General features: G+C 54.1%; 5 protein-coding genes across 8 annotated transcripts; 1 reads left to right on the top strand and 4 right to left on the bottom strand.

Annotated features, from left to right (window-relative positions):
• Positions 1-504: 504 nt before the first annotated feature.
• Positions 505-3,149, bottom strand: TMEM86B (transmembrane protein 86B). Its single transcript, XM_007998129.3, has 3 exons — positions 2,566-3,149; positions 2,066-2,312; positions 505-1,440 (listed from the first exon to the last, which is right to left on the bottom strand). Exons 1-3 carry the CDS (start codon positions 3,040-3,042, stop codon positions 1,058-1,060), a joined length of 1,107 nt encoding a protein of 368 aa, XP_007996320.3. The 5' UTR covers positions 3,043-3,149; the 3' UTR covers positions 505-1,057.
• A 506-nt stretch (positions 3,150-3,655) lies between these two features.
• PPP6R1 (protein phosphatase 6 regulatory subunit 1) lies at positions 3,656-33,409 on the bottom strand. The gene is made up of 24 exons (XM_073015923.1): positions 32,825-33,409; positions 22,134-22,366; positions 20,756-20,942; positions 20,529-20,666; positions 20,384-20,449; positions 17,201-17,313; positions 16,991-17,104; positions 16,288-16,450; positions 16,050-16,202; positions 15,553-15,687; positions 14,425-14,489; positions 14,024-14,139; positions 13,851-13,936; positions 13,638-13,727; positions 13,449-13,546; positions 10,668-10,725; positions 10,398-10,576; positions 5,951-6,087; positions 5,678-5,858; positions 5,476-5,546; positions 5,287-5,368; positions 4,643-4,753; positions 4,491-4,562; positions 3,656-4,409 (listed from the first exon to the last, which is right to left on the bottom strand). The coding sequence occupies exons 2-24, from the start codon at positions 22,358-22,360 to the stop codon at positions 4,406-4,408; spliced, it is 2,646 nt and encodes an 881-aa protein (XP_072872024.1). The 5' UTR covers positions 22,361-22,366; positions 32,825-33,409; the 3' UTR covers positions 3,656-4,405.
• Positions 33,410-38,563: 5,154 nt separating this feature from the next.
• HSPBP1 (HSPA (Hsp70) binding protein 1) lies at positions 38,564-62,544 on the bottom strand. Its single transcript, XM_038006358.2, is given in 8 exon segments — positions 38,564-38,894; positions 41,735-41,846; positions 42,336-42,432; positions 42,581-42,736; positions 54,543-54,767; positions 58,073-58,277; positions 62,171-62,412; positions 62,415-62,544. Coding segments are annotated over 8 exon segments (1,227 nt in total). The 5' UTR covers positions 62,530-62,544; the 3' UTR covers positions 38,564-38,819.
• Positions 62,545-66,834: 4,290 nt separating this feature from the next.
• On the top strand, positions 66,835-95,911 carry BRSK1 (BR serine/threonine kinase 1). Of its 2 annotated transcripts, XM_038006360.2 has the most exons (19): positions 66,835-67,419; positions 70,349-70,443; positions 70,550-70,635; positions 73,626-73,766; positions 78,051-78,167; positions 78,248-78,281; positions 78,363-78,431; positions 85,852-85,998; positions 86,468-86,499; positions 87,034-87,204; positions 87,646-87,743; positions 88,008-88,167; positions 88,395-88,455; positions 88,890-89,259; positions 89,662-89,710; positions 89,805-89,928; positions 90,598-90,796; positions 91,593-91,682; positions 95,333-95,911. In XM_038006360.2, exons 1-19 carry the CDS (start codon positions 67,284-67,286, stop codon positions 95,488-95,490), a joined length of 2,337 nt encoding a protein of 778 aa, XP_037862288.1. In that variant the 5' UTR covers positions 66,835-67,283; the 3' UTR covers positions 95,491-95,911. The 2 variants fall into 2 exon arrangements, with proteins under 2 accessions (XP_037862288.1, XP_007996326.1); XM_007998135.3 differs by lacking the exon at positions 66,835-67,419 and having other exon boundaries at positions 70,550-70,639.
• An 83-nt stretch (positions 95,912-95,994) lies between these two features.
• On the bottom strand, positions 95,995-105,562 carry TMEM150B (transmembrane protein 150B). Of its 3 annotated transcripts, none has more exons than XM_007998141.3 (7): positions 103,617-105,562; positions 102,809-102,933; positions 102,256-102,315; positions 102,090-102,157; positions 101,738-101,865; positions 98,009-98,189; positions 95,995-96,464 (listed from the first exon to the last, which is right to left on the bottom strand). In XM_007998141.3, exons 2-7 carry the CDS (start codon positions 102,874-102,876, stop codon positions 96,268-96,270), a joined length of 702 nt encoding a protein of 233 aa, XP_007996332.3. In that variant the 5' UTR covers positions 102,877-102,933; positions 103,617-105,562; the 3' UTR covers positions 95,995-96,267. The 3 variants fall into 3 exon arrangements, with proteins under 3 accessions (XP_007996332.3, XP_072872023.1, XP_007996337.3); XM_073015922.1 differs by having other exon boundaries at positions 102,809-102,884; XM_007998146.3 differs by lacking the exon at positions 103,617-105,562 and adding an exon at positions 103,190-103,607.
• Between the last annotated feature and the right edge of the window lie 16,334 nt (positions 105,563-121,896).

Here is a 121,896-nt window from a genome sequence, read left to right as displayed (position 1 = left end):
AGCCTCCTACCCTTCTCCCAATACTGCATGTGACTGCAGCTGGTTCTGTCCCCTAAAAAGATATGTCCAAGTCCTAACCCCAGGTACCTATGCAGGTGACACTACTTACAAACAGGGTCTTTGCACACATACTTTAGGATCTTGAGATGGAATCACCCTGGGTTTACGGTGGGCCCTAAATCCAATGGCCTGTGTCCCTAGAAGGATGCAGACACAGAGGGAGGCTGCCCGGTGAAGCCAGTCACGTGAAGATGGAGAGACACAGCCACAGGCCGAGGGAAGCCAGGGATTCCTGGGAGCCTCCAGAAGCCAAGAGGGCAAGGATGGATTCTTCCCGAGAGCCTTAAGAGGGAGCACGGGCAGGAAAACACCCTGATTTTGGACTTCGGGTCTCCAGAACTGCAGAGAGTCCATTCATCTTGTTTCAAAGCATCTGGTTCGGGGTAATTTGTGACGGCAGCCCCAGGAAACTAACACAGAAACTAACCAAACAGTTCTCTTGGCTCAGTTCTGCACAATCCTCACTTTATCTCCTCAAATCCACTCCCACCAGAGGGCCAGGGAGGGTCCCACTGGGCACCAGGCCTGGTCCATGGGGAGTGACCAAGAACCGTTTGCTGTCATTAACCGCGACGGTTGATCACAATGATCTTCCCCGAGGCCTCTCCCACGGTAACAGCAACATCGATGGTTCCACACCCACTTTACTAAGACAAGGAAAACGGATTCAGAGCAGGAGCTGGGGGCGGGCAGACTGTGGGGCCGACACAGAACACGGAGGCGGGCTGGTGGCTGGGAGGGCCACGTGTGGGCCTGGCTGAGGAGCCAGGGATCTGGAGTCAGAACCTGGAGAAGGCAGCTGGAACCCAGCAGTGGACTTGGAATTCCGCAAATGGTCCTCAAACGTCTTCAGCTGGAAGCGGCGGCGGCGGCGGCGCCTGCAGACAGGCGTGAGGAAGTTTTGCTGCTGAGGGTATTTCTCAGGCTGGGCTGATCTGGGAGGCCCAGATCTTTGCAAGAGGAGAGAGCCTGAATACTGGCCCTTCAAGCTCTCTAGTCAGTCGGTCTTCGCCATCTGGCTCCTGAGGGCCGACAGTGTGATGAGGAGCTGGGCAGCGTAGTAGGTGGTCATGACCACAAGGCGGGCACGGGGCAGGGGCTGGACAAAGGTGTCCCAGGCCAGCACGCCATCAGAGAGTGTGAAGAGCAGCGCGCCCCAGCTGGCACTCCCGCCCCGGGCCAGGCCGCGCCACAGCATGGCCATCAGGATCAGCCCATAGGCTGCCACAGGCAGGCCCATATCTGGCTCAAGGTGCTGGAGCACAAGGCTGAGGTAGGGGCCACAGGCCAGGATGATGAGCAGCAGCAGGCCAGGCTGCAGGGGAGAGAAGCCGAAGGCCCAGACGTAGAGAAGGTGGGTGGTGGCGAAGGCAGCCATGCCTGGTGGGAGAGGGGTGGGGTGCCAGTGAGGAAGGCCCATCCTGGGAATGGCCCCGAGGTCACCCCTCAGTGCCTAAAATAAGGGCCGTCCCAAAGCACCAGGCCCCACCCTGGCCAAGCCTCCTTGCAGGCCTCCCCACATGCAGCGTCCATCCTTGCTCTGCTCAGAACCGCAGGAGGCCCCATCTTCTTTTGGCCTCCAAAGCCCCATGCCCTCCGGCTCACCAGCCACTCTGCCCAGTCACCCTGGCCTGCCTGGCCACAAGCACCTGGCACACCCCTGTCCCGGAGCCTTTGCACTTGCCCTTCCCCCACACAGGCACACAGCACCTTCTGCTCTGCCCGAATGTGACTTTCTCAGCGACACCTTCCTCAGCAACCCTGCTTCAAACTGCAGCACCCCCAGCGGGTCCTCACTGCCCTTGCCACCCCCAGCTACTGCCCTAACACCACCAGCCCCCATCCCTCATTGCAGCGTGAGCTGCCTCGGTCATGGCTGTGCCCCCCACCGTGCCTCTGACCTCCGGAGCTCTCACAGGAGCCCTCTGCACCCCAGGCTCCCATCCAAGTGCTGGGACCTCCCTCACACAGGTATCCGGAAGGCGTCATGGCAGCTTCTGCTCACCAGGGAGGAAGGCTTCAGGCCAGATGAGGCAGGCGTCCCCCACTGCCGAGCACAAGAGGGCTCCCTGGAAGAGCCGGGTGTAGCCCCCGCCCGGGCACACGACCCACAGGAACCCAGCCAGGCAGAGGATGGGCAGGCACTTGACCAGGGCAGCGACCCAGGACGGCTGGTCCTCGGGAATCCAGAGGCAGAAGTACACGTAGCAGGAGAGGATGAAGGGGCTCAGCCACCTGCAGACATCTGGGCGCTTTGGGGAATGGGGAGCTGCTGAGCCGAAACCCAGCCTAGCCCCCGTTCTTGGGACTGAGATCTTGTGGCTCCTGTCCTACCCCTACCTGGGACCCCAGCTGTACAGGCTGTACCCATTCAGGGACCAGGCTGCCAGAACCCAGCTTCCCAGGGTCCCAACCAACGCAAGGACAGCAGCTCCCAGACCCACCAGCTGCTGGGGTTCCAGGGGCCTGTCCCCCAGCCCCAGGCACACCTCGGAAGGCTCTCACCTGGGCTGGGCAGTGAGTCTTCAGGGTCTGCCCCGCTTTGCCAGCGTCCATGCTGGCCTGATACCCCCAGAGTGACCTAATCTGGGAGCGAGTGGCTTCAGGGGGTGGAGGGGACGGCTCATGGTTACACGTTAACCCAAGGAGCGTCCTGTGGACTCTGTGACTGATAACAGGGCCCAGAGAGATGTTGTCCTCACCCTGGGGATGGCCTTGCCTGGCACCCGCTGATAAAGCACTGTTGGCATCGGGGGTCCCTCTGCCCTGCCTGCTGGGACATGGTTTCCTCCTCCTGTCTGCCTGTGGGGGTGGGGTGAGGCCCACAAATGCCCGTCCCCTTGTCCTGGGCCCAATCAGCAGAGATGGAGTGCAGAATTCCAACGGCCACCCCTTCATGAAAGCGGGGGAGGGGCTAGCTGGCAGGAGCACCCCTGGAGGGATGGGAAGGCGAGTCCATCCTTCACTTGCTGCCCTAGCCATCTCCCTCCCTGCTCCATGAAACCTTCCCTCATTCTGCTCAACCCCACCAAGCCCTCATGGGCTCCACCACAAACACTGCTTCAATGGGTGACGAGGAGGGACCACCATGAATGCGGGGAATAAGCACCCTCTCCTGTTAGCTGAGTGAGCCCCGGGTGACCTCCAAGCCAACTGCCATCCAAGTGAGGACACTGTCCTCATGGCCCGGTCCACACGCTCCGGTTTCCCAGCACCGCTCACCCGTGCCACTCGCTGCACACCCAGCCTACATTTCCACCTTCCACCTGAAAGACTCAGACCTACTGGGCGCCAGAGCCCAGCCTCAATGCTGGGCTTGGTTACTGGGGGTAAGTGCAGGCAGGAGCAGGGATGTGAGCCCCTGTCGGTGGCTTCTATTCTCTGCCCACAGGCCTGCCCGTAGGTGGGGTAGGCCTGGTAGGAGCCCTCAGAGCCAGCACCTGGCCCAACCTGGGACCTCTGCAGCCACAGGCCTCCCCCTGGCAGGACATAGTGTTGGGACAGACTGGGTCAGAAGCACCCCCAGCCTCTGAGGTGCAGGGATAACACAGGCTCCCCACCCCGCATCCCAGAACGTAAGGTCTGACCAGCAGAATCGTAAACTGTCTTCCTTTATTTATATTTGCAATATGAAATAGAAGCTCGGCACGAACGCACGCACACTCACACCAGCCTGGAGGAGGGAGCTGGGGACAAGGCCACTTGGCAACAGGGCTGGGACCCCAGACCCTCAAGGCCCCTAGGGGTGTTGCCGGGGAGGCCCCTGCTCCCCAGAGCCGGACTGGCCTGGTTGAAAGTGCAGGGTCTGGGCAAAGGCACGGCCCCCACTCGGGATCCTCTGGCACCCCCACCTGCGCTGGGCCGTCCCCCATGGTGGACCTGAGCTGAAAGGCCGGGTGTGGGCGTGGCCATCTGCGCTGGAGCATGGGACGGCTGGGCACATGGGCGGCAACCTTGGGACCCCTAACACCAGCCCCCACTGGGACGGAACGGGGAAGGCTGTGCTTTGGAGCCGCCAGCCCAGCTTGGTGTCCTCACTTTCTCTCGCTCTCCTCCCTCTCTCTATATATAATATATAATATACGTTTCTCTCTCTCCATTCTCTCTATTTGACTCTCTTTATCTTTATTCTAGGAGGCAATGCTCCAAAACTTCTCTTCTCAGTGCAAATGGGGGTCGGTTGGGCCTGTCTCCCTGGCACCCACCTCCTGGGGGTCCAGAGGAGAGAATGTGGGGGGTTCAGGGTGATGAGGGCACTGGGGGCCATCATGGGACCCGCCCTGCCCCCACCCTGGGAGATCCATGGGAGGATGGAAGATTTGGCTGCCGCTGCCGCACCAGGCAGCTATCTGGAAACAGAGGGAGACGTCGTGTGAGGGTCCAGCAGGCCCAGCCCCACCTACCCAGCCCCAGGCTGCAGCCACACTCACTGGGAGCCTGGGGATGCAGGCCCTTCCGGGGCAGAGCCATTGGGTATCGGAGGAGGCGTGAGGGCCTGGGCACTGTCACGGGAGAGAGGGGATGTGCAGAGGTCACTTCCTGCCCCACCAGCCCTGCCCCGCCCCACTGCCCTGGTGCTCACCTCTGGCTTTGGGGAAGCCCCAAGGGCTCTGGGCTCTTCTCCCCATCTGTGGTCTGGGGGCGCTGGTGGGCCCCGGAGGCTGGGACAGAGGTAGAGGGGTCTCTGGTTGCACTGTGGGTGAGGAAAGTGCGGCTGTCAGCGTGGCCCCCACTGTCACCTGCTGACACCCTCACACCCCAGACAACTGAAGTCGGCTCACTGGGTGTGTGTCTGCCGCTTGCCCCACCAGGAGGGGCCTCCCAAGGACACAGCTGGCTCAGCGTGGAGGGACGGCATGGCCCTGGGCAGGAAGACAAGCTACCCTCTTCCCGCCTCCTGTCCCTGTGGAAGAGGCACTCGAGGCCAGCTGAGACAGCCCCAAGGGGCCTTCTGCATGCTCTCCCCCTCCCAATCCTTCACACCCTCCGACGAGCCTTTCCCAACCCTGGGGCTCAAGGGCCCCCAGCATTCCAGGCTACTAAGAGAAGAACCAGCCTACAGAGTGCAGGGGGCCGGGGCACATGAGGCTAGGCCTGGGGGTCCTGCAAAGGAGACCTGGAGCAGCTCAGGGACAAGATGAACCCAGAGCCCGCCTCACCGCAGAGGAGAAAAGATTTCTCCTGACACCCGGCCCTCACCTTAGCAAGCCCCACCTCGCCGCTCACCTGTCCGAGGAGTTGGGGGCAGAACGGATCCCGTGGAAGGTGGCCTGAAGGTCCCCGATGCTAACCAAGGCCTGGCAGGGGGCTGTGGGGGATGAGAGATCTCAGCTGCAGCCTCCCAGCAAGCTCAGAGCTGGCCAGGCTGCTCTCTCTGCCCAGGGCCACAGGTGGGCAGGGCAAACTGGGGCTCACCTGAGGGCTCTATGACTTTGCTGCCTTCTGTGGCTTCCTGAGGTGCTGAGGGGGGTGTGGGGTCCTGAGACCTGGCAGATGAGAGGCAGCCCAAGGGGGCAGCTAGGGTTAGCACTCGAGCCTATGAGAGGACTGGGACCCCATGGCCACCTCCTGGTCTCGGGATACCAGCGCCATCCAGCCCGTCCCATCTGGTTCTCACCTGAGCTGCAGGGCATCACGGGCAGGAGGGCTGGCCAGGTTCTCGGTGGGGAGGTCCTGGGACACACTGAGGGGTCCCTGTGGGGCTGGAGGCCCAGTGTGCAGCTCTTCCTCCCTGGAGACTCGGGGGCTGGTCGGGGCATCTGGAGGCACTGGGTCAAAGGTGGCTGTCCAGCTGGGGCCTGGGATGGAGTTGGGGGAGCGGCATAAAGCGTGAACTCGGTAGCAGGCAGACAGCCCTGTGTACACCTGACCACACCGCCCATTCATTCACCTGGAGGCTGAGGGCCAGGGCTGGGGTAGGATATGGGGGTGGCCCCTCCACGGGCTGCACAGCCAATGCCCTCCTCGTCTTCCTCCTCCTCCTCGTCCTCCTCTTCTTCATCCTCACTGTCTGTGCTGCCTCCACTCCTGCCCCAGAAACCGCCTTGTCAGCTAGCTGTGTGGGACAGACCAGCCGACACCCATCCCGTTCCCTGCAGCCCAGGGTCAGTCCAAGGAGAGGGGGCTGGGATGACCGGCAGGTCACAGAAGGGTTCAGGGAGTTTGGGGTGTGATGACACCAGGAGAGGCTGGGAGAGGGAGTTCTGAGCCAAAGGTGAGAACACAAGCGGGCAGGGACAGAATGAAGCCGTAAGGAGACCATTCGTCCCCAATCATCCACGCAGAGTAGGCCCTAGGAAGTGGGCTGAGACTCAGCCATGGCAGCCAGAGCAGACAGACCCACTCACCAGCTCTCAAGTCACCTCCCAGCTGTCACCTCACACTGTCACCACAGTGACAGGCCTTCCCACCAGCAGACCCACCCTCTGGACGGAAGGCTTCACACTACTCTCTCCCTCCCTCCAACTAGAAACTCCAAGAAGGCAGAGATGGCTGACTTTTGCCACTGCTGTATCCTCAGCCCTGAGAAACCACCAGGCACCCAGAGCTGCTCCAAAAATACTGGCTGAATGTTGACTAACACACACCTGTGAACATGAAGAAAATCCAAGCAATCTATGCGCTGATCACCCAGGAAAGAGGTAAGCAAAGTCACATTAAAACTAAGCTTTAACAGGGAGAGTGCGTGCTGGAAAATGCAGCATTAGGAGATTTTACTACTGTGTGAACATTCTAGAGTGCACTTACACACACCTGGATGGGAGCGCTTACTACACACCTAGGCTCTATGGTATAGCCCTATTGCTCCTAGACTACAGACCCGTACAGCATGTTATGGTACTGAATACTATAGGCAATTATAACACAATGGTAAATGTTTGTGTATCTAAACATAGGAAAGAAAGAGTAAAAATAGAGTATTATAATCTTACAGGACCACTGTCATATATATGGTCCATTGTTGATCCAAAGATGCAGTATGGGACTATATACTATGTCTAAAATGCTGACTAAATATTTTTGTTTTAACAGAGTAACTGACTACTTTAACTGGAAAGTAATATATCTATATATAGTTAAAAGTAAACGAAAACACTCAATGACCAAGGACTATAAAGGAAGCCCCTCAACCTAATATAAGGCATCTATCCAACCCCACGACTAACAGCACACTTAAACGGTGAAAGGCTGCATGCTTCCCCTAAGATCAGGAACAAAACAAGGAGGCCTGTTCTTGCCACTTTTGTTCAACATTGTACTGGAGGCTAGCTAGGCAACCAGGCAAGAAAAGGAAATTAAAAGCATCCAGATTTGAAAGGAAGGAAAATGATCTCTATTCACATGACATGATTCTGTACCTAGAAAATCCTAAGGAATCCACTAAAACTATAAGAATTCATAAATTACTTCAGCAAGGTTGCAGGATAATAGATCAACACACAAAAACCTATTGTATTTTCATACACTTGTAACAATCTGAAAACAATTTCAAGAAAATTCCATTTACAATAGTATCAGAAAGAAGAAAACAGGAATAAACTTAAAAGAAATACAAACCTCATACTCTAAAACCCACGAAACACTGTTGAAAGAAATTTTAAGACCTATATAAACAGACACCCATGTTCATGCATTAGAAGAACCCTTTAAGAAACTTAGCTGGTTTCTTCTTTGAAATTAATAAGCTGATCCTAAAATTCATATGGAATCTCAAGAAATCCCAAATAGGTCAAAACAATCTTGAAAAAGAAGAACAAGGTTGGTAGACTAAAACCTTCCATTTTCTTTTTTTTGTGAGACGGGAGTTTCATTCTTGTCACCCAGGCTGGAGTGCAATGGTGCAGTCTCAGCTCACTGCAACCTCTGCCTCCCAGGTTCAAGCGATATTCCTGCCTCAGCATCCTGAGTAGCTGGGATTACATACAGGAACCCACCACCACACCCGGCTAATTTTTGTATTTTTAGTAGAGACAGGGTTTCGCCATGTTGGCCAGGCTGGTCTCAAACTCCTGACCTCAGGTGATCCACCTGATTGGCCTCCCAGAGTGCTGGGATTACAGGTGCAAGCCACCGTGCCCAACAAACCTCCCATTTTCAAAACTTACTATAAAGCAACAGCCACCAGGGCAGTGTGGTACTGGATAAAGACAGACTCATGGAACAGAACAGAGAGGGAAGAAACACTCTCTCACACATATGGTCAAATATTTCTTTTTTATACAGGTGCCAAGATGATTCAGTGGAGAAAGGACAGTGTCTTCAACAACTGGTGCAGGGAAAACTGGTTATCTACATGTAAAGAGACGAAGCTGGACTGAACCCCCACCTCACACCATATACAAAATTTAGCTCAAAATGAATCGAAAACCATAGAAATAATGCTATAAAACTCTTAGAAGAAAACAAAGGGCTAAGTCAAGATGCTGGATCCTCCCAAAGTGCTCCTCCCAAAGTGCTGGAATTACAAGCTTGAGCCACTGTGCCTGGTTAATTTGTTGATTTCTTAATGCATCATCTAACCTTTTTTTTGAGACAGGTCTGGCTCTGTTGCCCAGACTGGAGTGCAGTGGTATGATCTCGGCTCACTGTAACCTCTGCCTCCCTGGCTCAAGCAATGACACACTTGTGCACCAACAACACGTGCAGGAGTATTCATAGCAGCTGCACTCACAGCAGTGATCAACAGGAACCTGCCCAAAGGCCTATCAACTGCAGAACAAGCAACTCAAGCTCATCACGTACAGCATGGCCCCACTACACGAGAGCAAGGCACACCCAAACACACAATAGGGAAGGAGCTCACGAGTGGAGTGCTGAGCAAAGAGGTCAGACACAAAAGGAGATGCTGTATGCTGTATCAAGTGACAACAGAGACCAAACTCATCTGCAGGGTTAGAAGCCAGGACAACTTGACCCTCAGGAGGGAGGATACTGGCTAGCAGAGGGGATGTGGGTACTGGGAAGGTCCTGCTCCTGGGTCTAGGCACTGAGGAAGGATGTCCATTGGCCACACACTTAGGATCTGTACAGTCGTCTATACTCACGTTACATGTCAATAAAAAGTGAAAACAGCCTAATTCCCAAATCAAAAGTCATAAGGCAAAAACTCAGTTGCAGATGGTGACTTAGTGTTCATGCTGTCAAATCTACATGGCATGAACCCATTTCATCACAGCAATTCTGGGGCCGGCCAGTAATAAGAGAAAAAAAACAATGTAACATTTGCACTAAAAACTGATCACAGCCTCACTGGAGAAGGACATCATCAGCTCTCATTTTACTGGAATTAGAGGAAAGAGAAGCTGCCTGGGACCATCTTACCCCCCTTTCTAGGAAAACATGCATGAGAGCTAACAAGAGGAAGTGAAGTTAAGGGATGAAGGAAGGAGAGGGGGAGGCGGGGAGAGAGACGCACAGACCAAGCCATATCTCAAGGACCTGCCTATTTTTTCAGCCACAGAGATTATCCCTTTCTTTTTATAACTTAAACTCATTTGAATTAGATTTCTTTTAATTTGTTGATTCTTTTTTTTTCTTGTTTTGAGACCAGGTCTTGCTCTGTCACCCAGACTGGAGTGCAGTGGTGTGATCTCAACTCACTGCAACCTACGCCTCCCAGGCTTAAGGCGATCCTTCCACCTCAGCCTCTCAAGTAGCTGGGACTACAGGCGCATGTCACCAATCCAGGTGATTTTTGTATTTTTTTGTAGACACAGGGTTTTGCTATGTTGCACAGGCTAGGTCTCAAACTCCTGAGCTCAAGTGATCCATCCACCTTGGCCTCCTCCCAAAGTGCTGGGATTACAAGCTTGAGCCACTGTGCCTGGTTAATTTGTTGATTTCTTAATGCATCATCTAACCTTTTTTTTTGAGACAGGTCTGGCTCTGTTGCCCAGACTGGAGTGCAGTGGTATGATCTCGGCTCACTGCAACCTCTGCCTCCTTGGCTCAAGCCATCCTCCCACCTCAACCTCCCGAGTAGCCAGTACTACAGGTGCACACCACCATGCCCATCTAAACTTTCATTTTTGTAGAGACAGGATCTCCCTATGTTGCCCAAGGCTGGTCTCAAACTCCTGAGCTCAAGGAATCCATCTGCCCTGGCTTCCCAAAGTGCTGGGATTACAGGCACTCACGAATTACATGAGCCCACCATGCTTGGCCTTGAATTAGATTTATATCACCACAAAAGTGGAAGTGCCCCCAACTAATACACACACCAATGCAGCTTCCTTATTTTTTTCATTCACTTCAGCCTCAGTCCAAATGTGTTGGCAGACCCCTTGGCCCTGCTGTGTGGTGGAAGCTTGGAGAAGGGAAACTGGAGGGGGACTCACCGGACACCAGGGGGCTGGCTCAGATGGGCCCCCCTGGCCAACTGGCTGCCCTGCCAGGCGCCATCTTCTCCATCAGACTCCCCTGAGCCCTGGGCCTCTTCCTCGTCCTCCTCTTCCTCATCATCATCAAACTGCTGGATGCGGTCCTTGTAGCATATCTCAAGTAGGTTGGCGTTGGGCTGCAGGACACAGGGGTAGGAGGATGGGCCACACTGCACACAGCCCCACGCCCCTCCATTCGCCACAACCAGGGGACAGGGCAGTACTCACGTTGTCATCGTCGGCGTTGAGGGAGAAGGTGATGTTGGCTGTCTTGTCAAAAGGTGCGCTAGGAGAGAAGGTGAGGCATGGTGAGAGGGTACACCTGGGGGTGGGGGCAGCACAGGACAAGGCCACATTCCTTTCTTCACTCAACGTAGAGCTGACCCTCACTACTTGCAGAGTCAGTATCTGCAAATTCACGCACAACCCAAGCCACTGATCCTAAGGAGCAATGTATACATGAATATCAACATCTCACAGAGATGATCACTTTAAATCCTTAAAACCACTCATTGAGGTAAATTGTTTCCCTTGGCTCTAGAAGTGAGAAAATGGGGCTCAGAAATGTTAAGTGACTCTCCTCAGGCTTCTCCAAGGACAGGTGCCAGAGAGGGATTCAGACCCATGCCCCTGTCCCCATCCTTGGGGCACTGTAGGAGGCGAACACTCATACCAGCCAGGCACAAGCAGCGCGTGAGGCTACAGCCCAGTAAAGCACATCCCTAACCTCAAGATGTCTATGGTCTGTGGCTGAAATTCTAAGTTATGGGCAAAAGAATCACATCAGAACTTGAACTGAGCCTGCCAGGACCCCAGCTCCCTCAACATGAGGGTCCACATTCTGTCCCATGCGTTAGGGACACTTCAAGGGATCATTTGTCTCAAATTCATGAAAAATTGTGCCACAAAGATCAACGGATAAAGGGCGGTTAATTATTAATAAAGGACACTAGGCATGTGACAGACATCACTCACGCACTTCATTCTCCCAACCACCTTCCAAGGCAAGTGTCCTTAGTCCCTCCTAGACACTGAGAAGCAGCGGAGCAGAGATCACGCTGGGCACACAGGGGATCTAGGGCAGGGCAGCCCATGTCCCCGTGGCACTGGCAGCCTCAGCTGACCTGGCTTCTCCTGCCACAGGAGCTCTGCAGGGCAGCATCTTCAGCCCTGAGGTGATCAAACCAGTCATCCACTTTCCATTCCGGAACGCTTCCTAGCTTTGGTTTTGTTCGCTTAACTTTTTAACCTCTCTGGAATTTTGTTGGTAGAGGAAGTGCTAATAGTTTCATCCCAAAAGGGCAGCTGGTGATACTAATGCCATCTACCAGTCAGTCCCTTCATCCTCATGCCAGGATGGGTTTTTTTTTTTTAATTAAAAAAGCAGAGATGGTCTCACAACATTGCCCAGGCTGGGCTGAAATTCCTGAACTCAAGCGATCCTCCTGCTTTGGCCTCCCTAAGTGCTGGGATTAAGATGTGAGCCACTGTGCCCAGCCCAGTTTTCACTTGAGCATCTTCTCCAGAGGTCTCGGCACAGGCCACTGACCCACAAAGACCAACACTCTGCAAGTCTCCACGCTGGGCATGGAGGCAGCACACACGGGGTCTCATGTCTGCACCTGAGAGGACCTCTGTCCAGCTGTGGACTAAGCACAGCTGACTATCCCTCATCGTGGTGCCCCTCACGCTGTGCTGTACAGGAACCCTGGGGCAGCCATAGGCAGCCATCCAGCTCCCACATACTAACCGGTTATGTCCTGGGGACTCAGTCTCCCTGGCCGTAAATGAGCTCATTGTGGAGAGTGAGATAGAGTCTCGCTCTGTTGCCCAGGCTGGAGTGCAGTGGCGCAATCTCAGCTCACCTCAAACTCCACTTCCCGGGTTCAAGCGATTGTTCTAACTCAGCCTCCCAAGTAGCTGGGACTACAGGCACATGCCACCACGCCCGGCTAATTTTTGTATTTTTTGTAGAGACGGGGTTTCACCATGTTGGCCAGGCTGGTCTCGAACTCCTGACCTCAGGTGATCCACCTGCCTCAGCCTCCCAAAGTACTGAGATTACAGGCATAAGCCACTCCGTCCGGTCACTTTTTTCTTTTTTTTTTTTTTTTTTTGAGACGGAGTCTGGCTCTGTCACCCAGGCTGGAGTGCAGTGGCCGGATCTCTGCTCACCGCAAGCTCCTCCTCCCGGGTTTACGCCATTCTCCTGCCTCAGCCTCCGGAGTAGCTGGGACTACAGGCGCCCGCCACCTCGCCCGGCTAGTTTTTTGTACTTTTTAGTAGAGACGGGGTTTCACCGTGTTAGCCAGGATGGTCTCGATCTCCTGACCTCATGATCCGCCCGTCTCGGCCTCCCAAAGTGCTGGGATTACAGGCTTGAGCCACCGCGCCCGGCCACTTTTTTCTGACTCTAGAAGCAACACACGCTTGTGGCAAGAAACTCAGAAAAGTTTATGATCACAACACCCAGAGATGACTGATGTTCAGATGTTGTTGCCCCACAAATCAAAATAAGCAGAATTGGTAATTGGAAAAAAATGTTTAGTCACCCTGAGGCCTGTGGAGGGGAGAAGTGGACCCTCGTGTCTGGCGGACTCGTGACCCAGAGGGCATTCATGCAGGCGCAGTTTTGCCTCACAGTCCCTGCGCCAGGACCTGCTGGTCCCCACTACCCTGAGCCCCTCCCACCTGGGACCCCTAAGGCTAGCTCCAGGAGTGGAAGGGACCTGCTCTGTGTCCCCAGCACAGAAGATGTTTGTGCCCCACCCTCATGGCCTGCCCCTCGGAGAGAAGAGACTGCAGAGCTGGAACTCATGTAAGAGGAGGCAGACACACGAGGCTGCAGACACGCACACAAGGCCATGGCCAACGTGTGCCCAGCAGCAGCCATAGCTGCAGGCTGAGCCCCGCAGGGCACGCAGGTGGGTGTGGGGGACAGACACAAGTAGGCACGCCTGCTGCTGCAGAGGCAGGACAGGGCTCTGACCCTGCGCAAGAGACACTCACTTCACACTCTCCTCCTGCTCCCCAAACTCCTCATCATTGAAGCCAAAGTGGTCAATAAAGGCGGAGGTCATGCGCTGCATCTGGAAATCCATGAAGGCCTGTGGAGGTGCGGAGGTTGGGGCTGGAGGGAGCTGGACGGGACCCCACTCCAGCACAGCCCAGCACAGCCCCGCACAGCCCCAGGTCCACCTGCTGCAGCACGGCCTCCTCAGGGAAGTTGAACTCCTTGAGCCGGTCGTCCTCATCGTCACTGGAGGAGTGTAGGTGGTGGGTGTTCACCTGGGGAGAGGACGGGGCGTCAGGGCCTGCTGGAGCCCCCAGACGAGGGTGGGCAGGCAGCTACGAGGACGGGGAGGCTAAGACTGGCCCGAGAGGGAAGCGGTAGGAGAATCCGGGCCTCACCAGGTCCACCATGTTCTTCTTGTTGGTCTCCGCCAGGGGCCCCGATACAAAGGCTTCCCACTGCTCCTGCTGCTCGCTGGGCAGCTCTGCTTAGGTGAGAGGGGTAAAGACGTGAGGCATCCCCTGGCTTCAAGCCCCCCACATACCCCTCAGGCTGGCCTGGGGACCCTCACCCTTCAGCAGCTGTCCCAGTTGCTCTGCATTGGGCCCCTTCTCTGTGCTCTGCACCAGGGCGTTGGCCATTCTCGTCAGGTGGCCCATGTAGCCTTTCCGAGGGCCTCCCGCAGACCTGGCAAGAGTGAAGGCCATGGCTAGAAGCCAGGACTGGACCCAGCGATGCCCAGCCCCGACCCATCCCCCAACCCAGGCAGTCCCAGCCCGACCCAGCCCCCCACCCAGACAGTCCCAGTCCCGACCCAGTCCCGTACCCAGGCAGTCCCAGCCCGACCCAGCCCCCTACCCAGACAGTCCCAGTCCCGACCCAGTCTCCCACCCAGACAGTCCCAGTCCCAACCCAGTCCCCCACCCAGGCAGTCCCAGCCCCTGAAGATACAAAAGGGCAGCAGGTGCTCACTGTACACGGTCGTTCTCCTCCCAGGAAGCCAGGATCCGCTCCACCAGGCGGCACTGCTGCAGCAGCTGTGGGAGAGCAGGACAGGATGGCCTGGGGGGGTCTGCACACGTATGGGGAGCTCTGTGCTATACAGCAGGGGTCCCTTCCTCAGCAGACGCTTCACCAGGCCCCAGCTCATCCACATGGGAGTGGGAAGGAGGGGTAGAAGCTGGGGCTTGGGACCCTGGCATCCAGCCAAGTCTCTCTGGTCTTTCTACGGAGAATATGTGGTGCATGCACACACACTCACGCGTGCACACACATGCATACATGCTCACACACACTCACGCGTGCACACACATGCATACATGCTCACACACACACGTGCACACACATGCATACATGCTCACACTCACGCGTGCACACACATGCATACATGCTCACACACTCACGCGTGCACACACATGCATACATGCTCACACACTCACGCGTGCACACACATGCATACATGCTCACACACGCGTGCACACACATGCATACATGCTCACACGCGTGCACACATGCATACATGCTCACACACTCACGCGTGCACACACATGCATACATGCTCACACTCACGCGTGCACACACATGCATACATGCTCACACACGCGTGCACACACATGCATACATGCTCACACTCACACGTGCACACACATGCATACATGCTCACACACTCATGCATGCAGACTCACATGTTCACACTCATGCATGCACTAACAGACACACTCATGCTCACACCCTCATGTGTGCACACGCATACATGCTCACACATGCATGCACACACACATGCTCACACACACGCATGCACTAACAGACACATGCTCTCACACACACACACGTGTGCACACTCATGCACACAGCCGCTTGCAGGTCTGCTCCCGCCCACCCCTAGCTCTTCGGCTCAAGTCAGGAGCCCACTGCTCCCTGCACCTGCATGTTTCATCCCCGTTTCTTCCTGGCCATGCCTCCCACATCCCATCTGGGTGCTGGCACCTAACACTACCCAACAAACCCTTGTGGGAGGAAGAAGTGAGGGGTAGGCCTCTGGAGAGGCTGCGCCCACAGGGGATGGGCCCAGAAGGAGGGGATCAGGGAGTCCCAGCTCACATGTTTCACAACAGGGTTTTGGACGGGCGTCTCAGGGTTGCTGTCAGAAGGTGGCCCCAAGCTCAGCATGGTGCTCACGCATCCCTCCACTTGGGCATGCAGGAAGTTGTTGAAGACATAGTGGAAGAAGAGGTCCTATGGGAGGACACAGGGTTGGTACCAGAGAGGCCCTGCCCCAGCCCCTGAGTCCCCAGCACCCGAGCCCCCAGCCCAGTCCGGTCCCCACCCCAGCCCCTGAGCCCCCACCCAGACCGGTCTCCACCCCAGCCCCTGAGCCCCCAGCCCAGTCCGGTCCCCACCCCAGCCCCTGAGCCCCCACCCAGTCCGGTCTCCACCCCAGCCCCTGAGCCCCCAGCCCAGTCTGGTCCCCACCCCAGCCCCTGAGCCCCCACCCAGACCGGTCCCTACCCCAGCCCCCGAGCCCCCAGCCCCCGAGCCCCCAGCCCAGTCCAGTCCCCACCCCAGCCCCCCAGCCCCCGCCCAGTCCAGTCCCGCACCAGCATGGTGTTGGGCACGTCCAGTGCCAGGAGCTCCTGCGTCAGGGCTGCATCATTGGCGCTCAGGGCGCTGGCCAGGAGCTTGACCACGTGCAGCCGCGTGTTGCCCAGAGGCGGAGCCAGCATGCCCCACGTCATCTGTAGCGGCTCCAGCTGCAGACACAGGGAGCCCTGGTTCCCAAGGGCTGCGCTTCCTGCTTCCCCCGCCTCCCTGAGGACCACCACCCCCGTCCCTGACCTTGGGAGGTTCCAGCAGGAGCTGGTGGAAGCAGCTGAGTCGCGGGCGCAGGGCGTGCAAGGCGCCCACACTGGACACAGTGCTTTCCAGGGCTCCCTGGGCCAGGAGCTCCAGCTGCCCATCCACACTGCTGAAGAAGTTGTTCACAGTCATGGACTCGGACCTGCAGCAGGGCAGGGTCAAAGGCAGAGTGAGCCTAGATGGCCTGCGTGCCCACACGAGAGCAGGCGCAAGGACTGAGTCTGCAGGGTCTGGAGGAAGACGAGGAGCCACAGCCCCCAGCGCCGCTCTCTTCTGAGGCCCTTCAGATAATGCCTGGCTGGGGTGGGGTGGGGTGGGGAGCCCGCCAGGTGGCAGCATTGGCAGTCCACTGTGGGGGCACCGGTGAGGGATGAGGGTGGGAAGGCACACCCAACAAGCTAGAGGCCTATATGGTAAGGCAGGAGCATGGGGGCCTGAGGTCCCTCCCAACACAAGCTGCAGCAGTGGCCTCAGCCTCAGGGCCCTCATTTGTCAAACAAGACAGGAAGATTCCTCCCTTGGCCCCATACTGTCCACTGTACAGGGAGCACAAGCGGCCACCAGAGCCAGGCGCCACTTGGAGGCGGCAGTTTCACTTGGTGGACACCAAGACCCGCCTCTGAGGGGCCGGAGAGCCCCAGGGGATGGGCAGCATGCATGGTCTGTGGCCCATACCCCTCACCTCGGCCTCCTGGGCTCCAGCAGGGTCAGCAGCACCTGGATCCCACTGACGATGACAGACTGGCTCTGCTCCACCTCGAACATGTTGCTTAAGAGCTGCTCAATCGTCTCCTGCCTATGGGGGTGGGGGCAGGGGTCAGGGTGAGGGGACAGGGGCCCTGGGCATCCCCAAGTCAGCTCCCCCCAGCCTTAGCTTCGCCCGCACACCCACTTCTCCAGGGTGGCCAGCAGCTGGTCAGGCTCTGGGCTGTCCTGGACTTGGATCATCTGCTCCCGGCTCAGGCGGACGATGTCACAGAGGGACTGGGACGCGTTGGAATGTTGCTGGGATGGGGAGAGACAGGTGAGGATCCTGGTCGGGCCACCGGGCCCTCTGCAGCCTGGTGCTGGAAGCCCCTCCCCCGAGCCGACCATCCAGGGAAAAACGGTCACCCAGACACAGGGACACGTGTTATGAAGCAGGGGGCACAGAGGCACTAATTGCTGGAGGGAAGACGGTGGAGAGAACAGGAACCCAGGAAGGCTCCCCAGGACAGGAGGCATCCACAGAAGGCCCATGAGCTCGCACACAGGGCCAGCAGCACTGCCCACAACGACCCAGACAGCTTCGGCTAACGAGTGGGTATGCCCAACCTGGTCTGTCCGCACAGGGGAGGGCTAATCAGCCAGAAAAAGGAGTGAAACTGATCCACGCAACCACGTGAATGAGCCACAAAAACAGTGAAACTGATCCACGCAACCACGTGAATGAGCCACAAAACATCATGCTAGTGAAAGAAACCAGACACAGACCACATGGTGTATGATCCCATTTATATGAAATGTCCAAAGACAAATCCAGAGACAGAATAGTCTGGCGGTTGCCAGGGGCTGAGAAGAGAAAGGGAAAAATTGGGAGGGGCTGCTAATAAATACAGGGTATCTTTTTTTTCTTTTTTCTGGAGAAAAGGTCTCGGCTGGGTGTGATGGCACGTGTCTATAATCCCAGCACTTTGAAAGGCTGAGGTGCGAGCATCACTTGAGCCCAGGAGTTTGAGACCAGCCTGGGCAACATGGCAAAAACTCCATCTCTACAAGTACAAAACAATTAGCCAGGAATGCTGGTACGCGCCTGTAGTTCCAGCCACTCATGTGGCAGAGGCAGGAGGATCGCTTGAGCGGGGGGGTCAAGGCTGCAGTGAGGCAAGACCACACCACCGCACTCCAGCCTGGGACCACCACCGCACTCCAGCCTGGGACCACACCACCGCACTCCAGCCTGGGACCACCACCGCACTCCAGCCTGGGACCACACCACCGCACTCCAGCCTGGGACCACCACCGCACTCCAGCCTGGGACCACACCACCGCACTCCAGCCTGGGACCACCACCGCACTCCAGCCTGGGACCACACCACCGCACTCCAGCCTGGGACCACACCACCGCACTCCAGCCTGGGACCACACCACCGCACTCCAGCCTGGGACCACCACCGCACTCCAGCCTGGGACCACCACCGCACTCCAGCCTGGGACCACACCACCGCACACCAGCCTGGGACCACACCACCGCACTCCAGCCTGGGACCACCACCTCACTCCAGCCTGGGACCACACCACCGCACTCCAGCCTGGGACCACCACCTCACTCCAGCCTGGGACCACACCACCGCACTCCAGCCTGGGACCACCACCGCACTCCAGCCTGGGACCACACCACCGCACTCCAGCCTGGGACCACCACCGCACTCCAGCCTGGGACCACACCACCGCACACCAGCCTGGGACCACACCACCGCACTCCAGCCTGGGACCACCACCTCACTCCAGCCTGGGACCACACCACCGCACTCCAGCCTGGGACCACCACTGCACTCCAGCCTGGGACCACACCACCGCACTCCAGCCTGGGAACACACCACCGCACTCCAGCCTGGGCAATGGAGCAAGACCCTGTCTCAAAAAAAAAAAAAAAAAGATACGGCCTCTACATCACCCCAGGCTGGAGTGCAGTGGTATCATCGTAGCTCACTGCAGCCTTGAACTCCTGGGCCCAAGAGATCCTCCCGCCTCAGATTCTTGAGGAGCTAGGACTACAGGTGTGCACCACCAATGCCAGCTAAGTTTTAAACTTTTTGTAGAGACAAGGTCTTGCTATGTTGCCCAGGCTAGTCTCAAATTCCTGGGCTCAAGCGATCCTCCAGCCTCAGCTGCCAAAACGCTGGGATTACAGGCAGGACTTGTTTTTTGGAGCGATAAAAAATAATGTAAATTCAACAAGATCATAAACAACGCTGTGAATACACTAAAAGCACTGAACTGTAAGCTTCAGTGGGTGAGTCGTCTGCTGTGTAATTTCTATCTCAGTAAAGCTGCTACAAGAGAAAAGCATAAGCAGAGCTGAGTCTAACCCAATGGGCAGCCGCCAGGGCTTGGCTGTGTTGCTCCCGGGGCCTCGGACATACCTCAGGGCCCTCACAGGGACAGGCCCCAGCCTGGGTGAGCCCAGAGCCGTATCTCTGCTCTGTAAGCCTGGACGCCTCTCAGAGGCAGAAGCTGGCATGGGGGGGGACATGTTGCTCCCGGGGGCCTCGGACATCTGAGGCTCTTGACAAACACCTACTCTACACTAGACCCTGTGCTAGGCACCAGGACAGAGATGGAGACGTAAGCTGGAGAAACTCATGGATATGGGGCCCCCCCCAAAACTAAAGGGGAGGATGTGAGGGTCCTTGAAAGCAAGGCTGCTGGATGGACCCTTAGAAGGACATCGAGGGGTTCAATCTGGCAGGAGACAGGGAAATAGCTGCCAGGCCCAGCAACAGCACAGGTCAGGCTGGGCAGGGAAGGATGTGGGGCCAGGGCTAGGACAGGTGATGAGGAGGGCCCCTCCCTACAAGGCATTATGTGCCAAGTTCCTGGGTCATGAAAAAACCTTTCCAGCACTTTCGGAGGCCAAGGTGGGAAAACCATTTGAGTCAAGTTTCCTTCCTTTTCTCAAAGGGCACGGATATACCTGGTTCTCAAGGCTCTCTTTTCTCACCAACTTCTTTTTTTCCCTTTTCTGAGACAGGGTCTGTCACCCAGGCTGAAGTGCAGTGGTGTAATCATGACTCACTGTAGCCTTGACCTCCCAGCTCAAGCAGTCCTCCTACCTGAGCTTCCCAAGTAGCGGGGACTACAGGTGTGCAACACCACACTCGGCTACGTTTTTACGTAGAAATGGGTGTTACTATGTTGCCCAAGCTGCTCTCAAACTCATGGGCTCAAGAATCCTCCCACCTCGCCCTCCCAAAGTGCTGGAATTACAGGCTTGAGCCACCGCGTCCAGCCCCAATTCCTCTTTTAAAAGCGGGGAGCTGGGCTTGGGGAACAGACTCTAAGGGGAAGCTGCAGGGGCACTGGCAGCACTCACATTCTCATCCTTCGACGGGTGGATCTGCTCAATCAGCCGCTGGACGATCTTCTCCTCGTTGAGCCACTGAGGGTGAGAAGGCGGGGGCTGCATCACCGTCCACCGCGCCCAGCCCCCCACCCCCAGAGGAGCCGGCCCTGCTCACATTGACAACGTCCTGCCTCAGCTGGGGCCGCTCCACACAGGTAAGCAGGCGCAACAGCAGGTCCATGATGGCCGAGGTGCCGATGTGCTGCAGCAGCAGGTCCACGAAGTCATCCTTCTTCCGCAGAAAGGACACAAGCTGGGGGCACATGGGCTGCGTCACACACAGGGCCTGGCCCATGCGCCATCCCCAGCCCCACGGTGGCATCAGGGTGGGGGCCAGGGCACCTGGTCCGTCTTGCGGTTGATGAGGATGCCCATGACCTTGCTGAAGAAGCTGGCCAGCAGCGGGTTGAGGCTGCCGGTGCTCTGCAGGAAGCCGTAGAGCCGGTTCAGGAGGGACTCATCAGCACCCAGGGCGTCATTGATCTGCGGTACGTCTGAGGTCAGAATCTCGCAGGCCACACTGGGGTACCTGGGAGGCAAGCACAGGCGGGTGGGGGCTCAGGTGGGGGTAGGGGGCAAGGCTCTACCCTCTTCTCTGCACCGGGCACTGGGTTCCTGGGGCCGCAGAGACCCCGTCCAGGAAGCGGAAAGGGCGCGACAAGGCAGAGGACAAGGCTGACACAGAAACAAGGGCCCACACCAGGCCTCCCCTACCCTGCTAACACCCAGCCGTCCCATCCTAGGCTCCTCACCACCCCCAAGACAAGCCTGGTCCTGAAGCTCCTGTGCTTCCCAATCCCCCAACAGCTAACGCTCATCCCTTCTGACTCTCAGCAGCTTCACTTGCAGCCCCGTACACTGCCCCAGCTCTGCTGACTCCTGGAACCTTGCTCAACTTCCAAGCCCACCTCCTGCCTCCCTCCTCCAAACTCTCACATGGTGCCTGATAGCTCCAAGACAAGAGCCACCCCAGCAGCAAGCCACTCAAGGCCCTGAGGGGCCACAATCTGCTCTAGGACTGTAGGGAGGTGCCCCTTGGGAGGCCAAGGCGGGCATATCACTTGAGGTCAGGAGTTCGAGACCAGCCTGGGCAACACGGCGAAACCCCGTCTCTACTAAAAATACAAAAATTAGCCAGGTGTGGTGACTTATAGTCCCAGCTACTGAGGAGGGTGAGGCAGGAGAATCACTTGAATCCGGGAAGCAGACGTTGCAGTGAGCCAATCATGCCACTGCACTCCCACCTGGTGACAGAGTGAGTCTCCAAAAACAAACAAAAAAAAGTGTCTTTTGAGTGTCACTTGGATTAAAAAATAAGTAATCTTAAAAGTGTCTTCAATAGCAGACAAATGTTTCACAAACACACACACACAATTTTTTTTAAAAAAATAAATAAAATAAAAAGCGTTGAATAAAGAGAAAAACCAGCCGGGCATGTTGTCACACACTTGTGGTCCCAGCTACTCGGGAGACTGAGGCGGGAGGATCGCTTGGGCCCGTGACTTTGTGGCTCCTGTGACTGTGCCACTGCCTTCCTTGGTCTGCACCCGGTGAGCTGTGAGGCCTTGTGCAGGGGCCTGGCTGCTCCCTGCCTCGCTTTCCTGATCCCCAGACTGGAGTTTACGGATACTGACGCATTTCAGGGTAGCTGTGAGGCTTGCGTAGTGAAGGTACGTGTGATGCTGATGGGGACGGGCTGGCCAGGAGCTGGGGAACTCACTTGTAGCGAAGCCGCTCCTCACCGCTAGCGGGCGGCTCCTGGGTGACCCAGGCCACCATGGCCTGCAGGTGGGGTGGCTGCAGCAGGAAGTCCAGCAGCTTGCGGTTGACCACCTTGCACTCCTGCAGCACGTCTTCCTCGTCCAGCAGCTCAGGCAGGCTCAGGTCCTCCCGCTCCAGCAGCGTGTCCAGGTGTGAGCTTGTGTGCAGGTCAAACTTCCAAAACATGGCGCCCTACAGGCACGGACACAGCCAGCGCCGCGTCAGACGCCCCAGGGGAGTCCCTGCTGGACGAGGGGCTGACCACAGGCGCTGAGTGCCCACCTCGGGCACAGCCTCTCCCCAAGACCCAGCCCTCTCCCTCACACTGAGCCCAGCCCCACCCTGGGACTGCCCACAGGCTCAGTGCCTCCATCACTCACGCTTAATAAGGCTCCCACCGAGTACCAGGCTCCCACAGCTGCCCTCGAGCCCACCCCTCTTCCCCACCTCCAGCCTCCAGGCCGCCCTGCCTGAAGTCTGGGGGGTCACTTCACACCCGAGGCCTCAGGCCTGGTGAAGTCCCCAGTGTGGACTGTGTGCAGGGCTTGCGAGGAGAGGCTGGACACTGTGCACTGAGAGGCCTCGGGCCCTGCCTCCCCATGAGGGTCTGGGTCCACTATTCCTACTTTTGGGTGGGACACTGCAGGGGCGGGGCCTGAACCTCTGGCTTCAAATTTGCTTCAACCTGTATTTGTTCAACAAACTCAAACGCCCGATGACTCCCAGCACAGGGCTGCTGCTTGGCCCAGCAAATCACCCAAGGCTGCGTGGGAGGCACGGGGCGGTGGCAGGGGGAAGAGAGGAAGTCTGTGCGTCTCCAGGCTGTGGCCGTTGCCTGGACACCACTCACACACAAACACACCCCAACCATCCTCTCACCCAGCACCTGGGCTGGAACAAGGAAGAGGAAAAGTTGGAAGGGAGGGGCTCCCAGAATAGTCACTGACCAGGACCTGAAGGAACCCAGGGTGGGATAGACAGATTCTGCAGAGGAAGAACAAAGCAACACCCAGCCCTGACCCTGTCCCCATCTGGAGCTGGCTCCCGCCCTCTGGAGGACAGTGTCTGGTTCCTCGGCCTGGTTCCAGCTCCTAAACACTCCTGCACAGGAACTCACTGGCAATAAGGACACACACACAGGGCATTAACAAGATGCCAGGCAACCCCATTCTGAGCCCCTGCCCTGTACTGTGTCACTGCTCCGCAGAGCCCTACAAAGCCTCCACACAGACCGTCCACTGCAGAGCTCACCTGTGACACGCGCTCTCGGCACCTGGTGACGATGGTCGTGGCTCTGCATGTGTGCTGTACACACGATGTCCAAACCACCAGCAGCCCCCAAGCAAGCTGTCACCACCCCACCACAGAGGACAAGGGGCAACCAAAGCCCGGTAAGTCAGGCAGCATCCTGGCATCTCAAAGGCCATCTGGTCCCAGCAGACAGCCTTTGTGGAGTTCTCATCAGTTAAGACACCGACCAGAGCTCAGGCTGGTCACCGGCCTCCTGACAACCGTATCACCAGCTAAGGCCACTGCTGCCCCCAACTCACCACAAAGCATGCTGGGAACAGAGCAGAGCCGGCACGGGAGGCCGGGGTGCCTCTCCCATAGCCCTTCACCGCCGTCACTCCCAGGCACAGATGCTAGTCCCTTTCCTCCAACGCCTTTCTGCAGCTCCTTGCAGTTCTGTCATTCCCTTAGCACAGGCCTCCACCATGTCCTCGAGCCCCTCTGACCTGTCACCTCAGTGCCCATCAGTCGCCAGGCCTGACTCAGTCCCAGACCCCAGGGAAGAGACAGGGAGACATGGAGCACCAGGCCCAGGGAAGAGACTTCATCCAAACTTACGGGAGCAGTCCAGGCTGACAACGGGCAGGACAGAGTCCCACACATGGCCTCAGGCAGGTCAAATGCCGCCTGGGCCTCCTTTCCTCTCCTTCCTGCCTAACTTGAAGCCAGGCCAGCCTGGGGCCAGGATCTCCTCGCTCATCCACCCTGACCACCCTAAGGCTGGGCTCAGCTCCGGAGGCTGCAGTCCAGACCTCGCTCCCAGGCTGCCGGTCTGCCTCGGTAACTCCAGGCTGGCAACAACCTTGATATGACACTATGGGTCCCTAAACCTGGCCAATGACATTTGAGAGTGGAGCAGAGGGAAGAGCTCTGTGACCAATGACAGTCATGGCGGCAGCGGGAGGACTGGGGGAGACAGCAGCAGCCTCCAGGCATTTGAACCCCTTCTCTTCTAGGGGGTCTGCCAGGTCCCAATCCGCAGCACCCAGTGACTCACTTCTTACCCCTCACCAGTCCACTTTTCCCAATAATCCTTTTTCTTTGAGCCGTGCCCCACACCACCTCGCCGGTGCTCCTGGGGCTGCCACTTCAGGTGTCTCCTGCACAGCCCGCGGCTGCCTGAGGCACAGTGCTGGATGGATGTCCAGAAGGCCCTGTGGGTCTGGGTGGATGGGGGCATCCCAGGCACTCCAGGCAATGATGTCGATGGTATCCACCGGGGTGCTCCAGCACCTGCACTGTGCTGACTGCTCTAAACAGGACTTCACAGCCATTACCTCCATCAACTCTTACAACCACCCTCCAGGGAATGGCCTCATTTTACAGGAGAGGAAACTGAGGCACACCAAAGTAAACGCCCATGCCCCGATCTAGGGGTTGGTAGGCAGTGAAGCCGGCACTCTCAGCCTTTAGAAGTTGAATTCTCAGGGTGCAGAGTCCCAGCACAGGGCCTGTGTAGTGGACACTTATGGGATGAACGAGCGAGTTCCAGCTGGGCCGGCTCCAGCACTCGCTCTGCCTGAGGGACCAGCCCTGGCCACAGTGACCCCGACTCTCATCTCAGGGAGGAACCTGTCATTTCCAGGCCCACCCTGGAGGGACCTGTCTGGATGGTAAGCTCCCTGTCCGCCTTGTACCCAGCTCCTAGTGCTTACTCAACAGACACCCCTGGATTCAGGGTGGAGGGCTGTGGTCCTCAGGTTCCTCCCAGATCAGCTGTGACAGCACAGCTCGGCCAGAGACCTGAGTTCTCCTCCAACCAGGCACCACCAGGAATCTAGGGACTTCTCAGGCCTCCCACCCTGACCCAGGCACCACTGACCTCCCCAAACATAACCATTCCAGCCCTTCTGCCTGCATGACCACCACGTGACAGCAGGACCCCCACACTCGACCGCAGGTGCTCCCTGCTCGTCCCCCTCCCCACAGCCATGCAGAGCTTGCTGAAGGGAAAATCAGACTCGCCCTCTCGTCAGGTCAGCGCCTGGGACTCTCAATGGCCTCCCACTCCCTACTCGCCCTGGCCACGCTGGCCTTCTGTTTCCAGAACACACTAAGCTTGGGTCTACCTCAGCGACTTTGTCTTCCTTTTGTCTCACTTCTTCTCATCTTCGGATCTCTTATCAAGCATTCACCTCACAGAAGGGCCTTCCCTGGCCTGCCCGGCTCCAGCAGCTAGCCCCGCCTTTGTCACCACTGTCTCCCTGTCTCCCTGAGCTGTGCACTCTGACCTGCCGCCTGGAAGCATCTCTATGACACAGCAATGAAGCGCTGGAGGTGCACACTCGTGGCTCTACAAGGTTTCCTCTAGAACCTTCCTCCTAGGTTACCATGGGCACCTGAGGGCGGCACCTAGCACGGAACCTGGCCCTGGCAATAAATGCTCACAAATATCAGCTGAAAAGCAAACCTCATTTTCACAAGGCCCCAGCTCCTCCCAGGCAAGGAGGCTGTCGCACCTGTCAGGGTGTGGACAAAGTGAAATCACTCCCACCCTGGCCCTCCCAGCCACTCCTACAGGGTGCCTAAGTCAGGAGGTGGGGGAAAGTGCAAGACTGCCCTGGGCAGGCTGGGGAGGCTAGGGCTGGCCCTCAGGGCGGACCCAGGCAGGCAATGGGCGTGTATTTTCCCCGTGTCAAGAGTGACGAAGGCACCACCACCTCACAAGGAAATATAACTATGTCCTTTCCTTGCTCTGAGAACCTCTGTGTGCACAGTGGTAACTCCCCACCGCCACTTCTGCCCAGATGCTAGACCTCCTCGAGGGCCCATCCCCTACTTCCCATCCCACTTGACAAGGAATGCGACGGGCCGACCACCAAGCGTCCATGTCACAGATGAGAAAACTCAGGCTCAGCAAAGGTGACTCACCAGTGTGCTGACAGCAGCGGGGGGGAGGGGGGCATGGATTTCCTGATCTGGGTGTACCTGGGACCAGAATAATCTCAAGGGGCAACCGCCACATTCATCATGACTCTGCCAATTTCCGGCCTAAGGCTGTGGCAAGCGAAGCAACGAGACGTGGCAAGCACACACACAGAGGCTCTTTCTCCATGGGAGACCAGGCGGGCCGAAAGGCTGACCGCGCCACGCCAGCAAAGCCAGTCCCAAGGAACCACACGCCACAGACTTCCACCTATGTGAAGCGTCCAGAACAGGCAAATCCATAGAGACAGAAAGGAGATTATAGGCTTTCAGGAGCTGGAGCGGATTGGGGGAAGTTCCTGAAAGGAAAGGGTGATTTAAAAAAAGTTCCAAAATCAATTATGGTGATGTTTCCACAATGTTGTGAATATACTAAGAACCACTGAATTGTATACTTTATTTATTATTGTTTTTCTTGAGACAGAGTCTCGCTCTGTTGCCCAGGGTGGAGTGCAATGGCGCAATCTGGGCTCACTACAACCTCCAGTTCCCGGGTTCAAGCAATTCTCCTGCCTCAGCCTCCCGAGTAGTGGGGACTACAAGCGCGCAACACCGTGCTTGGCTAATTTTTTTTTGAGGCAGAGTCTCGCACTGTCACCGAGGCTGGAGTGTAGTGGCGCAATCTCGGCTCACCGTAACCTCCACCTCCCAGGTTCAAGCAATTCTCCTGCCTCAGCCTCCTGAGTACCTGGGATTACAGGTATGCGCCACCACGCACGGCTAATTTTTTTTTTAATAAAGACAAGGTTTCACCACATTGGCCAGGCTGGTCTTGAAGTCCTGACCTTGTGATCCGCCTGCCTCGGCCTCACAACGTGCTGGGATTACAGGCATGAGCCACCATGCCTGGCCTAATTTTTGTATTTTTTTAGTAGAGATGGGGTTTCACCATGTTGGCCAGGCTGGTCTTGAATGCCTGACCTCAAGTGATCCGCCTGCCTCGGCCTCCCAAAGTGCTAGGCTTATAGGCGTGAGCCACCACTCCTGGCTGTACACTCTAAATGGATGAACTGTATGGAATACCTCAATAAAAACTGTTGCCAAAAAAAAAAAAAACCTGCCTCAGGCCATCGGCCATGGCAGAGCCAGAGCCCGGGCCAGGCTCAGGCCTTGTACTATGCCCCAGCGTCCACAGAGCTGATGAGATGCCGGCCAGCCTGGCAGAGCTGAAGCTGCCAAGGCTCCGCCCTGGGGCACTCACCCAGGTTACCCCTTCCCCATCCCTCACCACCAACAGCCCTAAGCTAGGTGAGCCCCCTCCATCATGGGGGTAGGATAGGAGCAGCACCAAGCCCGCATCTGTAGAAAATCCATGGACCCGCACTTGCAGACACATGTCTCAGCTCCACAGCAAGACCAAGTGAAGAATTCTTATTATTCCGACAGTTTCATGTGGAAAAGGAGCCCAGGGTCGCGGAGCCACATGGCTAGCAAGAGGCTTCCAGTATGCCCTGGTCTCTAAATAAGAGGCAGTAATTTTCATACTGAGGCCCACCGTTCACTTCTAAGATACCTGATTAAAGGGCACAGGCCACAGCCCTCGGCCCCCAAACCCCCTACCCCTGCTACAGACTAACCCTCTGCTTCTGGGATGGTTAAGCATCAGGCTTCCCCTCAACCCAGCTCCCCAGAGAACTGCGGCAGGGGCTGCCAGAACGAGACAGGAGGGTGCTTGCTGGTGCGTGGCATCCAAGAACCTTGGCCCCGAGAACCCAGACAGTCCCTTGAACTCTCCCCCTCAAGTGGCTCCTCTGAAAACCAGAGTAGACTGAAAGGCTCCAACGCAATCGGATGGTCGACACTCTACAAACTTCAATTCTCAGGCTCTAAACAGAATGAAGATGCAAATACGGAAGAACAGAAAAAAAGAGAAAAAAAAACTTTCTTCCACCACAAACTCGGAATGCACTATAGCCTGAAGCCCTCTCAGTCCCCTCTCCCAACTTAATGAAGCCTGCTAGAACCCCTGGGAATGGGGCAGGAGAGGTGGGTTTCACACTCACTCTCTAACTAGGTGAACCTGGGCAGGCACTTGACTTCTCTGAGTCTCTTTTCCTCATCCGTGAAAACGAGACACAGCCCACCAGGGCGGGCTGCTGTGGAAAGGCACAGAGCTAAAGCAGGTGGCCCTGACACAGCAGGAGCTCGGCAGGTGCAAGTCCCTTCCGGTCCAACCCTGAGGCCACGTCCAGACGCTTCCTGGCAGGACAGGTAGGGACCGTCACTACCCCAAAGGTGATGGCGCTAAACACAGAGTAGCAGGCGAAAGACTCTACCCATTTGCCTAAGTGACTCAAGTACTTTTCCTCAGACCATTCGGACACTACTGCAGGCGCCATGCACCCCGCCACCCCCATTCTTTGCAACTTTTAGCAACTTCAAGAAAGCGGAAGTGACTACCACTAGTTTTTAGCTACCGTTTGAAAACCAAGAGTCTGGCTACAAACGGAAGAAGGGGAAATTGTAAATGAGAAAGGAAGCCATTAAAAACGAAAACTACCTCTGCCGTTCTCCCTCCACCAGCTCTGCACTATTGCCTCTGCTTTCTTATTTTGCTGTGGTGTTCTAGGGCCTTCAACACCAGCCACCCCTCAAGGGCCTATCAGCCCCTTCCTTCCCCTGCTTGGACGGGCACTAACTGCGGCTCCCACAAAGCCATCCCCACTGCTGCAGGCGTCCGTCCAAACACAGCTCTGCCGCCAGGGGACTGACGGGCCCACGCTTCATCTGTCACCCCTCCTCAACCCGCGCTGACCTGTGAGCACCCAGAAATGGAGGCCAGGGCACAAAGGCCCCGGGGGCCTACAGAGACAGCCGCCTGAGCTGCCCCCACGCTCAGCGGAAGCTCCAACGCCTGGCCCCCTGGCCAGTACCCTAGGAAGGGAAAGAGCCTGCTACCAGCAGCAGGTTGGCCAGCACCCAGCTCCTTAAAGGGCCCAGAGTCCCGAGGACAGCAAGACCATCTCCCTCTCATGTCCCCCAAGCCTCCGTCAGCTCTCAGCCAAATCTGAAAGGGGTTTGGGAACATCCAATTCCAGGGACGCAGTGACAGTAATGGCCACCCCACCACCTCTGAGCAGGACCTACGGGGTGTGCCGGCTGTAGAACCCAGCACCACCCACTCAGCAAGCAGGAATCAGGGATACCAATTTGGTAGAAGGGGACCTGTCCAAGACCCAACAAGATGATGAGCGAGGGCTTTCCTGTGGCTTGGGAAAGCCTTGGGGAGGGTCCGCACTTAAAGAGGACCCTCAGTGGCTCCCCCTCTGGCCCCAGAAGCACACCCTCCCAAGGGAGCTGGCAGCCCTGGTCCAACCCCAGGGGATGGAATAACTGGGAAACAGAAGAGTCTAGAAACACTGGCCAAGGACTGGGACGGGGACTTGAACGCCCACATTCAGATCGTCTCCTGAACTGGCCATAGGTTTAAAGGTAAAAAAGGAAAAGACCAACAAACAGCTTTTGAAATAGCTCTTTGGAAAAACAGAATGGGGCAGAGTTAGTGTTACAATGTGATCTGAAGTCAGAAAAGCTTGCATTCCCATTTTACCTCCCCAAACTGAAATCTCTGTGGCCCAGACCAAGGATCTCACCAAAGCTCCCAGGCCTCTCTCACCTCATCTCTCGCTATCTCCCGCGTGGGTGCCACACCTGACTGCCCTCGGCCCAGACTGGGCTGCTCCCTCCTCCTTCCCTGAGCTCTTCGAGCCTGACTAGCTCCTCCTGGGTCCTTCAGGCCCCCACACAGACACCACTTCCTCCAGGGAGCCTCCCCACTGCATCTGTGTCAGGGGCCTGCTCCACACTGCTTCTACAGCATCCCACAGTCACCCTAGGACAGCACGTGAGCCTCAGCTCTGTGACAGGATGTACCTGTTCAGTCATCTGCCTCCCCCTGAAACATGCTGACTTCCCAGGATCTAGCGTAAGGCCAGGCCCAACTAAAGCTACTTGTTGAATTAATGAAAACTGAAGCCAGAGAAAGGTGTTCTGTTAAGATCACTGGGCCACACATCCCAGAAAAAAAAAAAATGGGGAGGGGTACCAGACAAGCAGGTTCTCCTCGAATGGAAAGAAACAGTCGATGAACCAACAAAAGCTAACGGCCACAAAGATGGTGGCAACTCACAATACACAACTCACCAACACACAGCTCATGAGTCACAACAGAGCAAATGAGCCACAACGACACACAACACCCCAGCAGTGGAGCAAAGCTCTCCTCCTCTGCGCTGCCCACATTTGGGCTGGACAGTTCTTTTTGGTGCTGGGACTGCCCGTGCATTGGAGGACACTTAGCAACATCCCTGGCCTCCACCTCCACTCACCAGATACTGGCAGCACTCCCCCCAGCTGGAACAACCAAAAACATCTCCAGATATCGCCAACTGTCCCCAGCTGAGAACCACTGCAACAGACACTCCCAAATCAAATAACAATCGAAAGAACGGCCAGATATGGTGTCCCACACCAGTAATCCCAGCTCTCTGGGAGGCTAGGCAGGAGGACTGCCTGAGCTCACGAGTTCAAAATCAGCCTGGGCACCACGGCAGGGCACCATAGCAAGACCCAGTCTTTACAAAAAATACAAACATTAGCCGGGCGTGTACAAAAAAATACAAAAATTGAGCAAGCATTGCAGCACGTGCCTGTAGTCCCAGCTACTCAGGAGGCTGAGGTGGGAAGATCACTTGAGTCCAGGAGTTCAAGGCTGCAGTGAGCAATGATTAGACCACTGCACTCCAGGCTGGGCAAAGGAGCAAAACCCAGTCTCAAAATCATCACCATCATCCAAAGAGCTACTGATTGCAGAGCATAATGTACCTTGCATTCTACCACAGGCTTCTACAAAGCTTGCACTTCATCCCTAGAACTACCCTCTAAAGAGAGCAGTCTGCTATCCTCACTTACAGATGAAGAACAACTTGTCCAAGGTCTCACCACTTGGAAAAGCAGAAGCCAGACTCGGCCTAGGTCTGTCTGACGAAAGGTCCTCTAACAATTAGCTGGACTGCCTTCTCATGATCCCAATCCCAGAACTAGAGTTAGGTGGTCTCATGTAACTTATGCAAAATGATACATGTTGGGCAAAAGTTAAAAAAAGAAAAGAAAAAAAAAAAGCATAACATTTTAAACAGCACAAGCAGCTCCAACAGCCCTTCCACCACTAGTAAGCACACGTGGTCGGGTGCCGTGAGCATTTCCACATGTGTTGTGCATGGATGTAAACCAAGTCCTCATCACGGGTTATTCAGGCAATCTCCAGTCCTTGCTGCATTTGCAGGGCACGGTGATGGTGAGATCCTCGCCCTTGGGCTGGATGAAATCCCGCTGCAGTTTCTCTACAACTGTGAACCCAGTACCGCACCTGACAGTCTACGCAGCTTCCTTTACTGAAACATCTTGCTTTTCAGGCGGGTGTTTATGGTCATGTCTGTGTGTACAAAGAGCGTGCAAGACCCCAACCAGAGGTCCCATTCAAGGCCTGGACAATCACCCCGGGCCGAGCTACTCTGCCCCTCACCCTCCCAACACATCTTCACTCAGGACTCCGACCTTCCTTCCTTGACATATCTGCACGTGCTGCTCCTTCCCCCCCGGAAGGCCCTTCTTCCCACTCTCCATATGTCACCTCCTACTCATCCTTCCTAGACAGGAAAAGCCATCCAGCCAGCCAGTCTCACCAGTGCCTTGTACTCTGTGGCCCCCTGCAGCTCCCTAAGTTACCTCCATCACAACACACAGGAATTGTGACTGTCCGGTTCTGCCTTTGCCCCCCCCTCCAGGGACCGGCCCCACCTCCAGGGCAGGGCCTAGGACTGATGACCCCTCCTCGGAGCCCAGTGCTAGGCGCCCTGCCTGCCCTCAGCAGGATTCATCTCACTGAAGCAGGCCCGAGTGGTGGCTGCTCCAGAGAAGCCCCGCTCCCAGGACCCTCGCACAAGAAACCGGAGGCGGGAGAGGGTCGGTCAAGGTGAAGACAAGCCCCGCTCCCCTAGTCCTGAGCTCCGGGGTGACATGCAACGGATCTAAGGAGGCTGCGCCGCGGAAGAGGCGGCGGGGCAGAGATTGGGGCGAGATAGATGGGTGTAAGCGGGCAAAGTCCAGGGTACCCAGGGGGAAAGATTCCTGGGGAGCCGGGGGACCGGCCAGAGAGGCAAGAGAGCGGAGCTGAGGCTCAGGGACTGGGGAGCGCAGCTGCAAAGAGAGCGGGTGGGAAAAGCCCGAGCGCAAGAAACTGAGTCGTGGGTGGCGGGGGAGCTGAGGAGAGATTAAGAGACTGGAGAGGGTCGAGGGAGAAGAAACGGGAGCCCGTGGAGAGGGAACCCGAAGGAAGGAGGATCCCAAGCAGAAAAGACCGGCGGGGGTCCGGAGAGGGGAAGACGTGGGGGCCTGGTCCTGGAGAGGCAGGGTCGGGCGACACGGGCCGCTCACCTGCGAGGGGGGGCGGCGGCTCCTCGCACTCGGGGCTCATCGGGGCGCCCCCCCCGCCCCGCCGCCGGCGGCTCCGGCCCCTGCTGCGGGGCCCGGTAAGTAGGGGCGGGGGCGGCGCCGGGAACTTGCGCAGGCGCCGGGGCTCGCGGGGTCCGCGCAGGCGCCCGCGGGTCGTGGGGTCCTCGCGCGCCGGGTCCTGCAGAGTTGAGGGGGTCAGAGCCGGGCGGGGTTGCCGGCGGGCTGGGGGTGTCACGAGTCCGCGTAGGCGCCTCCGGGGTCCGCAGGCGAGGTGGGCGCGCCGACCAAGGCGGGTTGCGGGCGAGCCCGGTCGCGAGGCCCGCGCAGGCGCCTCAGCCGGGAAGACGGGGGAAGTTGCCTCGGTTTCCACAGTCCAACCCAGCGCCCCGCGGGAGGGGAAGACGTCCTCCTCCGCGGTCCAAACGGGCCGCAGAGCCGAACAGCGACCGACGGAAGCCGAGGCCTACTTCCTTAACCGCCCCTTCCCCAAAGCCGCTCAGTCTCCGGGCTCTGCGGCCCGCCTCAGGGCCTCCGACGCCCGGCTCCCTCCGCCACTATCCCACAATCCCCCTAGCGCAGGACGACGCAGGACGCCCCGCCCTCCCGCGGCGGTCTCGGTGCGCAGGTGCGGGAGGGGCCGCACGCCTGGGCGGTGCAGTGCGCGTGCGCCCGCGTGCTTCCGACCCCGCCCACTCCTGAACCCTGCCGCCGTAGACGCGCTTGCGCCCGTTGGTGCCAACGGTCTGGCCCGGAATAAACCCAGACAGCGCAATGAGCCAGAGCTGCGCACCGGCTCCGTTCCAAGGCCCCGTGAATATTCCGCTCCAGGGTTTCCCTTCCCACTCGCTCCGTTTGGGAATCCGTTCGCTCTTCTGTCTCTTCTAATCATAGTCCGGCTTTGGCTCCAGGGTCGGGCTCTTGTGAGATCCAGACCTGGTTTTCACTCCAGCCAAGGCCAGGCGCCTTAGTCCCGCCCGGCTCTCGTGCTAAGCGGCCTGCGAGCCTCAGGAACCCTCGGTCCTTTCCATTTGCTGGCGATAGTCCCGGCCGGGTCGCTAGTGTTGCCAGTTCCGCCCAAAGCCGCCTCTAATAGCATCAACTGAAAGAAACCTCCTAGACCTTGTGTCTAGATTGATGAAGGCCCCATCTGGCTTTGAGCCTCAGTTTCCCCAACTTTAATAGCCCCCTCTCCCTGCCCATGTTAGAGGCCCACTGTAAAAATCATGTGGGCGCGAGGAACTTTTTTTTGTTTTTTAAAGACTGCAAATTGGCCAGGCGCGGTGGCTCACGCCTGTAATCACAACACTTTGGAAGGCCCAAGGCAGAAGGATGGCATGAGCCCAGGAATTCGAGACCACCCTGGGCAGCCTAGGGAGGCCCCCGTCTCTACAAAAGAAAATTTACAAAATTAGTTGGGCATGGTGGCTCGCGCCTGTGGCCTCAGCTATTCGGGAGGCTAAGGCAGGGGAATCGCTCGAGCCCAGGCTGCAGTGAGCCGGATTGCACTAGTGCACTCCGGCCTAGGAGACAGAGCGAGAACCTGTCTCAAAAACAAAGGGTCTGGCGCGGTAGCTCAGGCGTGTACCTGAGCTCAGGAGTTCCAGACTCCACGCCTGTAATCCCAGCACTTTGGGAGGCCGAGGAGGGCGGATTGCGTGAGCTCAGGAGTTGGAGACCAGCCTGAGCAACACGGTGAAACCCTGTTTCTACTAAAATACGCAAAAAAAGCGCTTGTAATCCCAGCTACTCGGGAGGCTGAGGCAGGAGAATTGCTTGAATCCAGGAGGCAGATGTCGCAGTAAAAAAAAAAAAAAGGCCGGGCGCGGTGGCTCATGCCTGTAATCTCAGCACTTTGGGAGGCCGAGGCAGGCGGATCACAAGGTCAGGAGATCGAGACCATCCTAGCTAACACAGTGAAACCCCGTCTCCACTAAAAAATACAAGACAATTAGCCGGGCGTGGTGGCGGGCGCCTGTAGTCCCAGCTACTCGGGAGGCTGAGGCAGGAGAATGGCGTGAACCTGGGAGGCAGAGCTTGCAGTGAGTCGAGATCACGCCATCACGCCACAGCACTCCAGCCTGGGCAACAGAGCAAGAGTCTGCCTCAAAAAAAAAAAACAAAAAAACTAATCCATTTGTCCTTCACATCTGTTAGCTTTTTATTTTTATTTATTTATTTTTTGAGACGGAGGCTGGAGTGCAGTGGCATGATCTTGGCTCACTGCAACCTCTGCCTCTGGTGTTCAAGTAATTCTCATGCCTCAGCCTCCTGAGTAGCTGGGATTACAGGTGTGCACCACCACTCTTGGCTTTTTTTTTTTTTTTTTTTTGAGAGAGGGTCTCACTCTGTTACCCAGGCTGGAGTGCAATGGTGTGGTCTCAGCTCACTGCAACCTCTGTGTCCTGGGTCCAAGTGATTCTCCCACCTCAGTCTCCTGAGTAGCTGGGACTACAGGTGCTCGCCACCACACTCGGCTAATTTTTGTATTTTTAGTAGAGACGGGGTTTCACTATGTTGGCTGGGATGGTCTCGAACTCCTAACCTTGTGATCCGCCTGCCTCCGCCTTCCAAAGTGCTGGGATTACAGGTGTGAGCCACTGCGCCTGGCCTAATTATTGTATTTTCAGTAGAGATGGGGTTTATCCATGTTGGCCGGGATGGGCTCGAACTCCTGACCTCACGTGACCCGCCTGCCTCGGCCTCTCAAAGTGTTGGGATTACAGGTATGAACCGCCGTGCCCAGCCCTAATTGCTTCAACCTTTGTCACTTTCACCAGCATTCACTAATGAACACTTGTCAGCAGTTTGGTTTTTCAGCCATATCTCTTCCGGTCTCTGCTATTTCTAGAGTTTTTGTTGAACACAGTGTTGTTCGGTCCCTGTGTTACCTATTGTTGTATGACAGTCTCAGTAGCGTGTGTCATGTGCACAGTTTGGAGCTGCAGGTACGAAGGTTGGTAAGACTGGTTCTGCTCCCCATCTTTCATGCACCATCTCATAATAAAAGGCAGGTACACATCAATGAAGCCCAACTGTGTTAGCATATTTCAAGTCTCCAGTGGCCTCCCATCCACCACTGTCCGTTGATCAAACAAAGTCACATAATCCGGCCAGGCTCGGTGGCTCCCACACCTGCAATTGCAGCACTTTGGGAGGTCGAGGTGGGTGGATCATGAGGTCAGGAGTTTAAGACCAGCCTGGCCAACATGGTGAAACCCCGTCTCCACTAAAAATACAAAAATTAGCCTGGCGCGGAGGCAGGCGCCTGTTGTCCCAGCTACTCGGGAGGCTGAGGCAGGAGAACTGCTTGAACCTGGGAGGCAGAGGTTGCAGCAAGCCGAGATCGTGCCACTGCACTCCAGCCTGAGTGACAGAGCAAGACTCCGTCTCAAGAAGAAAATAAAAAAAAAAGAGAGAGCAAATTCACCCCTTCTTTGCGGCCTTTGTTCTATTGAGATCCTCAATGGATTGGATAATGCCAGCTCACATTGGTGAGGGAAGATCTTTATTCAGTCCGCTGATTCAAATGCTAGTCTCTTCCAGAAATACCCTCATAGACACCCCCATCATGTTTTACCAGCTATCTGGACATTCCTTAGCCCAGTCAACACCTGAAATGAACCATCACAGAGAGGCATTTCCTTTTCCTTTTTTTCTATAGGGATGTTTTGTCTTTTACTCAGCATTTGCCTTCCTTGTTTTTCTCCACAATGTGATGGCATCGTTGCCACACTGTTTTCACACAGAGGTCAGGAACTGAGGGATAGGGGTGTGGCTATTGTCCCTACCCTTCAAATGGAAGCTGGGAAGTTGTGGGGGCTTTAAGGACTGAGGTCTGGATTTCCACCCAGCAGAACTCACAGAAAAACAATTGTGTTTGCATTAGAATTGGAACTTTTTTTTCTTTTCTTTTTTTTTGAGACGGAGTCTTGCTCTGTCTCCCAGGCTAGAGTGCAGTGGCCGGATCTCAGCTCACTGCAAGCTCCGCCTCCCGGGTTCACACCATTCTCCTGCCTCAGCCTCCTGAGTAGCTGGGACTACAGGCGCCCGCCACCACCCCCGGCTAGTTTTTTTGTATTTTTTAGTAGAGACGGGGTTTCACCATGTTAGCCAGGATGGTCTCGATCTCCTGACCTCGTGACCCGCCCGTCTCGGCCTCCCAAAGTGCCGGGATTACAGGCTTGAGCCACCGCGCCCGGCCAGGAACTTTTTTTTTAAGAGACAGGGTCTGGCTCTGTCGCCCAGGCTGGAGTGCATGGCACGATCACAGATCACTGCAGCCTCGAACTCCTGGGCTCAAGCAATCCTCTCGCCTCAGCCTCCTGAGTAGCTGGGACTACAACTGAAACTTTTTTCTTGAGACAGGATCTCAGATCCTGCATTTACCTCTCAATTTATCCTGGATTTAGGAAGAGGGGTGATAAAAACCAATCCAAATAGACTCAAAAATCCCAGATGCACAAGAACAATCTACACAAAAGTAATGAGTCTGACATCAAATTGTCCTAGGAAACCAGTACACAAGAAACAGGAGGATTGGCCGGGCGCGGTGGCTCACGCCTATAATCCCAGCATTTCGGGAGGCCAAGGAGGGTGGATCACGCAGTCAAGAGTTCAAGACCAGCCTGGCTAAGATGGTGAAACCTGGTCTTTACTAAAAATACAAAAATTAGCCGGGCACAGTGGCAGGCACCTGTAATCCCAGCTACTCGGGAGGCTGAGGCAGGAGAATTGCTTGAACTCGGAGGGCAGAGATTGCAGTGAGCCAAGATCGAGCCACTGCACTCCAGCCTGGGTGACAGAGTGAGACTCCGTCTCAAAAAAAAAAAAGAAAAAAAAAGAAAAAAAGAAAGAAAATAAAAGAAAAAGAAAAAGGAGGATGGCTCTGGAATTGGCCCAGGTGTGAATCCTGGCTGTGAACTTGGTCAGGGCTCAGCCTCCTCTGAGCTCAGCCTCCTCTCTTGAAAAACGACAGCAGTCAAAGCTCTTGTCTGCAAATGACAAAATTTCTTGTAGCTAAACAGAAAAGCAATTTATTAAAGGAGTTGAGGCAGCCCTCGACACCCCCACCTCCCACCCCAATCCCACATCTGAGAAAGCTACAGAATCCGCTTGGCGCTTTGCACACCCAGCCACAGGCCTGTTCCTGAGACACAGTGTAGCCTCCATCACCCGCACCTGGCTCAGACACTCCCGCCAGAATCTGTGCCAGCCCCCTCCAGAAGCCAGGTGTGTCTGCTCCTGCCCTAGCCAGAACGGAACCTGGGCGTGGGCACCTCCGCCGCCAGCTCTAGGCCGGAAGACCGGTGGGCTCTGATTGGTAGAGGAGCTAGACCACCAGCGGATTCTGATTGGTGTACGAAACATATTCCCAGGGAGAGTTCTGATTTGTGGAGCTAATGTCACATGACTACCCTACAGCAAAGGATGCTGGGAGGGGAAATGGCGGCTACCCTAGGGAAGATTTAGATGTCTAACCTGGGAAATTCCTCAAACCTAGAATTCAGGTTTGCCAGGTGGCCGAAAAAGGACAGATGTCCCACACACTCTTGCTCAGGAAAGGCAGGGAAGATTAAATGACACAATGGCTCTGTAGATGATAAAGAGCAACACTTTTATTATTCCTCCAGTGGCTCCCCAAGTCCCTTAAACTCGTGCCCTCCTCCCGTCCCCCATGCACCCTCCAAAGGAGGTGACAAAGGCGGCAGTGAAGGAGGAGGAGAAGGAAGAGAAACACCTTTATTGGAAGAGCTGTGTGGACAAGAGAACGGGGATGAGAGTGAAAGCATGGGAGGTGGGATCCAAGGAGCTGGTGCCTTTCTCAGCGGCCCTTCCAGGGACTGCACAGAGACGGGCTGGCACGCCCTGGGTCCAGGCACCTAGGCCGTGCGATCCCTTGGGAGAGGGCCTTGTAGGTGGGGAGGGAGGCAAGAGGCCTGGGGTTCCCACGGAGAAAGGGGCAAGAAGCCACCCGGTTTCACCGATCCATGCTGTCATCCGTCGGGCTGGAGAAACAGGTCTGTAGCAGCTTTTCGCAGAACTCCAGCTCCTCCTGGATTGGGCAGGGGCAGGGAGCAAGGGGCCTGAGTGCAGAGGCCGGACCCTGCCTCCAACATTCTTGGCACCCAGAGGTGACTCCTCTTCTCTCCTGGCCACCACCCACCCCCCACCACCAGAGGTTAGGGTTCTCTAATCACTGCTCAGATCCATGATTCACTGTCTTCACACTGGTGTCTGAACTACTTGAACTAGAACCCGAGGTCCCCCAGACTCGTCTCACTCCATTGGTCTGCCTCATATCAGCACTCTTGGGCTCTTTCTGTCTCCCAGATATTGACCACTGTTCAAAACTTTCTACAGATACAAACCCCAGAAACCATGAAAGAAAGCACTGACAGGTTAAACTACGTAATATAAAAGATACTCCCAGGGCAAAAAAAAAAAAAGAAAAAGAAAAAGAAAATGAGGTTGGGGAAAAATATTTGTGATTCATAGCACAAATGGCTAATATACTTAACACTTAAAGAGCTTAAAAAAATCATTCGCAAAAACCATCACCCAATAAATAGATAAGTGGGCAAAGGATGAGAACAAACAGTTCACAAGAAAGAGAAAAGATGCCAAATTTCACTCATGGGAGACATGTAAACTGGACTGGAGTACTACTTTTCAACAATCGGCTTGAAAAAAGGTCAAATGGTTCATCGAGGCCACTTTGTCCTGACCAAGATTTGGGGAGTTGGGCACCCTTATGACTGGAGTGTCAATGGTTGAACTTCTGTGGAGAGGAGCTTGGTGATAGCTAATGAAATGGCCCTTAACCCTTTTACCTTCACCTTTAACATACCTGACCCCAGCCATTTCCCTTGTAGAAACTGTTCTACAGACATATGAAATAACATACACAAAAGGTTATTCTTTCAGCAGTGTTTGTCATAGTGAGAGTGTAGAAACCACCTGCATAACCATACTACAAAAAAGAGGCCATCCGCACTGTACAGCTGCAAAATAAAAGAGCCGCAAGCGAGACATGCAATGCCTGCAGAGCAAGGGGCAGAACAGCCATCACAGCATGGCAGGCTTATTTTGCATAACACAGAGAAAAAGGAGAATTCGTATGCACCTTTGTTCGTGTGCACCTAATATCTTAGGAAGGACACCTGAGCAACTGGGTAGCTAGAGGGAGGGGCAGGAAAGAGACTTTTCACTGTTTACCCTCCTGTGGGTCTTGTATTTTCAACCATGTGACTATGGAACCTATTCAGAAAGCATTAGTAAAATCTATTATAACTCTAATTTCAATGTTTCCACGGGTGTATACATAAGTCAAAACTTCTTATGTAGTGCACTATTTTTTTTTTTTTTGAGACGGAGTCTCGCTCTGTTGCCCAGGCTGGAGTGCAGTGGCACATCTTGGCTCACTGGAACCTCTGCCTCCCGGGTTCAAGCGATTCTCCTGCCTCAGCCTCCTGAGTAGCTGGGATTACAGGCGCCCGCCACTACGCCCAGCTAATTTTTTGTATTTTTAGTAGAGATGGGGTTTTACCATGTTGGCCAGGCTGGTCTCGAACTCCTGACCTCATGATTCGCCCGCCCCAGCCTCCCAAAGTGCTGAGATTACAGGCATGAGCCACCATGCCCGGCCATGTAGTACACTCTCAATATGTACAGACACTTCACAGTGTCTACACAGGAATGAACTCAATAGAATAGAATGTCCCAAGGAGGTGGGTGCATTTGCTAAGCTCGGCTTTGCTGAAGCACCAGCATTGATTCATTCCCTTCAACAAATTAATACATTACTTAATCAATTAAGTATCTGAATTTTAATTAGTTGTGATTTAGCATTTGTTACTTATCTAGTTATCAAATGAGTTATTTGCCCCTTATCTATTTAATTAAATATCTGATGACTTGTTATTTGTCACTTGTTATTTACCTAAAATAACTGTTTAGTATTTGCCATTATAATGGCAATTATATCTTATCATCCTAAGAGCAACCCTTAGGACCTCCCTCTAGAGGCCTCACTGACCCCACCCTATCACCCGCCCCGTCCCCTGGCTCACTCAGGAGCCCGGGCAAGTCACTGCCCCACAATGGGCCTCCGTTTCCCCTCTGCAGAACGGACCTCACACTGACCCTGGCCCAGGGCGGGTGCTGAGGGGCTCAGCACAGGGCCTGATATGTGTCAACTCTGGTGTGCTGTTCAGAGCTCCAGCATCATCTGATTAGAAATGGCAATTATATCTTGTCAATTTAATGAAATAGTTAATCATTAAGACATTTGAGTGATATTATATTCAATTTACATTTATTTAATGTAAACAACTGTATTACGTAATTTAGATAATAATTCAGTGACTTGGTCAACCCTTTAACAGTCTCAGAGCTCCTGTCTCCTTGCTGTCTCTCCTACTCTGACACAGCACGGGACGAATGCTAGGCATGAAATAAATGTCTGCTGAATGCAGGATGAGTGAAACGCACGAGAACACAAATGAAAGCCTGAACCAGCGGACCCAAGAGCCCCCAAGGGCAAGGACTGGCTGGCTCTGCCCCTACTAGGGTCCCCACTACCACACTTGGTCTAACCTGGGGAATTCCTCACCCCCAGGCCCCTCCCCCTCACACCTGATCCTCCTCACACCCTGTCCCTTCCCCAGCTCACCCGGCCCTTCTGGAGCTGCTGTCCCCTCCCCCGGCACATGATCCTCTTTGAACCCTATCCCCTCCCCACACACCTGGTCCTCCTGGAGCCCCTGTCCCCTGCCCCTCACACCTGGTCCTCCTTGCACCCCGTCCCCTCGCCATATACCTGGTCCTCCTGGAGCCCCTGTCCCCTGCCCCTCACACCTGGTCCTCCTTGCACCCCGTCCCTTCCCCATATACCTGGTACTCCTCATGCTGCTGCAGCAGCTGACAGCGGTGGCGGAGAAGCTCCTCCAGGCCCAGTTCTGGCTCCCGACACTCGCGCACGCCCTGCGGGAAGTCTGTCACCAGGCTGTGAGGGACATAAGAGCAACCCTTAGGACCTCCCTCTAGAGTCCTCACTGACTCCACCCTATCGCCCGCCCCATCCCCTGGCTCACTCAGGAGACCAGAGAAGTCGCTGCCCCACAATGGGCCTCCGTTTCCCCATCTGCAGAACGGATCTCACGCTGCCCCTGGCCCAGGGTGGTGCTGAGGGGCTCAGCACAGGACCTGATGTGTGTCAACTCTGGTGAGCTGTTCAGAGCTCCAGCATCATCTGATTAGACACTAATTCACTGGTGGGGGTGTGTACAAAAGCCTCTCGCCCTCCCCCAGGGCCTCTGTGCCAGCCATACTGGTGAGGAAACTGAGGCTCCCTGACTCCTCCTTCTTTCTGGCCCCACACCCTTCCTCTCCACAGGGAAAGCCCTGACTCCTGAGTCCCTACGGGCTGATTCCTGAGCCACCCCCACCGTGGGGCACCCACCCCAGGCCCCGGCCTCTCAAGGAGCCAAAGTACCTGCACAGGGCTCCAAGCACGTGCTCGTGGAAGGGGCTGTGCTCTGTCCGCACCAGGGCCACCAGCTGCTGGACCATCCCCATGGAGCACAGGGTCCCTGGCGGGAGGGCTGCAGGGGTCAGAGGGGCAGCCCCACCCATCTCCTATGCCCTCCCCAGGATGCCTGTTCTTCCCCTTCTCCCACACCTGCACCCACCCCAGGGCGTCTGCTCCCCACTCCTGCCCTCACTCAAGGGCTGCCACACCTTTGTGTTCCGGGTGGCCCACCAGCAGGTTCTGCAGCAGAAATGCCGATTTGACCTTGAGCTTCTGCACCTGCTGCTGCATGGCCCGCATCAACACAGAGAAGCCGTCCAGGCGGAGGAACTGCAGCAGCCCAGCCTCCTGCTCTCGGACCAGACCTAGGAGAGGGGGACAGAGTCCTGAACTATCATCACCACTATCATCACCACCATCACCACCATCCTCACCACCACCACCATCACCATCATCACCATCCTCACCACCATCACCACCATCCTCACCACCATCACCACCATCCTCACCACCACCACCATCACCATCATCACCATCCTCACCACCATCACCACCATCCTCACCACCATCACCACCATCCTCACCACCACCACCATCACCATCATCACCACCACCATCTCTATCATCATCCTCACCACCATCACCATCCTCACCACCACCATCTCTATCACCATCATCACCATCACCACCATCCTCACCACCACCACCATCACCATCATCACCATCCTCACCACCATCACCACCATCCTCACCACCACCATCATCATCACCATCACCACCACCATCATCATCACCACCATCACCATCATCATCATCACCATCATCACCATCCTCACCACCATCACCATCATCACCACCACCATCTCTATCACCATCCTCACCACCACCTCTATCACCATCCTCACCACCACCACCTCTATCATCATCCTCACCACCATCAACATCCTCACCACCACCATCTCTATCACCATCATCACCATCACCACCATCCTCACCACCACCACCATCACCATCATCACCATCCTCACCACCATCACCACCATCCTCACCACCACCATCATCACCATCACCATCATCACCACCACCATCTCTATCACCATCCTCACCACCACCACCATCACCATCATCACCACCATCCTCACCACCATCATCACCATCACCATCATCACCACCACCATCTCTATCACCATCCTCACCACCACCACCATCACCATCATCACCACCATCCTCACCACCATCATCACCATCACCATCATCACCACCACCATCATCATCACCATCATCACCACCATCCTCACCACCATCATCACCATCACCACCATCCTCACCACCACCACCATCACCATCATCACCACCACCATCTCTATCACCATCCTCACCATCACCACCACCACCATCATCACCACCATCCTCACCACCATCATCACCATCACCACCATCCTCACCACCATCATCACCATCACCACCATCCTCACCACCACCACCATCACCATCATCACCACCACCATCTCTATCACCATCCTCACCACCACCATCACCACCATCATCACCACCATCCTCACCACCATCATCACCATCATCACCATCACCACCATCCTCACCACCACCACCATCATTGCCACCACCATCTCTATCACCATCCTCACCACCATCGCCACCATCATCACCACCATCACCACCATCCTCACCACCATCACCACCATCATCACCACCACCATCACCATCGCCTCCATCATTACCACCATCACCACCACCACCATCACCATCACCACCATCACCTCCATCACTACCACCATCACCAACACCACCATTACCATCTCACCATCACCTCCATCACTACCACCATCACCAACACCACCATTACCATCTCACCATCACCTCCATCACTACCACCATCACCAACACCACCATTACCATCTCACCATCACCTCCATCACTACCACCATCACCACTACCATCATCACCACCATCACCATCACCACCATCACCATCACCACCACCACCATCACCACCATCATCACCATCACCTCCATCACTACCACCATCAACACCACCATTACCATCTCACCATCACCTCCATCACTACCACCATCACCACTACCATCAGCACCACCATCACCACTATCACCATCAGTACTACCATCACCACCACCATTAACAATATATTTATTGTCAGTCATCATCACCATCATCATCACCACAAACCACCACCATCATTACTTGCCAAGGGCCGGCATATGCAAGCATCATCTTTATTTGAAGTATGTCTTTGAGACATAATTCACAATCCACACAGTTCAGTCTTTTAAAGATATTCGCAGGGCTGTATAACCATCGCCATTAACTCTAGGAAAAGTTCATCACCCCCAGAGGAAATCCGGTACCTATGAGCAGTCATTCCCAATTTCCCCTCCCTCTGGGCCCTGCAACCACAGACATGCTTTCCGCCTCTGTGGATTTACCTGTCCCAGACATTTGATAGAAATGTGTTCATAAAATATGTGACCTTTTGTGTCTGACTGCTTTCACTCAGCATGGTGTTTTCCAGATCCATTCATGTTGTAAGTGGTATTGACACTTCATTCCTTTTCATGGCTGAATAATATTCCATTGTATGGATATACCACATTTTATCCATTCCTCCACTGATGGAAGCATCATCTCTTTTTATTTTTTAATTTTATTTACTTACTTATTTATTCATTTTGAGATGCAGTCTCGTTCTGTTGCCCAGGCTGGAGCGTGCAGTGGAGTGATCTGGCTCACTGCAACCTCTGCTCCCTGGTTCAAGCTATTCTTCAGCCTCAGCCTCCCAAGTAGCTGGGATTACAGTAACCTGCCACCACACCCAGCTAATTTTTTTTTTTTGAGACGGAGTCTGGCTCTGTCGCCCAGGCTGGAGTGCAGTGGCCGGATCTCAGCTCACTGCAAGCTCCGCCTCCCGGGTTTACGCCATTCTCCTGCCTCAGCCTCCCGAGTAGCTGGGACTACAGGCGCCGCCACCACGCCCGGCTAGTTTTTTGTATTTTTTTAGTAGAGACGGGGTTTCACCGTGTTAGCCAGGATGGTCTCGATCTCCTGACCTCGTGATCCGCCCGTCTCGGCCTCCCAAAGTGCTGGGATTACAGGCTTGAGCCACCGCGCCCGGCCCTAATTTTTGTATTTATAATAGATATAGGATTCCACCACATTGGCCAGGTTGGTCTCAAGCTTCTGGCCTAAAGTGATCCACCCGCCTGGGCCTCTCAAAGTGCTGGGATTACAGGCGTGAGCCACTGTGCCCAGCCGCATCATTTTTTTTTTTTTTTTTTTTTTTTTGAGACGGAGTCCCACTCTATTGCCCAGGCTAGAGTGCAACGGCAAGATCTCGGCTCACTGCAACCTCCGCCTCCTGGGTTCAAGCCATTCTCCTGGCTCAGACTCCCAGGGAGCTGCGATTATAGGCGTGCACCACTACATCCCGCTAATTTTTGTATTTTGAGTAAAGACAGAGTTTCACAATATTGGCTTGGCTGGTCTTGAACTCCAGACCTCATAATCCACCCACCTCAGCCTCCCAAAATGCTGGCATTACAGGTATGAGCCACTGTGTCCAGTCCACATCATCTTTTTTTTTTTTTTTTTTTTTTTTTTTGAGACGGAGTCTCACTCTTTGCCCAGGCTGGAGTGCTGTGGTGTGATCTCAGCTCACTGCAACCTTCGCCTCCCAGGTTCACGCCATTCTCCTGTCTCAGCCTCTGGAGTAGCTGGGACTACAGTGCCCGCCACCATGCCCAGCTAATTTTTTTTTTTTTTTTTTGTATTTTTAGTAGAGATAGGGTTTCACTGCATTAGGCAGGATGGTCTCCATCTCCTGACCTCGTGATGCGCCTGCCTCGGCCTCCCAAAGTGCTGGAATTACAGGCGTGAGCCACCGCGCCCGGCCATCTTTTTAATCCTCACAATTATCCTAGAGGGTAGGCTTTCAGAATTCTATTTTACAGATGAGGAAACTGAGGCCCAAAAGAGCCAGGCTACACAGCATGCATGACCTTTATCCAGAGGGCAATGAGAACTCTGGATGGCCTCCCAGCAGGATGAGAACTGACCTTTGGGGGGCACCTCCAGTAAGGTGCTCGCTCCTTGGTAAGCTCTAGGACTGGGCCGCCCAAGGACAGAAGCCACTAGTAGCTTGTGGCCACTAAACACCTGATATGTGGCCAGTGCAACTAAGGAAAATAGTTGTTCATTTCATTTAAGTTCAATTCATTTAAACTTAAAATGAAAAACTGAAACAGTGTAAAATATTCTCCAGTAAACACAACGTTGACCAGGCGCGGCGGCTCACGCCTGTAATCCCAGCACTTTGGGAGGCCAAGGTGGGCAGATCACTTGAGGTCAGGAGTTCAAGACCAGCCTAGCCAACATGGTGAAACCCCATCTCTACTAAAAATAAAAAATTAGCCAGGCATGGTGGCAGGTGCCTCTAATCCCAGCTACTAGGGAGGCTGAGGCAGGAGAATCATTTGAACCTGGGAGGTGGAGGTTACAGTGAGCTGAGATCATGCCATTACACTCCAGCCTGAGCAAAAAGAGTGAAACTCCATCTCAGACCCACAAAAAGAGAAAACCAAAAAGAAAAACATACACAACGTTGTTGCTCTGGTACACTCCACACCACCACTGAAAACTCACATCTGAGTTGTGATGTGCGTTATTTGTAAAATGCACACACTAGGTTTTGAAGACTTAGCATGGCAAAAAATATAAAGTGTCTCATTAACATTCCATGTTAATTACACATTGAAATTATAATAGTTTGGACAGATTGGGTTAAATATTTATTTTATTTTATTTATGTATTTTTTTGAGACAGACTCTCACTCCGTCACCCAGGCCGGAGTGCAGTGGCAGTTGGTTCACTGCGACATATGTCTCTTGGGTTCAAGCAATTTTTTTTTTTTTTTTTTGAGACGGACTCTCGCTGTGTCGCCCAGGCTGGAGTGAGTGGCGCGATCTCGGCTCACTGCAAGCTCCACCTCCCGGGTTCACGCCATTCTCCTGCCTCAGCCTCCGAGTAGCTGGGACTACAGGCGCCCGCCACCACGCCTGGCTAGTTTTTTGTATTTTTAGTAGAGACGGGGTTTCACCATGTTAGCCAGGATGGTCTCAATCTCCTGACCTCGTGATCCCCCGCCTCGGCCTCCCAAAGTGCTGGGATTACAGGCTTGTGCCACCGCGCCCGGCTGGTTCAAGCAATTTTTATGCCTCAACCTACCGAGTAGCTGGGATTACAGGCATGCCCCACCACGCCTGGCTAATTTTTTGGTATTTTTAGTAGAGACGGAGTGTCACCTTGTTGGCCAGGCTGGTCTTGAGCTCCTGGCCTCAAGGAATCCACCTGTCTCGGCCGCCCAAAATGCTGAGATGATAGGCGTGAGTCACCGCGCCTGGCCAAATGTTATTTAATGAAAGAAAGAAAAGAGAACAGGCATGCAGGGAGTGGAAAACACAAAGACTTCTCTCATTCAATCTGTAAGCAAGGCCTGTCAGCTCTGCCTTCAAAATGTACCCAGGAGAGACCGGTCCCCTTTACGCCAGGGCGCGGTTGGTATCTGGGGCCAATCTGGATTGGGAGGCCCGTCCTGTGCATTGCAGGATGTTGAGCAGCATCCCTCACCTCTACCCAGTAGATGCCAATAGTCCCTCTCTCCCAGCTGCGACAACTAAAAATGTCTCAGGACATTTGTCTAAATATCCTGTGGAGGACATGATTGCCCCCGTTTGAGAACCCCTGCTCCCTACCACAACCTTGATCTCCTGCCTAGGTTATCGCCATGACCCCCTGGCTCACCGCCCACCTTCCACCCCCCTCGCCGCATTCACCCTCTTCTCTGTGCGGCAGTTGGGGGCAGGGATCACAGTGTGGCTGCCGTCATTTTTGGAGAGAAAGCCAAAGTCATCACTGCAGCCCACACATCTCCCTTAAAAAAGTTACGCTTATTCAGCGCTAAAAAGAAATGAGCTATCAAGCCAAGAAAAGACATGGAGGAACCTGAAAAGCAGATTACTAAGCCAAAGAAGCCAGTCTGAAAAGGCTGCAGATTGCATGGTTCCAAGTATATGACATTCTGGAAAAGGCAAAACTATGGAGACAGTAAAAAGCTCAGGGGTGGGATGACTAGCTGGAGCTCAGAGGATCTGTAGGGCAGTGAAATTCCTCTGTATAATACTACGGGGGGGATCCATGTCATGATACAGTTGTCCAAACCCACAGTATGTACAACATCAAGAGTGAGCCCCGGTGTCAGCTGTGGACTCTGCGTGACAATGGTGTGTGCATGCAGGTTCATCGATTGTAATAAATGTGCCACTCTGGTAGACTGTAACAAGGGACCACTTTGGAGTGGCTCAACAGAGGGGGAGTGAGTCCATCCGCTCCTGTCCTGCTGGGAAGGGCAGTGGCACTGCCGCCTGGGGTAGCAGGAGCTGAGGGGATGTAGCCTGCAAGTGGCTCCCAGAACGGAACTCCGGTAATGGTACTGGACAGTCACACAATGGCATACCCTGCAGCCACCAAAAAAAAAAGGACAGATGCCACTGAATGGTATACTTTAACATTTTCATGTGAATTTTACCCCCAAGCAAAAAAAAAAAAAAAAAAAAAAAAAAAAAAAAAAAAAAAAAAGGGCATCCGAGCTCCCAGAGCTCTTGCCCTGCGTCATGGACAGCTTTCGCAGGGGAAGCTGACCACCATGTGCTGAGGTCGCTCAAGCAGCCCGAGCTTCTTGCCAACAGCCAGCAAAGCTCTAATAGCCCCAGGGCAAGCCACGGTGGAAGCCCATCTCTAGCACCCCTCCCTCGGAGGAGGATTGTGAGGGATTAACGAGGTGCGGCGCACAGGGCTGAGTGCAGTCAGACCTTCGGGTAACGCGGCCCGGCTCATGGCTGACCACAACCTCATGAAGACACAAAGCCAGAGGCAGCCCTCCTCGATGGGGGCCACTCCTGCATTCCTAACCCACAGGAAGGGGAAAGATAAACTACTGTGGCTTCAGAAAAAAGGACAGAGGCAGGTCAAGGTGCGCAACAGTCAGGATGGTCTGCGCCAGCCGTGCACATCCGAGGAAAAGAGATGAATCTGTGTGTCTATGTGTGCACATGCCACACACGGCACACTCCACATATGCACACACCACACACCCCGTATACACCCACCACATACACACATCCCACACACCCCACGCACATCCACGCACCACACATACGCACCACACATACGCACCCCAAATGCACCCCATGTACCCCACACACTGCACATGCACCACACATATACATAGACACCCCCAGCACACACATCCCACACACATACACATGCAACACACACAGCACACACACACACTCCCCATACCACACACACCTCCACATCTATACCACACAACCACACACCCCATGTACACGCTCCACACATACGACACACCATACACCCCACATACACACCACACACACCCTACACATGCACCACACACCCACTACACACACACACCACACACACCCTACACACCCTACACACACACACCACACACCCACTACACACACACACCACACACACCCTACACACACACACCACACACACCCTACACACCCTACACACACACACCACACACACCCTACACACCCTACACATACACACCACACACACCCACTACACACACACACCACACACACACACCACACACACCACACACACACCACACACACACACCACACACCCACTATACACACACACCACACACACCCACATTTGTCCTTACAGATTTGTCAAAATCTCTGGAAGCAGAAACTGGCATGACAGTGGTTTTCTCTGGAATGGGGACCAGGTTTGAGGACAGGGACCGTTTGCTATGCACTCTTTTGTACCTGGTGAACGATGTGACTGTCTCGCAGATTTTTAAAAATATGTAATGACTTTTTTTTTTTTTTTGAGACAAGGTCTCACTCTGTCACCCAGGCTGGAGTGCAGTGACACGATCTCAGCTGACTGCAGCCTCCGCCTCCCAGGCTCACATGATCCTCCCTCCTCAGCCTCCCAGGTAGCTGGGACCAGGTGTGAGCCACCAAGATAGCCTAAAGACTTCCTAGACATCCCCCCCACCTTTTTTTTTTTTTTTTGAGACGGAGTCTCGCTCTGTCGCCCAGGCCGGGTGCAGTGGCATGATCTCTACTCACTGCAAGCTCCGCCCCCTGGGTACACGTCACTCTCCTGCCTCAGCCTCCCGAGTAGCTGGGACTACAGGTGCCCATCACCACGTCCGGCTAATTTTTTGTATATTTAGTAGAGACGGGGTTTCACCGTGTTAGCCAGGGTGGCCTTAATCTCTTGATCTCGTGATCTGCCCGCCTCGGCCTCACAAAGTGCTGGGATTACAGGCATGAGCCACTGCGCCCGGCAAGACTTCTTTTTTAATGTAAGCTGTTAGAAGAAAACTCTGCCAGCCCCTCTCTACCCTGCTCTGGCCCTCAGGGACACCATGTCCTTCTCTCTGCCCTTTGTGGCCAAGCTGCTCCATGTCTGTCAGTCCCTCTGTCTCCCTGGTTTTGGCTGCGACTTTCCAAGTGCCACCTCCTCCAAAGCTCCTTTCCTCACCTCATCAGAATGCTTCCTTCTTCCGGAATCTCCTCCTACCCAAATCCTCCCTGTTCTCCTCCCAGCCTCTGCATGGCTGGGGCCACCATCTGCCAGGAACACAACCCTGATTCCGGGGCTCAGGATACATGGGGGTGAGGGAGAGAAAGGGGGTGTTGGACCCCCCTCACAACCCCCATTTCAGTGACCACATAGGCTGCTGGAGTTAAAAAAATAGCCAACCTCAGGCCAGGCACGGTGGCTCACACCTATAATCCCAGCACTTAGGGAGGCTGAGGCTGGTGGATCATCTGAGGTCAGGAGTTTGAGACCAGCCTGGCCAACATGGTGAAACCCCACCTCTACTAAAAATACAAAAAAAAAAAATTAGCCAGGCATGGTGGTGTGTGCCTGTAAACCCAGCTACTTGGGAGGCTGAGGCAGAGGAATCCCTTGAACCAGGGGAGGTGGAGGTTGCAGTGAGCCGAGGTTGCGCCACTGCACTCCAGCCTGGGCGACAGAGCGAGACTCCATCTCAAAAAACAAAAAAAGAAAGAAAAAAAGCCAACCTCGGACAGATTAAATGCAGAGTTACAATATGACCCAGGAGCTCCACTGCTAGGTATACACTCAAGAGAACGGAAAACAAATGTCAATGAAAAGACCTGTGCAGCCATGTCCACAGGAGCACGAGAGCCCAGAGAGAGATGGAAACCAGGGACTGTCAGCTGACAGGCGGAAGGAGAGGAAGGGCATGGTGGACCCACACAACAGGACACATTCAGCCGCAAGAAAGAGCACAGCACTGCCACCCGCCACCACTCGGGGACCTCGCGCTGTATGAAAGGAGCCAGTGGCACTGCCACCCGCCACCACTCGGGGACCTCGCGCTGTATGAAAGGAGCCAGCGGCACTGCCATCCCCGCCACCACTCGGGGACCTCGCGCTGTATGAAAGGAGCCAGTGGCATTGCCACCCGCCACCACTCGGGGACCTCGCGCTGTATGAAAGGAGCCAGCGGCACTGCCACCCGCCACCACTCGGGGACCTCGCACTGTATGAAAGGAGCCAGCGGCACTGCCATCCCCGCCACCACTCGGGGACCTTGCATGGTATGAAAGGAGCCAGCGGCACTGCCACCCACCACCACTCGGGGACCTCGCACTGTATGAAAGGAGCCAGTGGCACTGCCACCCCCCACCACTCGGGGACCTCGCGCTGTATGAAAGGAGCCAGTGGCACTGCCACCCGCCACCACTCGGGGACCTCGCGCTGTATGAAAGGAGCCAGTGGCACTGCCACCCGCCACCACTCGGGGACCTCGCGCTGTATGAAAGGAGCCAGTGGCACTGCCACCCGCCACCACTCGGGGACCTCGCGCTGTATGAAAGGAGCCAGTGGCACTGCCACCCGCCACCACTCGGGGACCTTGCATGGTATGAAAGGAGCCAGTGGCACTGCCACCCACCACCACTCGGGGACCTTGCATGGTATGAAAGGAGCCAGCGGCATTGCCACCCACCACCACTCGGGGACCTCGCACTGTATGAAAGGACCCGGGCACAAAAGGCCTCACAGTGTGGGATTCCATTTGTACAAATGTCCCGGAGAGGGATATCCTTAGAGGCAGTAAGTAGATTCATGTTGCAGGGGCTGGGGGAGAGGATGGATGCCGACTGATCGCTTAACGGGTACAGAATTTCTGCCTGGGGGAGAGGATGAAAATGTTCTGAAATTTTGGCCAGGCGCAGCGGCTCACACCTGTAATCCCAGCACTTTGGGAGGCTAAGGCAGGTGGATTGCCTGAGGTCAGGAGTTCGAGACCAGCCTGGCTAACATGGTGAAACCCAGTCTCTACTAAAAATACAAAAGTTAGCCAGGCGTGGTGGCAGGCGCCTGTAATCCCAGCTACTTGAGAGGCTGAGGCAGGAGAATTGCTTGAACCTGAGAGGAGGAGGTTGCAGTGAGCCAAGATCACGCCATTGCACTCCAGCCTGGGTGACAAGAGTGAGACTCTGTCTCAAGAAAAAAAAAAGGAAAGAAAGAAAAAAAGAAAATGTTCTGAATTTAGTGACTGCCGATAGCCATACCGCCTGAACGCACCTGATCTCATCTAAAATTAGGGAGTGATGATGGCTGCACAATGCTGTGAATATACTAAGTACTACGTTGTTTTTTGGTTTTATTGTTTGTTTTCAGACAGGTCTTGTTCTGTCACGCAGGCTGGAGGTGTAATCATGGCTCACTGCAGCCTCAACTCTCCAGGCTCAGGTGATCCTACAACTTCAGTCTCTTGGGTAGCTGGAGTTACAGTCACGCACCACCACATCCAGCTAATTTTTTAATTTTTGTAGAGACAGGGGTTTCCCTGTGTTGCCCAGGCTGGTCTCAAACCCCTGGGCTTGAGCAATTCTCCTGCCTGGGCCTCCCAAAGTGTGAGGATCCCAGATGTGAGCCATGCCTGGCCAAAAGTACTAAGTTACACACTTTAAAAGAATGAATTTTGTGGCCTGTGAATTACATCTCAATAAAGCTGTCAGGGAAAATAAAAGGAAGCAGTCCAGTGGGGGCACTAGTGCAGCACACGCAGGCAGGCATCCAGCACACACGAAGAGCTCCCCGGGCTGGGACCCTGGTTCTGTGTGTCCTCTCCAGACTCCCCGGCCTGATCCCTCCCGTGTGGAGGAGACACAGTGAGCCCAACTTCAGCAGGTGTGCATAAAGATTCAGCCAGGCAATACCTGGCATGGAGAAACTGCCCCACAGATGTTGGTTTCTGTCCCATCCCTGGCCCTGACCTGGCCCCTGTGTCCCAGGAGGCAGTGCATGGGGGAGTCCTGGCCAGCTCTGCCCTGTGGAGCTGCACAAACCTGGTCACGTCCCTCTGCCCACACCTCCGTTTCTTCCCCTGTCAAATGAGGATGCAAACGGTCCCACTTCACAGGCCATTAGGATAAAAAGAATTTGTGGCTGGACATGGTGGATCACACCGGTAATCTCAACACTTTCAGAGGCCAAGGCGGGAGGATCCCTTGAGGCTAGGAGTTCAAGACTAGCCTGGGTAACAAAGTCAGTCCTGTCTCTATATAGGTTAAATTAAAAAAAGAAGAAGAAGAAGAATTCATGTGCAGCAGGGGTTCTGACCATGGGGCTTTCTGTGACATCTGGGGGCATCTGCGCTGTGGTAGGTGGGGTGACAGTGTCTCTCCATGGCATGGAGGCCGCCCACGAGACACTGCTCAATGTCCTGTAGTACAGAGGATGGCCCCTGAGAGAGTGAACCAGCCCCAGTGTGAACAGTGCCCAGCTGAAAAACTGCTGCGCGCAAAGCGTTCACGCTGAGGGCCGGGTGGTCTCCTCCCAAAGTGGTCATGTCTGCTGCGAGGCTGGCAGGGGGTCTGGCCGAGTGCACCACTCGCTCTGCCTGCAGCACTCAGCTGCCAGAGGCCCAACGAGCATGGGAATAAACGAGTGAAGGCGCTACCTCTCCCTCTGCCCCAGCAGATCCCGAGGGCCCACCCGACACCCCCCAGCACCCCCGCCCCCAGCCCCACCCGGACACTCACAGGAGATGGCGAAGAGGGCCTTGACGCGCACTGTGTCGCAGGCGTCGCGGTCCAGCAGCCGCAGCAGCTTACGCAGGGCGCCCAGGCCCAGCACCTGCTCCTGGATGGCTGCCACGTTCTGGCTGCACGTGCCGATGAGCTGTGCCGCCCGCCACCGCAGCCCCGCAGCCCCCGCCTCCAGGTACCGGCCCACCAGCAGGTGCATGCCCGACAGCTGGCAGAAGTCTGTGCCACAGAGGGGAGCAGAGAGAGGCCAGATGTTAGGGACTGAACTGTGCCCCCCAAAATGCATGGGTTGATGCTCTGACCCCCAGGACTGTGGAATGTGACTGTTCTTGGAGATGGGATCTTCAAAGAGATAATTCAGGTAAAATGAAGCCCTCAGGGTGGGCCCTACTGCAATCTGACTGCTGTCCTGATAAGAGGAGATGAGAACACAGACACCCACAGTGGGACAACATGGAGGGAGGACACAAAAAATGCCTTCTGCAAGCCAAGGAACGAGGGGCTCAGGAGAAACCAGCCCTGCCCACACCCTGATCTCAGACTTCTAGCCTCCAAAGCTGTGAGAAAATACATTTCTGTTTTTAAAGCCAGTAGTCTGTGGTGCTTGGCTAAGGTGGCCCTAAGCCGACCACCACAGCTGCTGAGGCTGGAAGAGCCAGGCTGGCTCCCACAGGGACCTGGTTCTCTCCAAACACCCAACCAGAGGTCCCTCCAAGCCCAGTACAACTCGGTTCCATCGGCACTTGGGGCATTAGGGCTCCAGGCTCCAGACTACTAAATGCCAGGACTGATCCTGGTTTTTTTTTGTTTTTTTTTTTTTTTTTGAGACGGAGTCTCGCTCTATCTCCCAGGCTGGAGTGCAGTGGCCGGATCTCAGCTCACTGCAAGCTCCGCCTCCCGGGTTTACGCCATTCTCCTGCCTCAGCCTCCCGAGTAGCTGGGACTACAGGCACCCGCCACCTCGCCCGGCTAATTTTTTTGTATTTTTAGTAGAGATGGGGTTTCACCGTGTTCGCCAGGATGGTCTCGATCTCCTGACCTCGTGATCCGCCCGTCTCGGCCTCCCAAAGTGCTGGGATTACAGGCTTGAGCCACCGCGCCCGGCCCTGATCCTGGTTTTTGTGACAATCTGAATGTCCCCAGGGTCAGCAAACCACAACCCACCTCTGGTTTTTATAAATAAAGTGGTATTGGAGAGCGTGGCCGTTCCTCAAAAAGTGAAACACAGATTCCCCATGACCCAGCAATTCCACACCAAGGTACAGACTCAAAAGAACCGAAAGTAGGGACTCAGATACTTACACACTCAGGTTCATGGCAGCATCATTCACAAATGACCCAAATGTCCTTAAAGGATAAAGAGATAAATAAAAACTGCTCTAGCCATACAATGGAGTATTACTCAGCCATAAAAAGGAATGAAGCAGCCGGGCATGGTGGCTCAAGCCTATAATCCCAGCACTTTGGGAGGCCAAGGTGGGCAGATCACTTGAGGCCAGGAGTTCAAGACCAGCCTGGGTAACATAGCAAAACCCCGTTGCTACTAAAAATACAAAAATGCCAGGCCTGGCCAGGCACGGTGGCTCATGACTGTAATCCCAGCACTTTGGGAGGCCGAGGCGGGTGCATCACGAGGTCAGGAGTTCGAGACCATCCTACCAACATGGTGAAACTCCATCTCTACTAAAAATACAAAAATTAGCTGGGCATGGTGGCGGGCGACTATAATCCCAGCTACTCGGAAGGGCGAGGCAGGAGAATTGTTTGAACCCAGGAAGCAGAGGTTGCAGTGAGCTGAGATCGCGCCATTGCACTCCAGCCTGGGCGACAGGGTAAGACTCCGTCTCAGGAGAAAAAAAAAAAAAATTAGCCAGGCCTGATGGCACGTACCTGTAATCCCAGCTGTTTGGGAGGCTGAGGTATGAGAATCACTTAAACCCAGCAGGTGGAAGTTGCAGTGAGCTGAGATTGCACCACTGCACTCCAGCCTGGGAGACTGACTCAAAAAAAAAGGAATAAAGCTCTGACACGCACCACAACATGGGCACGCCTTTAGCACAATCAGCCAGACACAAAAGGTCACATGTTATAGGCGTCTATATGAAATGTCCAGAATGGGCAAATTCATAGACCCAAAACACCGATTAGTTGTTGCCAGGGGGCCGGGGGAGGGCCTGCCTAATGGGTGCTGGGTCTCCTTTGTGGGCAATGGAAAATTCCGGAAATAGAGGTGGTGTTGCACAACACTGTGAATTGACAGTAAGTGGTAGAAACGGCCATGTGGGAGGATGTTCCCCTCAGCCCACCTTCATCAGCCCTGCGCATCCTCATTAAAACAGAAAAGATACACATATATATTTATATTTATACACAGAGACAGCGCCTAGGCCAGGGAGGAAGTGGTATCTTTGGCTTTCGTTCTCATTTGATTACTAATAAGGTGTAAAATTGCTGCTGCTGTGATTGGACACTCAGCACAGTGCTTAGCACACAGCAACTGCTCAACAGATATCTCCTGAACAAGCAAAAAATGAATGAAAGAGAAAAGTCGTTAAAAGTCGTCCTGCGGACTGGAGCAGGAGTTCTCTGCTGGGTTAAGACTGGGAAACACTGGGGAGAGGTAAGCTGGGGGTGGCGACTGCACTGCGGGTCTTCTCAGGGCACTAAATGCACTCACAGAGGAGGGCTTCACAAACGCCGTCCAGCCCCTGTCCAAAATGAAGACACTTGACTCCCATGCCTGACATGTTACGTGTACTCTGTGCCTGGGGTTGTGCGGGCCTGGGGGTTTCTCTCAGCCCATCCTCACCAGCCTGTATACAAGAGGAAGTCACCAGAACCTGCCCAAACCAGACTGCCATGTAGCAGCACAGCCTGAACTATGAACCAAGGAAGTGACACCCCAAATCCACACCCTCAATGGCTACACCACACAACCCCTCCAAATGGAAGGGGGCTCTCCTCAAACCTTCTGTCAGCTCTGCTGCTTACAGTAAAACAGCGTTTACCTCGGTCTGCAAGGCCCTGCCCACCCCCACACTGTTTCCTATGCCTGGCCCCTCACTCACTCTGCTCTGCCTCAAGGGCCTGGTTGCTGTTTCTGAACACACCAGGCACGCTCTGGCCTCAGGGCCTTTGCACTGGCTGTTCCCGCGGTCTGGAATGCTTTTCCCAGAGATCATCCCACAACTCGCACCTCACTTCAGGTCTCTGATCAAACGTCGCCCCGGAGAGGCCTTCTCTGCCACCCCACCCATGCCACTTTCTCTCTTGTACTCTGGGGAGTGGCAGTGGACACCCAGAGGACTAGGAGAGAAACAGCCATCTCAGAACTGATCAGGGAAGTGGGGGATCCCACCTGCCATGAGGGTGAGGAAGAGCCTTGCTCCTTATGGCAATGGAAGCTGATGGTGAGAGGGCAGCAGGGAGGCTGATGGTGTGATCCCCAAGAGTACTGGCAAGAGCTGAGAGGCAGCAGGACGTGTACGGAGGGGCAGGACGTCCCGGCGGGGGAAGTGGGGTACCTGCGGCATTGTCCATGTTCTCACACAGGTCGGCCAGCAGCTCCAGGGCCCCCTCTCGCTCTTGCTGGTCGGCTGCCTGCTCAGCCTCCCCAGCAGTGGGGGGCATGGGCTGTGACAGCACTCGGAGGCAGCTCTTCATCTGCTCCACCTCCTCCCGCTGGCCTCGGAAGGCAGCCGACATGGCCTCCTGCAACCACTGACGCCTCTGGGGACCAAGGCGAGGAGGAAAGGAGATCTATCAGTCATTAATTAAAAAGGAACAGCCATTAATAAAGACAGCCAACTGAGGGCTGATGTTCCTTCAGTCAACAAATATTGACCGGACGCTGTGGCTCACGCCTGTAATCCCACCACTTTGGGAGGTCAAGGTGGGCAGACTGCCTGAGCTCAGGAGTTTGAGATCAGCCTGGGCAACAAACATGGTGAAACCCCATCTCTACTAAACTACAAAAACTTAGCCGGGCATGATGGTCCGAGCCTGTAGTCACAGCTACTCCGGAGGCTGAGGCACGAGAATCACTTGAACCTGGGAGGCAGAGGTTGAGGTGAACCGAGATCGCAACATTGTACTCTAGCCTGGGCGACAGAATCAACTGAACATCTATTTTATTCACAGACACTTTTCTAGGTACTAAAGGCAGCCCCAGGCCAGACAGAAACCCCCGCCCTGGGGGTGGGGCTCACATTCAGGTTGAAGAACAGTCAATAAAGAAAATAGCCGGGCGCGGTGGCTCAAGCCTGTAATCCCAGCACTTTGGGAGGCCGAGACGGGCGGATCACGAGGTCAGGAGATCGAGACCATCCTGGCTAATACAGTGAAACCTCTACTAAAAAATACAAAAAAAATAGCCGGGTGAGGTGGCGGGCACCTGTAGTCCCAGCTATAGGGAGGCTGAGGCAGGAGAATGGCACAAACCCAGGAGGCGGAGCTTGCAGTGAGCTGCGATCCAGCCACTGCACTCCAGCCTGGGCGACAGCGCGAAACTCCCTCTCAAAAAAAAAAAAAAAAAAAAAAAAAAAGGAAATAAGCAAAACTTGTAGCATTTGACATGGCGAGATTATAAGCGTCCTGGGGTAAGTAAGATTAAGCACAGTGGGGGATCTGGAGTGCCGAACCGTGGCTGCAGAATTAAACAGGTCGGGGCCGGGTGCGATGACTCACACCTGTAATCCCAGCACTTTGGGAGGCTGAGGCAGGAGGATCACTTAAGCCCAGGAATTTAAGAGCAGCCTGGGTAACATAGCGATACCCTATCTCCACAAAAAAAAGTTTTAAATTAGCTGGGCATGGTGGTGTATGCCTGTGGTCCCACTTACTCAGAAAGCTGAGTGGAGAGGATGGCTGGAGCCTAGGAATTTAAGGCTGCAGTGAGTGAGACCTTGTCTCTAAAAGAAAAAAAAAAAAAAAGAAAAGAAAAAGAAATGGGTTGGTCATTGAGGGTCCCAGGGAGGTGACTTGAGAGAAAAGCAGTAGGTGAGGGACTGAGCCAGGCCACATCTAGAAGTGGTTCCAGGCAGAGGGAACCACCAGGAGGCCAGTGTGGTGGAGGCAGAGTGAGCAAGGAGAAAAGGAGCGGGGAGGGGAGCAGGTGATATCAGGTCTTGCAAACTTGTAAAAACCTGGGATTTCCCTCTGAATAGGTGTGGGAGCTGCTGGAGGGCTCTAAGCAGAGGAGCAGGGACACCTGTATTGCTGTTGAGAACAGACGGAGGAGGGGCAAGGGCAGGTGCAGGAATATGAAACAGGAGGCTATCGCTGGGAGCAGGCAGGAGAGAAGGTGGTGTGGAGCAGGAAGGAGAGAGGAGTGGGGAGAAACGGTCAGACCCTGGACTTATTTTGAAAAGAGAGCCCGTTTGATTTAGTGAGATACGAGGTGTGACAGAAAGAGAGGTCAAGGATGACTCCGAGGTCTCTGTTCTGAGCAAACAGGAAAAGATGGGGAAAGGGTGTGAAAAGCAGGTTTGGGGTGGGAAGAGCAGGGATTTCAGGTCATTTTCTTTTTTCTTTTTTTTTTTTTTTTTGAGACGGAGTCTCGCTCTGTTGCCCAGGCTAGAGTGCAGTGGCCGGATCTCAGCTCACTGCAAGCTCCGCCTCCCGGGTTTATGCCATTCTCCTGCCTCAGCCTCCCGAGCAGCTGGGACTACAGGCGCCCGCCACCTCGCCCGGCTAGGTTTTTTTGGTATTTTTTAGTAGAGACGGGGTTTCACCATGTTAGCCAGGATGGTCTCGATCTCTTGACCTCGTGATCCGCCCGTCTCGGCCTCCCAAAGTGCTGGGATTACAGGCTTGAGCCACCGCGCCCGGCTCAGCTCATTTTCAAATGTGCAAATTTGAGGGATCTATTACACACCCAAGGTAAAAGACTGAGGAAGCTGCCTGAAGCCCAGGCAGAGCTGCAGCCTGGACCAGGATTTCCCAACTTCAGCTCTACTGACACTTTGAGCTGGATAGTTCTCTGTGGTGTGACCGTCCTGTGCACCACAGGATGCTGAGCAGCATCCCTGGCCTTCACATACTGGATGTCAGTATTCCCCTTCCTCCAGTTGTGGCAACCAAGAATGTTTCCACACCAATTGTCCCCTGGGGAATAAAAATCACCCCCAGTGAAGGATCACTGGCCTAGAGATATAAATTTGAGACTTGTCAGAATAAAGCCTTACAACAATATGAGGCCGGGCGCGGTGGCTCACGCCTGTAATCGAGCACTTTGGGAAGCTGAGGTGGGCCGATCACCTGAGGTCAGGAGTTCGAGACCAGACTGGCCAACATGGTGAAACCCCGTCTCTACTAAAAATACAAAAATTAGCCAGGCATGGTGGTGTGTGCCTGTAATCCCACCTACTCGGGAGGCTGAGGCAAAGGGAATTGCCTGAACCTGAGAGACAGAGGCTGCAGTGAGCCGAGATCATACCACTGCACTCTAGCCAGGGCAATAGAGTGGGACTCTATCTCAAAGAAAAAGGAGATGAGAGCTAATAAGTGACTGCTGGAATTTTGGGGGGTGAGGGAGGGGAGTGGAGGTCTCCTTAGTCACAGTTCTAAGTAAATTTGAGTGAGCTATTTAGTGTTTCTGTGCCTGTTTCATGCCTCACTGTCGTAAAGGTTCAATGACGTCATGTATGTAAGTGGGTTAGCATAATGCTCTGTATACAGTAATCGCCAATTAAACATTATATATAATAACTATTCCTATTAATCTGCAAAACAACTCTATGAGGTATGTATCATTGTTATCCCCACTTCGCAGACGAGAAAGTTGAGTCACAGAAAGGTTGAGACTTACCCAAGATCACGCAGTCAGCAACTGACAAAGCCCGAAATCAAACCCAAGCAGTCTAGGCTGGGCATGGCGGCTCACATCTGTAATCTCACCACTTTGGGAGGCTGAGGCAGATGGATCACTTGAGGCCAGGAGTTCGAGACCAGCCTGGCCAATATAGTGAAACCCCTTCTCTACTAAAAATACGAAAATTAGCCAGGCATGGTGGCCCATGCCTCTAATCCCAGCTACTAGGGAGGCTGGGGCACGACAGTTGTTTGAACCGGCAAGGCAGAGGTTGCAGTGAGCCAAGATTGCGCCTCTGCACTCCAACCGAGACTGTGTCCCCCACCCCTACCCCCCACCAAAAAAAAAACAAGCAGTCTGACAACAGAGCCTGTGCTCTTCATGAAAACATACTGCTGTCTTCAGAAGCACTGTCTGTATGCTGGACACTGCGTGCAGCCCTACTTAAAGTAGAACCTCAGAACTACCCTATACCGTAGTTATTATTATTATCAATCTGTAAACAAAGAACTTGAGACTCAGAAAGATGAAGTAATATATCCAAGGTCACACAGCTAGACAATGCTGAATCCAGGTCGGTCTGGCTCTGGAAAGGATATGTCCCCCCCGCCGACTCTCTTGAGATCTGACCTTCAGTCAACGACGACCCCATCTAGCACAAATTACAGCCTACAATGCCTCCACACCTGGACTCCTGCCACCCACCCAAGAAGACCCTAGTCTTCTTGTGGCTCCCCAAGTCACACTTCCCAAGGCACCTCTATCTGTCCCCAGGCCCCTTACCCCAGCTTCTTGGGTCCCCATCTTTTACCTCCTCACTCATGGGTTCTGGAGGAGGGTCTGGCTCTTCAGAGCCCGCGGTGATGGCCATCTGCAGCAAGCCTTGGAGGTTGCGTGGGGGCCGGGAATTGCCCGAGCCCCCAGCCGAGGAGCCGCCGCCGCCGCCGCCGCCGCCGCCCCCTGAAGAGCAACCCTGGGAGGCCGGGGGCAGCGCCAGGGGCAGGCGGCTGCCTCTTGAGCCTTCGTCTGACATGGGCCGTTTGTGAAGAAGGAAGAACGTGTTAGGGGGAGAAGGTGGTCACTGCTGAAGCAGCTCTGGCGTCCTGATGGGTCGATTCTTGAGGGTCTGCTGAGAAGGTGGCGTTTTAGGGGAGCTCGGCGCCCCCCCATGACCCCAAACGACTCTGCCCCCAGCCCACTCAACCACAGCCCCTTTTCCTTCCTTCATACCCACAGGACCCTTCCCCAAAGTCATAAGCCCCTCCTTTCTCCCTAGCAACACGCCCCACCCACTCTCCTAGGCAACAACCCCCCTTCCCCATCTCCAATGCGTGCGTCCCGTCTCTTAGCAACCTCACTGCCCCGCCTCCGTAGCAACAAGCCCGCCCTTTGGTCTCCTTAGCAACAAGTCTTCTCCCTCCTCTCCGAAGAGGGGCGCCGGAATAGGGCGGATCTCACCTCCCCGGGTCCTCAAGCCGCCGCTGCTCCTACGGACAAAGTCGTCCGCACCTGACTCTACTGGGCGCCGCCATCTTAACCGGAAATACGCACAGTTTCACCCGGAAGTACCCGGCGTACGCACCCAACTTCGTGCCGTGGATGCCGCTGAAGCTGCTTGCCTGACTATTATTCTCTTCTCACCTGGCCGGATACTGCCCTCGGCCCCGCCCCTCCCATCCAGGCCCCGCCTCCAAGCTAGGACGCACCTTCGTGCGGGCCCCGCCCCTTCACGTTCAAGTCGCTGGTCAAAGCCCCGCCCCTGGCCCAGTTTTCGCACCTCAGCGAGTGCCGCCCCCGATCCTTATTGCAAGCTCCACCCCTGTTCTAACGTGTGCCCCGCCCCCAGGTTTGACCCCGCCCATACTACTATTCCCGCTCCTACTACTATTCCCGCCCCCGCTCTAGGCGTTTCAGCCTCTCCCAGTTAGGCCCCGCCCCCTTTCCAGGCCCCTCCCACTCATTGCTGTCAGTCATCCTTAGAAGATTTGGGGCCTCGCCCCCCTAATCTGACTTTGGCCTCCACTGGGGCCACCACCCCATCTACTGGAGCCCTGGGGTCACAACTGTAATGGCTGGCCTGTGAGCCTTGGGCCCCTGGCAACCCCTCTCTCGGTCTCAGTTTCTCCATCTGTCAAATGGAGCTGCGGCATGGACCCGTCTCATCACCCAGCCTCTCGCTCATGGACTCTTCCCCATGCCCTGCCAGGTGGAGAGGAGAGGATTCTTGAGACCTGGAGCTGGAAAGCAAAGTGCCCCAGAGCCCAGCAAGATTCAGAGTGCCAGAGGAGCCAGCTTGGTGGGGAGGCCCGAGGCCTCCGTGCTCCAGAAGTGGAGTTTAGGCCTGGGCACGTGCTGATGTGGGCCCAGTCTGCAGAGGTGTTGGCCCTGTACTGGGCTTAAAGAAACTCTCATGTTGGTGCTGGATAGGAGGCGTTTTCTCCCAGGAAAAGGTTGTGCTCAACGCAAAACGGGCACACAGTCACAAACGTATCGAGCACCTGCTGGGCGTGGTTGTGCAGGGGGATATTTTGGGCAGAAACAGGAAGACCCAACAGATAGGCTGTGTGTGTGTGTGTGTGTGTGTGTGTGTGTGTGTGTGTGGTGTTTCCAGCGCTGTGTTGTGAGATGTGTCTGGGCCTGTGGATGTGCTATTATATTAGTTTCCTATTGCTGCTGTTAACAAATTACTAAAAATGTGGTGGCTTAAAACAGCACACATTTATTATCTTGCAGTTATGGAGGGCAGAAATCCAAAATGGGTTTCACAGAACTGAAATCAAACTGTCAGCAGGATTGCATCACTTCTGGAGGCTCTCGGGGAGAATGTTTTTCTTGCCTTTTCCAGCTTCTAGAGGCCACACTCGTTCTTTGACAGGTGGCCCCATCACCCCAAGCTCTGCTTCCATCTTCCCATCTCCATCACTGACTGCTCCTCCTGCCTCCTTCTCACAAATACTCTTGTGATTCCATCGAGCTCACCCAAATAACTGGGATAATCTCCCTATCTCAGTCACATGGGCAAAGTCCCTTTAGCCATGCAAGGTAACCTATGCACAGATCCTGGGAATTAGGATGCGGACATCTATGTACACATCTATCAGTTTATAATACATGGCCGAGGGCAGTGGCTCAGGTCTATAATCTCAATACTTTGGGAGGCCAAGGTGGGAGGATCACTTGAACCCAAGAGTTCGAGACCAGCCTGGGCAACATAGTGTGACCGCATCCCTACAAAAAAATACAAGAATTAGCCATGTGTGATGGCATCTGCCTATAGTCACAGCTATGCAGGAGGCTGAGGCAGGAGGATCACTTGAGCCCAGGAGGACGAGGCTGCAGGGACCTATGATTGCCCCACTGCACCCCAGCCTGGACAACAGGGGGAAGACCCTGTCTCAAAAAAACAAAACAAAACAAAATAAAAAGAGGGTGATCATATAATTTTTCATCTACAGCAAGACACTTGAGAGCAAAAAGGGACCCATTAATGCCTCCAGAACCACGAGGCAGATCCCTCCTGTTAATAGTTACAGAGCCAGGCCAGGTGTGGTAGCTCACACCTGTAATCCCAGCACTTTGGGAGGCTGAGGTGGGCAGATCACTAGGTCAGGAGTTCGAGACCAGCCTGACCAACATGATGAAATCCCATCTCTACTAAAAATACAAAAATTAGCCTGGCACGGTGGCAGGTGCCTGTAATCTCAGCTACTCGGGAGGCTGAGGCAGGAGAACTGCTTGAACCTGGGATGTGGAGGTCGTAGTGAGCTGAGATTATGCCATTGCACTCCAGCCTGGGTGACAGAGCGAGATTCCGTCTCAAAAAAAAAAAAAAAGAGTTACAGAACCAGCCTGGCCAACAGGATGAAACCCCATCTCTACTAAAAATACAAAAAAAAAAAAAAAAGCTGGGTGCCTAAAATTGCACCCTGCTCAACAGGCCCCTCTTAAACCCCTTCCCTGCTGTGGTCACCTCCTCAGCACGGACATGATTATCTAACACACCATACATTTTGCTTATTGACCTTGTTGATCATCTGTTTCATCCACCAGCATGGAAGCTCCACAGGACAGGCCTTTTTGCTGATTTAGGTCACTGCCATGTTCTTACCAACAGGAACAGTGCCTGGCTGAGATTTGGCACTCATTAAAGATTTGTGGACTTAAGGTGTTGAATAGGGGACTTGGAAATATCACAGGAGCCAAAAGGCTCCTGTGTGCACTTTATTTTATTTTATTTTTGTTAGAGACAGGGCTTCACTCTGTTGCTCAGGCGGGAGTGCAATGGTGCAAACATAGCTCACTGCAGCCTCGAACTCACTGGCTCAAGCCTCAGCCTCCCACGTAGCTGGGACTACAGGCACATGCCACCACACCCGGCTAATTAAAAAAAAAAAAATTGTAGGGATAGGGTCTCGCTGTGTTGCCCAGGCTGATCTTCCCACCTCAGTCTCCCGAAGTATTGAGATTACAGGCATGAGCCATCTTGCCCAGTCCTGGGTGTGCTTTATAGAGGATTTGAGAATTAAATAGGTGTCTAACACTTTCGGTTACATGACATAGAGGGATCTATGGTTTATGTGGAAAGCTAATGGGGGCAGGTGGGTCACTCAAGGTAGAGCACAGGCTTGTGGACATGCTACAGTGGGGATGTATGGGCTATACTGGGGCCCACATGAAGGTATAAAGGACCCTATCATGAGCACAGATAATATATGGGGGTCTAAAAACATACACAGGGACCTCAGGGGGTTCTGGAAGCTTCTCTGTAGAAGTAAAGAGAATCCTAAATCACTCCGGGCTGTGGGTAGATATGCAGCCTTGACACTGGTGGGGACACTGACTTACCCTCACCGTGGATGGGTGGGCTTAGGGGGCTGGGGAAACAGACATGAGTTTGGGGTCAGCAACTCCAAGAATTATTTCCCTTCTCTGCCTCTGTCTCTCTCGATATGTCCGCAGTTCTCCCCAGCATATGTCCCTCCACCTGTGTGTACCCCCTGGCCCCTCCCTGCAGGTCCACCTGCGCCCCCCTCTCCCCCACCTCTCTGGCTGGCCTTCCTCCCTCTGTCTCTCCGAATCTCTGAGTCTCTCCATCCCTCTGTCGGCTTCCAGCAGTTCTGTCTCCTTCTCCCTGTCTGTTTTCCCGGCTTGCCATACCTTCCTTCTCTTCTGTCCCTGCCCATCTCTGCCCTCCCTCCCTCTCTGCCTCAGCCAGTCTCTGGTGGTCTCCATCCCTCTTGCGTCTCTGCCTGTCTCTCGTCTCTGTGTCAGCCAGGATCTTTCTTTGTGTATCTCCATCTCTGCCCCATCTGTTGGGTCCTCTCTCTCTCTCTCCATCCTTCCCTCCATCCTCTCTCCTGCATCCTCCCACCTCCTCTCCATCCCTCCAGCTGAAGGCCCGCCCCCTGCCCCCCCCCCCCGCGCTCCCCCTCCCCCCTCCGAAAGGGTTAACTTTGGGGAAGGGCCCGGAGTCCCCGGATGGTGATGTCAGCGTGCCGGAGAGAAAGGACGAGGTGGCGGGGGGAGGCGGAGAGGAGGAGGAGGCGGAGGAGAGAGGGCGCGTGGGGGGGCGGGGGGGACCTCGGCCTGCAGCATCCGCCGGCCCGCACCTCAGACCCCCCCGGCGGGGGGAGGCGCAGGAAGCGGGGGGCCGGCCAGAAACGGGCTGGGGAGGGGGGGGCCCCGCAGCCCCCCCGGGCCATGCTGACTCCCGGGGCCTGACCCCCCCGGGCCAGCCCCCCCTCCCCCAGCTCCGCGGCCCGCCGAGTGGGGGGGGCCAGCCCAGCCCCCTGGGGACCCCCGGAGAGGTGGGGGGCAGCCGGGGGGGCCGGGACGGAGCGGTCGCCGGCCCCCACCGGAGAGACGGGGCGACCGGCCGCAGGGGGGGCGGCCGGGGGACCGGTCGGGCCGGGACCAAGGGCACCATGTCGTCCGGGGCCAAGGAGGGAGGCGGGGGCTCTCCCGCCTACCACCTCCCCCACCCCCACCCACACCCACCGCAGCACGCCCAATATGTGGGCCCCTATCGGCTGGAGAAGACGCTGGGCAAAGGACAGACAGGTGAGTCCAGCAGAAGGGGACACCTGGGGCAGGGGCAGGGTGGAGGTGGCGGCAGAGGCGGGACTCAGGGTATTCAAATACCCTGCAGGGGCTGGCTCCCCAGACCCCTGGGCCCCTCATAGAGAAGGGACTTGGGATTCAGACTCCTGGGTCCCAGGATGGAGGGGGTGGGGGGCGCAGACTCTGAGGTCCTGGAGGAGAGGGGCTGGGGGCCTGGACTCCTGGGTCTGAGGGAGGAGGGGCTGGGGGCCTGGACTCCTGGGTCTGAGGGAGGAGGGGCTGGGGGCCTGGACTCCTGGGTCTGAGGGAGGAGGGCCTGGGGGTCTGGACTCCTGAGTCTGAGGGAGGAGGGGCTGGGGTCTGGACTCCTGAGTCTGAGGGAGGAGGGACTGGGGTCCTGGACTTTTGGGTCTGAGGGAGGAGGGACTGGGGGCCTGGACTTCTGAGTATGAAGGAAGAGGGTCTGAGGTCTGGACTCCTGGGTCTGAGGGAGGAGGGGCTGGGGGCCTGGACTCCTGAGTATGAAGGAAGAGGGTCTGAGGTCTGGACTCCTGGGTCTGAGGGAGGAGGGCGGTCGAAACCTTGAGTGTTGGGACAGGGAGTTTGGGGCCCTAATGCTCCAGCCCCCATAGGGGCAGCGGCTGGAGGGACTCCAGGGCCGTGGAGGGGATGGAGGCGGCCTGCGGAGTGGAGCCAGGCCGGGAGCTGAGGTTCTTGCTGCAGTACAGCTGCAGACTGGGGTGGAGTGCATCCGTCCTGGGAAGCCTCTTCCCTCTGGACCGTCCTCTGGCCTCCCGCTCTCCAGGCAGCGAGTTGGAGTGACAGGGGCTGTAGGGCCTGGGACATTCTCCCCTTCTCTGGCATGCTGGCTCAGAGTGGCAAACAGGATGGAGGGTGGGAAGGTGGGCTGCAGCAGGCGCGTCTCCCGGAGCGGCTGTGGAAAGGGCGTTCATCCTCTGCTGTTGCTAAACGCTGGCCACCGGCCGCGGCCTCCTTCCTGCCGGATGGATGGTGGGTGGAGGTGACATGGGAGCTGAACGCCCAGGGTCTCTATGAAGCTCAGGGCCAGAGCCAACAGGAGTGGGGACTGGGCTGTGACTGAGAGCTGAGACCCTAGGGAAAAGGAGAAGGTCAAAGCCCCAGGTCCTGAGTGGTGAGAGTGTGAAGGTGCTGCTGACCTGAATTCCTGAGTTACAGGAGAAGAAGGGGTCAGACCTGGACTGGGTCTGAGGGAGGAGGGACTGGGCCTAGAGTGCTGGGTCTGAGGGAGGAGGGACTGGGCCTAGAGTGCTGGGTCTGAGGGAGGAGGGGCTGGGGGTCTGGACTCCTGGGTCTGAGGGAGGATGGAATGGGGTCTGGACTCCTGGGTCTGAGGGAGGAGGGGCTGGGGGTCTGGACTCCTGGGTCTGAGGGAGGAGGGCTGGGGGTCTGGACTCCTGGGTCTGAGGGAGGAGGGACTGGGCCTAGAGTGCAGGGTCTGAGGGAGGAGGGGCTGGGGGTCTGGATTGCTGGGTCTGAGGGAGGAGGGGTTGGGGTCTGGACTCCTGGGTCTGAGGGAGGAGGGAATGGGGGTCTGGACTCCTGGGTCTGAGGGAGGAGGGGCTGGGGGTCCGGACTCCTGGGTCTGAGGGAGGAGGGGCTGGGGGCCTGGACTCCTGGGTCTGAGGGAGGAGGGGCTGGGGGCCTGGACTCCTGGGTCTGAGGGAGGAGGGGCTGGGGGTCTGGACTCCTGGGTCTGAGGGAGGAGGGCTGGGGGTCTGGACTCCTGGGTCTGAGGGAGGAGGGGCTGGGGTCTGGACTCCTGGGTCTGAGGGAGGAGGGGCTGGGGGTCTGGACTCCTGGGTCTGAGGGAGGAGGGCTGGGGGTCTGGACTCCTGGGTCTGAGGGAGGAGGGGCTGGGGGTCTGAATTGCTGGGTCTGAGGGAGGAGGGGCTGGGGGGCCTGGACTCCTGGGTCTGAGGGAGGAGGGCTGGGGCTCTGGACTCCTGGGTCTGAGGGAGGAGGGGGTGGGGTCTGGACTCCTGGGTCTGAGGGAGGAGGGGCTGGGGGTCTGAATTGCTGGGTCTGAGGGAGGAGGGGCTGGGGACCTGGACTCCTGGGTCTGAGGGAGGAGGGCTGGGGGTCTGGACTCTTGGGTCTGAGGGAGGAGAGCTGGGGGTCTGAATTGCTGGGTCTGAGGGAGGAGGGGCTGGGACCTGGACTCCTGGGTCTGAGGGAGGAGAGGATGGGGCCTGGACTTCTGGGGCTGAGGCAGGAGGGGCTGGGGGTCTGGACGCCTGGGCCTATGACTTTAGAGGCTAGTCAGGGCTGGGTCTTTGGCTTTGGGGGCTCAGGTCCCGGAGTCGAGGGTTCTGAGGAGAGGCGTGGGCAGGAGACAGGACACACCCTTGGTGTCTGTGTGCTGTCTGTTAGGGCTGCCATGAAGAGAAGACACAGGAAGGCCGTTGGGGCTGGGGGTTCGGGAGGAGGCGGAGGGTGGTCTGGGGAGGGGGCAGATGTGAGATTAGATTCTTTGGGAGTCATAGGGTCTTCAAAAGACTGAAAAACAGAGAATACAAGGAAGTGATGGGGAGAGAAAGTCGCAGGGGGGTTTGGACGAGACAGACTCAGGGAAACACGGTGAGGAAAGAATGCGTGACAGGCGGGCTCCCCAGGACGGAGAGGGTGAGGGCCGGGGGTGGCTGGCAGAGGAGAGGGGCACCTGGCTGGATGGACAGTGAGGAGGAACGGACTGGCAGGAGGGAGGGGAAGGCTGGTTTTGTGGGAGTGCGGGCTGTCAACCCCAGGAGTTCAGGTCCGATGTGTTCAGGCCATTGTTAAACAGCCAGGCCCGGAGGAAGGAGCAAACCGGGTGGCCAAGGGAGGACATAGGTGCTGGGGACAAAGGTGACCCGGTGGAACACCCCACATTTTCACCCTGCTCCCCCAGGGCTGGTTAAACTTGGGGTCCACTGCATCACGGGTCAGAAGGTCGCCATCAAGATCGTGAACCGGGAGAAGCTGTCGGAGTCAGTGCTGATGAAGGTGTGTACGCCTGCTAGCGTGTCTGCGGGGGAGCCTGTGGGGCTGAGGGCAGGCAGGGGGCCTTGCTGACCTCTGTTCCTGTGTCTGCACCCCTCTTGACCCTCAGGTGGAGCGGGAGATCGCCATCCTGAAGCTCATCGAACACCCACATGTCCTCAAACTCCACGACGTCTACGAGAACAAGAAATATTTGTAGGTATTTATAGACACCCAGCCCTACCCCATCCTCCCTCTCTGGGTTACCAGGGTGGGACTTCTCCAGAAACAGGGTCTAGGGGGACCTGGGGGACCTGGAGCTCTCCAGGCTGGACTGCTGAAGGCCCAGTCCCTTGCCTGTTGCACAGGGAAGCTCCCAACTACTGTTCTCACATTGTGTTGGGCCTGAGGCAAAGGGCAACCATCCTCCTACTGTGTCCCCAGCGCCAGCTCCTTGGCCCACGGCACTACATGGAATGCCCTCTGCTAGATAAGCAGGGTGCCCTCCACCAGACCCAGTTTGCAAGTGATCCGCCCACTTCGGCCTCCCAAAGTGCTGGGATGACAGGCGTAAGCCACCATGTCCGGCCAGAAGTGGGGGTTTTTAACTTCTAGGCGCTGATGGGCAGATGCCTCCTGTTTGTAAGGCAAGGGGCCTAGCAAAGCCCAAAGGATCTTCCCAAACCCCCACTCTGGGGCACCGGAGAGCCCCCCTCCTCCCCCGACGTAACCGCGGGTGCCGTGGCAGGACACCCCAACAATGGGCCGCCCTAGGAGTTCTGAGTCAGTATCTCAAAGTCAATTACCCGCCAGGAAGGATGGGGGTGGCGGTCCAGCTGTCCAGACTCCAGAGAATGGGCCTCTTTGTCCAAACTCTGGTGACCCAAAGGACAGCTGGACTGGGAAGCTGGAGAGGGGACAGCCCTCGTGCCCCACCCCGTCCCTGCACCCAGTCCCCAGGATGAACTGACATCAGGTCATCACTGCTGGTGCAGGTTTCACACACAGGGAGCTGTCTGCCTGGCACTCATGGGGCTTGCTCTCAGGCTTCCCCAGGTGTGGCGGTAGGAGGGGGCTATTGTCCGGACCAGCGCACTCTCGCTCCCACTCCACTCTTGGCGGTCGCTCCCGCTCCACTCTTGGTGTAGGGAGGCAGGGCCATGGGAGTTGATGCTTCGGGCGGGAATCTAGCCATCTAAGAGCTCATAGAAATTGAGCTTTTGGGGCCATGCACGGTGGCTCAAGCCTGTGATCCCAACACTTCGGGAAGCCAAGATGGGCAGATTGCTTGAAGAGTTCGACACCAGCCTGAGCAACATCGCAAAACCCTGTCGCTACAAAAAATACAAAAATTAGCCCGGTGTGGTGGTGTGTACCTGTAGCCCCAGCTGAGGTGGGGCTGAGGTGGGGCTGAGGTGGGGCTGAGGTGGGAGGATTGCCTGATCCTGGTAGGTCGAGGCTGAAGTGAGCCGTTTTTGTGCCCCTGCACTCCAGCACAGAGTGAGACCCTGTCAAAAAAAACAAATTTGAGCTTTTGTTTCCCAGAAGCTGATGGGAATTAGTTTTAACCTCCCAGAGCCTGATGGGATTTGGAGTCTAGAATCCAAATGGTTGATGGAGGCTGGGCGCAGTGGCTGACGCCTGTAATCCAGCACTTTCGGAGGCCGAGGCCAGTGGATCACGAGGCCAGGAGTTCAAGACCAACCTGGCCAAGATGGTGAAACCCCGTCTCTGCTAAAAATACAAAAACATTAGCCAGGTGTGGTGGCAGGCATCTGTAATCTCAGCTACTTGGGAGGCTGAGGCAAAGAATTGCTTGAACCTGGGAGGTGGAGGTTGCAATGAGCCGAGATCGTGCCACTGCACTCCAGCCTGGGTGACAGAGCGAGACTCCATCTCAAAAAAAAAAAAAAAGGAACTATAAAAGTCGGGAGTTCGAGACCAGCCTGGCCAACATGGCAAAACCCCGTCTCTACTAAAAATACAAAAAGTAACTGAGTGTGGTGGCATACACCTGTAGTCCTAGCTACTTGGGAGGCTGAAGTGGGAGAATTGCTTGAACCTGGGAGGCAGAGGCTGCAGTGAGCCAGGATCGTGCCGCTGCATTCCAGCATGGGCAACAGAGCAAGACTCTTACCTCAAAAAAAAAAAAAAAAACTCCAAACAACAACAACAACAAAAACCTAATAGTTGATGGAAACTGGGACCCCGTTTCCCAGAGGCTTATGGGAAGTGGGTTTTTGGTTTTTTGGTTGTTTTTTTGAGACAGAGTTTTGCTCTTGTTGCCCAGGCTGGAGTGCAATGGCTCGATCTCGGCTCACCAGAACCTCCACCTCCTGGGTTCAAGTGATTCTCCTGCCTCAGCCTCCTGAGCAGCTGGGATTACATGCATGCGCCACCACACCCGGCTAATTTTGTATTTTTAGTAGAGACAGGGTTTTTCCATGTTGGTCAGGCTGGTCTCGAACTCTTGACTTCAAGTGATCCGCCCACTTCGGCCTCCCAAAGTGCTGGGATTACAGGCGTAAGCCACCACGTCTGGCCAGAAGTGGGGGTTTTTAACTTCTAGGCGCTGATGGGAGTTGTCGTCTGTTGCCTCACAGAAGCTGGCTCGGACTGGTGCACCTTGCAATTGTCAATACCTGAAAATGAATTCAAATTTGAGTTTCCTCATCCCAGAGGGAATTAGAGGCTTGGCTTTCTAGGGGCTAATAGGAGTGGGGGTATCTTCACTTCCCAGGGTCCTATAAGAATTGGGGTCTTTGTCTTTCAGGTGCTAATAGAACTGCCTTATCTCCTGAAACCATTAGGAGTCAAAGTGTTGATTCCTTTCCGAAGCTGACATGGGAGGCTCCCTGCTGCCCAGGACTAATGGGACTTGAGTTTGGTTTCCTAGAGGCTGGTGGAAACTGGAGTCACTTCCTCCCAGGGCGTGATGGGAATTGGAGTCTCATCCTCTCAGAAATTGATGGGAACTGGTGTCTCTTATTCCCAGGAATTGATGGGAACTGGAGTCTCTTCCTCCCAGGAATTGATAGCAACTGGAGTCTCTGCCTCCCAGGGACCCATGGGAATTGGAGTCTCTTTCTCCCAAGGATCATGGGAATTGGAGTTCTCTGCCTCCAGGGGCCAATGGAAGTGGGAGACCAGGCCCTCTGGTCCTCCACATGCCCCTTCCAGCCCTCTGCCCCCTCTATATCCTTTAGGTACCTGGTTCTGGAGCACGTCTCGGGAGGTGAGCTATTCGACTACCTGGTAAAGAAGGGGAGACTGACGCCCAAGGAGGCCAGGAAGTTCTTCCGCCAGATTGTGTCTGCACTGGACTTCTGCCATAGCTACTCCATCTGGTGAGTGAGCAGCTGGAAGGGGAGGCAGGGCTGAGGGCTGCCCAGCAGTCAGGCCCTTGGGGGCATGTGGAGGGCTGAGCAAAAGCCATGTGGTCGGCCCCCAAACCTTTATCCCATTGAGACATAACTCGTATACCAGAAAATTCCTCCTTTTAGAGTGTGCAATTCAGTGGTTTTTGATATATTTGCAGTGGTATACATCTGCCACTATGGAATTTTAGAACATTTTCATCACCCTGTACCCATTAAGTGAACATTCTCTCCCCATCCCCTCCTGCCCCCAGCTCCTGGCAACCTATTTCCTGTCTATGTGGATTTACCTATTCTAGACATTTTATATAAATGGAATCATACAATACGTGGCCCTTTTTGTATTGTGTTATGTTGTTTTGTTTTTGAGATGGAGTTTTGCTCTTGTTGCCCAGCAGGAGTGCAATGGTGTGTTCTTGGCTCACTGCAAACTCTGCCTCCCAGGTTCAATTGATTCTCCTGCCTCAGCCTCCCGAGTAGCTGGAATTACAGGCGCATGCCACTGCACCCAGCTAAATTTGTATTTTTTAGTAGAGTCGGGGTTTCACCATGTTGGCCAGGCTGGTCTCGAACTCCTGACCTCAGGTGATCCACCCGCCTTGGCCTCCCAAAGTACTAGGATTACAGGCATGAGCCACTGCACCCTGCGTCTTTGCCCATCTTTAATTCAGTTATTTTTTAAAATTTGATTTAATATTTTTATTATTGATTTATAACAATTTTTTATTATAGGAACAAGAGATTACTCTAGGAATAACTCCTAAAAATTATTCTGTATGATGACAGCAAGAACGAGGAGGAAAATTTAACAAAGAAAAAAAGTAACTGTTTATTCTAAATGCAAGTCTTTTTTTTCTTTTTTTTTTTTTTTGAGACGGAGTCTCGCTCTGTCGCCCAGGCTGGAGTGCAGTGGCCGGATCTCAGCTCACTGCAAGCTCTGCCTCCCGGGTTCATGCCATTCTCCTGCCTCAGCCTCCCGAGTAGCTGGGACTACAGGCGCCCACCACCTCGCCTGGCTAGATTTTTGTATTTTTTTAGTAGAGACGGGGTTTCACCGTGTTAGCCAGGATGGTCTCGATCTTCTGACCTCGTGATCCGCCCGTCTCGGCCTCCCAAAGTGCTGGGATTACAGGCTTGAGCCACTGCGCCGGCTAAGTCTTTAATCAGTATACATTTTTAAACCATTTTTCTCCAAGTCTGTGCCATGTTTTTACATTTTTATAACAGTCTTGCGAAAAGCAAAAGATTTTTCATTTTGATAAATTTCAGTTTGTTGATTTTTTTATTTTACACCTCATGCTTTTTCTGTCCTATTTAAGAAATCTTTGCCTGGCCGGGCACGGTGGCTCACACCTGTAATCCCAGCACTTTGGGAGGCCGAGGCGGGCAGATCACGAGGTCAGGAGATCAAGACCATCCTGGCTAACACGGTGAAACCCTGTCTCTACTAAAAATACAAAGAATTACCTGGGCATGGTGGTGCACGCCTGTAGTCCCAGCTACTTGGGAGGCTGAGGCAGGAGAATGGTGTGAACCCGGGAGGCGGAGCTTGCAGTGAGCCAAGATCACACCATTGCACTGCAGCCTGGGTGACAGAGCAAGACTCCATCTCAAAAAAAAAAAAAAAAGAAAGAAAGAAATGTCACTAAGGTTTTCTTGTATGTTTTCTAGAAGTTGTATAGTTTTAGCTCTTGCATTTAGGTCTGGGATCCATTTGAAGTTAATTTTTGTATATGGTGTGAAGTAAGGGTTGTGTAAGGGTTATTTATTTATTTTTAGTTTAGTTTAGTTATTGAGACGGGGTCTTGCTATGTTGCTCAGGCTTGTCTCAAACTCCTGGGCTCAAGGCGTGAGCCACTGCACCTGGCCCATATGTCCACTTTCAAACAGTTTTTTTTTTGGCTGGGCATGGTGGCACATGCTTGTAATCCCAGCACTTTGGGAGGCCAAGTCGGGCAGATCACTTGAGCTCATGAGTTCGAGACCAGCCCGGGCAACAAAGTGAGACCCCCATCTCTCCAAAAAATAAAAATAATTAGCTGGGTGTGGTGGCATGTGCCTGTGGTCCCAGCTACTTGGGAAGGTGTGGTAGGAGGATTGCTTGAGTCCAAGAGGTTGAGGCTGCAGGGAGGCAACAGAGTGAGACCCTGTCTCAAAAAAAAAAAAAAAGTTACTATTTTTTTCATTGAATTGACTTTAGCCTCCAAAGAAGATATTAAATGTGCAATATTTTTATAACCGTTAAGGTACAAAATGAACGCCTTCATCTTTGAGCCTCCTTCATTTGCACATCTCTCCTACTAAGATGTGTTTTAGAGATGGGGTGGGGATCAGGGTAGAGGGACTCAGACTTCGGGTAAAGCTTGTTGATAAAAAGGCCACCTATTTCAATTTTCAGGTTTTGTCTTTTTTTTATTTTTTGAGACAGGGTCTCACTCTGTCACCCAGGCTGGAGTGCAGTGGCACGATCGCAGCTCACTGCAACCTCCACCTCCCAGGTTCAAGCGATTCTCCTGTCTCAGCCTCCTGAGTACCTGGGATTACAGGCACGTGCCACCACGCCCGGCTAATTTTTTGTATTTTTAGTAGAGACAGGGTTTCACCATATTGGCCAGGCTGGTCTCGAACTCCTGACCTCAAGTGATCCACCCACCTCGGCCTCCTGAAGTACTGGGATTACAGGCATGAGCCACAGCACTTGACCCTGTTTAAATTTTCGACACTTTCCTGTTGACAAGATTGTCAAAACCCTGATATTGAAACCCTGGCCTCTAGGGGGAGATATTCAACATATTTAATAAGTATGACCCAGTTGGCTGGGCGCGGTGGCTCACGCCTGTAATCCCAGCACTTTGGGAGGCCAAGGCAGGTGGATCACCTGAGGTCAAGAGTTCAAGACCAGCCTGGCCAACATGGTGAAACCCCGTCTCTACTAAAAATACAAAAATTAGCCAGGCATGGTGGCAGACACCTGTAATCCCAGCTACTCGGGGGGCTGAGGCAGGATAATTGCTTGAACTCGGGAGACGGAGGTTGCAGTGAGCCGAGATCGTGCCACTGCACTCCAGCCTGGTGGACAAAGTGAGACTCTGTCTCAAAAAAAAAAAAAAAAAGAGTTTCCGAAGCCGGACATGGTGATGCGTGCCTGTGGTTCCAGCTACTCAAGAGGCTGAGGCCAGAGGATCACTTGAGCTGGGGAGGTCAAGACTGCAGTGAGCTATGATCGTGCTACTGCACTCCAGGCCGGGCAGCAGAAAGGGACCTCATCTCTAAAGCTACTCTTGATCTTAACCAAGCGGCCGAGAAGCGACGCCCATCTCTAAAAAATTAAAAATAAAATAGGCCGTGTGCGGTGGCTCATACCAGCACTCTGGAGGCCAAGACAGGCGGATCACCTGAGGTCAGGAGTTCAAGACCAGCCTGGCCAACATAGTGAAACTCTGTCTCTACTAAAAATACAAACATTAGGCCTGGCACAGTGGCTCATGCCTATAATCCCAGCACTTCTTGAACCCGGGAGGCGGAGGTTGTGGTGAGCCGAGATTGCGCCATTGCACTCCAGCCTAGGCAACAGAGCGAGACTTCGTCTCAAAAAAAATAAAAATACAAAACTTAGCTGGGTATGGTGGCACACGCCTGCAATCCCAGCTACTCAGGAGGCTGAGACAGGAGAATCACTTGGACCGAGGAGACGGAGGTTGCAGTGAGCCGAGATCGTGCCACTGCACTCCAACCTGGGTGATAGAATGAGACTCCATCTCAATAAATAAATAAATAAGGCCAGGCGTTATGACTCACACCTGTAATCCCAGTACTTTGAGAGGCCAAGGTGGGCGGATCATGAGGTCAGGAGTTCGAGACCAGCCTGGCCAACATAATTAAACCCTGTCTCTACTAAAAATAGAAAAATCAGCCGGGCGTGGTGGTGCGGCCTGTAGTCCCAGCTACTCAGGAGGCTGAGGCAGGAGAATCGCTTGGACCAAGGAGACGCAGGTTGCAGTGAGCCGAAATCGTGCCACTGCACTCCAGTCTGGGCAACAGAGCGAGACTCCATCTTGAAAAATAAATATGTAAATAAATACAATTTAAAAAAAAAAAACTTTTTAAGACCAAAATAAATGAAGGATAATAAATGGTCTCTCACCCCCTAAAAAACCAAGAAGTATGCAGAAGCGTTTCACTGTGAGAGCCAGTGAGTGGGGCCTGGGCCTCCTGGGAGGAAGAAGAGGCCTGAGCCCCACCTGGTTGTCTCAGCCACAGAGACCTAAAGCCCGAGAACCTGCTTTTGGATGAGAAAAACAACATCCGCATTGCAGACTTCGGCATGGCGTCCCTGCAGGTGGGGGACAGTCTCCTGGAGACCAGCTGCGGGTGAGTGGGGGCCGGGCTCCCGAGGCCCTGGGCAGGGGCTTAGAAGCCGGCTGGAGGCTCACATCAGCTCTCTCCCTCAGGTCCCCCCATTATGCGTGTCCAGAGGTGATTAAGGTGAGTGAAGGGCGGATGGAGGGGAGAGGGGTGGAGGCAGCAGGGAGGAGCGATGAAGTCACAACCGGCCCTCCCTTCCAGGGGGAAAAGTATGACGGCCGCCGGGCAGACATGTGGAGCTGTGGAGTCATCCTCTTCGCCCTGCTCGTGGTAAGGCGCCCTCACCTCTCCTGCCATTTCTAGATCAATCCCATCTGGTGGGAGCATAGGACAGTACCTTCCATCCTCACCCGGGGGTCATCTCCTGAACTTATTTATGTATTTTATTTATTTATTTATTTTGAGACAGAGTCTTGCCCCGTCGCTCAGGCTGGAGTGCAGTGGCACGATCTCAGCTCACCGCAACCTCTGCCTCCCAGCTTCAAGCAGTTCTCCTGCCTCAGCCTCCTGAGTAGCTGGGATTACAGGCGCCCACCACCACATCCGGATAATTTTTGAATTTTTAGTAGAGACAGGGTTTCACCATGTTGGCCAGGCTGGTCTCAAACTCCTGACCTCAGGTGATCCACCCGCCTCTGCCTCCCAAGGTGCTGGGATTACAGGTGTGAGCCACCATGCCCATCCTATTTATTTATTTTGAGACAGGATCTTGCTCTGTTGCCCAGTCTGGAGTACAGTGATGCAGTCTTGGCTTACTGCAACCTCCACCTCCTGGGTTCAAGCTATTCTCCTGCCTCAGCTTCCCAAGTAGCTGGGACTACAGGCACCTGCCACTACACCTGGCTAATTTTTGTATCTTTAGTAGAGACAGGGTTTCACCACGTTGGCCAGGTTGGTTTCGAACTCCTGGCCTCAAGTTATCCACCCTCCTCAGTCTCCCAGAATGCTGGGATTACAAGCATGAGCCACCCTGCCCGGCAACTGAATTTATTTTATTTTATTTATGTATGTATGTATTTATTTGTTTATTTATTTTGAGACAGGGTCTCTGTCACCCAGCCTGGAGTGCAGTGGCACCATCACAGCTCACTGCAGCCTCAGTCTCCCAGGTTCAAGCAATCCTCCCACCTCAGCCTCCCGAGCAGCTGGGATTATAGGCTCTTGCCAATATGCCCAGCTAATATTTGCATTTTTCATAGAGATGGGTTTCTCTTTGTTTCCCTGGTCAGTCTCAAACTGCTGGGCTCAAGTGATCTGCCCACCTCAGTCTCCCAGAAGTGCTGGGATTACATGCGTGAGGCCACCGAGCCCAGCCCATCTCTCGAATATTTCACTGGTAATGGGAAAGATATTACATTAACCAACAGACCAAGATTCTGGAGCTCCCCCACTCTGTGCAGAGCTAACCTTTCATTCACAGAACTGTGGGATAAAAAGATAAAAGAACTATGGGATAGTCTCCAGGAGGAACCCCAGAAAGGAACGAGGCATCCAGGAGCACCTGGAAGGCTTGATACCGTGACTGTTTAGCAGCGGATTCTAGAGCATTGCGATACTGTGATAACAAGTATAACCAGGCCAGGCGTGGAAGCTCACACCTGTCATCCCAGCACTGCAGGAGGCCGAGCGGGGGCAGATCACCTGGGGCCAGAAGTTTGAGACCAGCTTGGCCAACATGGTAAAACCCCATCTCTACTAAAAGTACAAAAATTGCCAGGCTTGGTGGCGCACGCCTGTAGTCCCAGCTACTCAGGAGGCTGAGGCAGGAGAATTGCTTGAACTTGGGAGGTGGAGTTTGCAGTGAGTCGAGATCATGCCACTCTAGCCTGGGTGACAGAGTGAGACCCCGTCTAAAAATAAATATATATATAGCTAGATCATAGGCTATCAGCCCTGCTCCTACCACAGGGCCTTTGTGCCTGGGACACTCTGCTACCTACTAGCCTTATTGTTCACCTAGTTCATATCTAGACTTCTTCAAGCTCTCTGCTCAGTTGTCACATTTCCAGGAAGCTTCGCCTGCCCCCACTCTTCCTCCCCACTCCTATGAGGTCAGACCCCCCTGTGGTAGGCTCCCTTTTCCTGGCAACGATCAGAGTTGTCACTGTGCATTTTGTTGCCTATTTCTTTGAGTGGCATCTCCCTTCCTTTCTGTATCATCAGCTCCCGGAGGTCAGGGCCGATGTCTGGGCTGTTTCTCTTTGTGTGTTTTATTTCATTTTGTTGGCTGGCCTTTGCAAACCTAAAGTTGACACATGTAAGACCCTAATAAACACCTGTAGCGAGAATAAATGAGCAATTGGCCGGGCGCAGTGACTCACGCCAGTAATCCCAGCACTTTGGGAGGCCAAGGTGGGAGGATTGCTTGAGCCCAGGAGTTCAAGACCAGCCTGGGCCACATAGCAAGCAAGACCCCATCTCAAAAGAAAGTTAAAAAATTAGCCAGGCATGGCCGAGCGCGGTGGCTCACGCCTGTAATACCAGCACTTTGGGAGGCTGAGGTGGGAGAATGGCGTGAACCCAGGAAGCGGAGCTTGCAGTGAGCTGAGATTGCACCACTGCACTCCAGCCTGAGCAACAGAGCAAGACTCCGTCTCAAAAAAAAAAAAAAATTAGCCAGGTGTGGTGGCTCGTGCCCGTAGTCCCAGTTACTTAGGAGGCCGAGGTGGGAAGATTGCTGGAGCCCTGGAGGTCAAGGCTGTAGTGAGCCATGATCATGCCCCCGAACTCCAGCCTGGATGACAGAGTGAGACCTCGTCTCAAAAATAAAAAATAAAAATAAATAAAATAAAAAATAAGTAGAAAAGAAAAAGAATACATAAGTTTTTTGTTTGTTTGTCTTTGAGACAGATTCTTGCTCTGTCACACATGATGGAATGCAGTGGCGCCATCTCAACTCACTGCAACCTCCACCTCCTGGATTCAAGCAATTCTCCTGCCTCAGCCTCCCAAGTAGCGGGGACTACAGGCATGTGCCACCATGCCCGGATAATTTTTGTATTTTTAGTAGACATGGGGTTTCACCATTTTAGCCAGGTTGGTCTCGAACTCGACCTCAGGCGATCTGCCTGCCTCAGCCTCCCAGAGTGCTGGGATTACAGGTGTGAGCCACTGCACCCGGCCATAAGCAGCTTTTTTTTATGCCAGGCACTGTTCCGAGCATGTTATTTCACATAATTATCTCAGCAGTCCCAGAGAGGGGAAGTGACTGGCCCACGGGCACGCAGGTAAGCGGCAGGCCTGGGGTTGGTCAGTCCTTGGTCTCTTCACCACCAGGCTACATAACGGATACTGAGGGCAATGAGGCCAGCTCCAAGCTGCCTTCCCGGGGCTCACTGCTGCATGGGGGGAGCAGCCGAGGTGCTCTGGGGACCAGCTCAGAACGTTCAGAACTCAGCCCTTCTTCACCTGGTGGCTAAAAGCCCTGTTCCTGAGCCCATCCAGCCGAGTTCCAATCCCTGCTCCCTCTCCCTGAGTAAGCCAGTCACCTTCCCTCAGTGTCCTCATCTACACCATGGGAATACACATCATATCTATCATTGTAAGGGTTTCGTTTTCATTTTTATTTTATTTATTTATTTTTTCATTGTGAGATGGAGTTTCGCTCTTGTCACCTAGGCTGGTGTGCAATAGTGTGATCTCAGCTCACTGCAACCTCCGCCTCCCAGGTTCAAGCGATTCTCCTGCCTCAGCCTCCCTAGTAGCTGGGACTACAGGCACCTGCCACCATGCCCGGCTAATTTTTTTTTGTATTTTTAGTAGAGATGGGGGGGTTTCTCCATGTTGACCAGGCTGGTCTCGAACTCCTGACCTCAGGTGATCCGTTCGCCTCGGCTTCCCAAAGTGCTGGGATTACAGGCGTGAGCCACTGCGCCCGGCCCATTGTGAGGGTTTAAAATTAAATGCTGCACGTGAAGCCCCCGGCACAATGCTGGATGATTATTAGTAGTAGTTTATTCTTTTTTTCTTTTTCTTCTTCTTCTTTTTTTTTTTTTTTTTTTTTGTTTTTTGAGATGAAGTCTTAGTGTTGCTCTGTAGCCCAGGCTGGAGTGCAATGGCTCGATCTTGTTTGCAGCAACCTCCGCCTCTTGGGTTCAAGTGATTTCCAGCTAGTTTTTGTATTTTTAGTAGAGATGGGGTTTCGCCATGTTGGCCAGGCTGGTCTTGAACTCCTGACCTCAAGTGATCTGCTCACCTCAGCCTCCCAAAGTGCTGGGATTACAGGCATAAGCCACCGTGCCTGGTCTAGTAATTTATTCTTGTTCCAGTAGTTCCTCATCATTTGCAGATTCCATATTTGCAAATTTGCCTACCTGTCAAAATGTATCTGTAACCCAAAATCAGTCCTGGAGGTACTTTTACAGTCATTGGCAGACATGCCCAGAGCAGGGGAGACCTGAGCCGCCACCCAAGGTGCAGGTTCCTGGCTGAGGTCAAAGTGACCCTGTTTCAGCTCTCATCCTGTAAACAATCCCCCTGTCGCCGCCTATTTTGTGTCACGTTTCTCGCATTTTTGTGGTGTTGGTGGCAATTTCGCTGTTTAAAGTGGCCGTGAAGCCAAGTGCTTCTGAAGTACCCTCTGGTGTTCCTAAGCACGGGAGGCTGTGATGTCCCTTCTGGAGAAAGCCCCCGTGATGGGCGTGCTCTGTTCAGGAATGATTTGTAGTGCTGCTGGCCGTGAGTTCGGCATCAATGACACAGTATATGTGAAAGGTGTCTTGAGGCCAGGCACGGTGGCTCATGCCTGTCATCCCAGCACTTTGGGAGGCTGAGGCGGGCGGATCATGAGGTCAGGAGTTCCAGACCAGCCTGGCCAATATGGCGAAACCACGTCTCTACTAAAAATACAAAAATTAGCCAAAATTAGCCAGGCATGGTGGTGGGCGCCTGTAGTCCCAGCTACTCGGGAGGCTGAGGCGGAGAATCTCTTGAACCGGGGAGGCGGAGGTTGCAGTGAGCCGAGATCGTACCACTGCACTCTGGGCTACAGCGCTAGACTCCGTCTCAAAAAAAAGAGAAAAGTGTCTTTAAACAGAAACACATACAAACAAGGTTATGTAATGACTGGTTAACAAAAATGTGACGAGAGGATCAAAGGAACCTAACTAACTATAGTTCCTCCAATAGCCGTGACTCGTTCAGTAGTTGAGAGTTTGCAGTGACTTCATAGAACAGAACTCTCGAGAATAACAAGAATCAGTTGCATTGTTGTTATAATTTTTTTTTTTTTTTTTTTTTTTTTGCGATGGAGCCATTCTCTGTCACCCAGGCTGGAGTGCAGTGGCGCAATCTCGGCTCACTGCAGCTTCCGCCTCCCGGGTTCAAGCGATTCTCCTGCCTCAGCCTCCCGAGCAGCTGGGATTACAGGTGCCCGCCACTTCGCCCAGCTAATTTTTGTATTTTTAGTAGAGATGGGGTTTCACCATGTTGGCCAGGCTGGTGTCAAACTCCTGATATCAAGTGATCCTCCCCCCTTGGCCTCCCAAAGTGCTAGGATTACAGGTGTGAGCCACTGTGCCCAGCCTGTTATTACAACATTTAATCCATTACCGTACCCCTCCTGGCAGGATCATTATGTCCATTTCACAGAGGAAACTGAGGCTCCGTGCTTGAGCATCAGGCAACCAGAAGTCAAACCCAGGCTTCTGTACCCCAACATCAGCATTCAGAGGTGCCTTCTCTGTATCTCCCCATTCTCCGTCCATAGGACTCAGATACCAGGGGCAGCTGGGAGCTTGCAACACCTGGAAAAGCCCTCAAAGGCTTACATCGTCACCTGCCATGAGTCTTTGTCCAATGGCAGCTCCTCCATGGCAGGTCACCATGGCTTCCCTCCAACCCTTGCCCTGGCAATTAGAAGCATTCCCTCCCGTCCCATATGATATGTTCATTTGTTTGTTACCTGTCCCCTCTGGAATGCAACTTCTCTGCTCATTCCACTGCCTTTGCTGATGACTTGAGCATCCAGTGTGTGTCAGGCAGTGTCCCAGGCCAACTCCAGGAGGGCAGGGATGTGATTTAGCTCCCTGCTTCATTGCTGGTGGCTACATCAGAACGCAGGATGTAGTGGGGTCTCTGGTCAATGCATCACAGTGGCCAGCATATAACAGTCCTGACTGTGGGCCCGGCACTGTCATGTGCTAGGTCAGTTCATTCTGCTGCAGCCTGTGAGGTGGCTGCTGTGACAACCCATTGCCATTTTCAGAGCAGTGGCTTGCCTGAGGTCATGCAGGTATAAGCCCCAGAGCAAGGATTCAAAGCAAGGCAGGGCGCCGGGCACAGTGGCTCACACCTGTAACCCCAACACTTTGGGAGGTTGAGGCGGGTGGATCACCTGAGGTCAGGAGTTCAAGACCAGCCTGGCCAACGTGGCGAAACTCCATCTCTGCCAAAAATACAAAAATTAGGCTGGTGTAGTGGCTCACGCCTGTAATCCCAGCACTTTGGGAGGCCGAGGCAGGTGAATCACTTGAGGTTGGGCGTTCGAGACCAGCCTGGCCAACATGGTGAAACCCCGACTCTATTAAAAATACAAGAGGCCGGGCGCGGTGGCTCAAGCCTGTAATCCCAGCACTTTGGGAGGCCGAGATGGGCGGATCATGAGGTCAGGAGATCGAGACCATCCTGGCTAACACAGTGAAACCCCGTCTCTACTAAAAAATACAAAAAACTAGCCGGGTGAGGTGGCGGGCGCCTGTAGTCCCAGCTACTCGGGAGGCTGAGGCAGGAGAATGACGCAAACCCGGGAGGCGGAGCTTGCAGTGAGCCGAGATCCGGCCACTGCACTCCAGCCTGGGCGACAGCGAGAGACTCCGTCTCAAAAAATAAATAAATAAATAAATAAAAATAAAAATAAAAATAAAATAAAAATACAAGAATTATCCGGGCATGGTGGCATGTGCCTGTAATCCCAGCTACTCAGGAGGTTGAGGCAGGAGGATCGCTTGAACCTGGGAGAGGCAGAGGTTGCAGTCACCCAAGATCGCCTCATTGCACACCAGCCTGGGCGACAAGAGCGAAAGTCTATCTCAAAAAAGAAAGAAAGAAAAGAAAGGTGTCAGCAGGGCCCTGCTTCCTCTGGAGTCTCTAGGGAAGGATCCTTCCGTGCCTCTTCTAGCTTCTGGTGTCCTTGGCATTCCTTCAGTTGCAGCTGTTTCACTCCCATCACTGCCTGCATCATCACATGACTGTTCTCTCTGTGTCTGCGTCCTCCTCTCCTCTCATAAGGACACCAGTCATTGATTTAGGGCTCAGCCTCATTCAGGTCTCTGCTCCCGTTGCACCTCCTGGGAGAAGCCTCACTCAGTTGCTCGTCATTGTATAGCTATTTGTTTGGAGCTGTGCAAGGGCAGAAGCCGGTTGTGTTCCCTGCTGGATCCCTAACCCATGCTCACCTTTTGTTGAATGAGTGAATGACTGACAACCCCTTCGAAACTGCTGAGGGGGGAAACCTGTCTAAAAGGAACAACCTCCACGCTGCAATTCTAGCCTCGTAAGCAGGGCTCCAAGCTGCTCCTTGCCAAGTGCCTGCTCTGCCACGGACGAGCTAGGGGCCTTGGGCAAATTGCTGAGCCTCTCTGTGCCTCAGTTTCCCTGCCCGTAAGGTGGAGATCACCGTAGTTCCCCACCTCCAGTGCTTGTGGTGAGTGTGAAATGTGCTAATGCGGGGTCCTGGTTATCTCTTGCTCAGGGGGCTCTGCCCTTTGATGACGACAACCTCCGCCAGCTGCTGGAGAAGGTGAAACGGGGCGTCTTCCACATGCCCCACTTCATTCCTCCAGACTGCCAGAGCCTCCTGAGGGGAATGATCGAAGTGGAGCCGGAAAAAAGGCTCAGTGTGAGTTGTGGGGGCACTGGCGGAGGGGGGAACAGTGGCCGATGAAGAGAGAACCCCTAGAAAACCCAGCTTGGGTTTCTGGAACCTGCCCATCAGCTCCCAGGGTGACTGGGATCGCCAGCTGAGCCGCAACCCAAGGTCCAGCAAAGCTGCCGCTCCAAACTGGGGAGGGGCTACGCAAGACTGGAGCGGGGCGTCCCAGGCAGCGGGAGGGCGCAGGACTAAGACACAGGATGCCACTGCGCATGCGGCAAAGTAATGCGGCCGGTCCGGGTACACGGAGACTGCGCGTGCGCAGAGCGATGCACTCAGTCGCCACTAGAGGGCGACGTCATATGTCATCCTGCCCCCAGTGGGGTGGGCGGGGAAATGATCAGGGACCCCAAAATCGCCCCAATCAACTTTCTTTGCACGCCTACATGTGCGTACGACCTCACTTCTGCTTCTCTACGACTCACCACCCTCACAGCTGGAGCAAATTCAGAAACATCCTTGGTACCTGTGAGTATGGGGTAACTGGGCTCTTGGGTCTCTGGCGGAAGTAGGGGTAGGGGCCAAAGCAGTAGAGGCGGCTGGGAGGGGTGGGATGCCAGGGCTCCTGAGTGGCAATGCCAGGGCTCCTGAGTGGCAAGGGGCTAGGGACTCGGACTGATGGGCCCTGGGGGAAGAAGACACAGCTGGAGAAGGAGTCTAGAGGTCAGAGGGAGGAGGGGCTAAGCGCGGGTCCAGGACTCCCAGGTTTGAAGGAAAAAGGGACTGGGGGCCTGGACTCCTGGATCCGAGGGAGGAGGGGCTGGGGGCCTGGACTACTGGGTCTGAAGGAGGGGCCGGGGGTCTGGACCCCTCGGTCTGAGGGAGAAGGGGCTGGGGGTCTGGACTCCTGGATCTGAGGGGGGTGGGTCTCGATTCCTGGGTATGAGAGAGAAGGGGCCGGGGCCTGGACTCAGATTTCGGGGCCCGGAACCCTTGAGTCTAGAACGAAGAATGCTGAATTTCAGAAGCCTGGTTCCCAATGGTGTTTCTCCACTTCCCCAGAGGCGGGAAACACGAGCCAGACCCGTGCCTGGAGCCAGCCCCAGGCCGCCGGGTAGCCATGCGGAGCCTGCCATCCAACGGAGAGCTAGATCCCGACGTCCTAGAGAGCATGGCGTCCCTGGGCTGCTTCAGGGACCGCGAGAGGCTGCATCGCGAGCTGCGCAGTGAGGAGTAAGACCCCGAGACCCCTGCACCCGTGTACCCACGTGGGGCGAGCTGCAGCAGCGCCCTGCACACATGCAGAGGGCTGGCCAAGGCACCCTGGCCTCTCGTGGGGCGTGGTTTGAAGCTCCCACCTGGGAGTGATGGAACCTGCTGGAAAACGACCCAGAAACACGCTGAGAAAGTATTAATAGATGCTGCCACGTAGTACTTACATAGACATAGTACTTACAAATAGTACGTGCCTGGATGTTAGGTGTTACAATGTTGTTATAATTGAGTGAAACACGGCTGAGATGTACCCTAAACCAGAGAAACTGGCCATACTGACACCTAGAAAAAGGAAACCATGGGCAGAAATACGGGGCGCAGAGGAGACCTCCTCTGAGCATTGATTTCCGACCTCAGCCCTCTTCTACCTCTTTCCACCTTTCCCACTCCCTGCCTTAGGGAGAACCAAGAAAAGATGATATATTATCTGCTTTTGGATCGGAAGGAGCGGTATCCCAGCTGTGAGGACCAGGACCTGCCTCCCCGGAATGATGTTGGTGAGAAGGCAGGGCTGGGGGACCAGACACCTGGGTCTCGAGAGGGGAAGAAGCTGAGTACCGGGACCCCAGATTCCCAAGGAAAGAAGGGGCTGCAGGCTCTGAGCTTCCAGGTTTAGGCTGCTTGACTTACTCTTTGACATTTATCAAAACCCCTGTCCACTCTAGGCCTGTTTCACCATCTGTGCAGTTTCCAAGGCAGTTGTAAGGGTGCACAGCTGGGTGAAACCATCTCTTGATTGGGTTGAAACCGTTGTCCCTCAGACCCACCCCGGAAGCGCGTCGATTCCCCCATGCTGAGCCGTCACGGGAAGCGGCGGCCAGAGCGGAAGTCCATGGAAGTCCTGAGCATCACCGATGCCGGGGGTGGTGGCTCCCCTGTACCCACCCGACGGGCCTTGGAGATGGCCCAGCACAGCCAGAGGTGGGAGCCCCTGTCCCTCCAGGAGGATCCACAATCCCTGGGTCTCGGAGTTCAAGAGTCTAACCCCAGCTCTACCTCAAATGTGCTGTGTCCTTGGGACGATTCACCTCCCCTCTCTGGGCCTCATTTCCTCACCTGGAAGGATTGTAGAAGTGAGGGAACATCTGTGGTTTTTGAAACCCTCCCATCTGATTTTCTTTTTTTTTTTTACTCTATCCTGGAAACAGATCCCGTAGCGTCAGTGGAGCCTCCACGGGTCTGTCCTCCAGCCCTCTAAGCAGCCCAAGGGTAAGGCCAGGTCCCCAGTGGGATTTAAGAAGGAGAAAGGGGTGGAGACATGGAGCAAAGATTGAGTAGCAGAAACTACAATTCCTGTGCAGTCTTGAGACTTGCTTCCTTGTCCCTGGAGGACCAAAGACCCAAGGCCTCCAAAGTATTTTGGTCCATTGGCCATTTCTGCCTCCTTAGGATTGCATGCCTGAAGGGATTTTACAGAAGTTAGTTGAGTGCCTCCTGTGTACTAGTTTCTGCACGGGCTGGGTTTTCAGCCCACAGCATGATAGAAAGTCTTTGTCATCCTTGCACTGGTGCCTGGGAAGGAGGATAGTTGGACTACAAGTTCCAGCATGCACCGGGCCAGCCTCCGTGAGTGTGTGTGTGTCTCCTAGCGCCTCCTGGGAGTTGTGGTCCCCTCGCTCATCTCAGTCTCCTCTCCTCTACAGAGTCCGGTCTTTTCCTTTTCACCGGAGCCTGGGGCTGGAGATGAGGCCCGAGGCGGGGGCTCCCCGACTTCCAAAACGCAGACGCTGCCTTCTCGGGGCCCCAGGGGTGGGGGTGCCGGGGAGCAGCCCCCGCCGCCCAGTGCCCGCTCCACACCCCTGCCCGGCCCCCCAGGCTCCCCGCGCTCCTCTGGCGGAACCCCCTTGCACTCGCCTCTGCACACGCCCCGGGCCAGTCCCACTGGGACCCCGGGGACAACACCACCCCCCAGCCCCGGCGGTGGCGTCGGGGGAGCCGCCTGGAGGAGTCGTCTCAACTCCATCCGCAACAGCTTCCTGGGCTCCCCTCGCTTTCACCGGCGCAAGATGCAGGGTATGGGGGCATGAACTGCTGAGTCCTAATGTGTGGAGAGGGCTAGGGGCTAAAAATCTGGTCCCAGGGATGTCCTTCTGGCGTGTCTAGAGAGGAAGGGACTGGGGGCCTGGATTCTCACGTTCTAGAGAAGAGGGGGTTTGGAGCAGAGGTGCACCTGTTGGGGAGGGAGGTGGGGCCTCTAGTTCCGGAGGAGGACCCCGATTGAAGGGCATGCCCCTTTGGGGCTCTGAATCACCTCCCATTGGCCCGTGGTTTGTGAGCCCCGTCCAGGAGGGATGGCTTGGCTGAGGCTGCAACTCCAGGATCTGGAACCCTGGGAGGGGGTGAGTGCAGGCCTGTGTGCTGGCAACTGGGACGGTGGACAGGTGTTGACCACGTTCTCTGCCTTCCCTCTACCAGTCCCTACCGCTGAGGAGATGTCCAGCTTGACGCCAGAGTCCTCCCCGGAGTGAGTCTAACAGGGAAGGAAAGAGTGGGGTTGCAGGAGATTCATGCCCTTGGCACCTTCCTAACCCTCCTCTAAACCATCCCCTCCCACTCAGGCTGGCAAAACGCTCCTGGTTCGGGAACTTCATCTCCTTGGACAAAGAAGAACAAATATTCCTCGTGCTAAAGGACAAACCTCTCAGTAGCATCAAAGCAGACATCGTCCATGCCTTTCTGTCGGTGAGGGGCCTGGGTCCCCATCGATCCCGGCCACCTCAGAACTACAAGTCCCAGCAGGCCCTGAGGCTAACCACCTTAGCATAGGCCTGGCTTTCTCCTGGGGCTCCTGGGATTTGTAGTTTTATGGCCAGAGTTAGGTAGATGTCGGTAGGCAGGAAAGATTTATCGTGGCCAGAGGCCTGGAATTGGGGAGGTAGGATACTGAATTGCACTGTCCCCAAAGATTGTTGAGTTCCCATTCCCCTACTGCGAGCTTTGAAACTAGCGAAAGAAACTTCCCAGGCAATTTTAAGGCTGCCCCATTGCTGGTCTGTGGTTTTTTGCCTAGGGGCCGATGGGACTTAGAGTTTCTGTGACAGATATGGCTTATGGGAAGCATTTGTAAAAGGAGCAAGCAGTGTTTCATGTGGTCTTGGAGTCTGAGGCTGTCACCTAGCTATCAGAGTCCTCGTGACATTAGGATTGGGTTGTCCAGCCATTCCTCCGTTACTTGCTGATAGGATAGAGAAAGCTACAAGTCCTTGCAGGCAGTGGGGCCTCCCAGTGCATTTCCTGTCCTCCTTTCCCTCCAGTGGCTCATGGGACTTGTAGTTCCTTGGCCACAGCGGGTTGCGGGGCTGGGTATCCGTTCCTTTGGCTCACCCCTTCCTGTGTTCCCACCTCGCTCAGATCCCCAGCCTGAGTCACAGTGTGCTGTCACAGACCAGCTTCAGGGCCGAGTACAAGGCCAGTGGCGGCCCCTCCGTCTTCCAAAAGCCAGTCCGCTTCCAGGTGGACATCAGCTCCTCTGAGGGTCCAGAGCCCTCCCCGCGACGGGACGGCAGTGGAGGCGGCGGCATCTACTCCGTCACCTTCACTCTCATCTCGGGTGAGTCTCTTGGCTAGGCTGCCCTCAGCCCAGTGCTGGGACCGTTCATGACAGCTCAGATAGTGTAGGAGCCCAGGAGTGCAGCTGCAAGAGGAGGAGGTGGTGTTCAGCTGGGGCCGAGTCTCTGTGCTCCTCCTCCCCACACGGACCCCCCCACAACCCCATCCTCTATTTCCCCAGTCTCATCAGCATTTCCCTGGCATTTACAGTGTAAATAATGAATGCATGATCTCCTTGAAGCTTCCAAGCAGCCTCTGAGGTGTTAGTAATCACCCATTTTACAGAGGAGAAAACTGAGTCATAGGGAGGTCAATGGATTTGGCCAGAGTCACACAATACACTGTGGTAGAGTTACAGCCCAACCCAGGCCTCTCGACTTCAGAGGAGAGAGCCCTGCTCTTCCTATTTACAATGGTAGAGCCAAAGGATGAAGACACAGCACACTGCTAATATCAGTCGGCCCAGGGCAGACATCACCAATTGATGGCAGTGCTTATTCCTGCTAAGCTCAGTGGCAGCCTCAGAAACTTTTAACTCCAGCAATAGTAACTATTTGAATAGAAACCAACACCTGTTATTTGAAGTTGAAGGTACGTGAGTTTGACTGTGTTCCTTAAATAGCAGCACAGACCCATTTGCACACCATGGATTGATGTGGCCCCAGCGGAGCAGGGGAGATGGAGACACAGAGGGGAAGGGTGGTTTGCTTGGTGGAGGGACTGGGTTCTGCAGGCTGGGACGGCCTTCCCCGTCCTGGACCCCCAGTCAGTGTTTTTCTGCCCGCCTGTCCCTCCAGGTCCCAGCCGTCGGTTCAAGCGAGTGGTAGAGACCATCCAGGCACAACTCCTGAGCACGCATGACCAGCCCTCCGTGCAGGCCCTGGCAGGTGGGGGACAGGGGCTGTGGGTGGTGGGGGCCATAGGTGGAGGGGGCCGTGGGGGGCGAGGCCTGTGGGGGGCGAGGCCCGTGGGGGGCGAGGCCCATGGGGGGCGGGGGCCGTGGGTGGAGGGGGCCGTGGGTGGCGGGGGCCGTGGGTGGAGGGGGCCGTGGGTGGCGGGGGCTGTGGGTGGTGGGGGCCGTGGGTGGTGGGGACCGTGGGTGGTGGGGACCGTGGGTGGTGGGAAGAGGTCCAGCATGAGCAGGTGCTCTGGGGTTTGGTTTGCAGAGGAGGCCCAGCTAGTGGGCTCCTTCACCATTGTCATAGCTGAGGTCTCATCTGCTGAGTTGTGAGCAGGTTCCCCGAGAGGCTGGGGCCTGAGGAGGGTCTCCCTAGCAACCTGAGGACTGGCTCCCAGGGGTCCCTAAGAAGACGACAGGCTCTGTGTTGGGGGTCGTGGAACATCCTGCCAACAGAGGTTCTGGACCTCTGTCTGGGAGGAGGGTGACCCACCGTCCTGGTTTGCTTGGGACTGAAGGGTGTTTCTGGGTTGCAGGGCTTTGAGTCTAAACCCAAGACAAATTGGCCACCTTCTCTGCAGGTCTCAGACATCACCTCAGTCTGGGGCTGGGGCCGAATGGTCCCTAGCAATCAGAATTCTAAGCTGAGTTCATGAGAATGTGCAAGATCTTGCTCTGGGGGATCCGGCCTTCCCGGGCTCCCAGTCCTGGTCATCAAAGACTCAAATCCTCTAGCAATCAGGGCACAGCAGAGGTTCGTTGTAAAGGTGTCTTAGCGTGTTCAGGCTACAATAAGAAAATACTGTACACTGGGTAACTTACAAACAACAGAAATTTATTGCTGACAATTCTGGAGGCTGGGAAGTCCAAGATAAGCCACCGGCAGCTTTGGTGTCTGGTGAGACCTGCTTCCTGGGTCACAGACAGCACGTTTGTGCTGTGTCTTCACATAGCAGAAGGGGCAAGGGAAGTCTCTGGGGCCTCCTTCCTAAGGACACTAACCCCATTCATGAAGGCCCCACCCTCATGACCTAATCACCTCCCAACTTGACTGCCTAATACCATCTCCCTGGGGTTGGGTTTTGGCACATGAATTTGGGAGGATGCCGTGTTCAGTCCACAGCATGGGGTGCGCCCGCCCAAGCAACCAGAGGTAGCCAGAATTCTCAAGGGAAGAGAGCGCCGGCCCCAGAAATCAGCCCTCATTCCTGAGACCACGGCGGTCCCTCCCCTAGGAACAAGGTCGCAGGGGACGCGGTGAAACAGCGTACGGGGCCCCATTGCAGGGCACATGGACAGCCGTCTGCTCTGAGGGAAGGCAGGCAGCATCAGCCTCATGGGGCCCAGGCCCCTTCCTGGACCCTGGACCCCTGTCGAAGGGAAACAGGGCCCAGTGTTGAGGCTAGGGACCAGGGCAGCTTTGGCCTTGTCACCAGAAACTCTGAGTGCCAGGGTCAGGTTTTTGGCTCTGCAGCCATGCTTCTCAACTCAGGGAGCTGGTTTCACCCGTGTGTGTTTCCTATGGCCTCCATCAACAAATGACACAGCCTCAGGAGCTGAAACAACACAAGTGATGATTATTGTACAGTCCTGGAGGTCAGACGTCCAACCCAGTCTCCACAGGCTAACACAGGGTGCCTGGAGGGCTGTGCTCCCTCCGGGAGGCTCTCGGGAAGAGTCTGTTTCCTTGTGGGTTCCAGTTCCTTGATGCTGCCCACACTCCTCTGGTTAAGGCCCCTTCCTCCATCTTCAAAGCCAGTGATGCCATATTTCCCTCTGACCGAACTTAGCTGGAAAATGGTGACTCAGCGGGACCTGCACAAATCTTCCAAGATAACCGCCCACCTCACGGTCCCTAACCTTCCCCACAGCACAGGGTCTCTTCTGCTCCGTCAGGGAACGTATCACAAGTTCTCGGTACTTGCATGTGGACATCTTCGGAGGGGGCTGTTACTCAGCCTAGCACAACCCCCCAGGGACATTTAGCAACGTGTGGAGATGCTTTTCCTCATCTCAACTGGGGAAAGCAGGGGGATGCCAGTGGCCTCTTGTGGGTGGAGGCCAGGGGTGCTGCAGAACATCCTATAGTTCACAGAACGGCCCCCCACGACCGCTGGGTCCCAAATGGCAATCGTGCTGAGGTGCAGAAACCCTCCTCTCATGGTTGCTAGGGGCAACCAGAAAGCAAATTAGGTCCACTGGACCCCGTTGCCAAGGAAAGCTGGCCTCAGCAACCAGGGGTCTCAAAAGGGGCACACCCTCGAAGATGTAGGACTAACAGGCACCCCGGGGGCTCAACCACCTGTCTCATAAAGGAGAATGGAGCGGGGGGGCCAGGCCTCCAAGTCATAGTGGTTGCTATGACAAGCCCCCCAGTTTTTGTTTTTTGAGACAGAGTCTCGCTCTGTCGTCCAGACTGGAGTGCAGTGGCGCGATCTCAGCTCACTGCAACTTCCACCTCCCAGGTTTCAAGTGATTCTCCCACCTCAGCCTCCCGAGTAGCTGGGATTACAGGTGCCCGCCACCACACCTGGCTAATTTTTGTATTTTTAGTAGAGATGGGGTTTCACCATGTTGGCCAGGCTGGTCTCAAACTCCTGACCTCAAATGATCTGCCTGCCTCGGCCTCCCAAAGTGCTGGGATTACAGGTGTGAGCCACCACGCCCAGTCACCCCCTCAGTTTTTTTGTTTGTTTGGTTTTTTAGTTTTTTTTGAGACAGAGTCTCGCTTGTCACCCAGGCTGGAGTGCAGTGGCGCGATCTCAGGTCACTGCAAGCTCCGCCTCCCAGGTTCATATCATTCTCCTGCCTCAGCCTCTCGAGTAGCTGGGACCACAGGCGCCCGCCACCACACCCTGCTTTTTTTGTATTTTTAGTAGAGACAGGGTTTCACCGTGTTAGCCAGGATGGTCTCCATCTCCTGACCTTGTGATCTGCCCGTCTTGGCCTCCCAAAGTGCTGGGATTACAGGCGTGAGCCACCACACCTGGCCTCCTCAGTTTGTCTTAAAAGAAAAACGAGGTCTCTGCCAGGGGACCTCAGGTAACATTCTGGGTCCCATGGAAATTGCTAGAGACCACCCAGCAACCAGTGTTTCCACCACAGTCCCCAAGAGGAGGTGGCCTCAGGACCCCAGAGAGAATGACCTGAGTCAGGCTGGCCCAGCATGAGGGGCCTGAGACCCCCGCTACCAGGAGGCTCCCTTGAGCCCATTTCCGTGTACACGTCTCTCTAACAACCAGGGTAGGAGTCGGGGGCCCTCTGGCTATGAACTTCGAGCACTGCCCTGGCGAGCTGTTTCTTAACAAATAGTATCAGAACCAGAATCTGAGAGTCTCCTAAAGTCAGGCCCAGCCCAGGTCTCCCTTGGACTAACCTGGCCCCAGGGTTGCGGGGGCACAGGGTGCAGCCCCCATCCTAGGGGAGCCAGGCCTTGTCACTTGGGGTATGTCCTCTGAGTAACCAAGTCTGGAGGCTTCAAGGCCAGGTGGTGGAGGGACTGGGTCTTACTGGGGATTGGAGCTGGAGCCTCAGGGTCACTGAGACCGACTGATAAGGAGACTCTGCCCCCATCTCCTGGTAATGGGAACCCCAACCCTGGGCTGTGGAACCCACGAAAAACCTCTTCCTACCTTGCAGATGAGAAAAATGGGGCCCAGACCCGGCCTGCTGGTGCCCCACCCCGAAGCCTGCAGCCCCCGCCCGGCCGCCCAGACCCAGAGCTGAGCAGCTCTCCCCGCCGAGGCCCCCCCAAGGACAAGAAGCTCCTGGCCACCAACGGGACCCCTCTGCCCTGACCCCAGGGGGCCGGGGAGGGAGGGGACCCCCCACCCCCCTTCCCTGCCCCCCAACTGTGAATCTGTAAATAAGGCCCAAGGAACATGTCGGGAGGGGGGTGGACACAAAAACCGGCCTTGCCCTGCAGGGATGGGGCTCCGCGGGCCGTGCCCAACTGGGGGTGGTTCTAGGGGAACAGGGGGCGGGGGAGCTGTTTCTATTTTATTTATTGATTAATTTATTATTTTATTTATGGATCAATCTCTCTGTGGGGTGGGGGAGGGACGGGAGCTGGTTGGGGTGGCTTAGCAGATCCGGACAGGGCCCTCTGTCCCTGTGTCGTCCCCAACCCCCTCTTCCTGGGCCCCTCCTCCCCTGGTCCTCCCCTTCACGACCTTCTGTACGGATTTGCTCTCCGGAAGGAATTCTGGTTTCGCGTGATCCTGCCTGCGTCCGTGTCTCTGATTCCGCCGGCGGCAAAAAAAAAAAAAAAAAAAAAAAGATAATAATAATAAATAGCCTTGATCAGGGACAGCTGGCTGGCCTTGGCCTCTCGCTTCCTGGGTGCCCAATTGCAGGGGCAGGGCCCAAAGGCGGGGACGGGGATGCTGGCTGCCACCAGCTGTTCAGAGGCCCTCCGCGCTGGCACACAGGTCCTCCGGCTCCAGGTCAGTCAGCGGCAGCCCCAGCCGGTCGGAGAGATCCCCAGTGGCTCATCTTGCTGCGTGTGGGGCACTGAGATTGGCCCCATCTTTCCTGCTTCACTGGTGAGGGCGAGGCCCAGGTCAGGGTGGCTGCTACAGCTGGACCGGCAGGGAGATGGGGGAGGCCGGCGGGGGGCTGAGGCTGGGCCACGGTTGAACACACAGGGTGCAGCTCTCCAGGACGGAGAAGTCAACGGCGAAGAGACCAAAGAGGGCGAACAGCAGCATGGCCACGGCCCACTCGCAGGCTGCAGAGACGCTGCGCAGCGAGCAGGCGTGGAGGACGATCACTGCCCAGGGTCAAGGGCCACACTGCTACCATGACAGACGGGGAGCCCGGCCTGGTCTCTGTGCCCCCTCGCGCTGGGGGGAGGCCATCTCTGAGTGTCCCCATCCTCAGCTATCCCCTTCCTCCATAACTCCGATGCTCTCCAGCCCGTCTCTATCTCAAGCTGCTTGCACACCTACTTGTCCAGGACACCCAGCTGCCATTGCTCCTCCCTCCAAACATGCAGAGTTTCCTAAATATGCCTCCCTCCCCACCGCCAGCCTCAGACTGTGCTTTGCAACTTTCTCCTGAACATCCACCCCGCTACCCAAGGCCCACAGGCACCTCCTGCTCACTCCCAGAGTCTAATCTCTTCCCTCTTCCCTGTAAAATCTATTTCTTTCTGAGTGTCCCTTCCTCCATGACAACTCCACCATCCACTCATGTGCCCCAGCAGACACTCCCGGCCCCCTCTTCATCCCTCTTGGCCAGCTGGTCACCCCAAGTCTTGTCCTGTCTGCCTTACCCATCTCTCTCCAGCCCTCTCCTGTCGCACCTTTCTCTCCTGTCTGCCCCGTCCCTTCTCTGGCTCTCGCATTCCACCAGCTTCTCAAGACCTTTTCCTGCTCTGCCAGCCCCTGCAGGTCCAGGCTCCAGCCTAGCAGAGACAGCTCTTGTTTTCTGGAACTTCTCTCACTGGAGCCACTCATCACCTCACCCCTCCCAGACAGTGTATTCCATTCATTCAGGGATTTCTAAGGGGGCTGAGAAGTGGTGGCTCATGCCTACAATCCGAGCCAAGGTGAGAGGCCAAGGTGGGAGGATTGCCTGAGGCTAGGAGTTCAAGACCAGTCTGGGCAACAGAGCAAGACCTGGTCTCTTTTTTTTTTTCTGAGAGGGCATCTCGCTCTGTCCCCCAGGCTGGAGTGCAGTGGTGGGATCTCGGTTCACTGCAAGCTCCGCCTCCCAGGTTCACGCCATTCTCCTGCCTCAGCCTCCCGAGTAGCTGAAATTACAGGCGTCCGCCACCACGCCTGGCTAATTTTTTGTATTTTTAGTAGAGACGGGGTTTCACCGTGTTAGCCAGGATGGTCTCAAACTCCTGACCTTGTGATCCACCCACCTCAGCCTCCCAAAGTGCTGGGATTACAGGCGTGAGCCACCGCGCCCGGCGTGGGACTGTTCTTGGTATATCATTCTTCCAGTATTTACTGATCACTCTACATATGTCAGGCACAGATCTAAGCACCGTGTGCATATTATCCTATCCACTCACAACCCTGAGGTCAGCCTGTCGTTATCCACATTTGAGGGACGAGGAAACCATTGACACCAAGAAGTAACAGCCCGCGGAAGATTCCCCCAGCTAGTGTGTGGAGGACAGGGCATTCCAACCTGGACAACGTGACCCCAAAGTCGGCCTTCTCGACGACAAAGCCATAATCCTGTGCAAATGTTGAAGCCCAGAGAAAGGAAGAGACGTCCCCAGTGACACACAGCCAGACAGGAAGACCGATTCCGGTGAAGAGCCACCCCCAACCCCTACCCCCGATACAAGGAGGATACTGGCCACAATGAGGATGGTGCAGAAGCTGCAGAGGCCCAGACGGAGTGGCCCGATCCAGGGAGCCCCGGGCTGGGGCAGGTTCTTCAGCCTCCACAGGAGGAGTTGCAGCCAGAAGTAGACGTTACCCAAAATGAAGGCAAGGAAGGCCCCTGCTAAGTGCGTAGGCCGCTGGTTCTTTTCCTGGGAGGAGAAGGGAGGAGTTGGGAGGGAGACTCTGGGAAGGAGGGTAAGGGGCACCAGAGGGCCAGGGCCTTTCACCAACGTCGTAGACAGTGATCGCCAACTTTCCATACCCAGTGATGGGCTTGTTAAGCACGTCGGCTACTGTCAGCTCCACAAGGGCAGGCGTTTAAATCTGTTGTTCATGCTATAGCCTCAATTCCTAGGACACTGATTGGCACATAGCAAATGCTCTGTAAATATGAGTGGAATACATCTTGCATTCTCAAGGCAGAGGACAGATATTTCCCCAAAAAAATTGGTCTTGCAGGTGAAAAATTCTTAAATATTAACAGTTGTATGTGACTCACAGATACACAGCATAATATTCCATTAAAATTTTAAAATACTTAAAATTTCGGCCTGGTATGATGGCTCACCTCTGTATTCTCAGCTCTTTGGAACGTGAAGCAGGCGGGTCACTTAGAGCTCAGGAGTTTGAGACCCACCTGGGCAACATGGCAAAATCTTGTCTCTACAAAAAATACAAATATTGCCGGGCACGGTGGCTCACGCCTGTAATCTCAGCACTTTGGGAGGCCAAGGTGGGTAGATTACTTGAGGTCAGGAGTTCGAGACCAACCTGGCCAACATGGTGAAACCCCATCTCTACTAAAAATACAAAAAATTAGCCGGGCGTGGTGGCAGGCACCTGTAATCCCAGCTACTCAGGAGGCTGAAGCAGGAGAATCGCTTGAACCCGGGAGGCAGAGGTTGCAGCAAGCCAAGATCGTACCATTGCACTCCAGCCTGGGTGACAAGAGCGAGACTCCGTCTCAAGAAAAAAAAAAAAAAAATACAAATATTAGCTGGGCATGGTGGCTCAGGCCTGTAATCCCAGCTACTCAGGAGGCTGAGGCTGGAGGATTACTTGAGCCCAGGAAGCAGAGGTTGTAGTGATCTGAGATGGCACCATCGCACACCAGCCTGGGCAACAGCGCAAGATTCCATCTCAAAAATAAACAAACAAATAATAAATAAATAAAATAAATACTTAAAATTTCATGGGGAGGCCAGGCGCGGTGGCTCAAGCCTGTAATCCCAGCACTTTGGGAGGCTGAGACGGGCGGATCACGAGGTCAGGAGATTGAGATCATCCTGGCTAACCCGGTGAAACCCTGTCTCTACTAAAAATTACAAAAAACTAGCCGGACGAGGTGGCGGGCGCCTGTAGTCCCAGCTACTCAGGAGGCTGAGGCAGGAGAATGGCGGGAACCCGGGAGGCGGAGTTTGCAGTGAGCTGAGATCTGGCCACTACTCCGTCTCAAAAAAAAAAAAAAAAAAAAATCATGGGAAGAGGGGACAACCAGGGGGAAATGTCTAAAAATACTCCTTAGAGGAACAAGATAATAACAACAGGTTGAGAGCTGGGCACAGTGACTCATGCCTGTAATCCCAACACTTAGTGAGGCCAAGGTGGGCAGATCACTTGAGGTCAGGAGTTTGAGATCAGCCTGGCCAACATGGTGAAACCTTGTCTCTACTAAAAATGCAAAAATTAGCCGGGTGTGGTGGTGAGCGCCTGTAATCCCAGCTACTCCGGAAGCTGAAGTAGGAGAGTCACTTGAACCCGGGAGATGGAATTTGCAGTAAACCAGGATCTCACCACTGCACTCCAGCCTGGGCCACAGGGCAAGACTCTGTCTCAAATACATAAATAAACAAACAGTTGCAGAGCACATTGGGAGGCGGAGGCGGGTGGATCATTTGAAGTCAGGAGTTCAAGACCAGCCTGGCCAACATGGTGAAATCCCATCTCTACTAAAAATACAAAACAAAAAAAATTTAGCCGGGTGTGGTGGTGGGTGCCTATAGTCCCAGATACTTGGTAGGTTGAGGTAGGAGAATCACTTGAACCCGGCAGGCGGAGGTTGCAGTGAGCCAAGATCATGCTACCGCACTCCAGTCTGGGTGACAGAGCAAGACTCCATCTCATATATATATATATGTATATACACACACGTACATATATACACATACATATATGTACATCTGTACACATATGTACACGTATGTACATCTATACACATATATGTACATGTGTGTACATCTATACACATATAAGTGCATGTGTGTACATCTATACACATATATGTACATATATATACACATATACACACACATACACACACACATATATATATTCTCTGTGGTCCACGGGCAATAAGGACAGACCTAGCTAGAGTCTTTATGGAGATGGAATGAAGTCATGTACAAAATGGAACGCCTGCTGCCAATGGCTGCCAGATGTTCAGTCAATTGCCTAACATGAAGAATGAGTAAATCTCAGTCATTTCTTTTTTGAGACAGGGTCTCACTCTGTTCCCCAGGCTGGAGGGCAGTGACACAATCACAGCTCACTGCAGCCTCGACCTCCTGGGCTCAAGCAATCCTCTATCTTCCCACCTCAGCCTCCTGCATAGCTGGGACTGCGGGTCACGCCACCACACCTGGCTAATTATTTTTTGTAGAGACAGAGTCTTGCTATGTTGTCCAGGCTGGTCTTGAACTCCTGGGCTCAAGCCTCCGCCTGCCAAAGTCCTGGGATTACAGGTATGAACCACTGTGCCCAGACTCAGTAATTTCTTTTCTTTTCTTTCTTTCTTTCTTTCTTTTTTCTTTTCTTTTTTTGAGACTGAGTCTCACTCTTGTGGCCCAGGCTAGAGTGTAATGGCATGGTCTTGGCTCACTGCAACCTCCACCTCCTGGGTTCAAGCGATTCTCCTGCCTCAGCCTCCTGAGTAGCTGGGATTACAGGCACCTGCCACCACCCCTGGCTAATTTTTTGTATTTTTAGTAGAGACAGGGTTTCACCATGTTGGCCAGTCTGGTCTCCAACTCCCGATCTCAGGTGATCCACCCGCCTTGGCCTCCCAAAGTGCTGGGATTACAGCCATGAGCCACAGAGCCCAGCCAGTAATTTCATCTTTTTTTTTTTTTTAGGGAAGTCTCGCTCTTATCCCCCAGATTTGAGTGCAATGGCTCGATCTCGGCTCACTGCAACCTCCACCTCCCGGGTTCAAATGATTCTCCTGCCTGTGCCTCCCAAGTAGCTGGGACTAAGTCGCCTGCCACCACACCCGGCTACTTTTTGTATATTTTAGTAGAGACGAGGTTTCACCATGTTGGCCAGGCTGATCTCGAACTCCTCATCTCAAATGATCTGCCCGCCTCGGCCTTCCAAAGTGCTGAGATTACAGGCGTGAGCCACTGCGCCTGGCCCAGTAATTTCATCATTAAATGAGCTGGGGAGAGGGGCTGGCAGAAAATTATCCCAACCTCCTCGAAGTCAAAGAAGTCCGACATACAAACAGCCTCGTTGGGAGTGCCCCATTCAGAAAGCAAAGGAATCCAGCCGGTCCAAGGCCACTGGCCAAAGAAAAATACAAGTCCCAGGAGGCCGCGCGGGAACTAGCCGCGAGACAATAAGCCTATGTCCGCGGGGCATGCTGGGAGTTGTAGTTCCAGATGCCGGAGAGGGCAGACTCTGGGCACCGACTGGGTCTCACCTGGAAATTGCCTACCACGGAGGTGCCCAGGGCACAGAGAAGACCCGTCCATAGGATCAGCTGGTTAGGCCACCTTCCGACGCCCCAGTCCCGGAGCTGGTGGTAACGGACAACGCAGATCCACGCGGCTGGGAGGAGAGGGGAGAAGGAAGTAGGAGGGAGACCCACCCGGGACTCCTGGGACCCAGCGAGGGAAGAGAGGGGAACAAAGTGAGGGAGAAGGCGGCAAACTCCCGGATTTGGGGGAAGGAGGGGCCTGGGGCATGGACTCCTGGGTTTGAGAAAGGAGCCGTCTGGGAGCTCGCTTGGCGGGGCTGGGGAGCACTGAACCAAAGGGCTAAGCAATATTTACCCAGAGCAGCTCCCATATTGAGCACCTGGCTGAAGATGCAGCTCTGAGGGGGGAAGGATCCGCAGATGCTGGGGAAGACAAAGGGGTCATCCTGGGCCATCCAAGCCAGGGCCCCACTTTCCTGCAGCGGCAGTACCCCCAAATCCCTACCCTCGGGCAGGACTACCTGATGTAGGGAAAGCCTTTGCTGAGGTCCACCGTCCTGTTGGTCACTGCAATGGCAAAACTACGGGGGAAATCAGAGTGAGTGAGCGACTCTCACCAACAACTTTTCCTTCTGACCAAACAAACAAGGACTTCTAGCTCTCTCCACCCTCAGATCAGGAGTCCAGACCCCCAGCCCCTCCACCCTCAGACCCAGGAGTCCAGACCCCCAGCCCCTCCTCCTTCAGACCAGGAGTCCAGACCCCCCAGCCCCTCCTCCCTCAGACCCAGGAGTCCAGACCCCCCAGCCCCTCCTCCCTCAGACCAGGAGTCCAGGCCCCAGTCCCTCCTCCCTCAGACCAGGAGTCCAGGCCCCAGCCCCTCCTCCCTCAGACCCGGGAGTCCAGACCCCCAGCCCTTCCTCCCTCAGACCCGGGAGTCCAGACCCCCCAGCCCCTCCTCCCTCAGACCCAGGTGTCAAGGCCCCCAACCCCTTCCTCCCTCAGACCCAGAAATCCAGGCCCCAGCGCCCTCCACCCTCAGACCCAGGAGTCCATCATGCCTCTGACACTCACACGATCCAGACGCCAGAGATAGCCCAGACAGCTAGGAAGATGGGCATCAGCGACAAGTAGCCCCACATGCCGAGCTCTGCAGGTGAAGGAGCGGGGCTGAGGCAGGACACCTGTCTCTCTCACACCTGAAGAACCAGCCCTCAAGGAGGGCCCAGGTGCATGAGATTGTGGCCCCAACCACTAGGCCCCCCTTGGCTCTCAGGCAGAAGTCACGGGTGGGGGTCTGATCTAATTGGCCAGCTCTCCACTCCAGGCAATTTCCCCACCTATCTCGCAGTGTTCAACCCTATCTCACGCATTCTTCTGCTTGGGGAGTTTCTTCCTGTCCTCCCAGCCCCTCCTTGCACCTCCCAGCCTCCAGGGCCTCCCTGAGATGCTCACCTCTCCAGGCTCCCTGGGGCTCTCAGTCCTGGGACTGGGGCTGGGTGAGCTTGGGGAAGAAGGGCTGGCATTCGGGATGGGGCTCAGGCAGGCCAAGGCAGAGGCAAAGTCCGGGTTGGATCGCTGGAGGGCTGCCTGGGGTCTTGGGTCTGACCCACACTTCCTGAGGGGCTCTCTACCCCCAAACCACCATGTCCTGTCTCCTCAGAACCTAGCAGGCAGCACCTTAGCTTCAGGGGCCCCTAACTTCCTTCCTCTAGCTTTGTGGGTTCAACGTCCAAAGTCTCAGCCCTTCCCTCCCCAGGAACCAGGAATCTGAGCCTCCAGCTCTCTCCAACCTGGAAGACCCAGAATTCCAGGGCCCCAGTTCCTCCTGGAATACAGATATTCTTCTCCAGCTTCTGAGGTCCACCCTCCCAGCTCTTACCTACTCGGGTACCCAAGAGTGAGGGCCTCAGGTCGGCCTGCTCTCTGGGTGCAGCTTCTGTTTCTGGTCTGTGAGATACGGAGCCCTGATGACCCCGCCTCCTCCCCTCCGCTCTCCTTCTCCTTCCTCTCACCCTTCCCCTTTTCCCTGCTGGAGTTCCCCAGGCAGGCTGAGCGTGGGTGGGAAGGGAGCTCTCAGCGACGACATCTCCATCCGAAAATCCCTCCAGCCAGCCAAAGACTGCTTCTGCCACCTGACCCTTTTCCTTCTCTCTCCCAACAGCCACCTTCAGCTTCTGACCTCTTCCCAGCTTGGTACTTAGGGATTTGGGGTCATGGCCTCCTCCTTCTTCCCAGGAGCCAGGAGTCCAGTCCCTCAGTCCCTCCTCCCTCAAACCCAGGGTCAGACCTCTAGGCCCTCCTTCTTTAGACTCTGGAGTCCCTGCCTCTGACATTCACGAGGTCCAAACCCCGAGATAGCCCAGCTAGCAGGGACAGGGACAGGTAAGCCTCACATGCTAGGCTCTGCAGGGGAATGAGGGGCTGAAGCCAGGCCCCTCTCTTTCCTCTCTCTCTCTCCTCCCCTTCACACCTGAAGAACCAGCACCTTGAAGAGGGCGCAGGTGCATGAGATTGTGGCCGTGGCCTCTGGGCCCCCATTGGCTCTCAAGCAGAAGTCACAGGAGGGGGTCTGATCTAATCAGCCGGCTCTCCTCCACTCCAGGCAATTTCTCCACCTGTTTCAGTATTCAGTCTTAGCTCACACATCCTCCTGCTTGGGGAGTTTCTCCCTGCTCTCCCAGCCCCTCCGTGCACTTGCCAGCCTCCAGGGTCTCCCCAGGATGCTCACCTCTCCAAGCTTCCTGGGGCTCTCAGTCCTGGGGGTGGGGCTGGGTGAGCTCGGGGAAGAAGGGCTGGCATTTGGGGTGGGGCTCAGGCAGACATCCTGCAGAGGCAAAGTCCAGGCTGCAGGACTGCCTGGGTCCTTTGGTCTCATGGCCACTTCCTAAGGGCTGTCTATCCCCAAACCACTGTGTCCTGTCTCCTTAGAACCTAACAGGCAGCACTTTAGCTTTGGGGGCCCCTAACTTCCTTCCTCTAGTTTTGGGTATTCAACATCCAAACTCTCAGCCCTGTCCTCCCCTGGACTCAGGTCTGAGCCTCCACCCTTGGGGACCCAGGAGTCCAAGCTCCAACTCCTTCCTCCTTCCCCAAGATGCGAGAGTCCAGGCCCCCAGAACTCTTCCCTTAGACACAGAAGTCCCAGCCGCCTCCTCCCTCAGTATGCCACCTTGTTTCTTTTAATGGATGTAAAATCCATATAACATTAGCCATTTTGAAGTGTATGATTCGGCCAGGCGCTGTGGCTTATGCCTGTAATCCCAGCAGTTTGGGAGACCGAGGCGGGCGGATCACCTGAGATCAGGAGTTTGAGACTAGCCTGGCCAACATGGTGAAACCCCATCTCTACTAAAAATGCAAAAATTAGCTGGGTGTGGTGGCAGGCGCCTGTAATCCTAGCTATTCCAGAGATTGAGGCGGGAGAATCCCTTGAACCCAGGAAGCAGAAGTTGCAGTCAGCCCAGATTGTGCCATTGCACTCCAGCCTGGGCGACAAGAACAAAACTCTGTCTCAGAAAAAAGAAAAAAAATGTGCGACTCAGCGACATTAGTGCACTCCCAATGTTATGCAACCATCGCCTCTTTCTTTCTTTCTTTTTGTTTTTTTTTTGGTTTTTTTTTTGAGATGGAGTCTCTCTCTGTCACCAAGACTGGAGTGCAGTAGCGCAATCTCAGCTCACTGCTTCCTGGGTTCAAGTGATTCTCCTGCCTCAGCCTCCTGAGTAGCTGGGATTACAGGCATGCGCCACCACACCTGGCTAATTTTTGTATTTTTAGTAGAGATGGGGTTTAACCATGTTGGCCAGGCTGGTCTCGAACTCCCAACCTCAGGTAATCCACCCGCCTCAGCCTCTCAAAGTGCTGGGATTACAGGCGTGAGCAACCATGCCCGGCCTTTTTTTTTTTTTTTTTTTTTCCTGAAACAGAGTCTCCCTCTATCGCCCACGCTGGAGTGCAGTGGTGCAATCTTGGCTCACTGGGACCTCCACCTCCTGGGTTCAAGTGATTCTCATGCCTCAGTCTCCCAAGTAGCTGAGATTACAGGTGCCTACCTCAATGCCTGGCTAATTTTTGCATTTTTTGATAAACACAGAGTTTCACCATGTTGGCCAGACTGGCCTCAAACTGCTGACCTCAAGTGATCCACCTGCCTCAGCCTCCCAAAGTGCTGGGATTACAGGTGGGAGCCATCGCACCCAGCCCCTGTCTGGTGTCTTTTATGCTCAGTGTAATGTTTTTGAGATTCATCCATGTTGTAGTATGTATTAGTGTTTCATTCCTTTATTTTATTTTTTTATTTTTTAAACAGCCAGGGTCACCTGGGCAAGGTGGCTCACACCTGTAGACCCAGCACTTTGGGAGGCTGAGGCAGGTGGATCACCTGAGGTTAGGAGTTCGAGACCAGCCTGGCCAACATGGTGAAAACCCGTCTCTACTAAAAATACAAAAAAATTAGCTCAGTGGCTGGGCATGGTGGCTCACGCCTGTAATCCCAGCACTTTGGGAGACCAAGGCGGGCGGATCATGAGATCAGGAGTTTGAGACCAGCCTGGCCAACACAGTGAAACCCCGTCTCTACTAAAAATACAAAAATTCACCGGGTGTGATGGCGCATGTCTGTTGTCCCAGCTACTCGGGAGGCTGAGGCAGGAGAATCGCTTGAACCTGTGAGGCAGAGCTTGCAGTGAGCTGAGATCGCGCCACTACACTCCAGCCTGGGCGACAGAGTGAGACTCCATCTCCAAAAATTAATAAAATAAAATAAAGTAAAATAAATATAAAAAATAAAATAAAATAAAATAAAATAAAATAAAATAAAATAAATCCTGTCCCAGTGGGGCTGATAGAGAGCAAAGCTCTCCAAGTTCCCCTCACCCCTTCTGCCTCCAAACGCCTCTCCTCTGGGTCTGGTCATCCTCCTTTCACTTCTTTTTCCGGAAGTCTCCGTTTGCCCAGACATGAACCTGAGCCATCCCCTGCCCTCAGTGGGGTCCCTGTCTGTAGGCAACACAGATAATCAGCAGGTGACAACTCCCCTAGAGGAAGTCACACAAGGCTATGAGGGAGCCCAGGGAAGGGAGGCGTCCGTGCTACCTGCTCCTCCGTCAGCCCTGGACACTGTTCTCCTGCCCTGCCCTGTGTTTGCCACCTGGCTGAGTCCCACTCCTCTTCCAAAATATTAATAATAATAAACATGAGAAGGCCCAGGTAATCCTAAGGAAGACTTGTCCCTGCTGTGAGTCTCCATACTCAACTCGGTGTCCTGGCACAAAGATGGGTTTGGCTCACTGGTGTCCCCACGGTGCTTACGTGACCTGCTTGGGCCCTCCCGGGGAGGCTAGGGGACAGGGCTCCAGCCTGTCGGGCTACTTTCAAGTTGGGAATTAGGCCCCTGTCACCACGGGCCACGGGTAGGTTGGGTATCTGGAGCCTTAAGGGTCCTTCCGGAAGCTAGGCTGCTGGCCTGGCTCAGCCAGCTTTTCCTCTAAGAAAGATGACATTGCACTTTCATATTGAGGAAACCACTTCTGGTTGGTGGTGGGGACTGGTTTTTATTTTTATTTTTGTTTTTGTTTTTTTTTTTTTGAGACGGAGTCTCTCTCTGTCGCCCAGGCTGGAGTGCAGTGGCCAGATCTCAGCTCACTGCAAGCTCCGCTTCCTGGGTTCACGCCATTCTCCTGCCTCAGCCTCCCGAGTAGCTGGGACTACAGGCGCCCGCCACCTCGCCCGGCTAGTTTTTTTGTAGTTTTAGTAGAGACGGGGTTTCACCGTGTTAGCCAGGATGGTCTCGATCTTCTGACCTCGTGATCCGCCCGTCTCGGCCTCCCAAAGTGCTGGGATTACAGGCTTGAGCCACCGCGCCCGGCTATTTTTATTTTTGTATACCTAGATGTCTACGTCCCTGCCTGGAAGTTTCCCCAGGGAGGGGATGTAGAAGTCTAGGAACGCAGAGGTCTCGGAACCTTCCCCAGGGAGGGGATGTACACCTCTAGGGATAGAGGGATCTCGGACCTCTGTTTTCCTGTCTGCAAAACAAGGATCATGATGGTCTGCCTTCAGGCAATTGTGAGGGTTTGTTGGGGTTATCCACGTGAGACCCGAAAAGGCTGCCTCTCTGGCCGGGCCCGGTGGCCCACACCCATCATCCCAGCATTTTGGGAGGCTGAGGCGGGTGGATCACCTGAGGTCAGGAGTTCAAGACCAGCCTGGCCACTATGGTGAAACCCTGTTTCTACTAAAAATACAAAAATTAGCTGGGCGCGGTGGCGGGCACCTGTAATCCCAGCTACTCAACAGGCTGAGGCTGGAGAATCGCTTGAATCCAGGAAGTGGAGGTTGCATGAGTTGAGATTATGCCACTGCACTCTAGCCCAGGCGACAAGAGCGAAACTCTGTCAAAAAAAAAAAAAAAAAAAAGAGAGAGGAAGGAAGGGAGGGAGGGAGGGAAGGAAGGAAGGAAGGAAGGAAGGAAGGAAGGAAGGAAGGAAGGAAGGAAGGAAGGAAGGAAGGAAGGAAGGAGAGAGAAAAGAAATGCAAGAGATTGATTGGGGATGAGGTTGGTGAAACATAAAGGAGGAGAAAGGTCAGGCGTGGTGGTTCAAGCCTGTAATCCCAGCACTTTGGGAGGCCGAGGTGGGCGGATCGCGAGGTCAGGAGTTCGAGACCAGCCTGGGCAACATGGTGAAACCCCGTCTCTACTAAAAATACCAAAAAAAAAAAAAAAAAACAGGAGGAGAAAGACTGGGAGTGGCTGCAAGAGACTTCAGACTGTGACGTGAGTGGGTCTGGGTCTGACACTGGAGAAGGGCAGAGTGGAAGAATCACAGACCATGTGCAGTTCTGAGAACCCCAGTCAGGTCAGCTGGGAGATGTGGTGCAAAGATCACCCATACACAAGTCCATGGAGACTGAAAGCAAGTCAGTGGTTGCAAGGGATGGAAAGAGGGGAGGATGAGAAATGATTGCTTAATTGGAGTTTCCTTATGGGGTTATGAAACTGTTTTGGAACTAAATAGAGGCGATGATTGCACAACATTGCGAATGTGCTAAACAACACCGAATTGTACTTTAAAATGCTTAGAGTGGGCCAGGCATGGTGGCTCACGCCTGTCATCCCAGCACTTTGGGAGGCCGAGGTGGGTAGATCACAAGGTCAGGAGATCGAGACCATCCTGGCTAACACGGTGAAAACCCATCTGTACTAAAAATACAAAAAAATAGCCAGGCATAGTGGCAGGCGCCTGTAGTCCCAGCTACTCAGGAGGCTGAGGCAGGAGAATGGCGTGAACTCAGAAGGCACAGCTTGCAGTGAGCCGAGATCGTGTCACTGTGTTCCAGCCTGGGCAACACAGTGAGACTCGGTCTCAAAATAGATAAATAAATAAATAAATAATAATTTAAAAAATTTTTTTTTATTTACTTTTTTTTTTTTTGAGACAGAGTCCCAATCTGTCACCCAGGCTGGAGCACAGTGGTGCGATCTCAGCTCACTGCAATCTCCACCTCCCAAGTTCAAAGGATTCTCCTGCCTCAGCCTCCAGAGTAGCTGGGACTAAAGGCATGCACCACCACGCCCGGCTAATTTTTTATTTTTATTTTTTGTATTTTTAGTAGAGATGAGATTTCACTATGTTAGTCAGGATGGTCTCGATCTCCTGATCTCAAGATCCTCCCGCCTCAGCCTCCCAAAGCGTTGGGATTACAGGCTTGAGTCACGGCGCCTGGCCAAAAAATTAAATTGAATAAACAAATAAACAGGTTAGCACATTGACTTTAGAGGTGTCCACATTGGGCAGAAATGGCCAGGCTCTAGTCCCTACCCCATGCTTAGTCATTGGTCAAGGCTGCATAAAATGAAGGTAACATCAATCCAAATCAAACGCTGCTGAAGGTGCTACCGCTGGAGCCTGAGACCAGCTGAAGTCCTCCCAGCTGATCAAGTTCTTTCAGGCAGGGAGAGCCACCCTGGCTACCATACTTGCCCAATGTCACTCAGCTACTGAGTGGAGCAGCTGGGGTCTGTCTGACTGTAAAATTTGCTTCCTTTGGCCGGGCGCAGTGGCTCACGCCTATAACCCCAGCACTTTGGGAGGCCAAGGCAGGCGGATCATGAGGTCAGGAGATCGAGACCATCCTGGCTAATACAGTGAAACCCCGTCTCTACTAAAAACACAAAAAATTAGCCAGGTGAGGTGGCGGGCGCCTGTAGTCCCAGCTACTTGGGAGGCTGAGCCAGGAGAATGGAGTGAACCCGGGAGGCGGAGTTTGCAGTGAGCTGAGATCGCGCCACTGCACTCTCCAGCCTGGGTGACAGAGCGAGACTCCGTCTCAAAAAAAAAAAAGTGCTTCCTTCCTACGTGCTATGCAATGCCCTTGAATATCCATCCCTATCTTCTCCCATCCAACCTTCTCCTGAAACATCCATTTATCTGTGCATATGTTCATGCCTTTGTGCATTCCTCCAACTAGTTATTTCTCCACTCATCCATCCACCTGCCGGTCTAGCCAGCCATTTGCTCATACATTCATTCATTTATTTATTTATTTATTTATTTATTTATTTATTTGAGATGGACTTTTGCTCTTGTTGCCCAGCCTGGAGTGCAGTGGCGCCATCTTGGCTCACTGCAACCTCGGTCTCCCAGGTTCTAGCGATTCTCCTGCCTCAGCGTCCCGAGTAGCTGGGATTACAGGCACCTGCCACCATTTCACCTAAAAGTAGAATTGCTGGGTTATATAGTACCATTTTTAGGACCCGCTAACCTGCTTTCCACAATGTCTACGCCATTTACACCATTTTGCATTCCCACCAGCAGTGCATGAGGGTTTCAATCTCTCCACATCAGCAACAGTGCCTGGTATGATCTGTCTTTCTTTTCTTTTTTTTTTTGAGACAGAGTCTCGCTCTGTCGCCCGGGCTGGAGTGCAGTGGCACAATCTCGGCTCACTGCAAGCTCCGCCTCCCGGGTTCACCCCATTCTCCTGCCTCAGCCTCCTGAGTAGCTGGGACTACAGGCGCCCGCCACCGCGCCCGGCTAATTTTTTGTGCTTTTAGTAGAGACGGGATTTCACCGTGTTAGCCAGGATGGTCTCAATCTCCTGACCTTGTGATCCGCCCGCCTTGGCCTCCCAAAGTGCTGGGATTACAGGTGTGAGCCACCGCGCCCAGCCTATTATCTGTCTCTTTAAAAGTAAATTACAGTCTTTTTTAGGGACGGGATCTGGCTTTGTTGCCGAGGCCGGAGTTCAGTGGCTATTCACAGGTAGTATCATAGCACACTACAACCTTGAACTCCTGGCCTCAAGAGATCCCTTTGCCTGGCTGGGAGTCACGCCTGTAACCCCAGCACTGTGGGAGGCTGAGGCAGGCGTATCACTTGAGGTCAGGAGTTGGAGACTAGCTTGGCCAACATGGCGAAACCCCATCTGTACAAAAACAAAAACAAAAACAAAAATTAGCTGGGCGTGGTGGCACATGCCTGTAGTCCCAGCTACTCGGGAGGCTGAGGCAGGGGAATGGCTTGAATCCGTGAGGCGGAAGTTGCAGTGAGCTGAGACCATGCCACTGCACTCCAGCCTGGGTGACAGAGCAACACTTTGTCTCAAAAAAAAAAAAAAAAAAGATCTTCCTGCCTCAGCCTCCCAGGTAGCTGGAATTACAGGCCTGTGCCACCGTCCTCCACTTGATGTGTCTTTTTGATGGTGATCACTCTGGTGGGTGTGAAGTGGCGTCTCCTTGTGGGTTTAATTCATGTTGCCCTAGTGACTTACGATGTTGAACATTTTTCCATGCGTTCATTGGCCATTTGCATATTTCTTTGGAGAAATGTCAGATCCTTTGTTCATTTTTGAAATTAGGTTGTCTGTATTATTATTATTGAGTCATAAGAATTTTTTTTTTTTTTTTTAAGGTGGAGTCTCGCTCTGTCACACAGGCTGGAGTGCAGTGGCGCGATCTCGGTTCACTGCCACCTCCACCTCCCAGATTCAGGTGATTCTCCTGCCTCAGCCTCTGGAGTAGCTGGGATTATAGGCGTCTGCTGTCATACCAGGTTAATTTTTTTTGTTTTGTTTTGTTTTGTTTTGAAATGGAGTCTCGCTCTGTCACTCGGGCTGGAGTGCAGTGGCACGATCTCAGTTCACTGCCACCTCCACCTCCCAGGTTCAAATGATTCTCCTGCCTCAGCCTCCAGAGTAGCTGGGATTACAGGCACCTGCCACCATACCAGGCTTGTGTGTGTGTGTGTGTGTGTGTGTATGTATTTGTGTGTTTAATAGAAACAGGGTTTCACCATGTTGGCCAGGCTGGTCTCAAACTCCTGACCCCAGGTGATCTGCCTGCCTCAGCCTCCCAAAGTGCTGGGATTACAGCTGTGAGCCACCGTGCCTGGCTTAAGGATTCTTTATATGTTCTGGATTATAAGGCGATCATTATTAGATATAATGATTTCCAAATATTTTCTCCCATTCAATGCATAACAATCCTCTTTTGACCTAATATTCCCTCTTTTATTCAGGATCTGAATACTTGCATTGGGTTCGTCATTGAATCATTCAGCAAATCTTTTTTTGTTTTGTTTTGTTTTTTGAGTCTGAGTCTTGCTCTGTCACCCAGGCTAGAGTACAGTTGCTCAATCTTGGCTCACTGTAACCTCTGCCTCCTGGGTTCAAGCAATTCTCCTGCCTCAGCCCCCCTAGTAGCTGGGATTACAGGTGCCTGCCATCATGCCCATCTACTTTTTGTATTCTTAGTAGAGACGGGGTTTCACCATCTTGGCCAGGCTGGTCTTGAGCTCCTGACCTCGTGATCCACCCACCTCGGCCTCCCAAAATGCTAGGATTACAGGCATGAGCCACCGCACCCAGCCTCATTCAGCAAATCTCTATCTAATGCCAATGATATGCCAGGCACTGCTTTTTGATATTGAGACTTGACTCTGAACAAGACAAAGGTCCTGCCCTCCTGGCATTTATGTTCCAGCAACAAACGAATAAATAAAGAGATAGGTAGTGGTAGCCAGGGGGAGGTCCTACACAGCTCCAACTTCGCGGGCTGGCAACCTGTGTAGCCACCAGGGGTCCCATTCCCAGAAGCAACTTGCTCCGATTTAAAGCTCTGCTATCGGCCGGGCGCGGCGGCTCACACCTGTAATCCCAGCACTGTGGCAGGCCGAGGCGGCGGATCGCGAGGTCAGGAGATTGAGACCATCCTGGCCAACAAGGTGAAACCCCATGTCTACTAAAATGCAAAAAATTAGCTGGGCGAGGTGGCATGAGCCTGAAATCTCAGCTGCTCGGGAGGCTGAGGCAGGAGAATTGCTTGAACCTGGGAGGCGGAGGTTGAAATGAGCTGAGATCGTGCCGCTGCACTCCAGCTTGGCGACAGAGCGAGACACTATCTCAAAATAAATAACTAAATAAGTAAATAGATAAATAAATAAATAAAACTCTGCTGGCCGGGTGCGGTGGCTCACGCCTGTAATCCCAGCACTTTGGGAGGCCGAGACAGGCAGATCACGAGGTCAGGAGATCAAGACCATCCTGGCTAACACGGTGAAACCCCGTCTCTACTAAAAAAATACAAAAAACTAGCCAGGCGTGGTGGCAGCGCCTGTAGTCCCAGCTACTCGGGAGGCTGAGGCAGAAGAATGGCGTAAACCCGGGAGGCGGAGCTTGCAGTGAGCCGAGATGGCGCCACTGCACTCCAGCCTGGGCGACAGAGCGAGACTCTGTCTCAAAAAATAAATAAATAAATAAATAAAATAAAAAAATAAAATAAAGCTCTGCTATCAAGCGAGACTCTGTCTCAAAAAAAAAAAAAAAAAAAACCCTCTGCTATCGTCATCTTGAAATTCTTTTTTTTTCTTTCTTTCTTTTTTTTTTTTCTTTTTTAGAGACAAGGCCTCACTGTGTCGCCCAGGCTGCTGTGCAGTGGCATCAACATGGCTCGCTGCAGCCTCAACATCCAGGGCACAAGACGTTCTCACACTTCAGTCTCCCCAGTAGCTAGGACTACAAACGTGCTACCATACCCAGCTAATGTGTGTAGAGACAGAGTTTCGTCAGCTGCCCAGACTGGTCTCAGAACTCCTGAGCTAAAGTGAGCCGCCTGCCTCAGTTTCCCAAAGTGCTGGGATTACAGGAGTGTGCCACTCTGCCCAGCCCTGACATTCTTTTTTGTTTATTTGTTTGTTTTGAGACGGAGTCTCACTCTGTCACCCAGGCTGGAGTGCAGTGGTGCAATCTCAGCTCACTGCAACCTCCACCTCCTGGGTTCAAGCGATTCTCCTGCCTCAGCCTCCCAAGTAGCTGGCGTTACAGGCATGCACCACCACGCGTGGCTAATTTTTGCATCTTTAGTAGAGACGGGCTTTCACCACGTTGGTCCGGCTGGTCTTGAACTCCTGACCTTGTGATGCGCCTGCCTTGGCCTCCCAAAGTGCTGAGATTACGAGCGTGAGCCCCTGTGCCCAGCTTGAAATTCTTAATAATTGTTTTTTTGTTGTTTGTTTGCTTGTTTTGAGACGGAGTCTCGCTCTGTCACCCAGGCTGGAGTGCACTGGCATGATCTCAGCTCACTGCAACCTCCGCCTCCTGGGTTCAAGTGATTCTCCTGCCTCAGCCTCCCAAGTAGCTGGGACTACAGGCGTGCGCCACTATGCGCGGCTAATTTTGTATTTTTAGTGGACACGGGGTTTCACTATGTTGGTCAGTCTGGTCTCGAACTCCTGACCTCAGGTGATCTACCTGCCTCGACCTCCCAAAGTGCTGGGATTAGAGGCATGAGCTACCATGCCCGGCCCTTAATAATTGTTGAACAAGGGGCTCTGCATTGGCTGGCAGTGGGTGGACTCTTCTAGTCAGAGCAGTCAGGTGAGACCTCCCAGGTGAGGTGACATTTCAGCAGAGACCTAAGGGAGGTGAGAGAGTGAGCCCTGCAGAAATCTTTGGGCAGCACTTTCTATGCAGAGAGAACGGGGGGAGGCCTTGAAATGTGGAAAGTGCAGCTTTCAGCGAGGAGGTGGATGGGACCTTACCAGGGTGAGTGGTGGGAAGAAGAGTTCCAATAAGGTGAGAGAGGTAATGAAGGGATAAACTGGGTGGGGCCAGGGGGCCATTGTAAGAAAGTTAGTTTTTTGGCCGGGCGCGGTGGCTCAAGCCTGTAATCCCAGCACTTTGGGAGGCCGAGACGGGCGGATCACGAGGTCAGGAGATCGAGACCATCCTGGCGAACACGGTGAAACCCCGCCTCTACTAAAAATACAAAAAACTAGCCGGGCGAGGTGGCGGGCGCCTGTAGTCCCAGCTACTCCGGAGGCTGAGGCAGGAGAATGGCGTAAACCCGGGAGGCGGAGCTTGTAGTGAGCTGAGATCCGGCCACTGCACTCCAGCCTGGGCGACAGAGCCAGACTCCGTCTCAAAAAAAAAAAAAAAAAAAAAAAAAAGAAAGTTAGTTTTTTTTTTTTTGAGACAGAGTCTCGCTCTGTCGCCCAGGCTGGAGTACAGTGGTACATTCTCAGCTCACTGCAACCTCCGCCTCCCCGGTTCAAGCGATTTTCCTGCCTCAGCCTCCCACCTAGCTGGGATTACAGGCGCCCACCACCACGCCCGGCTAATTTTTGTATTTTTGGTAGAGACGGGGTTTCACCATGTTGGCCAGGCTGGTTTCAAACTCCTGACTTCGTGATTTGCCCGCCTTGGCCCCCCAAAGTGCTAGGATTACAGGCGTGAGCCACTGCGCCCAGTCTAGAAAGTTAGATTTTAATCTAGGTGTGTACTAATTAACCACAGCAACTCCAGAAAACAATAAACGTTTACTTCACCTGGTTTTTACGGGTCACAAATTTCGGAACAGCTTAGCTGAGTGATTCTGGCTTTGGGGTGCTTCGAAGGTTGCAGTCAAGACATGGGCCAGGGCTGCACAGCCACCTGAAGACTTGATGGACACCAGAGGATCATTGCCGGTGTGGCCCGAGCACATGGCTGACGAGTTAGCAGGAGGCCTCGGCTCCTCTCTAGCTGCTGGCTTGGGGCTTCAGTTCCTCGAAACATGGACCTCTCCGCAGGGCAGCTCCAAAGTCCTCTTTTTTTATATTATTTTTTTTTGAGATGTGGTTTAGCTCTTTGGCCCAGGCGGGAGCGCAGTGGCGCAATCTTGGCTCACTGCAACCTCCACCCCCCGGGTTCAGTGATTCTCCTGCCTCAGCCTCCCAAGTAGCTAGGATTACTGGCACCCACCACCACGCCCAGCTATTTTGTTTGTTTGTTTGTTTTGTATTTTTAGTAGAGACAGGGTTTTGCCATGTTGGCCAGGTTGGTCTCGAACTCCTGACCTCAGGTGATCCACCCACCTCAGCCTCCCAAAGTGTTAGGATCACAGGTGTGAGCCACCGCGCTAGTCCTGCAACGTCCTCTTGACGTGGACATCCCAGAGAGGCCAAAGTGAAAGTCACAGACTTTTTTTTAGGATCTAACTTTTGACACGCCATCATTTTTGCAATATCCTGTTGGTTACACAGCTCAGCACTATTCGAGGTGGAAAGAGCTACACAAGGATATGAATCCCACAAGTGGAGGATGGGGGACTGGGCGTGGTGGCTCATGCCTGTAATCCTAGCACTTCAGGAGGCTGAGGTGGGTGGATCACAAGGCCAAGAGTTTGAGACCAGCCTGACCAAAATGGTGAAACCCCATCTCTACTAAAAATTCTAGAATTAGCCAGGCTTGGTGGCGCATGCCTGTAATCCCAGCTACTCAGGAGGCTGAGAGAGAAGAATCCCTTCAACCCAGGAGGCAAAGATTGCAGTGAGCAGAGATCGCACCATTGCACTCCAGCCTGGGCAACAGAGCGAGGCTCTGTCTCAAGAAAAAAAAAGAAGAAGTGGAGATTAGGGGATCATTGAGGACCGTTTTGGGAGCTGGCTACCACAAAATATCAATTCATTGCAAAATCTGAGCAGGAGAACGATGAAGTGTGTGTGTGTATTTGTGCAATCATATATGTATATAGATATAGCTATATAGGTCCTTGTGTGTATATAAATTAATATATAATATACAAGAAGTATACTTACAGGGCCAGATACAGTAGCTCATGCCTGCAATCCCAGCACTTTGGGAGGCTGAGGCAGTAGGATTGCTTGAGCACAGGAGTTCAAGACCAGCCTGGGCAACATGGAAAAACCTAATCTCTACAAAAAATAAGAAAGTTAGCCAGATGTGGCAGTGCATGTCTGTGGTCCCAGCTACTCAGAATGCTGAGGCAGGAGGATGGCTTGAGCTCAGGAGGTCAAGGCTGCAGTGAGCTAGGATCACACCACTGCACTCTAGCCTGGGCGACAGAGTGAGATCCTGTTTAAAAAAAAAAAAAAAAAGACTGAATATTTGACCAGGTCTCCCCTGAGGCTGAGCCTTGGAATCTGTATTTTAATCACATTCCCAAGGTGACTTTAACTCCCCACACCCCACCTTTTTTTCTTTTTATGTGTGTGGTACAACACAAAAAACATCAAATTCATCATTTGACAGCCAGACATTGTGGCTCACACCTATAATCCCAGTGTGTGGCAGGCTGAAGCTGGAGGATTGCTTGAAGCCAGGAGTTCCGGACCGGCCTGGGCAGAATAGGGAAATCCCATCTCTACAAAAAGTTTAAAAATAAGCTGGGTGTGGTGGCATGTGCCTGTAATCCCAGCTACTTGGGAGGCTGAGGTGGGAAAATTGCTTGAGCCCAGGAGAGCAAGGCTGCAGTGAGCCATGATTGTGTCACTCCACAGTGAAACCCTGTCTCAAAAAGTAATTAAGGGATTAAAATGTTCATTTTAATTATTTTAAACTGTACAATTCAGTGGTAGGTACATGAGCAATGTCGTGAAGCCATGCCATGATTTATGATCACACCACTGCACTTCCACCTGGGTAACAGAGAGACACTTATATATGTCTCTAAATATATATATATATACACACACACACCATTTTAACTATTTTATTTTACTTATTATTTTATTATTTTTTTCAGGCAGAGTCTCTGTCTGTTGCCCAGGCTGGAGTGCAATGGTGCGATCTCGGCTCACTGCAACCTCCGCCTCTTGGGTTCAAGCGATTCTTCTGCCTCAGCCTGCCGAATAGCTGAGATTACAGGTGCCTGCCACCGTGCCCGGCTAATTTTTTGTATTTTTAGTAGAGACGGGGTTTTGCCATGTTGGTCAGGCTGGTCTCAAACTCCTGATGCCAGGTGATCCAACCACTTTAGCCTCCCAAAGTGCTGGGATTACAGGCATGAGCCACCGCACCCGGCCCCATTTTAACTATTTTAAAGTGTACAATTCAGTGGTATTAGGTACAACCATCACCACCGTCTAGTTCCAGAACTTCTTCATCACCCCAAAAGGAAAGCCCGTACCTGTTAGCAGTCACTTGCCCCAGCCTCTGCAACCGTGAATTTGCTTTGTGTCTCTATGGATTTACCTATCCTGGACATTTCATAGAAATGGCGTCGTACTGAATGTGGCCTCTCGTCTCTGGCCCCCTTCGCCCAGCATGATGTTCTCAGGGGCCATCCGTGTCCCAGCGTGAGTCATTCCTTCTTATTTTATTATGCCACCTGAAGTCTGAGACCCACCCCGCCAGCTATCAGCAGCTGGTTTCTTTCTGGGCGGCGCGGCCCGGAGATCAGGAGTGCAAAGTGCACCAGACTCTGGAGTCCTGTGACTCGGATGTGACCTCTGGGCCACTTACATCATCTCTGTAAGCCTTACTTTGCTTATCCGTAAAATGAGCATTCAACAGCCCCTCCCTCACAGGGCTATTTGCAAAGTGGCTGCTGTGAGGTAAGAGTTCAGTAACAGCTGGCCGGGCGCGGTGGCTCACACCTGTAATCCCAGCACTTTGGGAGGCCGAGGCGGGCGGATCACCAGGTCAGGAGATCGAGACCACGGTGAAACCTCGTCTCTACTAAAAATACAAAAAAAATTAGCCGGGCGCGGTGGCGGCAGGCACCTGTAGTCCCAGCTACTCGGGAGGCTGAGGCAGGAGAATGGCGTGAACCCGGGAGGTGGAGCTTGCAGTGAGCCGAGATCGCGCCACTGCACTCCAGCCTGGGCGACAGAGCGAGACTGCGTCTCAGAAAAAGAGTTCAGTAATAGCTTTCATGTTATTCCATGTTGTGAGATATGCTAGAATTGGTTTAACCATCTCCTATCGTTGGACATTCTTTTCTGGGTTTTTTGTTGTTGTTGTTGTTTAGACATTTTGCTCTGTTGCCCAGGCTGGAGTGCAATGGCGTGATCTCGCCTCACTGCAACCTCCGCCTCCCGGGTTCAAATGATTCTCCTGCCTCAGCCTCCTGAGTAGGTGGGTTACAGACGCCCGCCACCACGCCTGGCTAATTTTTGTATTTTTAGTAGAGACAGCGTTTCGCCACGTTGGCCAGGCTGGTCTCAAACTCCTGACCTCAGGTGATCTGCCTGCCTCAGCCTCCCGAAGTGTTGGGATTACAGGCGTGAGCCACCGCGCCCGACCTACTTTTCTGCTTTTTAAACAATGCTGAGTGAGACGATTTGCCTCTGTGTCCCTACCCAAATCTCACCTTGAATTTGAAATCCCATAACCCCCACATGTCAAGGGCAGGACCAGGTGGAGGAAATTGAATCATGGTGAACCCCCATGCTGTTCTCATCAATAATAAGTGAGTTCTCAGGAGGTCTGAAGGTTTTATTTTATTTTATTTTATTTATTTATTTTGAGACAGAGTCTTGCTCTGTCGTCACCCAGGCTGGAGTGCAATGGCACCATCTTGGCTCACCGGGACAACAGAATGAGACTTCATCTCAATAAAACAAAAAAGAATAAAACTCTGGAAGTGGAATTGATGTGCCACATTTTATTTGTATTATGAAATATTTCTGACTTGTAGAAAAGAACAGACAGTAGCCAGGCGCAGTGGCTCATGCCTGTAATCCCAGCACTTTGGGAAGCCGAGGCAGGTGGATCACAAGGTGAGGAGTTCAAGACCAGCCTGGCCAAGATGGTGAAACCCCATCTCTATTAAAAATACAAAAAAATAAGCCAGGCGCGGTGGTGGGCACCTATAATCCCAGCTACTTGGGAGGCTGAGGCAGAGAATTGCTTGAACCCGGGAGGCGGAGGTTGCAGTGAGCTGGGATCACGCCACTGCACTCTAGCCTGGGTGACAGAGTGAGACTCCATCTCTTAAAAAAAACAAAAACAAACAAACAAAAACAGAAAAGAACAGATAGTAGGCCAGGCGCGGTGGCTCACACCTGCAATCCCAGCACTTTGGGAGGCCGAGGCAGGTAGATCGCCTGAGGTCAGGAGTTCGAGACCAATCTGGCCAACATGGTGAAACCCCATCTCTACTAAAAATACAAAAATTAGCCGGGCCTGGTAGTGGGCGCCTGCAGTCCCAGCTACTCGGGAGGCTGAGGCAGGAGAATGGCAGGAACCCGGGAGGCGGAGCTTGCAGTGAGCCCAGATTGCACCACTACACTCCAGCCTGGGCGACAGAGTGAGACTCCTTAAAAAAAAAAGAAAGAAAGAAAGAAATGCAGTTTTGCTATAGGTGTGGTTAAAAAAATAGAGAAAAAAGAAAAATATAATGAACGCATGGATTCCACCGCAGGGCTTAAACAAAATTTACAAATACCAATGTTCTGTGTAGCTTTCCTAGCCACATTCTTTCCTCTCCACCTCAAGGGCCGCAGCTTCCCTCTCCCATCCTGTGTTAGTCACGCCCTTCATGTGTGTATTCTTTTGCAACATGTATCCACATGCAACCATTGTTTTGTTTTGCTTTGTTTTGTTTTTTGAGATGGAATTTCGCTCTTGTTGTCCAGGCTGGAGTATAGTGGCGCAGTCTTGGCTCACTGCAACCTCCAGCTCACCTCAACCTCTGCCTCCCAGGTTCAAGCAATTCTCCTGCCTCAGCCTCCTAAGTAGCTGGGATTACAGGCGCCCACCACTATGCCTGGGTACGTTTTGTATTTTTAGTAGAGACGGGGTTTCACCATGTTGGCCAGGCTGGTCTCAAACTTCCAACCTCAGGTGATCTACCTGCCTTGGCCTCCCAAAGTGCTGGGATTACAGGTGTGAGCAGCCGTGCCCGGCCGTTTTATGTGTTTTAAAACTTCATGTCAATGGCATTGTAGACTTCTGGTGATGTATGGGATGTTGGTGCATCTACTTTCACTGACCTATGGTGTTCCCCTGTATCAATATTCCAGGACCCATGTATCCATTGTTCAGGAGACGGACACGGAGACCATTTCCAGTTCCTCACTGTTACAAACAGGATAGCAAGCATTCTTGCGTTTATCTCTTTATTCCAAGTCGGAGAGTTTCTCTAGAGTGTACGCCCACTCACTAGTAGAAGGACTGCACTTCATACACACTGATATGACTTTTCCAGTTAGCTGAGGTTTTTATGGAGTCCTTTATGCTTGCCATTTCCCCCTCCCTGGGTAAGGCTGCTTTTCTCTTCTGGAGCTGGTCACCTGTCTGTCCCCACTGATGAACAGAGAGTTATAGCAGGCATCACCTTTCCCTTGTACGGCCACCTCTGTCCACCTCTGTCTCCTCTGGCTGCTCCATGGCAAGTCCCCAGCCCCAGTTCCCTTCTGCCAGCATGGTCCTGGCCAAAGTGATGGTCCCGAGAAAGGTGTGGTCGACTTTAGCTGTAGTGGTGCCTGCCTGAGTTAGGGGGTATTTCAGAGCTCATGGGAGATTAGGGAGGTAAAGCATGGGGCTAAGGGATAGTCCTTGTTGGAGAAGAAATAGCATGAACAAAGGGTGGGAAGCTGGAAGCCAAACAAGTGTACGGTCTCTGTTTTATAGATGGGAACCCGAAGCCCAGAGATGGCAAGTCACTTCCTCAAAGTCACAGAGCAACTCAGAGACTATCAGCTTCATCCTTATTGGTTGGTCATTCATACATTCATTCGGTACATATTAACAAAGTGCCTAGGCCAGGCGCAGTGGCTCACACCTGTAATCCCAGCACTTTGGGAGGCTGAGGCAGGTGGATCACCTGAGGTCAGGAGTTCAAGACCAGCCTAGCCAACATGGTGAAACCACGCCTATACTAAAAATACAAAAATTAGCCCGGCATGGTGGTGGGCACCTGTAATCCCAGCTACTCA

This window comes from Chlorocebus sabaeus, chromosome 6 (genome assembly GCF_047675955.1).
Source record: "Chlorocebus sabaeus isolate Y175 chromosome 6, mChlSab1.0.hap1, whole genome shotgun sequence".
Taxonomy (NCBI): domain Eukaryota; kingdom Metazoa; phylum Chordata; class Mammalia; order Primates; family Cercopithecidae; genus Chlorocebus; species Chlorocebus sabaeus.
Note: the sequence above shows the minus strand (reverse complement) of the source record. Positions and strands in the feature narration are given on the sequence as shown.

Coding starts and splice junctions, on each gene's coding strand:
- TMEM86B (XM_007998129.3), bottom strand. CDS start 3,042: ATGGCTAGGGCAGCAAGTGAAGGATGGACTCGCCTTCCCATCCCTCCA. Junction 2,313..2,565: donor AGACTCACTGCCCAGCCCAG/GTGAGAGCCTTC, acceptor CATTCCCCAAAG/CGCCCAGATGTCTGCAGGTG. Junction 1,441..2,065: donor GCCTGAAGCCTTCCTCCCTG/GTGAGCAGAAGC, acceptor CTCTCCCACCAG/GCATGGCTGCCTTCGCCACC.
- PPP6R1 (XM_073015923.1), bottom strand. CDS start 22,360: ATGTTTTGGAAGTTTGACCTGCACACAAGCTCACACCTGGACACGCTG. Junction 13,937..14,023: donor ACTGGGACAGCTGCTGAAGG/GTGAGGGTCCCC, acceptor TCACCTAAGCAG/AGCTGCCCAGCGAGCAGCAG. Junction 4,754..5,286: donor GCCCCCAACTCCTCGGACAG/GTGAGCGGCGAG, acceptor CCTCACCCACAG/TGCAACCAGAGACCCCTCTA.
- BRSK1 (XM_038006360.2), top strand. CDS start 67,284: ATGTCGTCCGGGGCCAAGGAGGGAGGCGGGGGCTCTCCCGCCTACCAC. Junction 87,205..87,645: donor CGCGAGCTGCGCAGTGAGGA/GTAAGACCCCGA, acceptor TCCCTGCCTTAG/GGAGAACCAAGAAAAGATGA. Junction 91,683..95,332: donor CTCCGTGCAGGCCCTGGCAG/GTGGGGGACAGG, acceptor CCTACCTTGCAG/ATGAGAAAAATGGGGCCCAG.
- TMEM150B (XM_073015922.1), bottom strand. CDS start 104,070: ATGTCAGAGGCAGGGACTCCAGAGTCTAAAGAAGGAGGGCCTAGAGGT. Junction 102,885..103,616: donor ACTCTTGGGTACCCGAGTAG/GTAAGAGCTGGG, acceptor CTTCACCTGCAG/AGCTCGGCATGTGGGGCTAC. Junction 98,190..101,737: donor CCGTGGTAGGCAATTTCCAG/GTGAGACCCAGT, acceptor TTCTCCTCCCAG/GAAAAGAACCAGCGGCCTAC.